The sequence below is a fragment of the Amblyomma americanum genome, chromosome 2, assembly GCF_052857255.1.
Source record: "Amblyomma americanum isolate KBUSLIRL-KWMA chromosome 2, ASM5285725v1, whole genome shotgun sequence".
Lineage (NCBI taxonomy): Eukaryota > Metazoa > Arthropoda > Arachnida > Ixodida > Ixodidae > Amblyomma > Amblyomma americanum.
The window spans coordinates 169,706,353-169,839,017 of NC_135498.1; the positions used below are offsets into that span (position 1 = coordinate 169,706,353).

Consider the following 132,665-nt stretch of genomic DNA (forward strand, 5'->3'; position numbering starts at 1 on the left):
ATAACACCAACAACAGCAAAAACAACAAGATAAATCCCAGAGATACATTAACACAACGACAACCACAAGATACATCCCAGAGATACGTAGAGCTGTTCAGTTGGCTCTACTCATGAAGTCCGCTCCAACGTTATCTCTGCCTTTAATATATGCAACCTGAAATGAGTATTCTTGCCAGGCCAAACTCTATCTCATAACTTTACTATTCTTCATTTTGGCCTAGTTTAAGTAATCAAGCGGCTGATGATCTGTCTGAATCCTGAAATGTCTCCCATACAGATAAATGTGGAATTTCTTTACCGCCCACACCACCGCCAAACATTCCTTTTCAACGGTGGAGTAGTTGCGTTCAGTAGCCGATAATCTCTTGCTTGCAAAAATACCGGATGTAGCACGCGATTCTCTTCTTGCAAGAGTACGGCTCCTAAAGCTCGGTCTGATGCATCAGTGCGAAGCACAAACTCTTTATCCATATTCGGAGAAAGCAGAACGGGCGGTCTTGCCATATGCCCTTTTAACATCACGAATGCATTTTCATGTTCAGCAGTCCAATTCAGCTTATTGCTTGCCCCCTTCTTAGTGAGTTCGACAAGCGGGTCGGCTATGTGGGTATAATTGGGAATAAAGTCCCTGTAGTATCCCGTTAAACCCAGGAACGACTGTACCTCCTTCTTGGTCGTCGGTGTCTGGGCCTACTGTATTTTGTCCAACATGTCGTCTTTCGTCGCGATGCGGCCCATCCCCAGCTTGTGTCCGAGAAAAGAAATGGCTTCAAAGCCCACCTCACATTTCGCCGGTTTTATGGTCAACCTGGCTTGCTAAATTCTATCAAATAGTTTTTCCAATGTAATTACATGCTCTTCCCACGAATATTTTTGCAAGGATGTCATCAATCTAGTGTTCTACATTTTGGCGCCCATCCCAAACCTTCCTCATCAGCTTCGTAAATATTGCAGATGCTGTCTTCAAACCAAATAGCATGAATTTAAATTGGAATAAACCCGCCGAGCACGAAAAGGCAGTCTTCTCTTTAGAATAATCTTTCATTGGTATTTGCCAATACCCTTTAGCTAAGTCAAATTTAGAAAAACCTTTTGTGAGCCCCCTTAGCGAACACCACGTCTGCTCTTGGTATGGGTTCTGCATCGGGTACTATGATGTCATTTAGCCGACGAAAATCTACACACAGTCGGTAAGTACCATCGGGTTTTTTTGTCAACCACGAGAGGCGCATTGTATGCTGAACACGACCTCTGATTCACACCAAGCTCCAGCATATCCCGCACCTCCTTTTCTATTGATTCGTGAACTGCTAAATGTAGTGGGTATGGCTTCACGCTGATTGGTCTATCTGTAGAGAGATCTAGTCTGCAACATATGACATCCGTTCTGCACGGCACATCTGAAAACACACCCTCTTTGCTTTGGAGTAGGGCCTTTATCTGTGAGCTTCGGGCTTCATTCAAATCGGGGTTTATTAGCACCTTATCCTAACCTACCGTTTTCTTCCCACAGCATGTGGGCATCTCGACATCATCTGTCTCCTCGGCTACTACCGAGCATACTACCTTGGGGGTGCACTGTATGGGAACTCTTTCTTCGTACTTTTTCAACATGTTTGCATGGAAAACCTTCTTGGTGTTATTTATCACTAACTCATAGTCCATGTCGTTTTCCTTCTGCGTCACGAGGTAAGGGCCCTTCCACTGCACCAGTAACTTATTATGATCCGTGGGTAGCATGATGAGAACCTTGTCCCCCGGATTCAAATTCCTGTGAGTGGCTCTCTTATCATAGTAGCCCTTATAGCGTTCGCGCGCCCTTTCCAGGCCTTGATGTGCAAGCCTGCATGTTTCTTCCAACTCATCCCGCAACTCAAGAACGTATGTGTATGTTGTCTTGAGATCTGATGCAATCTCTTTATTAGCCCACAGCTCCTTGAGTATTGTAAGTGGACCTCTAACAGTTCTCCCATACAACATCTCGAAGAACGAGAAACCAAGCCTCGTTTGTGGTACTTCGCGGTAAGCGAAGAAAAGAGCTGGGAATAACCCAATCAGGGGGTCTCTCCTCACACATTTTGTTGATCATATTTTTGAGGGTGCCGTTGAAACGCTCTACAAGCCCTTTACACATGGGATGGTAAGGCGTCGTCAGTAACTGCCTCACTGACAAAAAGCGGTTAACCTCCTTCATTAGTTCCGATATGAAGTTCGAGCCCGGGTCACTCAAAACTTCCCTCGGGAACCCATAACGCGAAAACATTTCCACGAGACCCTCCGCCACTTGGATACTGTCAATAGTTCTCAGTGGAATAGCGTCAGGATAACGAGTGGCCACGTCAACTAGAGTAAGCACATATCTATTGCCTTTGGCGGATACTGGAGAGATTGGCCCCACAATGTCAATAGCCACTCGCTGAAACGGTAGGTCGATGGCTGGCACCTTTCCCAGAGGTACGGGACCAACTCTTCCCTTCGGAACTGTGCGCTGAAACACATCACATGAGCGAACAAAGCGCTTAACGTCACTCTGAACACCCGGCCAAAAGAACTCCTCGGTGATCCTAGACACCGTTTTTTGAACAACCTGGTGTCCGGCCATAATGGCGTCATGTCCTAAGCGTGGCACGGTCTCTCGCATATCTCTCCGTAACACCAGCTGTTGGACACGCCTTCCTGAACTAAATGTGCATTCCCTATGTAAAAGACCATTTACCAATTGAAACTCCAATGACGTCCGACTCTTCTTTCTTTTCACCTTTTGCCCGACTCTTTCGAAGCAGGTCTTCAAGCTCGGGTCTTCTTTTTGCCTAATTGCAATTTCGCCCGGTGTTACGCTCAAGCACATCGCAACAGGAGTAGAGAGCGGATGCTGCGTTGCTCGGGCTGTCGCTTGAGCTCTTGTCTCCACTGCCGACGAGAAACTGACTGCGCCCGTCTGAGCTGTCGCAGGCCTTTCCCCCTTTCAATGTTTTTCAACGTCGGGCATCCTCCACTCGGGATCGGTGTCTTCGACACCTCTTGCACCCGTAATGTTCCCCAAGATGAGATTGTAGATGGGTTGGTCTACGCATTTTGCCACTACCTGCCCAGTATATTATGGCGTGGACTCTAGAATCCTAGCTTCAGGAAGGCACCTTACTGTGCTGTCTACCAGAGTGACGGCCGACGCTTCCCCTGTAAGATGCTCGTCCTTCACCAGGCTTCTACGAACCAAGACTGTGTTAGCTCCGCTGTCTCTGAGCACCAACATAGGACGGTCCCCTATTTGCCCAACCACCACTGGCATTGTTGCTTTCGGCTTGGGTGTTTTACTCACTGCCTCATTTTCCAGCGGCGTGTGCTGTCCTTTCAGCTGTGGAACTTCGGGTGGCGTGACAATTTCTACCCTTGAGTCGACAACGCATGCAGCTTGGTCCTGCGTTCTGTATCGGCACTCATCCAGAGTATGACCCGTCTTCTTACAACCTTGAAAAACAACCTGTGTTTTTTTGGGCAGCGTTACTACTCCGACAGTCAGCTGCACGGTGTCCCACCTTGCCGCAGAAAAACACCTTTCTGGCGCCTTAGATGCACTGCCATATGCTCTTGGTTTTGCCGCATCTGTCTCTAGGGTCTTTTGGGTTTCCTCTTTTGCCTTACTCAAATTCCTTCACCCTTGAGCCTCGAGAAATTGGTCAGCAGTGTCGGCGAACTCTTCCAACGAACACAACTCTCTTTCCTTCAGTAATAGCGCCAGATTTGAGCTGCAACACGCTAAAAATTGCTCTGTGACCAGCTTGTCACGCACACCTTCAAAACTCTATTCTGTGTTTGACATATCAAGCCACCTATCAAAATAGTTGGATAGCCTGCAGTAAAACTGCTTAGCGGTTTCCGAATCCTCAGGTTTCGCGGCGCGAAATCTCTCACGAAAACCCTCTGCCGTAAGCCTGAATCTTTGGAGGAGTGCCTTTTTGACTTTCTCGTAGTCCATGGAATCAGCAGTAGGCATCCTTCCAAACACATTCAGCGCCTCTCCGACTAAACACATGCTTAATGCCGTGGCCCATTCACTGCGCTCCCAGCCTTGCCCCAAAGCTATCCGCTCGAATCGTTGCAGATATGCGTCCTGATTATCTCTTTTGTAATCGAAAGGAGCCATCAGCTTTCTTGGACAAACTCTGGCCGGTCTAGGCGATTATGTACCCGCTAAGGAACGGTGATCATTGTCCGTGATCTCCTCATATCCTCCCGCGACATGCGCCTCTTTCCACAAAATAAACTCCTTCTCCCGTTCTATCGTTCTTTTCTCCTGTTCTTCTGCCTCGCGAGCTCTTCTCTCTGCCTCGCGAGCTCTTTTCTCTTCTCGCTCTCAGCCTCGCGAGCTCTTCTCTCTGCCTCGCGAGGTCTTTTCGCCTCGCGCTCTTCTGCTTCACGAGCTTCTGCGCGGGCTTGCGCCCTTTCCTCTCTCTGCCTCTTTCCCTCCCCCTCATAGAGATGCATCGCCTATTCCTTGCTTAACCTTAGCTTGAGCGCCAGTTCTAACGTTCTTGCCAAATCAATCCTTTCTGCCGTCGAGAGATCGGAAAAATCCGAGACAAAGCAAAAAGAAAAAGGAAATGAATCCTGGCACAGGCTCGCCGCTTATCTTTATCACGGATCTCTCCGGAGAACACTCGGACTTAAAGAATGGACTAGGCGACGGGTGTACCCACACAAACGCACATTTAATACACCCTACGTGATACACACACTAGAACACAAAACTAACAAAACTAACACAAAACATAAAGACTATAAATACACACGACCCGGGCACACTGCTACTAGCGTCTACTACTAATGTTCTACTATTAGCGGTCGGCGTTCGTGCTCACGGTTGGTTCGGTGTGGCTACGGCATTGCATGGATCCAGTGTCCGGCGTCGAGGCGGTGTTCGCCGTGCTTGGGCTGGCGTCGCTGGCTGCGTCGTACAAGCTCCAGGGCCAAGCGCCCGTGGAGGTGATGCCGGTGTTGTTGGCGTTGAGGGCACCACCCGGACGGGTGGCAACAGCGCTGGAGACACCCCTTGCCGTAGCAGGTGGTAGCGTCCTCTGTTGACTCCCCGGAACGGGCTCAGGCACGGCAGAAAGTCCACGATGCGATGTCGTAGAACGCGAGCTCACCGGAGCAGAAGCCGGCGTCGCTCTCTTCCAGCCAAAGTGTCCCTGACCCGCCTGAGCCTCCGCATCTCTGCTGTTCCCCCCCAGGCCTCGCTCTCACTCGCCCTCTTATAGCCTCGGTGTTAGTCCACGTAAGCCTTGTCGTCGTCTTGTTCTCTTCTCCACCAATCATCTCTCTCCACCTCGCCGAATGTTTCTCCACCAATCATCTCTCTCCACCTCACCGAATGCTTCTTCTTCCTCTTCTTTATTCTTCAGTTAATTCACGTCGTCTTCTTCACACCATTTTCCCTTGAAATTTAATTTAGGCTCCTTAATATATGTGATACAGTGACAAGACATCTGCACCTGGCGACGGGAACAGCACAGTGGCGAGTCGTCGCCAGAGTCTAAAGGGATAAGCGCTGGTGTCGCGCAGATCGCAGCCCGTTTCATTTGCAACAGATACAAACGAACAGATAGTCTAACAGCTATGATCAAATCTATTGGCCTAGAATCCCTGCAGACAAGGCGCACTGAAGCTAGGTTGAAATTTCTGTACCTAATATATAATAATCTCATTAAAATAAACGATCATGATTAGAGTACTCCTGTTTCGCGAGCAGGTACGCGGTTTAACCATGGCAAAATGCTACAAGAATTTCGTGCATATTCTAATACAGTTAAACACTCATTTTTGTAAAATCGATTACAGACTGGAATGAACTCCCGAAGTGTGTAGTGAATAGCCCGAATGTAGAAACGTTTGTTGACAATTTGAGAGCCTTTTGTATGTGAAATCCTTGTTTTTTTGCTTTTTTTCGCATCATCTGTTCGCTTTTGAATGGCGCTAGTCTATATATATATCTTGTTTATTTTTTACTTGTACCTTTGTTCACCCCTGCTTCGAGTCAAGCGACTCCGCAGTATAAATAAATAAATAAATAAATACCCCCCTCTCCCCGCCGCGTGCCGGGCCGTGGCGAAGTTCAAGTCTCAGGTGTGAAGAATGCTGGCTTGGCGGTTGTGCTACTCCAGTCATGTGGTAGAAATTTGTGAAGACTCCATCACTGGCGTAATTGCGCGGGTGCGATACATGAAGGTTCGCGCCCGACCTTGGTGGAGGAGGCAGTGCGGGCGGCGACGGTGATAACAGCAGCGAAGAGAAGATGAACTCTACCCAGATTTCGGGAACGCGCAGATGAGGACCATCTGTGCGATGGTGTCGCCTGGGTGACGAGAGTTCGTATCCGAGGTTTTTTGCGACCATCTCCGGTGGAAAGAGGGAACATTGTCGGAGGGCGGGCGTCGCCGCTCCGAGGCTGAGCCTTGGAGCCTATTATTGGGCGTTGTGTTTAAAGGATATTTAACCACGTAGCATGTAATAATGAAGAGGAATTTTGAATTGGATAATGTTGTAAACGAATAAATTGAAGCTGTAATTCGATGCTTCTCTGGGAAGCTTCTTCCACGTCCCGGCAAATAGATAGAATTTGTGTGGAGTTATAATTGGCACAGTCGACAGGATCTGTTTAGACTGAGCGAACGTTCTTCACTTGGTACGATCGGCAACGACGACGAGAGTCGCGAAAACAGCAACCACCCTGCCGAGGTGACACCAGCACACTTTCAGGTTCATCTGACACGGCCGGGGCACCAACAGCGACATTTCGGCAGCAAGGCGAACGGCGTTTGCGCGTAATGAAAAAGCCTTGGGTTGGGAGTAGCGATGTTGCCAAAAAATGACAGGAATAAAGAACAATGGTGCAGACAGGACGGAAGAAGAGACGCTGGTGCTAACAGGCGAAACGATGGGAGGCTGGAGTTACTGCTCGCCACAAACTTCGCCGGTGCAGCAAATTGCAAAAAAGGTCCTAGAAACGGGCTCGTTTGCAGTCGCAAAATCCAGTCGCGTACGTCGAGGCCAGCAGCTGCTCAGGGTCAGATACGCGGTCGGAGTAGGACCGAATGCTAAATTTCGCAAGTCTTTCGAAGTGGGTACTCGCGGCAATGCCAGCTGAGGAATCACTAGTGCCGGGTTGCTTCGAATATGTTGAGGCAACTATGGAATCATATGAGTACCAACCCAGTGGTGGGCAAGATTTGTGTTGCCACGAGTCAGTGATAGGGCACGGGGTCTCCTTACGCCTTTGTCTTGAGAAGAAAGACCAGAATACTCCTTCTTAAAAAGCAAAATTTTGGAGTGCCTGAGGCTATTCCCTGCGAAATACAAATGTGTGCTCCAATCTTCCAGTAAGGGACCGAAAGAGAGATGGGAACAACTCGCGGTCACCTTTGAAATTAGAGTGCTACATATCAAGCAGTAAAGCTATGTTGGAAAAAGTTAAACAGCTGGCGGGCACAGACCGGCTTAAAAAATCCTCTCTATTGACTTTGACTCGGCACAATATGTGTTGTCGCATCTGCACTGAGTAAGTCAGAGAGGTAGCAAAGACATCCTATACAGGATGTTTCACCTAGGAATTTACACAATTTTTAAAATAGGCTTTTTGAGTAAGAAAAGCGCTTTCTTTTGCCATACCATTATCAGCAGTGAAGTACATCAGAATACAGATAAGAAGTGCAACCTAGCCGGCGGTTTTAACTAATATTGAGCAGTTAACTTTTTAATTATTACTGTTCGAGACTTCAGTTGTTCAAAGGCGTGTAGTCCACCACAAGTAATACCCATATCAGTTTTTGGAATTTTGAAAACGCCGTTACCCTTGGCGCTGCGGGCCAACAAATTATGGCTACATCGCGCCAAAAAAATGCATGCGCTTTCGAGAATATTGCAGGCAAAGCAACCTGTACAATCCAATAACTCGTCGGAACCGGCAATATTTCTTGGGCCACAGCTCCGACAGTAACCGTGTTTCCTAAATTCTAAAAAAATGATATGGATATTACTCGCGGTGGGTTAACACGCCTCTCAATACTTAAGGAGCCGAATTGTAACGGTTAAAAGCGTAACTATTTAGTCTTCTTATAGCCAGCATCCGACCATATGGAATGCTATTTTTGAAATCCTCTTATCGATGACATGATGCCTATTACAGCAACCTAGTGCTTATTTTTGTTACACCGGTTAGATATTAAGAATGTACAATACCTAGTAGACTCTGAACAGCTATCATGCCAATAAATTTTTTTTCTTCGGTTGAAAGCAATTAACTTAAGCTGCATAAAGACATTCTAGAGGGGCGACCAGGCAGGAATTCAAAATAAACTGACGGGCGATTTCAGCCTCGTCCCTAAGCGTCCTTCATGGTTTTCAAATTCGTTTTTCCTTTTCGTACGAAAGAGGAATATTTCTGCGATTGTATTTGTGTCATTTACTCATATCTAACTGTCCTTTGCCAAGGCTTATTATTATCCCTTTTTAATATATAAAAGCAGTGCTTCGGACATTGTGAGGCTGAACAAGCTCTTCGTCGTCATTTAGTCGTCGTTGCCTCGGCTCTCGGTAGAAAGTAGGAGATGCAGTTGAGCGCTTGAGCGTTTTTTTCTCTTAGAAGTTTGGTTTCATTTTTCCAGAATTGAACCACTCACCACGGATGAAGGCTTGTGATTAGTGTTCTCTATAGCTGTGATCGTATGTCTATATGGACAAATAATTTTGCGTAACCGTTTTTTTGTGGGACCACTCCCAGAGTGCCGTCGAATGGCTTCTGGGCCTCCTCTTAACTACGATAAGGGCTCTGTGCACAAATTATCCGGTACTAATAGAGCACCAAGCAATGGCCACGCAATATATCCTTGGAAGTATCAGTGCTTGTTATGGATCGCTTGCGAGCGTTGCTGATTGGACTTGTTTGTAATTCAAATGGAAACAAAGACGACGCTGGGCACAACTTTTCGGACTAGAACTCGACTGAAGACGAACACCACCGCTTTCAAAGAGTTGGTGTTTTTGTCTTTGCTCTAATCCTTTTCGAAAAAGCTGCTCTGTGGCGCGCATTCTTTCTGCCATAAGATGATGCCTTACGAATTAGCCTCTTGATTTCACTAGAATATCATTAACCCGTGTTTGTTCCCTCACCCACTCTGCCCACTTCCGGTCTCTTAACGTTACACCTATCATTTTTCTTTCCCTAACTCGCTGCGTTGTCCTCAGCTTGAGCTGAACCTCTTCTCGTCAGCTTCCACGTCTCTTCCCCGTAGGTAAGTGCCGGTAAGATACAGCAGTTCTATACTTTTCTCTTGAGGAATATCGGTAAACTGTCATTCGTGATCTCAGAGAACCTGTCATATGTGATCCACCCCATTTTTATTCTTCTAGTTATTTCCCTCTCATCATCCGGACCAGCGGCCACTACCTGCCCAAAGTAGACATGTTTCTTTACCACTTGCATCATCTCGCTACCAATTGTGAACTGCTTTTTCCATGCTAGACTGTTGAACATTGGTTTAGTTTTCTGCATGTTAATTTTTAGACCCACCGTTGTGTTCTGCATGTCTAAATCGTTGATTATGCTTTGCAATTTTCAGCCCTCGGAATACCTCCTGTAAACAGGCGGTGAATATCATTGGCGAGATCGTGTCTCCCTGCCCGACGCCCTTCCTTATTGGAATTTTATTCCTGACTTTATAGAGGACTATGGTAGCTATGAAGTTTCTATAGACATCTTCCAGTATTATCACACAAGGCACTTCTACACCCTGATTCCTCAATGCCTGCATGAGTGCTGAGGGTTCCGCCGAGTCAAATGCTTTCTCGTTATAAATAAAGGCTATATATAAGGACTGATTATATTCAGCGCATTTCTCTACCACCAGATTAATAGTGTGATTATGATCTATTGTTGAATAACAATTACGAAACCATGCCTGGCCATTTTTTTTATTGAAGTCTGATCCTCATCACCTGCTTTTCTCCTTTGCATTGCTCCTAAGGCTTTCTTTATTTCTTCTTTCGTTACTGACGGGATGATGCATTACTGTTCGCTACTGTCTCTCTCATTAACGTTCTGATTACATTGGCTACTGTATAGATCTGTGTGGTACTCTTCGGCTACCTTAACTACCTTATCCATATTGCTAGTGACATTGCTCTTTTTGTCTCTTAACGCATACATCTAGTTTTTATCTATGCCTAGCTTGCTCTTCGACGTTTTTAGGCTTTTGTTCTTTAGAGCATGCTCGATTCTCTCCATATTACACTTCCTTTTGTTGACTACCTTGCGCTTATTTATTAACTCCGATGGCTTTCCTAGTACTATTTTGTCTGTAGGGCCAGGCGCCATTATACTTTGCCGCTTATTAGTCAGACCTTTCGTCTCCTGAGAAAGCTTGCCGGTATCCTGTCGAACCATCCTACAGCCGCATACTTCTACGGCGCACTCCATACTGACAGCAGTGATATCGCTTATTGTTTGAACAATAAGATCGTCCTCCTCAGGTAAATCTGAATATCTGTTCTGTCGTGAAATCCTGTATTGCTCTACTTTCCATCTTACCGCTGGCTGGTTAATGGGCTTACGCTTCACTGGTTTCTACCGTCTCCTCTTCAAATCTAGGCTATTTCGAGACCTTACCATTCTGTGGTCGCTACATCGCACATTTCCGGCGACCTCCACATCCTGCACAATGCCAGGGTGAGGGCATAGTACGAAGTCTATTACATTTTTAGTCTCCCCATTGAGGCTCTTCCAGGTCCACTTCCTGTTCTGTGGTTTTGCTGAAGAAGGTATTCATGATCCGTAAATTAATTCCATCAGCTTCCTCCACTAGTACCTCTTCCGTGCTATTCCTATAAAGCCTATCGTATACTCACCTACCTCCTGGTCGCCAGCCTGTTCCTTTCTTATCTTCGCATTGAAGTCGCCCATCAGTACAGTGTACTGTTAATTTACGTTGTTCGTTGCCGATTCCACGTCTTCACAGAAGCTCACAGCGATCTGCTCCCCATGGCAGGATGTAGGCGCGTAGTCCTGCAACACTTTCAGCTTGTACATCCTATTAAGTGTAATTACAATAGCTGCTACCCTCTCGTTAATAATGCAAAAATCATCTACGTTGCCAATTATATCCTTATTGATAAGGAATCCCACATCTAGTTGTCGTCTATCTACTAATCCGCTATAGCACAGTATGTGCCCGCCCTTTAGTACTGCGTATTCCTCACCTATCCTAAGTTTACTAAGCCCCATGACATCCCATTTAATGCCCGCTAGCGCCTCGAGCAGCACTTATAGGCTAGCCTCACTGGATAAGATTCTAGTCTTAAACGTTGCTAGGTTCAGATTGCAATGGCAGCCTGTCCGGAGCCAGAGATTCTTAGCACCCTCCGCTGCGTCACAGGTCTGACCGCAGCCTTGATCAATTGTTCCGCAGCCGCTGGGGACTGACGGTCAAAGGTTAATTGGTTTGGTCATAGAAGGTCGTGGCCATGTACTACACCACGGTGGCCACATCCTGCTCTGGTGGGGGAGTGCGCTGTCGCTTCTGTTCACTGAGATCAGGCCACACTCGCTGCCCAGATATGAAATTTCATCAACACGCGGAGTTTTTTGTTTTCAAACCCGGTGGAGAAATTCGCGGCCCCGGGATTCCAGCCCTGGTCCTCTTGCAAGCCAGGCGGATGATCTACCTCTTCGCCATCGCTGCAACTGTAAGGAATGGGCTTGGGCAGGGCATGTAATGTGAAGGCAAGATAACCGCTAGTCCTTAAGGGTAATGGAGTGGATTCAAAGGCAAGGCAAGCGATAGCAGGGGGCGTCAGAAAGTCAGGTGGGTGGATGAGATTAAGAAGCTTGCAGGCATACGATGGGCCCAGCTGGCAAAGGACAAGGTTAATTAGAGAGACATATGGGAGAGGCCTTTTCCCTGCAGTGGACGTAGTCAAGTTGATGATTATGAACAATCAGCCGTTTACCCGTTTCGTGTATTCCAACAAGCCCTTCTACAGCCAGAGGTCATGAAGTAGTCACCAGATCAAGGAAACAATATAAGGATCAGTATGTATCGAAGATACTCCCGAAAATATGATGGAACTTTTTCATGAGCACATCAAAAATGTCATGTCCGGCGATAAGTATTATGCAAAAGGATAAAAATAGTACCAGTAACCGTTGTCCAACCGTGCAAGTTTTTATCCTGACTGAGAATAACCCCACTTTTCATTTGAGAAACAATAAAAATCCACAGCCTATATCGTCGTTAAGAGAACGTGTCAGCCTGAAATGCGTAATAGACAGAAAAGGTGTGGAGTATTCCAGGAAGGCTCACAAGTGGTAGCCGCACTCGCGTCATGCGAGCAAAGGTGTTAGATCCAGATCTCAGAGGCGGTCACGGACGTAGATAACCACCTTCTATACCTCTGGGAAGCCCGTCGCAGCCTCGTGCGCCGTTGGCAACGCCAGAAACACAATAGGAAACTTAAAGCTCAAGTTGCCGAGCTTACACAGAAAGCGGCAGATTTCGCGGCCCAACTCGACGACTCTTATTGGGTCGAGAGATGAAACACTGCCGCGCGACAAATGTCCAGCCGCAACACAGGGCGTCTCTTTCGAGCTCTAATCGACCCAATTCAAACACGAATCGAAACACAAAAACTTTTGCAGCGAGCCATGCACGCTTCCCCTGCCAACACGACTCAACTGGCAAAAACTTCAGGACCAGTATCTGTGTACAGCGCAAGACCCTCGTGGATCTGCGTACTCTTATACAGGCAGAGAGAACACGGAGCTGGATCAACCTTTCCAGCTCCATGATCTGCGGGCGGCTCTCGCCAAAATGAAACGAGGCACTGCGCCAGGAAGGGGTAAGGTCACCGTCAAGCTTTTCACGAGCCTTCCCGGCTTGGCATACCACTCCCTCCTCGACTAAATCAATGCGATTTGGCGCATAGACACCCTCCCCCCCCCCCCCCCGGCTATCGACTGGAAAACGGCTCTGGTCACTTTTATTCATAAAGCAGGCAAACCAATTGACACAGATAACCTCCGAACATCTATCTCACCTCCTGAGTGGGCAGACTAATGGAGACGATGGTGCAAGATCGGTTATCCCCATATCTTGAACACAAACACGTCTTTTCGAGCACCAACATCGGATTCTGTCCACGCACATCCACACAGGATGTACTCCTATAACTGAATCGGGAAGTCCTTGACCCCCTCTAATGCCCCATAATGACCGGGTAGTACTCGCCTGGGATCTTAAAGGGACATTTTACAATGTAACACATGAGATAATACTCACTAACCTAAGCCATACCGACTCTGGCCTCAGCACATTCCGATACATATGCCAATTTCTAATGGATCTCAAACCTACATCCGGTTCCAAGATGGATAGCATGGTCCTTGCCTACTCGGCAAGCGGAGAACCCCTCAAGGAGCGGTAATTTCCCCGCTGCTCTTCAGTCTGGCCATAATGCATCTGCCGGCCCAGCTGTGTGGTGTCGCCGACGTGCAGCCCGCCCTGTACGCCGATGACATCACTCTGTAGGCCACGCAGGGCAGCACAGCGGACATTGAAATGAGCCTGCAAACAACAGCGACAATAGTAGACCGCTACGCCCGACGCTGTGCTCTACAATGTTTCCCTCACAAATCAGAATTTGTGCACCTTTGCCCCTCACAAAGGGTCACAATTAAAATCTATCTTTCTCTTGACAGTAGTCCTATACGCGAAAATGGTGAGATACGAGTACTCGGACTCTACATTGTGGAGTCCTGCCCTGAAGCCCCCGGTGTTTGCTTTCCCGCGAGGCACCGCGCAGCGGCAGTCTCACCTCGAGGATGAGCGCATTCCCATGTCAGTTACATTCACTGGCAAAGAGGGCGCCAGCATCGCTGCACAGCAGACTGCCAAAGCCCGCGCGCGGGAGAGGGGGCATGGGGCGCTTCGGCTGAGATCGTCGGCCCGAGCGGACGTGCCGCTCGCGGCTCCGCTCTTCCCTGGTGGGGCGAGGAAGCTGCGGGGAGACTGGCTCCCGTACTCGTCCCGCCCAGGGGCGCAGAGGATCCCTTGCCCTAGCGCAGGCGAACATTCGCTCGGAACCTTGCTGGTGAGTCGGACGACCTTGATTCATTAGCGTGCCTTGTTGCTAGCTGGCGTTATTGTTTCTGTAGCAATAAATGCCTGTTTGTGTCAGCCAATGTGTCGTTCCTTTGTTTCCTCAGAGCAAGGCCCGCCGTGGTTGGCGTGCGCTCGGTAGCGTACGCGATCACGGGGTGGGGTCCGGGCGGCTTTGAACCGTGTCAGCCGCGATTGAGTGGGGAGAACTTATATATATCTCCCCAAGTCAACCCCACATCTGGCAGCCCAACGTGGGGCCCGCTCTTGGAACAGTGGACGACTGTCGGTTCGGTTCGAGGAACGCTCTTTGTCCGGACTTGACAAGTAATAGGCCTAGAGTGAATTTTGATCGCTAGGACCTGCGGCATGCTTTCTTGAGTGCGAGGTGTATTGCACTGTGGCATGTTTTAAATTTTCGACATGCTCAGCACATTTTTAATTAAGATTTCCCTGGAGTTTCTTCATGAGAATCACTTGGTCCGCATCGAGGGAGCGCGAGGCCTAGCTCCCGCGGAGTCGCCGAGCCCGAAGCGAGTGAGTGCGGAAACCGCGTGGGTGGTCCGAGTTTCTGTATATACTTTCTCTACTGTCTCTTTTTCTACTCTGGGAGTCGCGGCTCCGGGAGCCGGGGGGCCTGGGGCCACGGGTGCCGCTACGAGCTCGCTGGTGTTGCAGTTCGGCACCGGGCGCTCCGACACCGTCCGATACGGTGGGCGCCGACCGCTCAGAAGCTGCTTTGTGCAGTGAGCGGGGTAGGACCACCCCACAAAGCGGACGTCTCGCGGCTGCGCGCACTTAACCCGTTTCGGGTCTTTGTTGTGTTCACGGTCGTTGTCGGAGTGGTAGTTAGGCCTGAGGCTTTTCGGAGCTGCTTGCACCACGTTAGAAGAGGGTCCACCCCCGGACCGTGTCGATGAGAGGGGGCGCACTTTGCTGCCCGCCCGTTTTTTTTTTGTAACCTCGCACGAACAGAGCAGTCTCGTTCAACTCAAGAAAGGGCTTTGTTCACTCGAACTTTGCGTTTGCACAGCCGCCGACACGTTTTGCTAGCGAGTTAAGCATTTTCCCACGAGGCCCTTGCGGATGCCGTTTCCCCTCCCGTGACCTACGTCAAAGGCACGCCGAGAGCGTTTCGGCAATTTTGCAGATCCGGTGGAGCCACCCAGGCTTGCTGACCGGTGCACATCGTCTCTCTGCCACCTGCTGCGACGGAGCGGCCTGTATCCTGTTCGCCGCATCCATCCGGGGCAGCTGTCACCTCCGGCTGCTGCTGCCCTAGCGACTACTGCAGAATCCTGGCCTGCAGTTTTCCCACCGGCCTTATATTCACGGGCCTGCGGACACAGTAGTCCGCGGGCCATCCGAGTCGTCCCAGCGGAGACCTTCACGCCGCCTTCGGAACACGGCGGAAGTCTGCGTGGACGCTGTCGGCGTGACCTCCGCTGCGAGACGTGCCTCAAGGACATGAAGACCAGGAGACTCCTCCATAGCATGTACTTTCAGGCGCGTGGGTCTATTTAAGGTTAGGGGGATGTGGGGAACTGCCCTGCAGCCCCCTTGTGTTTGCTTTCCCACGAGGCACCGCGCAGCGGCAGTCTCACCTCGAGGATGAGCGCATTCCCTTGTCAGTTACATTAACTGGCAAGAGAGGGCGCCAGCATCGCTGCGCGGGAGACTGCCAAAGCCCGCGCGCAGCAGAGGGGGCATGTGGCTCTTCGGCTGGGATCGTCAGCGCGAGCGGACGTGTCGCTCGCGACTCCGCTCTTCGCCGCGGGGCGAGGAAGCGACGGGGAGACAGGCTCCTGTACCCGTCCAGTCCGGCCTTCGGAGTATTCCTCGCCCTAGCGTGGGCGAACATTCGCTCCTAACCTTGCTGGTAAGTCGGACGACCTCGATTCATTAGCGTACCTTGTTGCTAGCTGGCGTTATTGTTGCTGTAGCAATAAATGCCTGTTTGTGTCAGCCAATGTGTCGTTCCTTTGTTCCCTCAGAGCAAGGCCCGCCGTGGTTGGCGTACGCGATCACGGGGTGGGGTCCGGGCGGCTTTGAACCGTGTCAGCCACGATTGAGTGGGGTTAACGTACTTATCTCCCCAAAATCAAACCCCACAACATCCACAAACGCAGGCGGCCAGAGACTACATTGGCCAAAATCCGTAAATTGGGAGACCAGGTGGGCCGCATCGTTTGCCGGGCTTCCAACAAACGCGTGGGGTTACGAAGTAAGGATGCCTTGCTGCTGGAAAACGCCTTCGTAGCCAGTCGAATCCTCTATTCTACTCCTTATCTCCACTTGTGGAAACACGAGGAGGATGCCCTTGAGGTCCTCCTTCGCAAAATTATTAAACGTGCCCTTGACCTCCCCATCACTACTTCAAACAGCCGGATTATGGCCCTCGGGTTGGTGAATACTTTCCGGTAGCTCCGGGAGGCGCACCTTACAAACCAGTACACGCGCTTGTGGCAAAGGGAGTCGGGTCGCCGCCTTCTTGCTAGACTCCATATCCAACACACCACTCCCATGGAAGGCAAGTTTTACACCCCACAACTGTGGAGACGCGCCCTCCATGTGCGACCTCTTCCAGCCAACATGTCACACGAAGACCATATATGTCGGCTCTTGGCACGAGCGGAAGCCCGACATTGTGACAACAGAAAGGGTGTATACTACGTGGACGCCTCCGGCCCTCACCACAGGGGTTGGTGCACGGTCGCGGTAGTTCACAACACAAACAGCCTCAACTTCCGAGCCCGCAGTGCAACAAAAGCAAAAGAGGCGGCGTGAGCTCACGTTCCGATTCAAAATACATTATCACCGACTCGCGAGGGGCCTGTCGGAACGTCGAACAAGGCTGCACTCCTTCCTAGCCTATCGAATGTACCAAAATTGCATGCGGGATACGGACCCCGCACACCGTTAGCTTATGTGGGCCCCTTCCCATCAGGGGTTGGCAGGAAACGAGGCAGCAGACGCAGCCGCCCACGTGCTCTCTCAGGGGGCTGTTTTCTCCTCCCTACTCGATCAGGAACCCGATTTTAATCTGATGTATATCTTCAAAGATGTAACAACCTACTATCAAGACAGTAATCGCCTTTACCCTCGCTTTTGTAAAGGCCTCACCAAGGCGGATGAGCGGCTCCTTCTCCGCCTTCTCACCAAAGCATTGCAGTGCCCGGAAACACTAAAACATTTTGACCCCTCCTTTAACGGTATCTGCCCGCACTGTGGAACGGTGTCTTCTGACACCTGTAACATGGTGTGGGCCTTCCCCTCCAACCCAGGTATTCCCCCCAACCAAACCAGGGAGGACTGGGAGGCGACCCTGCTCGGCTGCCACGACTTACAGGCCCAACAAGCCTTAGTCGGGCGCGCCTGGGCGACGGCCAACTGCCGCTGGGGTCCCAACCTAGGAACCTCCACCTAGTGCTTGTAAGGATCGGTGCTTTACGGGCTGATCCACACATACCTGCGGTCCCTTCCTAATAAATGTTTTCGCCACCACCACTCGCCTCTCGGAGCCTCCGCCATAAGCCACTTCGCTTTTAATATCAATCGACCGCACCTTCAGCTAGAAACAACAGATCGAAGTCGACTGCGCTTTTCCGTACTTTAAGATCAATTCTGCTGCTATCAACCTTGGAAAGCATTTGCGGTGCCGAACGAACGAATGAACGATAACGAATATTATGTGATCCAAAGCGCAGCCAGATACGCGAGCGAAGTGATGGTGTGGCAATCACCTCGTGGGTGCGCGCGCGCGTGTGCGTGTGTGTGTGTGTGTGCGTGCGTGTGCGTGCGTGCGTGTGTGTGCGTGTGCGTGCGTGTGTGTGTGTGTGTGTGTGTGTGTGTGTGTGTGTGTGTGTGTGTGTGTGTGTGTGTGTGTGTGTGTGTGTGTGTGTGTGTGTGTGTGTGTGTGTGTGTGTGTGTGTGTGTGTAGCAAGCGGAGCACCGCCACTTCGACAGTCTTATACATGTCGTTATTCTGTACGCAAACTCGCATCGGCCGACTTGCATGAGGCTCCAGTTTTACCGACATCCTTACCAAAATGGTGATGCGACCCTTTACAACGTTCCGGGCGGTGTAATAACATTTTTTTTATGATGGCGCCTGTCCTGTTGTGTTCGTGTGCCTCTTTTGTCCTTGTTATTTTCGCGCCGTCCTGACATCATCAAAAAGCTATGCACCAACTAGCCCAAACCAAAGTGCTTCTTAATAACATTTATCGTTGCATATAGCTTACATGTCCAAGTCGTGTTAGAACATAGCTTGTGACAGGGATTCGAAACGACGACGTAAGCACCTTCAATTGTATGCCCCTCCTATCAAAATTGTGATGCAACCGTTCGCCGTACAGCGTTCCGTGAGGTGTCACACGCGCGTGTGTAGGTATGTGGGTTCCAAACAACCAAACGTCTACGTCTTGGTTTCACGACATGCAAACTCGGCCAACCTCATCGCCCTTCAGCGAAAGCGTCCGAACGTATGCAAATAACTCGGACGGAAAGTTTTTTTTTAATGAATGCTCGCCCTCGAATCAATCGTCAGGTTCTCCCCCATGCTCGGTGCCAGGTTCTGCGTCATTTTTGGCTTTATGTTTTTACGTTCCTCTTAATTTGCCGAAAGTGTCACCTAAGTGCTTTTCACGCTCAATACCAAAATCTCATATTCTCTACGATTCCTGGTCTGAAATTCTGTTTACTTTTTCACATCTGTTCACTTTTTTTACCGAATTAGCAGCTAAAAAAGGACAGCCGTTAAATTCGTGCATGACATGCCAAGATACTGCCTTTTCCAAAAAAAAAAAAATCTGCCCGAGATGGTTCCTTTTAAGCCGTGTATTGGGGCTTGTATTTGTATGGGCTGTAATAAATGGCCGCCAGTGGGCCAGGTTGTACTGGAAGTATTGAGTTTAGTTGGCGGTACCGATGTAAAGAACCGGTTCCTACGATTGCGGCTGTTCTCGAGCACATAACCACTAGATAAAAACACAGCACCTGCTGAGTAGTTTTTGCAAGACCGTTTATCAATGTCACGATTTCAATCACGAGTTCTGTGTTGAACGGTCGACCTAACATTGCAATTTATTATGTGTTTTAGCTTGGGCTATGAGCTAGAATAGGCTATATCATGTCTGAAGGCTCATTTCATTGCAACATAAAGCTTTTAATGGAATCAGTGTTTAATGGGTCTATTAGGTTAGCTTCCAAAAACTGCTTTTTGTGCGCGAATAAATCAACTATTTTACTCATGCGAGCTAACACACCGTCACCGTAACTCCATCAAATGCTAGAGAGCGATGCAGCGGAGGTGTAAGCGGCATCGGAACGAATTGTTTCTAGTGCATACAGCGCGACACAGAAATTCATTGCTTATTATGAAAAAGAAACGCTATAACAATGTGCCATGGCTTGAACGTTTTCCATAAGTTCTGCTAAACATTAGCGTGAACAAACGTTTGAAGAAACTAAGATGTCATTCAATACGTAGCAGGGGTTAAAATGCAAGACGCTGCAGTAACGTGATGATGACTGGACACAAATCATAGTCAAAAAGAGAGCGTAATTTCTTCGAGTGCACACGCAATACGCCGATCACAGTATTTCTAACCGACCTCAAAGTGTTTGTCCCGCTTTTCCTCCAGAGAGGGAAGCTACATGAAAAACGGAGAAATTTGCTAGAGCGGTGGGTGCAGCGTTCACTCTAGGGGAGTGCACATTGCAACAGCGCAAAACGACGAGGGACAAAGAGAAGAATGCACAAGACACAACACGGAACTTCAAGTGAGGTTTAATACAAGGAAAACCACATATAGACAAGATTCGTAATCACACCTGATATACAGCAGATGCCATCACGTGACACTGGCATGCGGCCGCGCGTGGCAAAGTTAGCATCAAGACAGTTGAATTCGTTCTTGGATAAGGATACGGAAGTGGTGATTATGCAACGGTCATTTTGTTTTCTAATGCTGTCGGCTTCAAAAATTTCCCTGCTAAGCTGGGTCGGTAATTTTTTCAGGACAATTGTGTCTCGGAACCTGGGCGTGCTGTTACAGCAATGGCGACAATGTTTCGGCAGTTCACCATCCCCCGCCAATGATTCAAAGGCTGCGCGGCGCTCTTGAAGTCTAACATTCAGGCAACGTCCAGTCTGTCCTATGTAACTATTCCCACATGTGAGGGGTATTCGGTACGCCACCCCTTTTTTGGCAGGGAACGAACCTATCTACGTGCCTAGTGCGGCACTCGTTCTTTTTTTCCATTTCCCTGCACCATATTGCACATGCCTGAAAGCTTCTTGGGCGCCGTGAAGACCACCGGCACCTCACATTTCATGGCCAATTTTTTGGGGCGATGTGAAATCTGGTGGAAGTACGGCATAGCCACGGGTCTCCGGTGGTGCGGTTCTTCACTTAGGCAGTGCTTCGGTGGGCATTGTGCTTCCTTGGCAAGGGCTTCTATCACCGAAGTGACCAGCTCACAAGGGAAACCCGCACTAGTCAGTCGTTGTAACTGAAATTGCACACTGTTCTGCATTTCCTGCGGGCAAGACTTATCAAGAGCGGCGCGCAGGCAGTTTTTTGCTATTCCCCTTTTTATAAGCTTGTAATGAGCCCACTGGTGGTTTAAAATACCTTTTTTTGAGCGAGGCTGGTACCTCCAGCACACCTGGGTTCCACTAGTACTCGTAACAATGCAGATGTCCAAAAACTGCAAGCATCCCTGCGACGGCAACTCATAGGTGAAGCTCAACCCAAAGGCACACTCACTGAAGATTTGAAGAATTTGGTTCACTACTGCAATTGCCCCTTCTCGAGATACGCCTTTCAAGAAAATGGCATAATCGTCTATATATCTAAAAATCTTTGCCGAGTGGGCTGTGTCAAGGTTTGCACGATTCGCTTGTCACAATATGATAAAAATATGTCGCTTAACGAAGGAGAAATGCATGAACCGATGCAAACACACTGCTTCTGAATGAAATTGTTTCCCTCAAAATTAACTTTGGTCGAAGCAAGATAAAAACGGAGCATTTCTACAAAGTCAGCCACACTCATGTCACATGCGTTTCGAAAAGCCACTGAGCCATAGTCATCTATGGTATCCTTAAGAGCACCAAGCAGTTTGTCTTGTGGTATGGAATAAAAAAGGTCAACAACGTCAATTGAAAAAGGAAACGATTCACCTGTGCTTTCCTGGCCACTGAGAAATATGATGAGCTCTTCAGAATTCATAATCAAGAACGGCTCCTCAAAGCTGAGCATGCGTAGGTGTTTCTGAAGAAACTTCGAGACTGCCTCTTGCCACGTATCACGTTCAGATACAATGGCTCTAAAAGGAACATCTTGTTTGTGTGTTTTTGCACAAAAGAAATTGCTAAGTTCGCTGGACGCACCCTTTACAGTCGAACAAAGCCTCTCCAGATTACATCTTTCACATATAACAAAACATGGGTGGTGTACCGAATACCGCTCACATGTGGGAATTGTTACATAGGGCAAACTGGACGTTGCATGAATGTTAGAATTCAGGAGCACCGCGCAGCCGTTTAATCATTGGCGGGGGGCGGTAAACTGGCGAAACATTGTCGCCATTGCCGTAACTGCACGGCCAGGTTCCGAGACACAACTGTCCTGAAAAAATTACCGACCCAGCTTAGCAGGGAAATTTTTGAAGCCGACAGCATTATAAAACAAAATTACCGTTGCATAATCACCACATCCGTATCCTTATCCAAGAATGAATTCAACTATCTTTATGCTGACTTGTGCCATGCGCGCCCGCTTGCCGTGTCACGTGATGGTGTCTGCTGTCTATCAGGTGTGATTACGAATCTTGTATATATGTGGTTTTCCTTGTAGTAAACCTCAGTTGAAGTTGCACGTTGTGTCTTGTGCAGTCTTCTCTTCGTCCCTCGTCGTTTTGCGCGGTTGCAATATGCACTCCCCTGTTAACCACCAACTAGCCCGCCTTTGCCTTTTAAATGTTCACTCTAGGGCAGGACCTATACTTCCTTAGAACTGTTGCCAAGAACAATCATAGCACTCGGATATGCCAAGATTTGACGTTCGATGTAAAATGAAAGCATGTACATGATACTGACGGGCCCTAAAGCTACTCCATCAAACGATGTACAGGTGTGTGCGTGAAGATGCCTGCCAAGATATTAGGCAGCATGGAATAATAATTTATTCCTGGTCAATTCAGAAAAAAAATTGGGCGGAAAAGGATGTGGGGGATTTGGACTTCATGAGCGAAACCACAATACTTTTTCTGCTGGCGAAAGATCATATAAAACTGGTCAATCAAGGCCACCTTTTCTTCGGGGTTAAACTTCTCAGCTCATAAACATGCAAGATCAACGGTATACGCTAGCAATTTGGCGTCGGTATCCAAGACACTGAAATCATGGAAGTTACTGCAATCAAGAATAATCAAAGCGGCTCTAGGTAAAAACAAAAACTCGCAGTGACAGCGCTAAGCCCTCCTTTAGAGAGGAGCGGACTGGCACAGCGATTGAGGGATGTTCTTTTATAATTCAACTATTTGAACCGAGTAACATCCCTTAGTTACAATACACCCAACTTTGGCGAGCTTGAGAAAAGTGAAGTGCGCCGGATCTGACTCAGTGCCTTCATGCCACCTACCTCAACCATAGAAAAAAACAGCTAATGGGAGCTAGAAGGGCGTTCAATAAATGCACGGGTTATTTTTGAAGCGGTTTGTTGGGAGATAAATTTAAGACCAAGTCTCAACGAAGAGCCACTGATAACAGACGTAGCATATTAGAACCGATCTGAAAAAAATGAAACGTTTTGCTAACATTTAATTGGTCACCGAAGCTTCCGCAGAGGGGAGCTCATCTTTCACTGTGCTTAGGAATTTAGGCTGCGTGCAGAAAACTGGGCAAGGAATAAACTGGAATAAACGCCCAGGGAACGGCATGAGCCGCCCAAGTGCCCTGGGCGGAAGAGGAGGAGGCACGGAAAGCGCGCAGACGAAGATAAATATTGGGGGCCGCCGGCGCTGTTTCTTTGCCTCTCTCCGACTTGGTGTGCTTTCCTTCGGGCGGGACCGTCGTCCCGTCGCATATTTTGGTGGCAGCGGTGGGATGGCGGCCACCCGCACTCGGAAACAAGCTGCGGCAGCGGCCGAGGACGTCGAGCGACCTTCGACTGACGCGGCACACGGCGCGGCGGACGGCGCCGCTGATGTCGGACATTCCGACGACTTGCCCCTTACCCGGAGCTGGAGGACGCCTTTGAGCGCCTCCATAGGCGAGTGGACCGGAGGTTCGAGCCACTGGAGAAGGTGGGACGAGAGGATGGCGTCTGCGGTGATGAGGCAGCGCCGGATCAATCGGTTAGGTCAATGGGTGAGCGAGGGGCAAGGACCGAGGTGGCTGCAGGTGGCGACAAGCGTGGGCCTGAGCGGAAGAGGATGGTGCGTCGGCCGGGAGCTGGAGGCGAATTGGATGCATGGGACTGTTCCCCCGCCGCGCCCAGTTGTCCCGCAAACGCCCGAAGTGTCGATGCAGCCTGCTTGAAGGGCGGCGTGGGCTCGGTTGTCCCGCACCATGTGAAGCTTGCCGCCTTGCTCATCGGAGTGAACCTAGCCGCTGCGGGACGTTCTTCGGCGACTGCAGGCGCCTTCACCCAGCTCACAAACTTTGAAGTCAACGAACAGTTTGACCGCTTCCTTTCTCTGAGCCCACGTTGCATTTCTCCAGGTAAACTTGAATCAAATGCCAATATGCCATCTCCATCCGAAGAAGAATGCCGCCACCACAAGTTCGGAAATGTCTCCCTCCTGACTGTAGACATGGAAGCTACCTATAGTCTGCCACGGTAAATCTAGAAGAGTGCAAGCCAGAAGCGAACACGAAGCATCAAGAGCAGATAGAAGAGGCGCAGGCCAACAGCGCCGTCGAAGCCGAAAAGCTGGCTAAGCTTGAGGTGAACGGCCTAATGTAACCACTTTCTGAAGGCGAGCGGGAGCCCTCACCGTTCTCGTACTAGGAAGAACCGCCTACAAGCAGCTCCGAGATCTACCTGGACAGTTTGGTATCAAACGGCACTTCAACATCGTCGCAACGGGATGACGCGTGCCGCAAATCAAGCTATATTTCTGAGAAGAACCTGAATCCAGAATGCCCTGTGGCTCGTCTGGAAGAGCTGGGTGCCTTTTTCGAGGAATAAAGCTCCATCAAGGGAGCGCCGCAAGATGCACAGGAACAGCAGGGAGCTCCTCCTAACTGTGGGTCACCGTCGACTACTCCATCGGACGCCATCTCGAGGGGCACCAGCACGGAGTCTGCGGAGCTTTCCGGCTCTTTTCGCCCCGCCCCGCTGCACTGGACTCTGCGGCCATTGCTGTGGGACGGCATCACTTGAGGCGGCCGTACTTTCCGGCTGGCCTCCCTGGACTCGAACAACCTCGACCGTCGCACTGCATCGCACTAGACTTTCTTATCCCCCCCCCCCCCCCCCCCCCGGTGGAAAGTTGTTACGGGAATAAGTGCCGAGGGCACGGCGTAAGCGGACCAAGTGCCCCGGGCGGAAGCAGAGGAGGCGCGGGGAGCGCTCGCAGTGACGAAGATAAAGATTGGAGCCCGCCGGGCGGTGTTCCTTGAGCTCTGTCCGACCAGGCGTGGTTTTCTTTGGGCGCAACCGCCGTCCCGTTGCAATATATATATATATATATATATATATATATATATATATATATATATATATATATATATATATATATTCGCCAAGCGTTAAAAAATAAGATATTTGAGGCAGGCCAGGGCAATTACAACTACCAGCCGGCTTGCGCATCAGTCAATTTTTTGTTTTGAAATTAATTAATTAGCAATTAAGATAATTTTTCTAAATGCGTAACTATTGACTCTACACAGCAAATGTGAATAGCAAAGTTGAAGAGCACCTTCAGAAACCCCCTTCCATTCATTTGCGCCTCACATGTATCTTTCTTCCGAGCTCTAAATAGAGCCCGCGAAATCCAAAAAAGTCACTTGACTAGCGCATTCGCGCGCCACGATTGTGGTGCTCTCAATCCTGGTTTGAGTGAACGAAATCAGCTGCTGGCATGGCGCGACAACTTCACTGCTCCGGCAGGCCGATATCTCGACAGTGGTTGCGACGCCCGCGCGAGCCAGTCTGCAAGCGTGACGATGCAGCCACCTTCGACATAAAGGCCTGCCGAAGCAATGGGGTCGTCGCGGCATGCCAGCAGCTGATTTCGTTCACTCAAGCCAGGATTGAGAGCACCACAATCGTGGTAACGAGATAGGTAGCGTGGCCGTTTTTTTCGAGAAAAACGAAAGCCCGCGGAGTTCAAAAAATACCGCCCGACAGCGCGCTCAGTGCGCCAGAATGCGCCGCGATTACAGTGCTCTCATGTGTGATTTGTAAAAAAACATCGCCAGCGCCGCGCCTTCTTGTGGCTTACGAGAAAGGGCTTCTATCTTTGCTCGGCTCTCACGTTACCGGTGGCAGCTGACCACGCACTGTGCATTCGGCTAGCGTGACAGCGCAATTATCGCCGCAGAAACGGGAGCCGGCTTTCTTTCGACTGCCGCCCGAACCCACCGGCACTTTTCTTGGAACCAACCGCCACGTGAAGCTCTGTCGTGTGGAGCACGAAAGGGCGCGAAGCGAGCGATGTTTTTTACAAAGCACGAATGAGAGCGCCGTAATAGCGGCGCGTTCAGGCGCGCGGAGCGCGCTGTCACGGGATATTTTTTAAACTCCGCCGGCTTTCGTTTTTCTCTAATTAAAACCGCCACGCTAAGTCTATCTCGTTGGAAATGTTTGCGTTGGGCAATATTTGTGGAACTCCACTAATTTCCTATTGACGCCTGAACGCTTGAAGCTAAATTTTAAAAGTTGATTAATTTATATCGACTAATTATTTAAGTAGGACGATCAAAAATGATACTGGAACTTTAGATAAGCCTTATCAACATCCACGCGAGTTCATTTCTGAAGAACGCTTAGGTCTTTTTTCAAAATCTTGGTCCAAGTTAGCTGGGACACCCTGTATATATATGCACGAAGTGGTGACTTCAATCCGAGAAGCAGAACGGCAGCGAAAATGCCGTCAAGACAAAACTATTTATTTGGGGTGACTTGCGCCCACAGTGGACCGAATAGCTTGGCGGTGACGTAGCAACAAGCGTGCACGGCGGTCGTCGAACGGAATGCCGGCTGCTGTCCGCCCTGCTCAAATTAAAGCTGATAGCGAACTTCGAGATAAAGCGTACAAAGTTACTAGAACATTCTGGAACAACGTACTATCAGCTCTGCCTGGTTGCGAGCAAACGAGATAAATCTGGCCGCGTTTTGCATCGCGAACAAAGCGATAAAGCCGCGTGCCGGCAGTTTCAAGAATGAACAAACACTGCAGAGATTCGTGCCATTACTCCCCTTTCAAAGAAGCATTGACCCCGTGCTTTAAAACGTAAGAAACAAAACGGGTATCCGCCAAATAAACACCAAGTGTGGCAACACAGCGTCCTTAATTCTTAGCGCGCATTTAATGCTTTAGACGGACGACATCGACGAGTTCTGGTTGTACGCGGTGTCGCTGGGATGCAGTCTTTTCGTCAGAGACGACTACATAGTCCAAGTTCGCCTAGCCGACGAAGAACGTTGTACGGGCCGAAACAGCGGCGCAAAAGCTTTTCACTCAATCCGCGCTGGCGAATGGGCGTCCAAACCCAGACTCGGTCTCCTGGCTTGTATTCCGCGTTACGTCTTCGATAGGTTATAGCGTCTGGCACCGGTCTGCTGCTGATCTTTGATCCGTAATCGGGCAAACCTTCGGGCTTCTTCTGCGCGTTGAAGGAAGGAAGGAAGGAAGGAAGGCCTCAGACGTTGCTGGCACATACCCACTACGGGGGAGTGGCCAAGACACAGGCGGTTAATTACTGGATACAGGAAATTTTTGACGGGAAAAACAGTGGAAATAGTATGTAGTCTGATAGATTGGAAGAGGGAAGGAAAGGGGTCCAGTTAACTTGGAGATCGAAGACGGGACAATTGCTTAATGTGCATAATAGTACACAATGCCTGTAATGTTGCAATGTCTTACTGACAGAGATCAGGAAAAAGAAATTAGAATGGGAGTCGCTGCGTTTCTTGAAGAAAATTTTGCACAGCAGAGCACACACTCCTGTCGCTTCGTCCAAGCAAAGAAGCGCCAATGGAAAGAACAACCGCGGAAGACACAGGCAAGCCCAGTTGATGAAATGGAATTTGCAAAAGACGCTTCCTCAAATGAGAAAAGCGGCGGCAGAACAGCAGGAAGTGATCTATTGTCTCAGGTTCGGCACAAAAAGGGCACAGTGGGGAAGCTGCCAGGCCAGATCTGTGAAGGTAGAAATTTAGAAGGGGAACCCGGCAACGCAAGCGCGTGAAAGAGACCTCTAGTCTGCGTGAGCGCCAGTCTTTGCTACTCCAAGGATGCAGAAGATGCTGATATTCGGGAGACGATGTAAGAGCCGAGGCAGCAAATTCCTGAAATATTGTGTAGCTGCGAAACCTCACCGCAGCTGTATATGCACACGATGGTAGGACAGCAACAATTGGGCCGCTGAGAGAGGCTCTTGCTAAGGAATCTGCAACCTCATTTAAGTGAAAGCCCATGTGACCTGGTACCCAAAGCAACCTTACCGAATTTAGATGCAGCGGAATCAGGAACTTAAAGAGGCGTAATGGCCGAGAGTCAGTGGGCGAGGATAAGGAAGAGCAAATGGACAGAGAGTCTGTCATAACCACGACCTGGGAAACGGTAGATTCTAATTTTCGTAAGGCTAAGATTACTGCTAATAATTCAGCCAGAAAAATTGGAGTGAAGTCAGGAAGACGGAGAGAAAAAGACCAATCCAGTGAAGGTGAAAAAATTCCCACACCTGCCTTTTCGCGATCCTGCGAGGCATCGGTAGCAATAAGAACATGAGAGGGAAAGGACCTTAGGTGTTCCAGCAATAGACCCTGAAGAAGCGGGAAGGGCTGCAGCTTTGCATTCGATGGGAAAATGTCATCGAATTCAATCTGGACAGATGAGGAGTTGTTATATATTTGGCGGACATCAGTGAAATGGATATTTATGCGATCAAGGAGGGACTGCACGTAACATATCTGCGGGGTATGAAATCGAGACCAGGCAGCACTAAAAAAGGCGGAAGGTTGACTAAGAAATATTATACTGGAAGCGTGAAGAGGGGAGTCGCACAATTTTAAAAATGTTTGAACTGTTAAAAGGCGAAACCTAGCTGATAACGAAGGCATTCGCGCCTCAAGGTGCAGAACAGCATTGGCGACATATTTTGGAAGCCCCAGACAAAGGCGCAACGCCTCACGCTCCAAAAGCACAAGAGGGCGAAGTTTATAGGCAGGAGCTCCTGAGAATAAAACACACCCGAACTCCAAAATTGGGCGGACGTACATTTTATAAATCATCAGAAGCGTATGCCTTCTCATGCCTGACCTAGCACTACAAAGCCTGCGCAGGATGCCAATGGCCCGAACTCCTTTTGCAGAAACTTGCTCAATGTGTGGCCGCCAGGAGAGAGTAGAGTCGTATATTACACCGAGATACTTCACCGTCTGAACTTGAGGTATTATGTTATTCCTATAGACCAGGCAGATGTTTACAGGAACAGAAACTGGAAATACTAACAATGCGCATTTCTTCACATTAAGGGACAGATGAATTCTTCCTAGCCAGTTGTCAAGAACATTGAGGTAATTTTGCAGGGTTCGATAAAGAGTGTGAATGTCACCTGCTGATGCAAAAAATGCAATATCGTCGGCGTACACATAAGTTTTCACATTTTGAATGCATGGAATTGAGCTTAGAAAAATGTTAAAAAGAACAGGGGAGAGAACTGATCCTTGCGGAACACCTCTTGTCTGCGGAAATCTCCTTGAGGAAATACCATTTTGGCAGCAGTAAAATTCTCTATTTTCTAAAAAAACAGAAATCCAGGCTACAAAATAGCTTGGGAAGTTGAGTTCCTGTAATCTTAGTAATAGAGTCGAGTGCTCCACGCTGTCGTATGCTTTACTGATATCCAAGGTGACAAGCGCAGCAAACTGTTTTCTATTGCGAGCTAATTTAATACGACTCTCAAGATCAGTATGAGCACACCAAATTGAACAACCCGGCCTGAAACCAATCTGACATGGATTCAATACAGCATTTTCTGAAATGAATGACATGACACGGCCGAGAAGGACCCTTTCCACCAATTTCACTAGGTTCGATGTTAACGAAATAGGGCGTATATTGTCTAAAGTTAAGCCCTCCTCTTGCTTTTTAAGCAATGGAACTACTTCAGCAAGACGCCACTCATGAGGTATCCAAGGACCTTTAATAGAATGGTTAATTAGAGCCAACAGGTCTGCAGGAGATTCATTGAACAAAATTTTGATCATAGATGAAGTGACCTTATCGGGGCCAGGAGCCGCTGGGGATAAGCGCAGAACAATGTGCGACAGCTCAGGCATAGAGACCTCAGTGAAATCACTTGAGGTGCATGTGAATATAGTAGAAGGTAAAGCAGATGTAAAGCGAAGCTCTAGGCCACACGCAATATCTTCTAAGGCCTTTGCGATGTCAGCAGGGGACTGAACGAGGGATTCAATGTTGGCAGTCGGAGGAATCACCTTGTTGCGCCTCATGAAACTAAACAAGGCTCGTTTACTTCCCGATTGGGAAAGGAAATCATAATGATTTGTATTATACTCCTCCTTTGCACGGGCGACAGTGCGCTTAAATGTTGCTGCAACATACTTATAATCCAGCCAATTTTTTGGGCATTGATTGATGAGAAGTTTCTTCCAAGCTGCTTTCCGTCGTCTATATGCACGCGTGCACTCATAATTCCACCAATAGCCTGGGACAAACTAGAATCCATTATGGGTGGGCATTTGGCGGCCACACTAGAGTAGGCTGAGGCTCTCTCCTTGACTGCGGCAAAAGCCTCTCTCCGCGTGCATCTGCGCTTGTCTATAAGCTCGAGCACCTGAACTTCTTGTGCTCGTGCAGGACAGTCAGGCGTTGAAGGCAGGCGGCGACGTTCACGTTGTCTTCTTCGGTATCGTTGGGCAGCATGGCGTCTAGCCTGGTCGTGGCCTCCCTGTCATGCACGATCCTAGAAGGTGTCATCCGGTTGATCTCCTGCACTGAGGTGTTTGTAGGCGGAGACGACGTAAGGCAGGATGACGTCCCAGGTCTTGTGTTCGGCATCGTCATACATGGCGAGCATATCGGCGATGGTTTTGTTCAGGCGCTCGGTCAGTCCCTTGGTCTGCGAATTGTATCCAGCTGTCCTCCGGTGGCTGGTTTGGCTGTAACGCAGGATGGCTTGCTTCAGTTTCACCGTTAATGCTGTTCCCCTGTCCGTGATGAGCACATCGGGGGCGTCGTGTCGCAAAAGAATGCACTGCACAAAAAATTTGTCGACTTCTGCTGCTGTTCTGTTCGGTACGGCTTATCCCTCGGCGTAGCCGGTCAGGTAGTCGGTCGCTATGATGATCCACTAATTTGCAGACGTTGACTTCGAGAAAGGGCCAAGCAAGTCCATGCCGATCTGCTGAAAGGGCCTTGAGAGGGGCTCAATGATGTTCAGAAATCCTCCTGGGCAGTTGGGAGGGGCCTTTCGTCGCTGGCAATCTTGGCAGAAGTACTTAGTTGCTGTTGGGCTAGCTGGTTCGCCATAAATTTGAATGGCGCAAAGGAACCAACACAGTAAGACGCTCTTTCTGTCTCCGCGCCTTCCTGTGTTTGTTCCTTTGCGCTATTGAAATTTATAATCTCGGCAGGTTGGCGCATAATCTGCGACATCGGCAGACAGTCGGGGATCGTAATAATTCTCTTGAATGCGGCGGTGGGTGCGAGAAATCCCGAGATGTTAAGCTGTCTGCTCGTCGTGTGAAGCCTGCAGAACTTCTTCCCGGAGACAAGCCGGTACAACAAGGAGGTAGGCCGTTTTGTTCGCTGCAAAGTTCTTCTTCATAAGGACATCATCCTGTACACAAAAGGAAGACAGTCCTCGCTTAAATGAGGCGAGGGATGAATAAGCCTTGCCTTCCAAGTACTCGATGAGGCATTTTAGCTCGGGGTTCGACCGTTGCTGCTGTGCAAAAGGTTGGGGCTGATGGGTGCCAGGAAGGCGTCCTCATCGTCGTTCGGCGGCGATACGTCTACAGGGGCTCGTGAGAGGCAATCGGCGTCAGCGTACTTCCGTCCTTATTTGCAAGCGACGGTGACGTCAAACTCTTGGAGGCGCAGACTCTACCGAACGAGACGCCAGAGAGGTAATTCAAATTGTCAAGCCAGCACAGCGCGCGGTGATCGCTGACCACCTTGAACTGTCGTCCGTACAGGTAGGCGCGGAATTTCGAGACGTAGCCCAGATGATGGCAAGGCGCTCCTATCAGTTGCCGAATAGTTATCGTTGGCCTTGGACAGGAAACGGCTAGCGTATGCGATGACTTTATCCAGCCCGTCGCGTTCTTGTACGAGGACGGCGCCTAGGCCCACGCTGCTGGCGTCGGTATGAACTTCTGTATCGGCGCTTTCATCAAAATGCGCGAAGGTAGGTGGGGACTGTAAACGACGTTCATGTTCTTTGAAGCGTTCTGCTTGCGGCGGTTCCCATTTAAATGACATGTCTGCCTTCATTACTTACTTCACGGGCTCAGCGATGCGCGAAATGTTTTTCACAAATCGCTGACTATATGCGTACTGAAAGGAATCTGCGTACTGCTTTCTTTTAAGCTGGCGGTGGATACATTTCAATAGCGGCTGTTTTCTGCGGGTCTGGACGTACTTCCTGCTTACTAGCGATGTGTCCTAGAAACAGCGGCCGTCATAGTCGAAGCGGCACTTCTCTGCTTAAAGGTTAGGCCAAACGACATGATGGCATTTAGTACCGTTCTTAGTATTTTGAGGTGATGTTCAAAATTCGAGGCGAAGAAAACGACGTGATCTAAATATACCAGAGAAATTTTCCACTTCAGGTCTGCCAGCACTGTATCCATTACTCGCTGAAACGTCGCTTGTGCGTTACAGAGACCAAATGGCATCACCTTGAACTCAAAACGCCAATACGGAGTGATGAATGCGCTTTTCTCGTGATCCCTTTCACAGACCTCAATTTTCGAGTAGCCGGTCTTGAGGTATGTACATAAATGAGAAATACTTGGCGTCGCAAATCCGGTCCAATGTGAGGTCGGTGCGGGGGAACGGGTAGCCCCCTTCTTTGTTATGTTGTTCAAGCGGCGGTAATCAACGCAGAATTAAAGTGCGCCGTCTTTCTTTCTCATTGGAAACCCGGTGCTGCCCTGGGGCCGTTTGAAGTCTGGACGACTTCGTTGCGAAGCACTTCTTCGACTTGGACCCGGATGGCTTGTCTTTCTCGTGGCGACACACGCTACGGGCTTTGGAGAAGAGGTCGGGCCTGCTTGTCAGTTAAATGCGATACTTGGCAATCGGCGTTTGTCGAACCTTCAGCGATGTAGGAAAACACTCGCTTCAGCTTCAAAGCAGATTGCGCATCTGGGCTTGTCTATTCCGGAGCAGGGCTGGGTTGATGTCGAAACTGGGCGAGTTCTCTTGGTCAGGCGAACATTAGAGGGCAAAGGAGTCTCGTACGTCGGATATTTCGTCGAAGAAAGCAATCGTCGATCCTCTGCTAATATGCCGGTATTCCTCGCTGAAGATAGCAGTATCCGGCCTGGCCAATGCGGAAACGTGCGATGCCTCTTGCGATGCTGATTCCTCGGGCTAGAAGCAACTGCATGTTCCCCTCGATGATGGCTTCAGATATAATGGCTTTCGTGGCGCCTACGGTCACGATAACTATTGAACAGTGTGGGACGCTCACTTCTTTCTCCTGGACACTCAGGGTAACGTGACTGTCCTTAGTTCTCATCGAAGGTATGGCTTCGTCTGTCGAAACCGTGATCAGCTTGGATCGCAGGTCGATAATCGCCTGATGGTCATAAAGGAAATCCATGCCCAAGATCACTTCGCGTGAACATTGCCCTGCACAACGAAGGTAGTAAGATAAGTATGTCATTTGACAGTCACTCGCGCTGTGCATCGTCCTGATGTCATAATGAGGTGGCCCCCAGCGGTGCGAATATATGAGCTGTCCCAAGCGGTCGTGACTTTCCTCAGCTGCGCAGCGAATGTTCCAATCATCACCGAATAATCGGCACCTGTGTCGACTATAGCGGTAACTTTGCGGCCGTCGGAAGTTACTTCTAAGTCGGACGTCCTGCATCTTCCCTTGCACGTCGTCCTGGGCGTCGGGTCGCGGCTTCGTCGGGTATGGGAATCGTGGGTAGCACGTGTTGTCGAAGCTTTTCTTGGTAGCAGGGTAGTTATGAAGGCGGTTCGCATCGTGGTCGAGGTTGTCATTGTTTGTGGCGTCGGCGTGTCTGGGGCGGTGTCTTCATGCGGCATGGTGGTTGGAGGATCTTCGGTGTTTCACTACGTAGCAACCTCACCTCCATAGGTTGCTGTCTTTGGTGATCCCTACGTCGGCTGGGAGACCTTCCTCGTACTGCGGCTGCGTAGCTGCGGCGTGGCGACGCAAAGCACAAGGCTGACGGCAATGGTGAGCGCGAAAGGTGGTTCGGCGAGTACTCCTCTCGACGGAGATACTCGCCAATTTCTTGCGGACATTGGCCGAAGCGTGGTTCTTGAGCGTCAACGGCAAATCCACGGAGACCGATACGTCGGTACTGGCAGTGACGAACAATATGGCCGGCCTCACCGCAATGGAAGCACAACAGTCGGTTGACGGCAAATCTACGGAGACCGATACGTCGGTACGAGCAGTGACGAACAATATGGCTGGCCTCACCGCAATGGAAGCACAACAGTCGGTTGTCGGAAGTCTTCCAGACGTCGCATTTCCTGAGGCTTGAGCGTCGTTCGTAGGCTGGGCGGGCGGACGCACGGAGGCGGCGTTCTAGAACAAGTGGCTCTCCTCGTAGAGGACTTAGGGGATGTCGATGGGAATGCGGAGTGCGTACTGCAGCGGCGTAGGTCGTGACCTGGCCTTCTGTGGCCGTCGAGGCGCCAAGTGCCTGTCGCACTTCCCGCACCACATCCATAAGAGTCACTGCTTGGGGCTGTGGGGAGGACGGCAGTGATCGGCGTAGCTCCTCGCGGACGATTTCGAGGATAACTTCTCGCAAGTTTTCGCTGGTGGTCGTCGTCGTGTGCGGAAGAATTACATGGACAGTGAAAGGGCGGTTGTACTGCCCAGTCCGGACGTCGACGGTCTTCTCGGTGATGCAGGCTTCTTGCATTTATCCCTCGACGATTTTGGCAGCTGGCGGACGAGGCTGCCAAAGAGTTGTTCTTTCTTTTCCTCAGTCATATCGGAATCATCACGGCGAAAGAGGAGCTTTATTTCTTCCACGCGCCCGCATATCAGCTCGTTCGCCTAGGAATCCATTGAAAGTTGGCGCACCCACGGCTGTTGCAGTATGGTCGGTATCGACATATTTGGTGAGGTTGCGCTGCTCGTAGCAGCGTCTTTTCGCTGTCTGGTGCGGTCCGGCAGAGTCCCGAAATCAGGCTCCTCTCCCTGGAGACGTCGGCTGGCTCTGTGAGCTGCTGGCTCGTCCTCGGGTGCGAAGCGTAGAGGGCTGGCGCCAAGACTTGAAGGGGGCGTCCGGAACATGGAAGGATTCCCCGCACCACCACCAGATGTGACGAAGTGGTGACAGTAGTCCGGGGAGCAGAACGACAGCAAAAATAGCGTCTAAACAAAACTCTCATTTGGGCTGACTTGCTCCCAAAATGGACTGAATCACTCGGTTGCGGCGTAGCAAAACGCGTGCTCGGCGGTCGTCGAACGGAATGCCCGCCGCTCTCGGCCGTGCTAAATTTAAGCCTGACAGCGAACTTTCGAGATAAAGCGTGCAAATTTACTACAACATTCTGGAACAACGTGGAATCAGCTCTGCCTGGATTCGATCAATAAAAATAAATTTGGTCGCGTCTTGGTTCTCAAACAAAGCGATAAAGCGGCGTGCCGGCAGCTTTGAAGAATGAACAAACGAACGCTGCAAAGATTCGCGCTAATGTATTCTGGGATTTCAGGGATTCGTATCCATGGCGGCGCAAGCAGCAAAGTTTCGCTAGTCACTGCGCGACAGCGCTGGGTTATCGCTGCATCCCACCACGCTTCATGTTAAACTACAACACACTATTGCACTGTGCATTCCACATCGCACATCGTCTTTATCGGCTAATACTACTAGCAAAGTAATATTCTTGCAATGAGCTATTTGGCGTTAGTGGGAGAGCGATGTGCTATGCATGTGTTGACGTGGACAACGTTGTGGCAGAAATATGGCACTAGAGCAATACGCTTTGGGTTGACATCATTGCTGCAGAAATGCGACACTGGAGCACAGACTGCCGGAGTCGATTGCGTCAATTGATACTAACTATGAAAAAACGCCCCCACCATCTTAAAGGCGTTGAATTAACGAGCGTTAGCTGTTTGCTTTACTAGACGAAGAAAGCGAAGAACGCGCCGCTCGTGTAAAAAAACGGAATGTATGATACCCTTTGAAACGGGGTGTATTGCCACCATGCTAGGATGGATGTTTCTTGGTATGGCGTTGCGCACACGACGAGACGAACACAGGAAAGAGTAGGACGGCAGAAAGAGCGTATGGATGGATGGATGGATGGATGGATGGATGGATGGATGGATGGATGGATGGATGGATGGATGGATGGATGGATGGATGGATGGATGGATGGATGGATGGATGGATGGATGGATGGATGGATGGATGGATGGATGGATGGATGGATGGATGGATGGATGGATGGATGGATGGATGGATGGATGGATGGATGGATGGATGGATGGATGGATGGATGGATGGATGGATGGATGGATGGATGGATGGATGGATGGATGGATGGATGGATGGATGGATGGATGGATGGATGGATGGATGGATGGATGGATGGATGGATGGATGGATGGATGGATGGATGGATGGATGGATGGATGGATGGATGGATGGATGGATGGATGGATGGATGGATGGATGGATGGATGGATGGATGGATGGATGGATGGATGGATGGATGGATGGATGGATGGATGGATGGATGGATGGATGGATGGATGGATGGATGGATGGATGGATGGATGGATGGATGGATGGATGGATGGATGGATGGATGGATGGATGGATGGATGGATGGATGGATGGATGGATGGATGGATGGATGGATGGATGGATGGATGGATGGATGGATGGATGGATGGATGGATGGATGGATGGATGGATGGATGGATGGATGGATGGATGGATGGATGGATGGATGGATGGATGGATGGATGGATGGATGGATGGATGGATGGATGGATGGATGGATGGATGGATGGATGGATGGATGGATGGTTGGATGGATGGATGGATGGATGGATGGATGGATGGATGGATGGATGGATGGATGGATGGATGGATGGATGGATGGATGGACGGACGGACGACGGACGACGGACGGACGGACGGACGGACGGACGGACGGACGGACGGACGGACGGACGGGCGGATGGATGGATACGGCTGCACCCTTTAAATCGGGTGGTGGCTCAAGCCACCTAGCCATGACTTATGAAATTCAACTCTTCTCTTGATTTTAGCCACCAATCAGATAACCTTCGCTTGGTTGCTTCTACCCGCTTAAAATCTACTTTCCCTTCACTGTCCTTAAACCCCAATGCCTTGGATAAATCAGCCCCTCTGCTTTCCGCTGTAGGGTGAAGCCCTTTACAGAAAAGCATGAAGTGTTTCCTCCTCCTCTCCGCACTCAACGCTCAACGTGTCTATCTCGTGTAACCTGACTCTATATGTCTTAGTCCGCAAAACTTCCTTCTTGGCCTCAAAAAACAAAGAGCTTCCCCTACAATTACCATAGATATTTTCTTTGGCAATTTCCTGCTTAACATCTCTGTATGTTTCTAGTGCTGAATTTGTCAGCATCTCTGTTTTCCACAGAGCTCTCTCTGTTTCTTAAACCTTTTTCTTATCCGATAATTGCTGATTTGCCCCCCTACTGCTGTCCAGATATTTGCTTGTCAGTTTTCTAGTTCGATTTCTCGATTTCGTATCAACATTCCTTATATACAATTATCTGAAAACTTTCCTAGCTCACTGCTTTTCCCCAATTTTTCTCAATCGCTCCTAAAATGCTATCAGGTAACATCACAGGTGACGCAGGTAACGTCACAACCCCCTCTACAAATGAGAAAATTTCACCACGGAAACAGCGGAAATTTATGAAGTCACAGCGACCTAAATGCTTGCGCATTAAAACCGGTTTACGCACTTTTCTTTAGAACAAGCTTTAGCTGTGGAGCTATGCATGAAATAGCCAGTTCCTCATGATGCGAATAGCAGGCACACCAATCTGTTTATTCCCGCATTCAAAGAAATTGGCATTAAATCGGTCTTCGATCGACTCTGCTTTGGGCAGTCGTCGGGGAGCCATTCTAGAAGCGAGTTCCGAGCAGCCATCGCCTCTTGCTGAGCTAAAGAAATTTCGGGTTTTCCGTGAAACGTCGCCAAATATAGCAGAGCCAGCACAAGTGCAACCCATGCAGCATTTGATATAGTTAATGCGGCGCAGGCTAAGAAATACGCCGTCTTAGCACCAGCGGTCACCGTCACGTGCACGTGTCTCGCGCACAGAATATTCCGGCACACATTCGGAACGAGAGAGGCGTGCTGTGAATCGAACTAAGCCGATAACTACGCAAAGAAAATACAGACTCCAAGAGACGCAGGGACACGAATGACCGACCATTGACTCAGATTTATCTGTAACTGAAAAAAAAAATAATCTTGCGGATGCTTTTAACGTCTCGTAATCTTCTCATGAATCGTCTTTGCCTGTCTTTTGATAGACCAGCTTCATTTTTCACTTGGCTCTAGTGTTCCTATCTTTTATCTAGGCGCACAACGTTCTTTTATTCGTTTAGACGAAAAGCACGAAATTCCACATCATCATATAACTGGGGTTCTTCGCCCTGCAGTTTCCCGCTATATATTCCCTGTAATCTTCACTTTTCTTAATCAGAGCACTGACGCAGGAAACCTGAGCGGCTGCATAACAAGGTCCTGCTCGCACCGAAGACTCCGGGTCCTGTGTTCAAGGCAAACGGTGTTACTCGGAACAACGACTAATCGCCTCACGCAATCCAGCGGAACGTTCGTTTCTCAGCATTGATCAACCGCGGCTGAGCTCTGCATCACATGCGTGTCTGTTTTTCCTTGCGGGACACTCAGTCTTTTCTGCTGACTTCTCGTCATTCAGAATGACGACCGCTGACTTAGCTTACCTGCGTTTGATGCTGGCCAACCTGACAAAAGAGGAAATCTGCTCCCTGGAAACCTTTCGCCCGTCGTGGCCTCCACAACTGCAAGATGAGCCGCCGCATGCCGTCATCGACGGCATATGCAACAGTCTACAATCCCTCCAGTCCCTAGAGTTGCGCCTGCGGTGCATCGCGAGTATCCAGTGCCAGCTCATATCGCTAAATCTCGTCAAACCGTGGCAGCTTTATCGCCTGGCCACAGCTCCGACATGGAAGGCTGCTACCTGCTGGCTGAATCCACGTCGACCGCTATTCAGCTGCCCGACTACGACGTGACAAAAGCCTGGAATATGTGCGGTAGTGCGCTGCACGGTTGCCTGCTGATCAGCAGCCTGCAGTCTCCATGCCCATTGCGGATCCCGGCATACATAGTGCTGTGGCCCGGCCAGCCACTGCTTGCCATCAGCTCCCTGCAATATGGCATTCAGTGCGGCGTGGTGAGCGCGGTGAGCGCGGCGCTACACTGTGGTTACATGGAGCTTCAGGGCTTGATTTCTGACGACCTCGATTGGGCGTACCACGTCGCCGTGGATTTCATCGAGAGCACCTTACCACAACCGGCTCCAGGACACCTGACCACGAATGGCCACGGGGAAGTTACAGCAGTTTCTGTGAATGAACCAGGCGATTTTCCAGTCTAAGCAAATTTCTTTCTTCCCGATAGTATCTGTTGGCGTTTCAAGTCTATTCCGATGCACTTCAACAATAAAAAAGGTCAATAAAGAATTCAAATATTACGGAGGCCTCTCGGTAATTGCGGAATTGGGAAATGTTGTTCATCGTGATTTTTGTTTGAAGTTGATAAAAATTCCTGCCTTCGTAATGACACACCTACTCATCATCATACGGTCGTAAGGAAACGCATGCTTGGTTGAGCTTCTTTCACCAAAAAACCACACGGTTTTGTTGCTGTTGTTCGCGTGCTCGCGTCGCAATCAGCAGGTCCTCGGTTAGGTTCCCCGCACCTTCAACAGAAATTTCATTTTTCTTTGCTGATGACCCCACCGGGTGTCTGGACTCCGCTTATGGTCTACTGCTGACGTCATGCGAAGCTATGGTGACATCACTCTGATTTCCGGTCCTCTGCTCCTGGACAACACCTATGTCGTCGGCTTTCGTTGCCAGTGAGCCATATAATGCTTTCGCAACAAAAAATAAAAAGCTAGAGCGAACACTATGGCGCCACGCACAATTACTGAACTTGCAAGCGGATTTCAAGTAGAATCCAATGCTCGCAAACAGACTGAACAGCGAGATTAGACTAAAAGAACGACTTGCTGGGCATGATCGTAACTCTTCATCTTTGGTTACAGACAGGAAATAAGACAGAAACCAAGAGCGGAGTGTTAACGAATGAATCATGGAACACGAAACAAACGTTAAGCAATATAAAGAAGCCCAAATATGCCTAAGCATATAAGATCCTGCCCGTAACGCTGTTGTGAGCCACGTTTTTACGTTGTGCGAATTCCCTGAAAAAACAAAGATACAAAAGCTAGGGAATTAATCGAAGCTTTTCTTGTTGCAAAGAAAGGTAGCATGTGCCTCAGCGACACGTCCACATCTTTGTATAAGGCTGAGAACAATTTTTTCAACCTTTCACTATCATATCAACCTTGAAGATAATAGTTTTCCTTGCATGCAAGACGGTATATATTTGTGAGTGTTGCCTTCGAATAGAACAGTTCTGGGTACAAAGGCGCTCCGTCCCGTCTTTCTGCTTTGTGTTGTCCTATTTCGTGTATGTAACCAAACATGAGCGACACTAGAGCCTAGCTTTCCAGTATTCGTCGACGTCGGCATGCTGATCCCATAGCGCACCCCGTGATTTTGCGTATTCACCGTGTTCAAGCAGGTGTCCTCATCCAGCGCAGCCAAGCCCTTTTTCACCTCGTCTTTTTGAGTGACCGGCTTGTGACAGTGCGTGGCGAATGACAGCCCACGTGAGACAGGCAGCGCGCGTTCAGCGCCGGTTCCACAACATGTGTGACACACACAAGATGACATCACGCATGGATTGTAGCTGGGCGCTCTTGAGCATGGTGCACTTCTGAGCAGCTTTTTTAAAGGGGTATAAAACCACGTGAGTCTAGTCGAATAATGCCGCGAGTTCCACATAGACACAGACAACGCCCACGTGGAGCGGCATCGAGCAGAAACCCGTGCTCGCCACTCTGCTCGAAAGCGGATCCGATAGAAGGCAAAAATGTACTGCGGGCCGAAGAGAAGAGGAAGGTGTAGCTCGACAGGATCCCGAGGTACAGCCTCAAGAGACAGACCACAAGTGTGAGCAAACGCCGGGCCGAACGCACTATCGCCACACAAGCAGCACAGGTCGTCGAACCTATATTGCAACAGGATGGTCTTATCCTGGTCCTTTCTAGGGCCAGCTTTGCCAATACAGTTCCAATGTTGGGACAATTACTTGTGCTGCTTGGGCAGCTCATCATCAGCCACCACCAACACGTTACTTATTCACTGCGTCATCATTTCTACATTGCCGTCACTCTGATGACTCAGGTTTGTACTACGATGCGCGGCCGTCATTTTTTGTTTGCATGCTCGGCCAATAAATCAAAGAACGTCTGGAAACCGCCATAACCTGACGCCAAACATGAGGTCGAATTCATCTGAAATATTTCGAGACATTCCATTCGTCAGCCCCCGACCGGGTTACGAATCACCTGCGATGGGAACCGAACAATTTTAGTTGTAGGTGAATCAGACCACTTGGCCGTCGCAGCAGCCCAACGCACTGCGTTTTCTAACTGGCAGCACCTCGCCCTTTGCGTTGGATAAAGTCAGTTCTGCCATCTTTCCGTCGTTTGTTCTGCGGCGCAATTATTTGCGATGGCCACTAAAGGGCGGGAAAGCTTCACACATCGAAAGGGAAAATTACTAACGCAGCGCGACATGCTCGAAGTGCTCTCAGTGCGAAAAAAAACATTAACCTTTACGATTATCAATAATCAGAATGGGTGGCGCATTTCAGAGGTGCTATTGCTTGTCGACAGCTGCATAATGTTGGCTTTGCTCCCCGACTGCAAGCATCACGAACAAAGACGTAAAAGGCTCAAGTCAGCACCCAGGCGCGCCATTTGTAGACAGCCATCTGTCCATTCGGAACCGCTCTTCCTCGTGTGTCGTTCTCTATGAACAGATATCGTAGTAGAGTTAGCCAACACATATAACGAACTTTGTCCACGTAAGCCAGCAATGTGGGCTAGTTGGTTGTATATTTGGTATGAACAACGCGCTACGCACTAACAAAAATACAACTGGAGCAGGGGACACAGGACAAGGGCGCACTAACAACTGAGATTCATTCTGGTACGAGGGTACACAAATACATTTCATGCACATGCTGAACAATAAATTCATTGCCAACGGCTGTGTCGCAGGCTCCTTCCTTTCTTGATTAGATGTACCTCCTCACTTGATAACAACACCGAGGGTGTGCTTCGCACTCGTCTTCACCGGCCTCAGTTGTTAGTGCGCGCTTGTCATGTGTCCCCCGTTCCAGTCGTTTTGTTAGTGTGTAGCGCGTTATTCACACCAAATTTTGTCCAAGTATTTAGGGGACGCCGCCCTCGATGTGGAGTATATTTAAATCAAACAGTAATTACTCATTAGTAATCACCACTTTCGGTTTGTTGATCACATTCCCCATCCCCCTCGTTGAACCAACAACTAGCCGTCCTGGTTAGCTTGGTTTATTGAGCAACTTCCAGGGTTAGACAGTGGTCCCGGGTATGATCCCAGGAGCAGGGCGAAATTTGCGTCAACTACGACGCTTTTCAGCAATCTGTATATCTTTCCTTCCTTCTCTTCTTTGAAATCGAGCGAACCTGTATTGGTCGCAATAGCGCTGCTGTAGTTTTTCACTGAGTCTTTGGCGGCAATACCGTTATCCGCACCTGCACACCGTCACGCTGCTTGTATTCCCGATACCACCGTCATAGATAGTAGCGTAGGGAATCGGTGTGCTGCTGGTTTTCAATGCGCATCCGCTCGAGTTGACGGGCTTCTGCGTGCTATGGGCAGGCAGTGACGCCGAGGTTGTCTTCGTCGGTGACGTTGGGCAGCATCGCGAGTAATTTGGTTTTTGCTGCCAAGTACGAGCTTGAAGGCGTCGTCGTGTTTGTCCCCTTCAAGGCGGTCTTACACGCAAAGCCGTGTTGGGCAAGATAATTCTCGACAATTTTTACAGCGTTGACGTCCGTAGCTAGCTTGCGATTGACCCGTTTCAGCACCCCCGTAAGGCCATGAGTGTAGGATTTGTAGGCAGTGATGCTCTGGTTGCTTCTGCGAATGTAACGCAGTATTATTTGCCTAATGTCGGCGATTGATGCCGTTTCAGTGTTGGCAATGACCTGCAGGACTTCATCTCTCAGAAGGAAGTCGTCGATGGCAAAATTTTCAAACTAACTGGCGTACCTTTCGGCAGAACCTTTGCATCTTCGTAAAATGACTGGTGACCGTTTCTCACAACTGCCCGGTTGTTACCGAAGGCAGACGCTGGGTACTCTGAATTTGGTTTGACGTTGAGTACGTTGGGCACTCAGGAACCGGCCGAGCAAATTCATGTCAACTTGCTCGTACAAACCTATATTTCGACATTTTTGCCTAACGTACCTAAGGACTTGAGACTGTGTGCTTCTTTGGAGCTCTGTGAAGCCGTAGACTTTGGAGATTCCCATCTGACTGGGACATCCTCCTTTGTCAGCTGCGTAATGCGCTCAAAGATGATAGAAGAGTTGTAAACAATATGCATGTATAGGCGGAGTCACCAGAAATCTGAGAAGACTTTTGTTGTCAGCAGACTGGGAGACAACGAAAATTGCGCGAAATCGACAGTATTATACAACTAAGGGCAAACTCTGTCTGTTCAACAGGAGTAAAATGGGCAGAACCGAATGCGTAACTAGAAGGGAAAAGTTCCCCAGCACCCATCCCCAGAGCGCCATAACTAAAAAAATTATTTTGGGACGTAAAAAGAACGAAACATAATGTGTACCTCAACTTGTCACTAATTATAACGGGATGTCGTTACTACAGTAGGAGATGACGGAATAACACAGAGGCAGGCACACCTCAAACTAGGTCCTCCAGCCAACGACGTCGGCCAATCGTCGCGACGTCGCAGCTAATCCGATTAATCCGTAGTTACCTTGTTCCTGCCAGCATCTGCGATGCCAAAAAAAACAATATTTTTTTACATCAACAGGCTAATTGTGAGCTCATGACAATAAGTCGATACAATCGGCTGGAGGCTCTAGTTTAAGGGTTAAACGGAGCTGTGTTCTTGATTCGTATCTGACTACACTTACGTGGTCTAGAAGTTGCAGCCCTTTTGGTAGCAGAGCCGCACTTATCTGGTTTCAAGCCAAGCCCTCAGGACTTAATTATCCTCATAACTGCCTCATCAGGATCATAACCAGCATAACTGCGTCCACTGCACAAGGGCCTCTCCGCTGACCTTTTATGAACCATGACCTGCAGGGGGCGCCACCTGAAGCACCCTTGTCCCCGTAGGCACCATAGCACCGTCCGCCCCCTGCACCTGCCTGCTAAGCTTCCACTAAGCCCCTTTAAGCTGCCGTCCAAAAATGAAACTAAGATGTGAACGCTATATACGGTATTTACTCGCACCTACGTCGATGCGTTGTGTAGCTCGAACCATAACTTCGGGCACCGGAAACGAAATAACAAATTGAAATTTACAAGTGGCAGAAGTCGCAAGCCACAAACACACCCTTTTCGGAGACATCGAATTCGATAGTGCTGCTGTTACATTTTTCGACGCCTTTTCGATATTTTTTCGACATTTTTCCACGAGCGTACATGTTATCGGCAGCTCACACACCTCTCGAAACTACCTTTTTTTTAAACAAAAATGTAAGTGCCTGAAAAAAACCTAGAAAATGGATGAACGAAACGTTTCTTTCGATTTTACTTTTTTTTCATTTCCCAGATGAAGGAAAAAACCTTCATACTTTCGAAAATAATTGTTTTCCACAGTTCTATTTCACAATGAACTGCATAGTCTGGCCTAAATGAGCTATTTGGGGGTCTGCTTAGCATCTGTAGCCGTCTGCATGCTGGTAAAGGTTTCTGTAGCAACTGTCGACGTCAGTTCCATGTCGGTTCTTCCGAATTATTTCATGGTCTGCGTCATGTGAACGAAACTGTTAGCAGTATGGTAATGAACATGTGAAGATTTGCAACATGCTGGCGGGAGAGCACGTGCGAAAACTTGCTTACGTGGGGTCGAATCTAAACTTGAGAAAAGGTACACAAAAGCATTGCATTCAGACGAATCACACTGATGGAGTTTTTTCGTCAATTGTATTGCATGCAGCACGTCAGGGTCTTTTACTGAAAAGTATGTGCAATATTTGTTTTGGTGCAGAAATATAATTCCTTAGCTAGTTCTGAATTCCGAAATAAATGTGCTTAATAACACGGCGCGTTCTTGCCTTTTTTCAAACGTGTATTTTTCTCAAAATGCATAAGAAAAAAACTTTTTTCGCACATTCAACTTTTCATGGAATTTTACATCTCTAGTTTGAAGTGGGTAAGAGTCGCACTTTTAAAAGTGCATCGAGGGTAGCGTGTTGTGGTTCACTTATGCGGGCATATTGTCGATGGCGCTGCGCGAAATATATGCCTAAGATCATATTGCGCAAACACTGAGTCCAAACAGATAAACTCCTCTGGTAGACGCGTTGATTTAGCGGCACTCGTGCAACACATCATCCCGTCGGGCCGCCGCGGTGGCCGAGTGGTTATGGCGCTGGGCTGCCGGCCCGAAAGACACGGGTTCGATCCCGGCCGCGGCGGTCGAATTTCGATGGAGGCGAAATTCTAGAGGCCCGTGTACTGTGCGATGTCAGTGCACGTTACAGAACCCCAGGTGGTCCAAATTCCCGGAGCCCTTCACTATGGCGTCTTTCATAGCCTGAGTCGCTTTAGGACGTTAAACCCCCATAAACCAAACGAAACCAAACATCATCCCGTCGGTGTGAAACTTCACCTGCAGCTGTTTGAATAGGTTCGCCATCTAGGGTGATCGCCGCATTCTCGAGTTGAGCAAAGCACCTAGTGATGACGGGAGAGTCTGCTCAGATGTCCTCAAACGCATTGACTTTGTGGCCGTGAAGTCGATGATCCTCATTTCACCGGCTCTCGTCCTCGCAATGCAAGCTTGTCTCAAGGTGTGCATCAGAACACCTTGAGTGCTAGCAGTGGTGTGCACGTTTTCCTGTGGTTCCGCTGAGTGTTGTTCCCGGTTATACTGGGACTCGTCATTGTGGAGCTAATTTAAGCGCGCTGCATCGTCTTCGAGACAAGATAATTTCGGAATCCGTGCGCTCATGCGTCGTCAAGCTTGGCTTGGATGAGCTCACGTATTAGGAGCAATCGTGCCAAGACTACATACACCGCATAAACAGAAGATTACTCAGAGATGGCAAAGCGAGTGGAAAAAAAGAAAATATTACATCCGGTTAAACGACAGCTCAGGCCTACGATCTCGCAAATCTTGTATGGCTACAAGTTTCGTAGTTTCAAGTGTTTGCCGTTTTCGTGCACAGAGTTCAGATAATTTCTGCGCCTAAAACTAAATTTGCTGGCTCTTAACATTGCTAACCCTTAACTGCCCGTTCTCCGATTCATTAATAAAATTTGAGGCTTGTAAAAAGTCGTCGCAGCATTTTACGAAAGCACTGCTTTTGGGCGCAATTTCCACTATTCAACGTGCCTATCAGGGTTATCTATAGGAGAAGTGATCGCTTTGTCTTTTTCTCTGTTTGTGAAATAGTTCCCTCGGTATAGAGAAAAATAAATGATGCTCGATTTGTGTAGTTTGGCCAGATGCGAATTAGGTGCAGTGGCACTTCGGTTCCACTAATAATGGGTTATGGCTCAATTCGGAATTTGTCATTCTCTGTTTTACAGTGATAGATCCCTGGAACTTCTCGCACCACTCCTGGCGAAGTGATGTAGCGGTTAAGCGATGCGCTATTACTCTTGTAAGGCAGGTGCTGCCACCGGTAGCGCTTGTGCAGTGTGGCCTTCTCGAGCACCCTCTCGTGACCAATCAATAATTGAAATGCTATCTGCAGCTGTGGGCAGTTAGCTCTAAATGCAGTGGGCAAATTCCCAGGGGTGAGCTCCCGCAAGTGTATATATATATATATATATATATATATATATATATATATATATATATATATATATATATATATATATATATATATATATATATATATATATATATATATATATATATATATATATATATATATATATATATATATATATATATATATATATATATATATATATATATATATATATATATATATATATATATATATATATATATATATTGTAACGCGCCGGCTACCTTTGAACGAATGATGGACTCCCTTCTTCGCGGCTTTAAGTGGTCTACCTGCCTCTGCTACCTAGACGATGTTGTGGTTTTCTCGCCTACTTTTGCCACGCACCTCGAACGCCTCTCCAGTATTTTGACAGTGTTTCGTAACGCTGGACTCCAGCTGAACTCATCGAAATGCAAATTCGGTCACCGCCAACTCACTATTCTCGGACACCTGGTTGATGCTTCTGGTGTACGCTCAGATCCAGTCAAAATTCAAGCCGTGAAGGAGTTTTCTCTTCCTAGGTCGTCGAAAGATGTGCGCAGCTTTGTCGGTTTGTGCTCGTATTTTCGACGTTTTATCAAAGATTTCGCCGGCATCGCTCGCCCCCTCACCGACCTTCTTAAGAACGACACCCCCTTTATCTGGGGCCCTGCTCAAGAAAACTCATTTTCCTCCCTCGTTCATTTGCTAACCTCTCCGCCCATCTTAGCCCATTTTGACCCGTCGTCTCCCACAGAGATTCGCACCGACGCCTCTAATGTGTCGCATTGTACTCGTAAGGGTTGGTTAAGCCTTATGTGATAATGGAAGAAAAAAGTGTTCTTGTCAGCGAAGTGATACACAAAGAGGACCCCAAACGGTTGAAAAAAACCCTTAGCGCTATAGGGCCATGTCCTTAAGGCGGAGCTTGAGTGTCCCCTCCAGTTCTGCTAAACCATTTATGACTGGTGATGAGTATTTATTGAATCGATGAAGGTTGCCTTTGTATACCATGGCAGCGAAGAAATGCCTTGCATTATGAAGAACACGCCTAGAGGACATGAGCAGGACTTCTTTCTATTGCCTTGAGAGAATTTGTTTTCTTTATGCTGCATAGATGTTCAACAGCATGCCTAGAATGGTTAGCAGCAGACGACGCGCCACAAGAATGCTATCGAGGCAATTATCTTAAATGCTACTTACACATTTTAAGTGAAAAACTGGTGCCTTTCGCAGCGTCCCATGTAGCACAAATTTCGCTATAAAGTGAGGCCAATATAGGTCCAATGTGGGTAGCCGATGTTGGCTCCGGTGGGACCAATGTGAGGCTTACAACGCAGGCCCCAGTCTGCCCCCAATCGGCCCTCAGTGGGCTGCCCACATACGCCCTAATAGGTCCCATTTGGAACCGATGCAGATAGCCTTTTGCGAGGCTTCCTAGACGATTCGGCCCGCATTTCTTGATGTCAGTGGCCGATCCAGCTCCCCATATGTCTTATTTTGGTGAGATGTGGGTAGCCCCTGCGGGCAAACGTCCAAAGGGGCACCCTCCAATTGGGGTCCATTTGGAGTCCAAGTTCAGTTGAGACCAGCCCACATGGTCCCCATAGGGGACCGCTCTAGAACCTTTAGTGGCAGACCTGCCCCAAACGCCCCCATTGTGCCCTCAGGATATAATATCATGCACTAATTTGTCCCCATTGTGCGTTCAAGGCATAATAATACGTGGCGGCCAAGCGAAGAATGAGGCTCGATGAACGATGAACAAGAGATGATTTATTGGCCGCTGGCCTAGCGCCCGCGCTCCGTGCCGAGCCACTGCCAGCGTTGTCACATTGTCATGCACTGATTTTTTCATTGTTTTCCTCATCTCAGCAACCCACTGAAATTTTATTTGTAAACACGGCTGCAAATTGGCTAGGTGGGCTGCCCACAATGAGCCCATGTTGCACTTTATGCAGATAGCGCATCTTGTTAGTGGGCTTTGTGCGTACAGCCGATGTTTGTGTTCCCAACTAAAATGATGTTTGGAGAGTCTTATGTTTAAGTCTAGTGCATCCTGGTATGTGGGCATAGTCATTCCTGTGCTTGGTATGATTATTTTGCAGAATTTATTTGAGTGCGAGAGCCCAAAGCATGCGATTTCAAGTAATCGAGTAAAGATTCTGAAAATAATATTACAAATTATCTACAAGAATAAGTGTGCATAATAAAAATTTGTGAACTGAATTAAATGTAGGCATAATGCGATGGAACCACGTCGGTAGGCTAAGCCCCGCTGTAGCCGATGTAGGAACACATGCGGCAATGAATCGGCTGCCCCATTTGGGCTTGCCGCAATTTTTCTCGCATAGCGCCCGCATTTGTTTTCCATTTGCCCAGAAAGACACCGACGAGGGACCCATGTGGGCAGCTTGTGGGCGTGCCCACTTTCGAGCCTCGGCACAGCTGATGTGAGATCATAGCTGTTTTGTGTACGGAGCTCCAGTTAGGCCTAAAAGGCCACAGAACGGAGTGTTTGAGCTTGGCTTTAAAGTGCTTGCACTATGTAGAGTACAGGCCACCGAGCGCCCATGCTGCGCACGAGACCTCAGAAGCGGGCGGGAAATTTACAATACATTTTTAAAAGTTCCCGCTTTCGCACCTCGCGGCGACGCGCGGTGCCAGGCTTTCGCACGAAAACCTGGCAGACGACGTCACGTCTTGCAAATGACGTCAGTAGCCGGGGGTTATCATTAGTTCACAGCGCAAAATTCATTCAGACGTCACACGCTACCGCGGCCGCGGCAACTCCACGCGCGCCGCACCCGGCGGAGGTAGGGATGGGGCCGAGTGAGTGGGGCCGGCTGAGGAGCGCCGCCGTTTTGGCGTGCGAGAGGAGAGGAAAAGGCGCGAAGACGCGGAAGTTCAAATTTTGTCTGCATATAACTCAGCTTCCACAAAACTCATTAAAATATTTCGTGCTGGGGGATAATTATGAACTATCGTCTTTTAACATCCCACACATATCGCACCTTTATTGGGACCCCCTTTCTGGGTCCCTTTAAGAAGATTTTTCCAACCTGTATGTATGTCCAACCAGCATTCAGGCATACCCCTAAGGGACCGATGTGGGCTGCAGTCGGGCACACCCATTTCCCAGCATCGCCACGGCCTATGTGGGACCTAGAGCGGTTTCGTATGGACTGCCCCATTTAGGCTAGCACAGGTTTTTTCGAGCATATAGCCAACATATATGTTTCATCTGCCCTTAAGTACCCGACGAGAGACCTATGTGGGCTAGATGTATGAACGTGACATGAGGTAGCCCTAGCAACACCGATATGGGAACCTTGTAGAATCAACGAGGCAAGCCTAATTTGGGCCGGCTCACTTATTCCCCACAGGGGGCCGAGTTTGGTGCTCTATCGGGTGACCCAGCCTCACTTGCCTATGTGGGACCCACTAGGGCTTCTGTTGTATGCTACTTGAGGATGTTTTGTAAATGCCCAACCTGAATAGCTTTAAGGTATACTAAATTTGTAAGCACATTGATCGCCCTCTCATTTCTGACAGCAGTGGGCTAGCATATTTTTCAGTGATAACAGACAGTCTATACACACCCTTAGACAAAAGTCTACTAACAGTTTGGTAAACATAGGTTCATAGACTTCTATAAAAAGGTTAACTAAAAGTATGACTTAAATCTGTACGATTTCTATAGCCAGTGTATGGCCCTGTTTACTAAGCCTTCAGTATACCTTTAGCTATACAGTGGCAATAGACAAACGTCTTATATAATGTAAGGCAATAATCATATACCGAGTGTTTTTTACAGGATCTAAAGTAAAAAAGGGAAGCTTGAATTAGATTTATTTTATTATTTATTAACCTTGGGCACGCACTGACGCTACGGCGGGCACCAGGAATGAGGCAGCATGCTTTAATCAGTTAACTAATTACCGAAAACCTTTATTTTTTCCAACTGCAGGGTGCAGGTTGCATTTTCTCGAGTGGAGCTGGTCCTCGAAATTGACTAGCCGGGAAAAATAATCCGCAAAATATTATTTTGCGCGTAACACCATCACCCAAAGGGTGGACTGGGCAGGAGAATAATTATTAAAGATAAATTTCCCGGCCTTCACCGTAACTCAGCAGCTCCGAGTGGCTCTGTCGTAGATCGCTCCACTCCGGACTTGCGTCACACTGCTGACGTCACCTCAGGCCCATATGAGTTTTTTTGTATAACTAGAAGAACAGCTGGCAGTGCAACGTTCCGACATGGCTTTACCATTCACGCACGTACGGACATGGCTCTACCATTCACGCACGCGCTATTCTTGCTGCAGGCTTTGCTTCGCTGAAGTGCAAGCCAACCTTTCTTGAAGAATCAACCCAACGGCTTATCTGTACACCGGTCGCCGGACGAGGAATCATCGTTCATCTGCCCGCCATGGACAACTGCCAACTTTGACCGCAACGAAAGGGATCAGGAGGTGTGCTTCAACGCTGAATTTGGCCGCTGCCCAACGAACCTTGGACCGATAATCCTGTCGGCTACAGTCTACAAAAGGCACGGAACTTCACTCAGCAGGTGGGGCGTGGAACCGGTACGGATATGGCTGTACCATTAACGCACGCGCTCTTCTTGCTGCAGGTTAGTGGCAACGATTTCCATCATAGGCACTCAGTATATGCGCTGCCGGTTCCACCCCCTGTGCTTTTTTCAAGTCTCATTTCTCATTCGTTCCGCCATAGTTGCTTCTGCCGAAAACGGCACCACTTCGTGTTATATTACCGTTTTGCATTTTATTTCTTCTGTTGCTTCTGTGCGGAGACGTTGAGCTAAATCCGGGTCCTGGGGTTGACACAGTTCTGCAACAGCTTCTAAGTGGTCAGCAGGAGATAAGAAACAAACTATCTGACATTGAACAACACCAAGCTGAAAATAAGTCTGCAATGGCGAGCCTAAATGCCCGCATAACAAAACTAGAATCGGCAATAGCTAAGATAGATGAAATGAAAAACACCGTGTAACTGTTAGCGATGCAGAAATTTTTCCCAGAAATTATGTTTCCTACCGGAAGGACCGAAACTGTCGTGGAGGAGGTGTCTTCATACTAATAGACGAGGAAATTAACTCTAGGGTGCTTGAAATAGATGTTGGCCAAAGTGCGGCCATTTGGGCTCTCATTAGACTTGAAAATGGCAAAACTGTTTCTTTATGTTCATTTTACTGCCCGCCGAGCGATCCGGTAAATGTTTTGCATGACCTGAATTATGCAATTGAGGCTGTAAAAACGGACTACATGGTAATGGGAGGTGACTAATCTTCCAGAAATTAGCTGGGGAGAGCAAGGGCCTAATTCGAGAGTACAGAGTGCGTCAACCAACGCAATCATTGAAATTTGCTGCTCTTATGCTCTGACTCAGTTGGTCCATGAGCCCACGCGTGGGGCTAGTATTTTAGATCTGATATTAACGAATGCTCCCACTGCTGCGAGACTTCCAGTAGTACTCCCAGGTATTGGTGATCATTATGTCGTTTTCTGCGAGATGAATTTGCACTACGCAAAAATTGCTTATTGTGCTCGGCGACGCATTTACAGCTATCAAAAAGCCCGTACAAATGTTATAGCACTTTCCTTAGATGCATATTACGATGTCTTCGAAACTTTAGCGGAAACAGAAAATGTGCAGACGTTGTGGAACATATTCAAAAATAAACTCGAGTTGCGCGATCAATATGTGCCATCATGGATAATGACGCCTCGACGCAGTAGATCTAAGCCTTGGTGCAATCGAGAGGTGCGCAGGATCGCCAGGAAAAGGGCGACTACTTATGCTGCATATAATAAATCACCTTCATTCTGCTTAAGCCAGAAACTGAAGCAAATAACTAAGGGCATGAAACATGTGTTGAAAATAGAAAAAAGATAAGTTCTTTGAGTCTTTTCCTTCAAGGATGCAGAGGCGCCCAAAACAACTATGGCAACTTATAAAATTGAATGGCAAAGATGCAGTGTCAGTTCCACCACTCGAAGATGACGGCAAGTTGATCCATATCGATCTTGCAAAATCAAAACTTTTCAACGAGTACTTTAGCTCTGTGTTTGCTGACCGCCTCAGCAGCCATCACTATAATGCGCAGAACCCCTATCTAAGCGCAGAACACATAGAAGAGATCGTTTTTGATTAGCGCGGAATTCAACCATTGCTAGAAAAATTGAATCCTTCGAAAGCCACGGGGCCAGACGGCTTACCATCTGCATTACTTTCTTCGTGCGCGGGCCCAGTATCATAATAATTGTTTCTTATTTTCACAAAATCGCTTCAAGAAAGTGCTTTACCAGATGATTGGAAATTTGCTCTCGTCGTGCCAGTGCACAAGTCGGGGCCCCGCAGTATCGTTTCAAATTACTGTCCGATCTCGCTAACGAGTATGAGCTGCAAGATGCTTGAACATATCTTCTTTACAAACATAATGAATCATTTGAACGCTTTTTCGTTACTATCCCACCAGCAACACGGTTTCCGCACTGGATTCTCTTGTGTCACGCAACTGACCGAATTTACATATGGCCTGGCTGGTACCTTGGATGACGGATTCACTATTGACTGTTTATATTTAGATTTCCGGAAAGCCTTTTACTTAGTCCCCCATTCTTTACTGGTTGAAAAACTATCCTGGTACAACATAAATTGTTCAGTTATTGCCTGGATCAAAGAATATTTGCATTTGAGACGTCAAATACTGGTGTTAAATGGAGCGCAGTCTGATCAGGCAGACGTATCGTCTGGTGTACCTCAGGGGTCGGTTCTGGGGCCACTCCTCTTTTTAATCTACATGAATGATATATGTTGCGGTATTTCTACAACAATGCGTCTGTTTGCAGACGACTGCGTTCTATACAGGGTCATTCATACTTGCGACGATTGCATTGCCCTGCAGAATGATTTATCCTTGATTACCAACTGGTTCAATACTTGGCGCATGGATATTAACGTGAAAAAATCTGTGTACATGTGTTTTATTAGAAAAAAAATTCTCATGACTTTTCATACTGTATTAACGGGGCAACATTGTCAAAAGTTTTCAAACATAAATATCTTGGTGTATACTTTGCTGCAAATTTATCCTGGCGTCCTCATATAGATTACATTACAAGCAAGGCTTTCAGAGTACTGAGTTTTCTTCGCAGAAATGCGCAGAATTTACCGCCCAATGCCAAAGAGCTCCTGTATAAAACTAACATTAAACCAGTGCTTGAATATGCTTGCTGTGTCTGGGACCCTTGGCTGCAGGTAGATATTCACAAGGTTGAAAGGATCCAGAATTTGGCTGTGCGATTTGTTAATGCCAATTTTTCCAGGAATTTTAGCGTCTCCGCTGCAAAGAATAACCATGGATGGGAATCACTCCAGCAGCGAAGGAAACTTCTTAGACTAAAATTTCTCCACAATATCTTTCATAGTAAAACTGGCATTAACCGGGTGCATTATCTGCGTCATCCCGACAATGTCTCACCGCGTCTTGATCATGCCTTAAAAATTAAAGAGATCAGGTGTAAAACGAGCTTCTTCAAGATGTCCTTCTTCACCCAAACAATTAGCGAATGGAATGAACTCCCACATGATATTGCTACCATTACCTCCCCTGATGTATTTTTTTCCTCTTTGCGAAATATGCATTGTAATTAAGCCGTTGTTTTTTTCTTGTCTTTTTTTGTTTTTGTTAAAGTGTTGTTTTTTTAAAGTATTTGCTTTTTATCTGCATTTCCTGCTTTTTCGATTGTGTTTGAGTTGTCTTGCCCCCCCCCCACTGTAATGCCTCACGGCGCTATGGGTATAGTGATAAAAAAAAACGGAGAGGCGCAGAAATTCCCGGAAGACGAGGTTTCTTACTTGGCTTGGCTGTTGTTGAGCCGTTAAAGTACGACTCCTCTCGAGGCAAACCTCGAAGAAATGCTTCGAAAGTTTCCATACCAGCCTAGAAAGGAACATTCAGTAACGTTAAATGTATTGAAGAACTTAAAAACGCAGTATTGAAATAATCTAATCTGCGCGCATAGAAGATAATCGCCGCGCAACTACCTCTTTGGATGTATAATCCACGCTTTCGGCCTAGCGCCAGCCAAGCCAAACACGAAACCTTGTCTTCTCGACATTGCTGCGGTGGATCAAGTGTTCTTTAACAAACTCGCATAGACAGTGGAGCCAGCTTTCCTTATAGGTAATATTCAGAAACTCAATGTTTAATGCATCAAAGGTGCGTGTACTACATATTTCAGCGAGTAAAAGTCTTTCTGTAAGCAAACGCAGCTGCTCACGTCTCGCACTCAGTAGTTGCAAATGACATTTAATTTGGCAGCTCAAACAGAGGTCAATGGCCAACGCAGCCATCTCGAGGCCGGATTGCAGGCGCAGTGACAGAGCCCATTGGGTTCTGACGCGGCGGCAAACGGTGAGGCCTCAAGCGAAGAGAAACTGGAAGCTATGCTGCCCGCCCGCCCCTATGGATATCGGGTGGCGTCAACAGTGCGACACAAAGCCCAGAGCGGAGTGACATACGTCAAAGGCGCTCATTGCCGTTCTGTTACGGTGAGAAGCCGCAAACCAGGGGACTTATTTTCGCGTCGTAACGACCAAACAAATTTTATGAAACCTTTCTTTCTTGGCTAGACGGTTTGGTGGACGCACTGTAATGTGCGCGCAGTCTGCCTTTTTATTTGTCTTTTCAGACACAGTCACTGAATATTGGCCAGAGAGAGAGCTGACGCCACTGTCTGTGCGAGTTTCTTATTGAACAGTTCATCCACTGCGGGAACGCCGGGAAGACGAGGTTTCGCGTCTGGATTGGCTAGTGTTAGGCAGAAAGCGTGGATTGTATCTCAAAACAGGCACTTGCGTCGTGATCCTCTCCTATGTGCACGAATTAGATTATTTCAATGCTGCGTTTTTCTGTTCTTCAATAAATTTAACGCAGTGAAAGTTCAGTGTTGTGGTGGTATGGAAAATTTCACAGCTTTTCTTCCAGGTTTGCCTCGAGAAGTGTCGTATTTCTGCGACTGAATCCACGTATTATGCACAACAATAGCCATCTCAAGTAACAAAATAGTCTTCCCGGCATTCCTGCGCCTGTCCATGGTGGATGATGTGCAAGCTCGCCAGCCTTCCCTCTAGTTAAACTAAATGAGAAACTCTATAAACTTTCAGAAAAAGATAAAAAAGTGGTAGGCTTTTAACGTAGTTTCACCGAGTAGACATGCGAAGGCATGCGTTCAGAATCGTTGGCGCGTGGTTTTGCTTTGTTGGGTCGCTGGCAGGTCTGGTGACGATATTAGCTCCATAATAGCATTAGTTGATGAAGTCTGCGATCTGTAATTCACAGCGCAAGAGTGTATTGCAGTTTAACACCAGGCGGTGTCGGCTGCGGCTATAGCCTAACGCTCTCGTGCACTGCCCAGCGAAGCTGATCTGTTCTCGCCGCCGCAGGTTCGAGTCGCAGTCACGTGAGGCAGTATCTACTTTATTTGTTTATGGTTTCGCCGAGGTCACCCAACAGGTCGAACTTCACATAAAGTCGTTGAGCCGATCGTACCTCGTGAAGTAGCACTTTCGCTTCGAAGAAATAAAAGAGAGGTGAAGCCCGGAACAGCGATGCGTTGCCGAGTTTAAATCGAATTGGAGTGAAATGAAAAGACGCTGAGCACTAAAAATGAAAGAAGACATAACTTGAAAGGAAAAACAGTGGTGCAAAAAATACGAAGAATGCAAAGCAAGATAACGATTCCAAAGTCCATGGCGTCAAGACATAGAACTCTGGGCAGGGAGGCGTCCGGAGGGGTAGCAGCTGAAATTGGAGGAAAACAAAACAGTAACACAAGAAGCAGTGAACAGAGGTAGTAGAGCAAAGCAGAAAGAGTGCGATAAAAAACTGTCGGCAGCTAGAAACAGTCGAGAACAGTTAAAAGGAATCCAAAAGAGAGAGCGACGCTTAGGTGAAGAACGGAAAGCAAAAAGGAATGCGGCTGACAACCCATCATCAAAACACACATGGAAACGCTACAGGAAAGGAAGCAGATGCTACAAGTACGTGAGCTGGGAGAGGGGAAAAATACAGAGTGGCAAAATAGTCAGAAGGCGAAAACGCAAATAAACCCAAGCAATCACCCAAAAATAAACATCCAAATGAAAGAAGAGAGAGAAGCAGACTGCTCTCAGTAAGGACCAAATGTTCCTACACAGGAGAAATGGGTCAATCGTAGGTCCAATGTCAAACACACTAGGGCGCAATGAGAATAGCACTAAGAACTCAGCACAGAAAGGCTAAAGTGAGGTGAAAAAAAAAAGATGATGAGAAATATACGAAAAGGAAAGTGGATAAAGTGCAGGAGCAGTGGAGTCACAGAGGCAAAAAAAAAGAACAGAGGGAAAAAGCTAGCAGTTAGAGAAGACGTCCATCAACATGGAATCAGAGAAGACTGGAACACCCGGACAAAATGAGGGGAGGACACGCCTACCTAAAGTGCACAAACAAAGACAAGCATGAGATAAAGAAAAAAATCCAACGCTTCAAGAGAAAAAATGCAAGGGTAACAAAAAAGGAAAATTGGCCTGTATGTATGTAGTCTCTTGGAAGTGTGCTGAATATGAAGACAGAAGAGCGAGGAAAAAAAAGAAGGATTAAGAATGGAACACAATATAAACTAAAAGAATTAAAAGCGAAGAAAACACGGCAGTACAAGTCCAGGTCCAGTCCAAGTCCAGGTACAAGCCCAGGAGGAAACCAGAGGGCGGAGTTGCCCTCACTCCTGCCGTAACTCGGACGTGGCCTCAAATTCGCCGCTTATATCCCCGCCTAGGATGTCCAGTCTGCAACTCACAAGACACTGAGGCTGACATTCACCACTTGTGGGATTTCCCGACACTGAAGGCAACTAGAATTCGCTACCTGGCAGCAGCGGGTCTCCACCCAGACAACCCGTCCTCAAATATTGATTGGACGCAGGGGCCATATCACCGCTCCCTCCTCGCCTTCATTAGATCGGCACATTTTTCCTGCTTTATTGAATACCCACCCACTCTTTTCTTTTATTCCTTTTCTCTTTTCTTCCCAACTTCTCTTATGCCCAGGGGCAATAAACAACGCTATCAAAAAAAGAACCAGAGGGGGAAAATGGGGAATGCACTAAAACTTAATATAAAAACTATTGAATTTAATCAACCGTTTAAGTGAATTAACTAACTAATAGAAACAGTGTGCCTCTTTCCTGGTCCCCGCCGTATCCCTCATTGTAGCCACAGGGCTGAACTAAATGTAAAGTTACCTTTTTTTAATTTTGAACCCCTAAAAAACTGCTGGTATTGTGCGTATATCCTGCATAAACCTGCGTCTAATATACTTTGAGGAGCTGCGCCTAGAGACTCTCTATAGGCTGTCATTGAAAAGACTCCGAAAAGTGCTTGACCGTAAATAATAAAAATATAGGTCATAACTAGTCTATAGGATTTGTCTACACTCTGTACACACTTCACTGACAAAAGTCTACGGACAGTAATAGACTACCTCAACGAATCTTTGTGAGAGAGCAATCCAGATATCACATTATTCATGGAACTGACCACGATCCTCGCCTAGCTGCGCTTGAAGCTCTTATCCAGGAAACCATTCAGGATATATCTGATGAATGAACTGAAATGAATTTAATTGAATCTACAATGGCCACAGTCCAGTCTTGCATTCCGGTTATGTAGCTCACCTTTGTCTGTGGTCATTTATTTCACGTTTGCAAGCTGCCTTTAGCTTTCTCTAATAATCAAGGAGGAACACTTTAGCCTGCAAGCACTTTTAAACAAACTTAGCCACTCTTCCTTGATACTCACTTTCGTCTGTGCGGGTCGTTTCTCGCCCAAACACATGCCGTGCTACACGAAGCATGAGCAAAACTTGTTGTTGGGCTAGTTGGTAAGCCATTATCTCAGAAGAACCAGCGCAGAAAGAACAACGGACAAGAAACAACGAGGCCGACATGGACAGAATCGGTGAACTTTCAACTTTATTTCGGAAAAATTACTACAACGTATTTACACAGTAACCTGTCAGAGGCAATGACGCACAAGCAGAGCAAAACAATCTATTCATCGGACAGTGACTCGGGATCAAAGTGAAGTGGCGGTGTCAACAAGCAAGCAATAACCAACACAGCTCTTCACTACAAAATATCAAGGAAATAAGTAAAAAAGTAATAAAAAGAAAATTAAAGATGAATGGCCCACAAGAAACACGCCATAAACAAGCAGTGATAAAAACATGGTCTTAAAGCTAAAAACTATATAAGATAAAAAAGGTATAAATGTACAACGAATTAAAAGGCCAATAAGTAACACGGCAAAAAGATAAAACCAAGCTGCACATAAAGATCAACTATAGGATGGGGTCAAAGGTGACGAAAAATGCTAAAAAATCCAGTAGACGTGGTGGGAGAGTTGCACAACTAATGCCTCGAACTTTGTGTCAGAAAGGCAAGTTCTTTTTCTGATAGACAAACAGAAGGCTTGCTAATGCAGTTGACATTTAATGATGCTAAGTTGACTGCTTGAATGATCTCACGGGGCATCTTGTTTCTGTTCCTCGCTATTACTATAGTTTTTTTTTTTTTTCAAATTGGGGCAAACAGCCTGTTTCCACAGCTGCACATTCCCGACAATGGATACCAATGCGGCGGCACTTTTGAACACCTACGTTGTAGTCATGCTCTTTTAGTCTTTCATTTAGACAACGTCCAGTCTGACCGATATATTGCTTACCACAAGACAATGGAACAGAATAAACAACTGAATCTGTGCACTGCACAACTCTGTTGGTGCTGAATACTGCAGTTACTTTTCTTTTTACGTGGTTCATTGACCCGTTTGCAAAGCTGGGAAAGCTTTCAAGAAGAACAGCGCGAAAAGACAAGGACCACAGGATGATACACAAAGACTTGTCAGCGCTTGTCTTTTTGTATCATCCTGTGGTCCTTATCTTTTCGCGCTGTTCTTCTTGAACATGGCATACCAACTCGCCCAAGCATCAGTCCTAGTGGGAAAGCTTCTCAGGAGCACTAAAGACGACATGAACACCAACTCGTTTTCCAATTTTTTTCATACTTTGCGAAATGCGATGCAAGTAGGACATAACGACTACCTTCTTATTGGTGGTCTGCGCAAGTAGGCCCTCATTGCCTGTATGGGCTTCAGAATGCTCTAGAGTAAACGTGTCGAACAGCCTTCTCTCTACAATACATATATCTGTTAAGCACTTTTACCTGATACAGGCGAACAATACTAACGCGACAGATAAATGAAGCGTCGTATATATTTGCAACTTACCTGCAAGTGCTAGAAATAATAGCCCACACTTTGCAACAAACATTGCCGTATATAATTTGCGTGAATATTTTACGCCAGTTTTCTCTGAAAATGCTGCCGCGCATATATGTACCGTTTGTTTGTTTCAGCTCAAAACAAGCCGGCGCTCGGCTTTATCATTTTGTTTGTGACGCGAAATGCGACCGGACTTATCTCGACTGATTGCAGTCACGCGTAACTGCTTCCACATTATTCCCGATTGGTGTAGTTGCGTTGGCGCCTATTCTCGATGGTTCCTCGCCAGCTTAAAATGCAGCGTTCTCGACATCGGCATGCATTATTTTCGACATCCGCTGAGAAAGCTTGTTGCTACCGCCGCCACTGAGCTGTTCAGTTCTCTGTGGGTGCAGGTCTACCCAATAGAGCTGGAATTTTACCCCACTCCGCTGGTCTATTGCCCATGGCGTTGTCCCCCCACCCCCACCCCCCCTCCGTGACGATGTACGCAAATTGTTTTCATCATATCCGCTACATCTATGCCTTATTTAGAATCAATAATACTTGTCCTTAACGCTACAGTTGAGCTACTGGGTTCACAAATTGTTGCTGGTACATTTTTTCAATTAATTTTAAAGAATTTTTCACACTTCAAATTTAAACAAGCAAAGATTGGGGTATGTCCAATGCTATAGCTGGGAAGTTCGAACAGGATAGGAGCTTTTGAATCATCTACATATATAAAGTGTTCCAAAAAAGCGCTGATCATATCCTTGTCATTAAATAAAATAAAAATAGAGAGCCCAAAATACACTCTTCGGGAACAGCTGCACGTTACTGCTAAAAATTTACGAATTCCCTTCGATAATCACGGCTTTTATTCAGTTATCTAGGTATGAAGTTACTAGATCTGGAGCAATGCTCCTTTTACCAAATTGTTCACCTGCTTTCAGCAGCTTTAAATTATTTAATTGGTCAAATGCGCTTTGAAAGTCTATGTTTAGGCTAGCAACATAGAGTATCTTTGGAAACGTTTGAAAAGAAACTCCTTTCGGGCAAGAACATAAAGTTCACAAATGTCTTTAATATGCACGATGGGCTGGAATAATGCGAAAAAACCTTTTTGCTAAATTTCTTATTCTAGAAAACTTGTAAGGAATTAATGCGTCATCCTAACTTATGTACCTACCTGGGAAGCAAATATTTTCTATTTATCTGGATTTTGTGGCATATGCGGGTTCCACAGGCTGCAAAAGGAAATCAAACCACGTTTCGATGGAGTCCAAACGCAAAGGCACCCGTGTGCTATGCAATGTCAGTGCACGTTAAAGATCCCCAGGTGGTGGAAAATATTCCGGAGGCCTCGACTACGGCACCTCTTTCTTCCTATCTTCTCTCAGTTCCTCATTTATCCCTTCCCTTGCGGCGCGGTTCAAGTGCCCGCCGAGATTTCAGACAGATACTGCGCCATTCCCTTTCCCCAACAAGCCGTTTTCAATTTTCAAGATAATATGAAAAAGAGTTACCTGCTAAAATATTTCTTCCTTTCTTTCAGGTCCAGAATTATGACAATGTTTTCAAGATCTATCATTCTCACTGCAGTGGTGATTGGTGCGTATTAAAAATGTTAAGTAAAAACAAATGACTGCCTGGATAATTTTTGCAACCGCGCCTCTGCAGACTGGGAGACTTATAAAGCACCTGAACTCTCACGGTGCTGTGAGATGCGAAAGCATCTTTCTGAAGTGATAGCTGCGAGGGCAATAACATGAAGCATCTCGTTACAATGCAAGCGCTATATCTGAATGCCAGGCCACTCTTCCTGAAAGCTTACAGGTCGGTACGAGTTCTTATATCAGACGAACCCTTCAGCTCACAAATGACAAGGGCGCGAACCGGAGCAAACTTTTATCAAGTCCGGGACACGTATTATTGTTTTCTGAAACGCATGTGCTGAGTGCGGATAGTTCGTAATACAAGCCCACGGAGGGGATCGGTGTTGCGAAAAAAAAAAGAGTCAAAATTTCTATCTCTCATGGGCCAGACTTTCTTAGGAGACATACAAGAAATTTGTAGTACATACGTGTACTTGACGAAAGCAGCATGCGTCGAGCAATAGACGCACAGAGAACAGGCTGGTGTGGCTGGTGTTCTTTCTCTTAACACGAGCATTAAAGTAAATAGTATTTGTCATTCTACAGCCTCAGCAATGGCAATCCAGTACAGCTGTAATGGTCTACGAGGGTATTCGTCTTCGAGTTCAGTTTATGCGAACATGGCGGGGCACGGGACAGACTCATTTAATTTTCGGTTACCTCTTTTTTCATGTGTGGTGTCCAAAGGATGTATTAGATTAATATAATTTTAATGGGCTGCATCAAAAACAGGCGGGGTCACTTAAGCTCCGCCTTATGCGTAGGGTGCGATAGACTTAATGAGATAATGACCATATATGCAGAATTGGTCGTTCTCAACTTTACTTTCACAGATCGCGGGGACTACTGATACCACTCTTGGCGCAGTGCAGCTGTTAAGCGATGCATCATTACCCTGCGATAGCAGATGCTGTCATCGGCGGGGTGAGGGGCATGTGAAAGCCTGGTTGCACATCCCAATCAACCTCCGGCGACAAATCATTAATTTAACTGCCACCTGCCAGGGGAGCAGTTCGCAACCCGGTGAGCAGGTTGTGATGAAGTCACAAGGTTACGTGACCTGCGTGACCCACCTGCCCTTTAGGTTGCTCCTCTGCTGACTTTTGGTGGATTTTTCACTTACGGACAACGACGCCGGCGCCAATGCCGACGACGACACCGATGCGGGTCTTTCTGCGACATGGGACCCTTAACAGGGCCGCGTTAAAATTGTCTTATTAGAAGCAGGTAATTGCTATGAAGGCTTTGCACTGGTTGAATAAAAGGATACATCTGTGTGGCCAATCAGGACACGTCACTTGCACTACTAGCAGCAAGAACACTGTAGGTCAGAACTGGCCGATTGCACAGAACAATTCCTTCTAAGCCCATCATGAGCGCGCCCACTTCGCCTTAAGCGGTCCTGACAAATGACTGCCTTTTTCTTACAGCTACGTGCTTCGAATTGCAGTTTCATTTGTGTTCACTTTTTGCTCTACAGAAAAGAGCAAATATTTTCTTGTTTTTTTTTCTCCGCGGTGCTTCCTATTCTGGCGCAAAAAGAAAGCTGCGAGTAGCGGCGCTTCATGACAGCTTTAGCGGCATGACAAAGGCCGCAGCAGTGATCGCGCACACTATGGACACCGAACAATGCGCCGAGGAGACGAACTGAGGGGATAAGATGAGGGGGAATCAGAACGTGACCGTAGTGGGGGGCTCGGACGTAATTTCGACCACCCGAGAAATATTGAACTTGCTCTGAAATCTTAGAGCAAAATAGTGATTTTGGGTTTCAACCTCGTCTTGAACGCGATTCCTGTGGCTGGGCCTATATTTCGCCACGTGGTGCTTAACACTCGAACACAGCAACCACTGGGCAACCGCTGATGTGTTGCGTGGAGTGGCGTCTTTATTCGATATCAAAAGCGTGGTCGGGATTTTCAAAACACCTTAATGTACTTCTCTCAAAGGTAGCCACTAAATATGGGCAGCAATCGGCTCAATTTTCGACAATTTCGTTTTGGAGTTTCCTGGATAATAACATCAAGCTGGTAAGCTCGTTTAAAATCTCCAAATTACGACAAGAAGTTACTCCCGCTGCATAATGTTTTCATTCACCTTTTTGGCACGCGTTCAGCCTGAACACTATACACTCAAGTGCTTTTTCTTGTTTTTTAAATGTGCACATTTCTCTGTATTGTTGCATTTCAGTCTATTTCGCGTGGTCCGAGTTGAATTGGCGATCAGCTTTCTCTATTGTTGCTGTAAGAAAGCATGCCACTCTTTTTTTTTATCCTGCACACTGCGCTTTTTATTATAAGCATTCTCATTGGTGTATCAACTGATCGCTTTTACAGCGTTAGCTATTCACTGCTCGTTCACTGAGTTAGCTACTCACTGCACATCATGCCGCCGGGCACACACCGGCAAAAACGCCAGCATACGAGGCGAGATGCTCTATAAGCACTACGCCACCGTTGTGATGCCGTAGAAGCTGGAACACCCACTCCATTATATGAACTCTAATATGCGCCCATATCTCCGACATCAGGAGGCACCAAACAATGGACGATTCGCGTTACGAAGTCGCGATTATGACCGTCCCGTGATTTCACGACCAAGGCTGCAAAGGCCGGGCCATCGCTGAAGCCTTGACTTTGAATAATAGATAAAGTAAATACTGCCGCGACTGGTAGTAGAACCCGCAGCGGCACGAACAGGTAAGCTTCGCTGGGCACAGCACGAGATCACTATGCTATCGCTGCAGCCGGCCATGCCATGTATTAAACTGCAACACACTTCGTGCTGTGCATTGCACACCATCGTCTTCATCAAGTTCCATCTGCGGCGCGAACAGATTAGATCAACTTAACTTCGATCAGAACTTAACCTCAGTATAATATCATCGCCAGACATGCCGACTACCCAGAAAAGCAAAACCCTTAGCTGGCCAGCTTAGCGCATGATTTTCGTACGTTTACTCTGAATAACTACGTGAAATCTCTACCATGTTTTTTTTTTAATTTCATTTCACAAAAATTGGAGTCCAAATGCGGTTTGGCTACCTTGAGACCACCTCCGGTTTATTTCCATCATGCTATTACAACATCGGAAGTGAACTTTTAATATATACCGGATGAACAATGACGTGCCCGGTGGTTGTTATTAATGCAGAGAAAGACACGCGGTACTTTTGAACTTTATTTAATGCTTCAGACGGTGCGACCAGCGTGGACCGAGGCGGAAGCGGAACTGACCGCCCGAAGGACAGAGGGGACGGTGGGGCGTCCACAGGAGGGACTGGCTTCCAGAACAAGAGGAGGGCGCAGGGGCCCGTCATCGGGGGGGGGGGGGGGGGGGGGGGGGTGGGGGGGGGCATCTCGCGACGGCGCGCGAAGAGGGGCAAGTGGCCGTTAGAAAGGAACCCTGCACTGGTGACACAGAACAGAAACCAAATGGGACACGGCAGACAACACTCAGACAACTCGTTTCCAGTTTGCAGATATTCATCGCGCAGAAGTGTGTTCATGCTGAAGGCATTTTCTTCTGAGAGTGCATTGCACTCTATGAAGGACAGTGCATAACTGCCAGTCTACGTGTTCTTTCACAGCGACCATGTTGTTCTCAGCGCCGGAAGTGTGCGACGGCGCCGCGGCTGCAGGACTGATCGCTTATGATATGCGAGGGGACCGTTCTGACGTACACGAAACTGCTGTAAGGTCGGAAATGGAGCCAGCGTCCAGCGCCTGGGGACAGAATTGAAGAAAGACTATACATGCAGTCATTCGGGTTTTGCTTCATGTATTGCCCTCCAAGGTTCTTTTTGTACAACAAAGGACCTTGTAGAAAAAATGAAAATGAAGAGTAGAATGCCTTACTCTGAGTTTTCGTATCGTGATTTCTAATAAAATTTGCAAGCTTCAGAAAAGGTTTCCTGGTTTCGTGGTGCTTCTAACAATGACTTCGGAATTGCCGTGTCTTTCTTGATGTTCCACGCCGCCTATGCAGCACAGTTCTTGTTTTGACGAAGAATTTTCAACAGCAAAAATCAATATGAATTCGGAACGCCTTTTTAAGTGGTTTTACCCCGGTTATGGTTTCATTGTCAGGTTTAACGGCACATTTGAGTGTTCAAACAATCGCTAAACTTGGTATGTGAATATTACATTAGGATTTCTTTTTCAAGATAAGCAACGTTGCAAAACATGTATGCAGATGACAATAGAAACGATCAAACGGAGATGAAATTTTCTGCGTGTTAACATAGACGGCAGAACTTGTGCGCTTTACGCGCGTTTCCTGGATAGTGGACATACTCAGCGTTATATTTTGTGCGTATTACTTCACCATGATTTATTTACAACTTGGCAATAATTCTGAACATTGTTGAGATTGCATTAGGGTTATGATGTTCGTTTGCGTTGTATCTTATAAAGTCGAGACGACCATCTTCGAGACCCGGGCATGTCAAACGGCCACATACAAGAATAGACTTGCATTAGTGAAGAGAACAAAGATGTCGAGCCTGAGCTATTCGTTGCGGATGCAGAGTCTCGGATTTTCGACCAAGACGGGGGCCCCGGCACACTCGTCACACATAGCCGTACAGTTCTTGAAGCTGTTCAGGAACAAAACTAGTTCTGCAAAGGCAGTCCATAGTCTTCGCTTTCACAATACAAATGCATGCTGGTCGAAGTGCCAGGAGAATTGAGCGAATATTTCTGATCAGTTTCTCTCGCACTTTCAGCCTCAGTTTGAAGCCGACATGATGCGCACTTCGACCGCCTATTAGCTCGTCTCAGCAGAGCCACCATTCGAGTAAGTCGTAGTGAATTGCACTGGAAACTAATATTTTACAGCCTAAAAAAGAGGCAACCTGCAATGGTCAGGCGGTGCAACCAACACCTGCGACGAGTAACTTTGAGGCAGCCGGCTTGCTTTAAAATTTCCCGACGGGTAGTTGAGTAAAACCGCAGCGTTGGGTCACCGTGATCGCCTTCTTTTTAATGCGAAAGGATAACTTGGCTGTGTCGCCGAGGTCGTCTCATTAAGGCGTGTCCGCAGCAGTTGGGTCGTTCCCAGAAGACGTAAAATCAAACGAATGGTTGAAATCGATAGATGGTGATGTGAAGATGAGGCGCAAAAAAATTATGTCGATAGAATGATTAGTTAGAGCCAAAAATGTCGATACACCGTCGAAATAGCGCGGATGTCGATATTGTGAATGGACGGGAAAATGGAAAAATAGACAAAATAGTAGAAATAAAGTTTAAAATGGGTTTAAATGTGTTTGATGAGTGATAATTAATGGAACAAAAAGTTTGATTGAAATAGATTTATTAGTCAGTAAAAACCAACAGTCGTCGGATAGGTGGATGGATAGAAAACCTTTATTTAGCAAGAGAATTCGAGGCCCGCAGGCCTTCTGGATATCCGCGCGACCCCCCCAGTCACGGTCTAAGCGTTCGTGTGCGGTTGCTCCATGACGCATGCGGCCCTGCTTAGGGAGATCTTCTGCCTGGCTAGGTCCGCTGATCGTAGTGAGGTCCCCCAGTCGTTAGGCTATTCGGTTATTCCAGCTCCTATAGGTAGCGCGGCGGCAGTTCGACATGGCGGACGAGGGGGTGATGGCGCGGATGCCATAGCGTTCGTCTCTATAGAAGCAAAGCAGCTGCTTGACGTTGTGGCACCTTTGGTGTGATTTTTAGTCTAGATAAGCAGCCGTAAATGATTCTTGGTTATTGATAAGATCATATGCTTGAGTTTGGCTGCATTACAGTGCAACCCCGTCGGCGTTGAAACTTGCGAACTCAGCATGTTGAAGTGCGACGAACACTTTAAAGTGTAATTTTTTGTTCTTCTTGTTCTTCTTCTTCTTCTTCTTCACCCCAGGTATATGGCACATACCCACGCGGGGGGATTGGCCAAGGTGTAGTTGAATAAACAAAGACGTTTCCATGGAAGATGACAAAATTGTAGCGCCAATCGTGAATTTTGAAAAATCATTGAATAAAAACAACAGAACAATATTGACAATTAAATAACAGACAGCCTTTTGGTGAAAAAAGAAGAGCTCGTAGAACTTTAAAAGAATTAGCACATCAACCTACCAGTTGCAATTATGTAATCGTGGAGAAACCCACAAATAGAACCCAATGCAAATCCCTTGGCGTTCGCACCAAACGATAATAATACTGGTAAAGATATAGGGAGCCCTAACCTGGAGAGAGGGACATCCAGGTAAATCTTTCTCTGAAGTGCGAACTTTGGGCAGTAGAGGAGAAAATGGTCTAAAGATTCAACTTTCCCACATGCGTCCCATAGGTTCGTCGGTGTCAACCCACACCTGCATAGATATTAATTCAATCTTGGAATCCTGCACCGAAACCGCGTCGTTGTTACCGCACACAGCCTGCATTTACACGAACGGACGTTCCAATTATATGCTAAGTGCTGATAGTCAGTGGTATTTAGTAAGGTATCTCGTAACCTGGCTGATATATGTATGAACCGCTGAAACCTGGAAATCGCCCGCAGGCTGAAATTCGGGACGGGATGTGTCACTGACCCGTCAAGAGCCGACCTTGCTAAATAATCAGCCACCTCATTTGAATGAATACCTGCATGGCCAGGGACCCAGACAAAACGGACCACCTTCAAAGTGCATGGGACAAAAAATCGCAGGATACGGCGCAAAAAATCTTTTTGTGAAATGTCAAGGGAGATTAACACTGACAAACAATCAGCGAGAATAATAACACGAGACACATGGCATGGAATTTTGTGAAGGGCCATTCCAAGAGCCAAAAATTCCGCAAAGAATATAGGAATATATTCTGGGATGCGGACAGAATAGCTCCATGCCAAATCCTGCAAAAAGATGCCAACTGCAGCTTTTTGGCAGTTGACGGAGGCATCGGTAGCAAGCACCGTATGATGGGGGTATTCCTCTATGTGATCCGAGAGAATACCGTTTAAAATGTTTGCTGGCATGTGTTTCGCATGAGATGGGAAGATGTGGTCGAAATAGAATTCCACTGCTGCCGGCGTGTCATCAACCCACTGCAAAGAACTGAGGCAACACCAATCGGTGCTAAAAGGTTCTGCGTTAACATAATTTGTGGCATTTGATACCGTGGCCAATGATGAGAAAAGAATAAGGCCGGCTGAGACACAAAAATAGGAGTACTGACATCAGTCACTGGGTCCATCGACCTGAGGAAAGTTCGCACCGTGAGTATTTGAAAACGGGAAGTTAGATCAGGGATACGGGCTTCCAGATAAAGCAGGGCGTTTGAAACTGATTTTGGGAGACCAAGGCAGAGGCGGAGAGCGCGCCTTTCAAGTAAGATTAAGGGTTGAATCTTGTAGCTTGTGCTACCAGAGAACAGAATGCAACCAAATTCAAGTATAGGTCTTACGTAGGCTTTGTATAGTAACAATAACGTGTCGCGGCGCATTCCAAACTTTTTATTGGCGATTCTTGTCAGCCGGCCTAGAGCGCGTTCTCCTTTAAACGCATTGTTCTTTATATTGCTACGGTTGTGCTTGTGCTTGGAACGCTCGTGCTTGGTGCGCTCGCGCTTGGAACGCGAAGAGGACGAAGTGCGTTTCTGCGGCTGGGCTTCGCGTGCGCGGTTGTTCGGCTGCGTGGCTGTAAGCTGTTTCCCTGTAAATATATTTTTCCCTTTTGGTGTGCACATCTTCACGTTACATTATTGGTGTGAGGTGCTGGGTACAGCCACAGCAAGCACGGAACTCCGCAGCGGTCGTCAGCTCGCCGGCTCTTCAACCATGACCAGCGAAGGGGCCGCTCCGTCGGCGTCCGCCAACCCGGCGTTCATCATTGCCCATCCGAGAGATCCTGGGACCTTCAACGGAACGGACGGCGTCGACGTGGAGGACTGGCTCGCAATGTACTAGCGCGTGAGCACACACAACAGGTGGGACCCGACCCTAAAGTTGGCCAACGTCATCTTCTACCTGACGGGCACTGCCAGGGTATGGTTCGAGACCCACGAGGATGAACTCACCAGCTGGGATCTCTGCAAGCGCAAGCTTTGTGACCTGTTTGGTAAGCCATTCGGGCGTCAGCTCGCTGCGAAGAAGGAGCTCGCATGCCGTGCACAAACGTCCACAGAGTCCTATGTATCATACATTCAGGACATATTAGCTCTCTGCATGAAAGTCGACGCCACTATGTCAGAGTGCGACAAAGTAGGTCACGTGCTCAAAGGCATCGCAGATGACGCCTTTAACCTTCTTGTATACAAGGACTGCGGAACGGTTGACGCAATCATCAAGGAATGCCGCCGGTTCGAACAAGCGAAGAGCCGCCAAATTTCTCCGCAGTTCACGCGGTTGCCGAATACGACTGCGACGTCGTCCTGTGTAGACTCGACTCCACCGAGCCGTCTGCCGACATCTGAGAGCCTGACACGACTTGTGCGCCAAGAAGTAGAGGCAATGTCCCCCGTTGCGTTTCATCCACCCGCAACAGACAGTACTCCAGCAGTATCCCTTATACAGGCTGTCGTTCGCAAAGAATTTGCCAATCTTGGGATTCAACCTGTTTGCTCAGTTAGTGCCCCATATGCTCGCCGCATGTCCCCGGAGCTCGGTTCTGAACGTGCATACTACCCTCGACGCAGCCGCAATCCAGATGAATGGAGAACACCTGATGACAGGCCCATCTGCTTTAACTGCTCCCGAGTTGGCCACATATCTCGACACTGCCGAAGCCGTCCGTCCTCGACCTACAGCCGCTACCCGCCGGGTTCTGCATATTCCCGCCGCTCTCCCTCGCCCTCGGAAACGACCTCTTCTGGCCACCACGCTCAGACCCCGCTTACCAACCGTTCGTCGTCACCTCAGCGCCGTCGATCTCCATCGCTCCGACCTCGCCGCCCTTCGTCGCCGGCCCCATATGCCCGCTCCCGGTCGGAAAACTGATGGCTGCAGCGTCTGGGGGTGATGCTGCTCTGACGACCCGACCAGAAAACCCTCCTTTAACTCTTCATGCTCATCGGAACATCCTTAACGTCGACGTGGACGGGGTCCCTGTTACCGCTCTGATCGACACTGGAGCGCACGTCTCAGTCATGAATGCTCGTCTTCGCCGTCGCCTAAGGAAAGTGCTCACTCCTGCCCCCTCAACTGTGGTCCGTGTTGCAGATGGCGGTATGTCTATTGTCGTCGGAATGTGTACTGCTCGTGTTTCAATAGCCGGCCGCCATACTTCTGTGCTCTTCACTGTCCTCGAACACTGCCCTCATGACATCATTCTCGGCCTTGACTTTCTCACCGACCATTCCGCCCTTATAGATTGCGCCACAAGCATCGTTCAACTCGCTCTACCTGTTCCTTCAGAGCCACCGGATCCAATTGTTCACCGACTGTGCACCGCCGACTTTGTCCGCCTGGACCCCGATGCCGCCACTTATGTCCGTTTCTCCTCTGTCCCGCCAGTTCCCGATGGTGACTACATCATTACTCCGGTTCCTGATGTGCCCTTTACACGCAGTGTTGCCCTTGCGCATACAGTTGTCACCATGTCGGCAAATCAAGCGTCCCTTCCGGTTCTCAACTTTGCCTCTTACGTTCAGCCGCTCCCACAAGGTATGTCGCTCGCCACGCTGTGCCCTGCTGCCGAATGCGTCGTATCGGCGGTGAGAAGCGTCCCACCCTCGTCGAACTGCCGCGTCTCTGACGTCCCACCACCTGATGAATATGCAAAAATGATTGCTGCTGACCTCTTACCAGGGCAAGCTCACGACCTTCGGTATCTTCTGTCGTCTTTTCGCGACATCTTTGACTTCAATGACCGCCCTTTGGCTCGAACATCTGTGGTCACGCATCGCATCAACACCGGTGACGCAGCTCCTATTCACAGACGACCCTACAGAGTGTCCAGTACAGAACGCACCATCATACAGCAAGAGGTGGACAAGATGCTCAGTAAAGACATCATAGAGCCCTCGTCGAGCCCTTGGGCCTCACCAGTTGTGCTGGTTAAAAAGGACGGCAGCTGGCGCTTTTGCGTTGATTACCGGCACCTAAACAACATAACAAAAAAAGACGTCTATCCACTCCCAAGAATAGACGATGCTTTGGACTGCCTTCACGGAGCCAAATTTTTCTCTTCAATTGACCTTCGGTCCGGGTATTGGCAAATCTCTGTTGATGACAATGACCGCAAAAAGACGGCATTCGTCACACCGGACGGCTTATATCAGTTTAAAGTTATGCCGTTCGGTCTCTGTAATGCGCCAGCTACCTTCGAAAGAATGATGGACTCCTTGCTTCGCGGCTTTAAATGGTCCACATGTCTATGTTACCTCGACGATGTTGTGGTTTTTTCGCCCACGTTTACCACGCACCTCGAAAGACTGGCGAGCATTCTTTCTGTCTTCCGTAGAGCCGGGCTACAGCTCAGTTCGTCGAAATGTCAATTCGGTCGCCGCCAACTCACCATTCTCGGACATCTAGTCGACGCTTCTGGTGTCCGCCCGGATCCTGTTAAAGTTCAAGCCGTCAAGGACTTCCCTATTCCCCAGTCGTCTACGGATGTGCGCAGCTTCGTCGGCCTCTGCTCGTACTTCCGCCGTTTCATCAAAAATTTTGCCGGCACCGCTCGCCCCCTGACCGACCTTCTAAAGAAAGACACCCCTTTTACCTGGGACCCTGCCCAAGAGGAGGCCTTTTCTTCGCTAGTCGACTTACTCACCTCCCCACCTATTCTGGCCCATTTTGATCCGTCGGCTCCGACTGAAGTTCGCACAGACGCCTGCGGTTATGGGATTGGCGCCGTGCTAGCCCAACGTCACCAAGGGCAAGAACGCGTTATTGCATATGCCAGCCGCCTCCTTTCTACAGCTGAGCGAAATTACTCAATTACAGAGCGCGAGTGTCTAGCTCTTGTTTGGGCTGTAGCTAAGTTCCGACCGTACCTGTTTGGCCGTCCATTCTCCGTAGTGACCGATCACCACGCCCTTTGTTGGCTGTCTTCACTGAAAGACCCCACAGGCCGGCTCGGACGTTGGACGTTGCGCCTCCAAGAGTATTCTTACACTGTTCATTACAAGTCAGGGCGTCTCCATCAAGACGCCGACTGCCTGTCTCGGCACCCTGTAGAGCAGCCTGATCCTGGAGACAACGACCTCGGCCCGTGCCTCTTCGCTATCTCCGATCTGGTTAACATCGCGGACGAGCAGCGACAAGACTCTTCCTTGCGTATTCTCATTGATCGCCTCAACTGTGCCAGCCGAGATCCTTCATTGCAACTGTTCGTCATTCAGGATGGCGTCCTATACCGCCGCAACCTTCGTCCTGACGGACCTCCGCTCCTGCTAGTCGTTCCCCACCGTCTCCGTTCATCTGTCCTAGCGGAACTACACGACCTACCGACCGCAGGCCACCTCGGCGTCTCCCGCACATACGATCGGGTCCGACGCCGCTTCTTTTGGCCTGGTCTGTACCGCTCTGTTCGGCGTTACGTTGCCTCCTGCGACCTCTGTCAACGCAGGAAGAGACCATCAACGTTGCCTGCTGGCCTTCTACAGCCTATTGACGTACCTCTCGAACCATTCTACCGTGTTGGACTCGACCTTCTCGGACCTTTTCCGACGTCCTGCTCCGGCAACCGTTGGATTGCTGTCGCGACCGACTATGCGACCCGGTACGCTATCACGCGTGCGTTACCAACAAGTTGCGCAACCGATGTCGCCGACTTCCTATTGCAGAACGTAATCCTTCACCACGGCGCTCCACACCAATTGCTGACGGACCGCGGCCGCTACTTTTTGTCCCGAGTAGTTGACGATATCCTCCGGTCCTGTGGCACGCAGCATAAGCTCACTACAGCTTACCATCCCCAGACGAACGGGCTTACCGAGCGCCTCAACAGGACTCTGACCGATATGCTATCCATGTATGTCTCGCCCGACCACCGCGATTGGGACGTTGCCTTGCCTTATGTAACATTTGCTTATAATTCGTCGCGACATGATACCACCGGCTATTCTCCTTTCTACCTTCTGTTTGGTCGGCATCCTGCGCTGCCATTGGATACATTACTACCGAGTTCTACTGCCTCGACCACAGAGTATGCACGTGACGCCATCTCCCGAGCAACTATGGCCCGTGAAATCGCCCGAGACCGGCTCACCGCATCTCAGACCTACCAGAAGTCAGTTTACGACCGCCCGCATCGCCCAGTACACTATCCGCCGGGCTCACTCGTCCTCCTTTGGTCTCCTTCCCGCCGTGTAGGTCTCTCTGAGAAACTTCTACGTCAGTACAGTGGCCCTTATCGAGTTCTCCGTCAGGTGACCGACGTGACCTACGAGATTACACCTCTTCATGCTCCGACGTCGTCCACTAGCCCTTTGACTGACGTCGTTCATGTAGTCCGTCTCAAACCGTACCACACGCCTGCTACATCATCCACTTAGCACCGGGACGGTGTTTTTGCCGCCGGGAGTTATGCTACGGTTGTGCTTGTGCTTGAAACGCTCGTGCTTGGTGCGCTCGCGCTTGGAACGCGAAGAGGACGAAGTGCGTTTCTGCGGCTGGGCTTCGCGTGCCCGGTTGTTCGGCTGCGTGGCTGTAAGCTGTTTCCCTGTAAATATATTTTTCCCTTTTGGTGTGCACATCTTCACGTTACAATATGAAGGCTCCAATCTAATGCTGGGTGATAAGTAACACCCAGATATTTTACGGATTCCACTTGTGGAATCTGGAGAGAGCGATAGACTAATAAAATTTTTGCGCGTTCACTTTCTTCTTCTTTCGGCACTCACCCGAAAGTGCGAATAAACTACTATAATGACCCAGACAGTTAGGCACTATGTATCGCGCCTACACGAGTGTGGCCTTTACTCGCGTAAATACAGTATGTGTACTTATTGCGTGGTGATCTTCTAAGGACACAACTGAAAAAAAAAATCTGCAGTTGGTAACACGGGCCATGGTCCGCAGCGTAATATTACAACACTTACCAATTGCAAACAGTGATCAAAATCAAATTTTTAACGTTGGACTGCGTCACACAAGCCAGAAACGTCAAAATCCTTGAGCCTACAATTTCGGCGCGTGATTGTCTGCTTGTTTACGTAAACAAACGTTTCACCAGTGGTCTATATTTTCTCACGTAGGAATTATGTTCGGTGTTCCTGAATCTGGGCGGAGCTTCCCTGCCGATTTAATTGTATCCGATTGTAGTCCGTCTGCAGCGTACGCTGGTCACATATATGGTAATAAAAGAGGCAATGTAGCTGTTGCTTGAAGCGGCAGCCGCATCGCGGTCCATTCGAGCTTTATAATACAGTCGAAATTAGCGCTTAAAATGTGCTTTTGATAGCGGAAGAAAACGCTGTCATCGAGTGAGCAGACGACAGTTGCCCAGAAGCGTTTGCGATTATTCATCCACTTTACGCATTATATCCGAGGAATGAAGGTACAATTGCGAAATGCTTGCCATTCATATCACTCTTTAGCAATCACGTCGTGGCCAGAAAGCCGTGTTTAATCTAGACCAGAATGGACTGAAGCGTGATGAAAAATCTGTTTGCTGCAAACGTCCGCCTTAAAATATAACCAATATGCTGCACGTCAGCTAAGTGTTTAATCTCTGCACTGCTTTCATGCAGCTGTAATAGGCTACGCTGGTAGCATGAACAAAACTCTGTATAGGAATGCATTGACGACACGGTGTCGTGGCATCAACAGCGTACGTCGCTGATTAACATACGGGTCATTGGGCTGAAACACGTTACCAACCTGCAGGATGAGCTTAATGACTGCTTTTTGAACTCTTTACGTGTTGGCAGAAACAACATGTTTGCTGTTGGACAGAGACGCGGAGGCTTCGGCGGGTCAGGGACGCTTCGGCTGGAAGAGAGCGACGCCGGCGACGCTCGTTCTACGGCTTCGCATCGTGGACTTCCTGCCGTTCCTGAGCCCGTTCCGGGGAGTCAACGAAGGACGCTACCACCTGCTACGGCCAGGGGTGTCTCCAGCGCTGTTGCCACCCATCCGGGTGCTGCCCCAACGCCAACAATACCGGCATCACCTCCACGGGCGCTTGGACCGGGAGCTTGTACGGCGCAGCCAGCGACGCCAGCCGCAGCCCGTCGAACGTTATCTCGACGCCGGTTACTGGACCCATACAACGCCGCAGCCACACCGAACCAACTTTGAGCACGAACGCCGACCACTAACAGTAGAACGCTAGTAGTAGACACTAGTGGCAGTGTTCCCATGTCGTGTGTATTTATAGTCTTTGTGTTTTGTGTTAGTTTAGTTAGTTTTGTGTGCTAGTGGATGTGCCACCTAAAGTGTATTAAATGTGCGTCTGTGTGGGTACACCTGCCGCCTAGTCCATTCTTTCGGCCCGAGTGTTCTACGGGGAGATGCGTGACACAGGTGCTGCCACCGGTAGGGCTTTTGTGACCCAGGTTGCTCGTCCCAAGGAACCTCTCACGACCAACGAATAATTTAAATGCAACCTGCCACAGTCGGCAGCTCACGCGCAATACAGTGGGCAGGTTTGGATGACGCCACAAGGTCACGTGATCTAGGCGGCTCACCTAGGTTAATTCTCGTGGGATTTTTTGGTGGACTTTTCGCTCATAGCCAATACGCCGACGCCGATGCCAGCTTTCCTGCGACGCAGGTTCTGTAACGCTCTCGGTTTATAATGGTGCTTGCTCGCCCGTACCTTCTGGCATGTGCATAGAACTGCATCCTGCAAATGTGGCTTTCCGTTTGTGTTAAGGGTAGCTTCACTTAAAATTGCGACTTTTATATTCTGTACTAAACAATATTGCCACAACGCTCCCACATACCGATTGTCTCAGGGGCCATTTCTCTAATTCTACTTTCAGTGCTTTAATGTCGAAAAATATTCTTGTGAAATAAAAAAAAGATATGAATTAGTGCTTCTAGGGCAGCAAGAAAAGTCAGTGAAGATGACCGCCGGGTTTGAAAAGCACAACTCTCGTTTGAGTGAATGGTGCACACAACGTGGGCTATAGGAAAACCAGCTGCCGGGTTTGTTTTATATGTGCACACAATTCTCGAAAGGTCGGTTGTCGGCTCTTGCGACATTGCAAGAGGCTACTTAAGCGATCGGAACAAATTGAATTAAACAACTCGACATCCAATATTTCACGAACAAGCTTTGAAGTCCACTTTGGTAAAATCACCCATGTTATAAGTCCGTGCAATTGGCAAAAAAGAGCGTGTTGAATATTCAAGTAACACGGCACTGATCTATACTTCCACAGAACATAACATGCAGTCTTCAAGGCGGTAGAAATAGCACGAAGACCAAAGATCGCTGCCAGCTTCTCCATAAATATCAGATAACATTGTAACCACGCAGGTAGAAGTGTATATAACTGTCCAGTATATAGACCATTATTTGGCATTGAGTGCTGAAATTATGGAACATCAGCAAACCTACATTTTGGCTGCTGCGAGCAGGAAATAGAATGCTTACAGATAAAGAAATGGCGTTAGCTCACAATTGTAAAAGAGCTCATGAAAGTCAAAAGTTACGTCCTGGTCACTAAAGACGTACTTCACGCGGAAGTGTAAATTGCGTAAGACCAGAATATTGCAGTCTGGTCCCATCATGACCCATGTGCCCCACAAGGATGGGTTGTGGTTCACTAAGACGCCCGACACCGCGCTCTACACATATCGGCACCGGGAGCGGCTCCATCGGCTCCCAGCGCCGCCGCACGGGATGAGGTCGGTGAAGCGCTGGGCCCAGCGGAAGACGACCATGCAGTCTTCTCCGGTCGGGTACAGCGCCCCTCGGTCAGCCCGGTGGCAGCTGTACGAGCAGTGGAACACGGAGAAAAGCACCGCTGGAGGAAGGTCGACGTGCGGAAGCGCCTCTCGACCGGAGGAACTCCTGGAGAAAGCGAGGTACGCCAGGCGGGAGGCCACCGTGTGCTCCAGGATGCTCCCCGTCAGGTTGCGCTCGTCTAGTCGCGCCGCTGCGCTTTCGCCGCCCAGCTGGAAGAGAAATATTCACTGCAACTTTACCTTTATAGTAATGCAAATTTCACTGACATCTTCATTGCTACGGAATGCTAATACAAGTCGAAGTGTTTTAACTCTAGTTAGCTGTGTGTTGTGCACTAAGGCCTTAGGGTAGGCATGTGTCATGCTTGCTACCATGCCTCACTTATGGCCACGCGCGGTCACTCATTTGTTCATAATCATTCTCTAGAGAAAGAGACAAAGTGAGTGTGAAAGTGGCAGTTGACATTGTTGGAGTAGCCAGGTGCTGTAAGAAGTAAGAGGGTGTTTGTGTGGGGATTAAGGGTGTACAATTAGATGCTAAGAATTTATGGCACATGAGCAAATGTTCCGGCCCAGCTTAACCTTTGCGTCTTGGAGGGGTGGCTGGGCAATTTGTTCGAGATAGCGGCGAGGGGGTGCGGCATGCGCGGGCCACCGTGACATGGTTCCGAAGAACGCCACCCATCCAGCTGTAGTTCTAAAATGTGTTAGGTGCATTTATTTTGTAGCGATAGCTGCACTACGCCACCTCTACGACCTTTCAACGTAGCACCACTTGAGCTCCGTGGCGGCGCCGTTGGTCATGTGGTTGGTCACGTACGTTGGTCACGTGGTGCGGAACTGCTGCTGCTGCCGGCGGCGGCGCGGTGCGTAACAGGTGCAAGAGCTGTGCGCATGCGCCGCGTCAAGTGGGACGGAGATTAAGAATGAGCGCTCACCGAAACGAAGCGGCGAAAGGCTGACTTTGCAATTCGACTGAGCGAGTTCCACTCGGCCAGATGCAGCTATCGCGTCACTCCAAGTTTAATCAGAACTAAACCACAGCCATTTTTTTCACTACCCATTGTGCGCTAATCCATTCTGCAACCGATACCTACCAGCATCAGGTGAAGCTAAAAAGGAAATATCGGGTAGATGCGCTCAGGTGAAGGAGCTTGCAGGTATTCGAGGTGGCCAGTTTTTTTATGAACAGGAGAATGAAGATTTCACGCAGCTTCTGCGGAGAGATAGCTCTGCAGCCACTTGTGATCCCCGGCCGACAATAATGACCGCATAACCTGACCCTCTGAAAAGCACCACCACTTAGGGCACATTTCACAGAAAACTCGATTCCAGCTTACCAAGAACAGCATTCTCAATCGCGAGCAGGTCAGCGCAGAAGTTCAGTTACATCAGCAAAAACGTCTAAACTATAGGAAGATGCTTGCATGGCTGTGGCTGCAATGCACATCCGGTGCATCGCTTCATACTTGGTAACTGGCAGCCTCTTGGCAAGCCCACAGATACGGTTGCGGTGTGCTGAAGATGAGTATGGTTCAAGTGATACGTCACAAGCGGCGCCCAAAGCGGTGTCAAAGAGGTCGAGCTGAAACGTTCGGCAGAAGCAGTCACCGCAGAGCGTCGGGCAGCTCTACGCACAGTAGTAAATGGGAACATTCGACGACAGCGTGAAGCTGGTCTGCGGAAGTGGAATGTGGCAAGAGAACTACCCTTTTTATGCATTACAACGGCAAATGTACCCGCACAACGAAGATAGTCTTCATCCGTAAGATCGAAGCTGCAAGTTTTGCCCCAAAAGTTGTCTATTTTAATAATAAATCGAATTAAAATTTGCTACCTAAATTTTTTTTATTTTTCTTGATTTCTTCTTTCAGCCGACACTTTTCTATGCAGATGGCGCACACTGCAGCCGAAGTAGTAGCCGACGTAATGGCGGATTACAGCAACGAGGAGAAAGATCAACCTGCTTCATTGCGAATACGTCGTCCGTTTCTTTATCTTGTCCCGTGAACTTCTCCGCAGCGCACAAAATTCTATACGGAAACAATTCCTGAACTGCGAAAAGTTTTCCGCCTATCGCTATCATGCGTCGAATGGGAAGCTTTAGACAGGAAGCCTGCCTTGGCATCAGCAAGCTCAGGTTGTCGATGCATATTTCACGCACTGAAAGTCCTGCCACGTACAGTCAAAACACAACAACAAAACAAACGCCCTGTCTCGACGCCCATTCCAGAGCTGGTGGCACATACTCACGACCCAATACTAGCGGACACCAATATCAGGCGCACTGCCTTTGCCAGTAATTTTGGCCGGTGTAAATCAAATAATCAAAAGAGATATGTTAGTAAAAAGGTGTAGTAGGTAGGCATTCCCTCAGCCGTAAAACGACGAGACTAGCCACACTAAGCGTGTGCGAGCATATTAGCTAGAAGGCGGAAGGAGATACCTTTCTCGTATATCGTGACCGGCAATGAGCCATGGGTTCGTAAATGGGAGCCAATGACAGTCCACGGAGTGCGGACCTATGAGCTCCCCTCGTCGTGTAGGGTAGACGAGCCATCTGCTAGCATACTGAAGGTCACCATCATCTTGTCAGTTTGCATGGGGCTCGGCAAGCTGAATTCCCCCAAAGTCTCCCGACTGGCCAAATGGGAAAACATAGAGTACGCAAACAGACGCAGCCTTTAAAAACGGCACCTCTCCGCTCAAATCGGACGACGGACACGCCGGAGGAGGTATCACCCGCACTGCAGCCCGTACCTCGAGCCATCGAAATCCTGGCTCCCCCCCCCCCCCAAGATGATGCCACATCTGAACGACACGTGCTTCGCGCAGGTTTTCTGCTTTCTTGTTCACGGTCAGCAGCCGCCCTCGTGCCAACTATACGGCATGCCTAACATAGCCACCTCTTCAATCGGCGAACAGGGCAGCAAGGATGCGGAAGTCATTTTGAGTATTATTTTTGCTTAAGCTGTTTTGTTATGGGGACAAAGGCGTACTTCAACCGCTGACGCCTTCCGCCACCTGCTAGGTGTCGTGAACTCACACTGTAGTTGTCGGCGTGCAGGCAGTATACGTAGTCAGGTTTCGCGATGTCGGTGTTCTGCCAGAACGCCATCCAGCGGGACAGGTGTGCCTCCGGCAGCTCTTGCACGAGGTGGCGTGCCAAGCCATGCGCAATGATCTGCGTGCGTAGCCGTGGTTAGCATACCATCGTGCTTAAAGTCGGCTTAAAACAATTTCAGCTGTGAAGGTGGAAAACAAACTTAGCAACGCTTTGCAACTGCGGCGTGTTACATTGGCAAATATGAATCAGTTCCGGGCCGCGTGTTTCCATTTGCTAGCCGCTACAGACAAGCTCGATTTTGCCCAATCCCGACCTATCTATCTATCTATCTATCTATCTATCTATCTATCTATCTATCTATCTATCTATCTATCTATCTATCTATCTATCTATCTATCTATCTATCTATCTATCTATCTATCTATCTATCTATCTATCTATCTATCTATCTATCTATCTATCTATCTATCTATCTATCTATCTATCTATCTGTCTGTCTGTCTGTCTGTCTGTCTGTCTATCTATCTATCTATCTATCTATCTATCTATCTATCGATCTATCTATATCTATTTATCTATCCATCTATCTATCTGTCTATCTATCGATCTACCTATCTATCTATCTATCTTGAGTAAATGTACTGCGCAAAATAATACAAACATGGACGAGAAGGGCACAAGGACGGGCGCAGTCCATGTTTGTATTATTTTGCGCAGTACCTTTACTCAACGATGTACGACCGACTCGCCCAACAACATGCACTCCTGAAAAAAATCTATCTGTCTGTCTGTCTGTCTGTCTGTCTGTCTATCTATCTATCTATCTATCTATCTATCTATCTATCTATCTATCTATCTATCTATCTATCTATCTATCTATCTATCTATCTATCTGTCTGTCTGTCTGTCTGTCTGTCTGTCTGTCTGTCTGTCTGTCTGTCTGTCTGTCTGTCTGTCTGTCTGTCTGTCTGTCTATCTATCTATCTATCTATCTATCTATCTCTATCTATCTATCTATCTATCTCTATCTGTCTGTCTGTCTGTCTGTCTCTGTCTGTCTGTCTGTCTGTCTGTCTGTCTGTCTGTCTGTCTGTCTGTCTGTCTGTCTGTCTGTCTGTCTGTCTGGCTGGCTGTCTGTATGTCTAATTATCTATCTAATCTGTCTCTCTATCTAGTCTATCTATCTATCTAACAGGCGTGGGCAACATTGCGCTTGTGCGTAGCGGCTAGCAAACGGAAACACTTCCGAGCCAGGCTGTCGAGCTATTTTTCGCTGCGAGGCTCTATGAGGCGGCGCATAAATAGTCCGCTCCATTGGTGAATTGAGAGCAGTTTGGAGCTAAATTTACGTTGCGCAGCTGTTGCGAGCGCTCCTCCTGAACCTGTGGAGACTGCGTGACGTGTGCCTTCAGAACCGCACTTCTGATGCCTCGCCGTCTCCATTTCGCAGCAGACAGTCTCACAGCAGCGCGACGGTTGTCTTTGTTTCTCCCTTCCTTGGCTTACCGGCTACCATACGCGCATTTATTTCGCCCATTCGTGTCATAGCTTCGTAGTCTGAACTTAAAATGCAATCATGTATTAGAACCGCAAGCGATGTGCGGAGATCATCGGCTTGCATCCTACCGGCGTCTTGTGGTTGTGCTTCTGTTCTACTTTGGGTTAAATTAACTTCTATTCGCAATTATTATGCAAGTTTTTTTCACTCTTCTCAACACCGTCCACAATGAGTGTTGTCTTCTTTCGTTGAAAAACATCATGCAAGAATAACGTGCAAAAAATAGCGTTATCAGAAGAAAACTTTGACGGTTCACCCTGTATTCTCTCGGCAAGAATGCTCGTAATCACGTGAGAAATAAGGTTAGCAACACTGTATCTTAGCACTTAGCACTAAGCCAAGAAAACAAGTACTAAGACGAAAATTGGCACCACGCAAGGAAGAAGCAGCGAGCACCTGACATTTGTGCTTGCTGTTTAGCACAAATGCAAGGCACAATCCCGAAGCCCTCTTTGCTGCGCATTCAGATAATTTGGCAGATATTTCGTAGCCAAGCTGGACGAACACCACTGCTTTGCCATGTTTACAATGCAGTCACCAACAGCTTCATACGGCAACGCTGTGTATTTTCCAAAGTGTGATGTTCATCAATAATAGATTTTTCGACGTGACATAAACAGGGCGCTGATATCGGCAGGGATGCGCAACTATTCTGTTTTAATATTGCGAGGCTAACTGCCTTTTGGTTTGGCTTGAGTGGAATTGTATAGCTTTGATTTGGTTTGGCTTTTGTTTGGTTTCCCGCCTCCCCTACCTTGGCTTAGCTCCTCTCTAAGAGAATTTTCTCCCCATCGCAGGCCCGCAGCATTGACTCAGGGCGTTTCCTTGTGCTCTAGTCACCAGTAGCCTGCGAACTAACCCACCACGGAGTTCTTTCCGTTGCAGATACTCGCACAGGCTGCCTCCCTTCTCTGCTCTTTGCCAGTAACGATGAATAACGCGTTGTGCGACGCGCCGTTGTTGATCGACCCAAGACGCGATGGCAATCGCAGCGGTAGTGGTTTGAGCACCCGCCTCGCACGCGGGAGGTGCGGGGCTCGATCCCCAGTGCCGCCGGGTATCGACTGGTGATGCAATGGGTACAAGCTTTTCTTGGCTTGGTGCTCGGCTTATTTAGGGGGAAATGCTTGGGCTATGGGTCTTTGACCCCCCTTGAAAAGAAAAAAGAATACCTTTCGCCATGGCGCCCTTTCGCCCCAGATGCCATTGCGCCATAAAAAATATCACAGTTGCAAGACGCGATGGCTTTGATGCTGTTTCCTGCTGTTCCTCCTGCTCAAGTGTGAGCTCTCCACCGATGACACAAATTCGCATGCAAAAACACCGGGGAACACGCGTGCGGTTTCTGCCGCGCGAGCAGGACACCCCGCAAGATGTGAAGCTGGTTGCGCGCGCTCCTCTTTCTTGTGCAGAAACAATCTGCAAATGAAACTACTTGTCGAACTAACCGATCTGTCATCGTTAGTCAATCTATGTATTGCTACGCTACTAACTACTCTAGTGGCGCCATACAGCGGCTAAACTGCATTTCCTGGCAGTTGGCAAGCCTTGAGCCATCTCGGGGCTAGATGCTTCGTCTTCTTCATCTCTCGCGCTGCCTGCTGCCTTGCGCGTTCCAACGTCTTGCGCGTCTAATTAAAGCAAGTAAACCAGCCCTGCTTACGCCAAGCGTTTCTCAGTGACATATTTGGTGGAGGTGTGGGGTAACGGCCCATGTACGCTGACCTCGAGGACACATTTGACGTCAGCTCTCAACGCGTAGCTACAACACCAGTCCACAAGGCGAGCCGCCGCCTGCGAGGCCTACAACCCGAGTTCGGCCAACTGACAGCGCCGGTAAGGGCCATGACATCCACCGCGGCTAGCCAGACAAGTCAGCACTCCGGGAGTGCCCCGCCATTTGTCCTTCACGCACCTCGATCGCCGCCACCGTTCCACGGGGACAGATTCGAGGACGTCGAAGACTGGTTGGCCAGCTTTGACCGAGTGGCGGGTTTCAATGAGTGGGACGGCGAGCGCTGCAGGACTTTGCGCTGCAGGACTCGGCCAAAACGGGGTTTGAGAACCACGAAGCTTCCTTTACCACCTGGCAGGCTTTTCGTCGAGAGCTGCTAGCGACATTTACCAGCAGCGAAAGAAAAGAGAAAGCGGAAATCGCCCTGCGCTCGAGATCACAGCAGCCGAACGAGGGCATCGCGATGTTCATCGAGGACATGACCCGACTGTTCAATCGGGCCGACCCTGCTATGCCCGAAGCCCAGAAAGTATGCCACTTAATGCGTGGCGTAAAAGAGCAGCTATTTGTCGGACTGGTCCGTGGTCCGACTTCACCAAGGAGGCAATGAGTATCGAGCGCTCTTTACAGGAACGGGGCGCCCACTACGGACGTCAGGCTACTGTAGCAGCCGCTTCCCAGTCCCAGTACACGCCTACGTCGCTGCCCGCCAAGGATCTTCGGGAGCTTGTAAGAAGCCTGGTGCGCGAGGAACTGGCGAAACTTCGCTTTGAAGCTCCACAGGTCAGCGTCGCTGCCGTTACGGACGTGGTCCGCGAAGAAATCCGACGAGTTGTGCAGCCACCCCCCGCTCCACACCCGGCGCCCTCCGTTATGACGTACAGCGAGGCGCTACGAAGTCCCGGGCCAGCGATGCGAGCCTTTTCCCCCTCGCTCCTGTGCAATACCTGCAGGAGCCAATCGCAACAGCACCCTCCGTGCCGCAGGAGTTCAGGCCCCACGTGAGCAAAGCGCACGTTTGGCGTACGCCAAACAATCGGCCGCTCTGTTACCACTGCGGAGAGCCTGGCCACATCCTCCGCCACTGCCCTTACCGCAGGATGGGTTTAAGGGGGTTTTCACCTGACGCACCTCGACCACGCTACGGTGAAAGACCACGGGATATCGAACAGTACTTGGCTGAAAACGTGCAATCTTCGACCTCGCAGCGACGCCAGTCCCGATCGCCATCCTCAAGGCGGTTCTCTTCGCCCGGCCGCCCGTCATCCTCTGGCCAGTTCAGAGGCACGTCCCCACGTCGGGAAAACTGAAGACGGCGTCCTCCGGGGGTAGGGCTGCCGCTACTGGACCGAGTCAAGAGCCTCCACCCGACGATTCGCCGCGACGCTCCGACCGACGACGACCTGACCCGACGACCTCGACGACGCGCTGCGACCGACTGGCCTCCGCCGAAATTCCGGTATCCGCCGACAACCACGACATTACCGCACTCGTGGATACCGGCGCCGATTTTTCGGTAATGAGCAGACGGGTAGTCATGATCTTGAGGAAGGTTCTGACCCCTTGGTCTGGGCCGCAGATCCGGACAGCTGGTGGCCACGTGGTAACTCCGATCGGTGTATGCACTTCGCGAATCCAGATCCGCGGTGTTACTTTCCCTGGCTGCTTTGCTGTGTTACCCGAGTGCTCCAAAGACCTCATACTCGGTTTGAATTTCCTTCAAGAGTACGGTGCCGCTATCAACCTCCAGGAGCTAATCGTGTCGTTTTCCACCCAAGGTCCTGTCGACGACGATACCGAGCCCCGCAGGGCTAAGTTATGCGTCTGTGACGACCACATTTTGATCCCATCAAGATCCAGCATGTTTGTTACTGTAGAGTGCAATAACAGCACCAAAATTCGTGGCATTGCTGAAACCAACATGTCGCTGCTCCTTGGTCGGCAAGTCTGTGTTGCTCGAGGAATTGTTGGACTGGACAAGGGCCGAACCGAACTCTTGGTGACCAATTTTGGTTGTGAACCTCAGCGTTTGCCTGGCAGAACAGCTATTGCGTATTTCGAGGAACTCAGCGAATTCGCGGGACAGCACGCTTTGTCCGGAGCCCCGGCATCAGTGGAGGAACCGACCACTCCCATAAACACTGACGTGAACCCAAACCTCCAAACTAACCAGAAACGCTGCTTGGAAAGCGTTATCCAGTCTTTCTGCGACTGCTTTGCCTCGACCTCCAAGGTTAGGCAGACACCGCTCACAAAGCACCGAATTATAGTTGACGCCAACCAACGGTCGTTATGTCAGCCGCCCCACCGCATCTCTTCGAAGGAGCGCGATGCCATTCGCCGCCAAGTTCAAGAAATGCTCCAGGACGACGTGATACAGCCGTATACGAGCCCGTGGGCATCGCCTGTTGTTCTAGTGGCAAAGAAAGATGGAAACCTACGGTTCCGCGTTGATTACAGACGTTTAAACAAAGTCACTAAAAAGGATGTTTATCCTCTCCCGCGTATTGATGACTCCCTGGACCGGCTGCGCCACGCCAAGTACTTCTCATCGCTAGATTTACGAAGCGGCTATTGGCAAATCGAGGTGGACGAACGCGACCGGGAAAAGACCGCCTTTATTACACCGGATGGTCTGTACGAATTCCGGGTGCTCCCTTTCGGCCTGTGCTCGGCTCCTGCAACCTTCCAGAGGATGATGGACACCGTTCTTGCCGATCTCAAATGGCAGTCCTGTCTCGTGTACTTGGATGACGTTGTCATCTTTTCTGACACGTTCGAAGAGCACCTGAGACGCCTGCGCTCTGTGTTCGAAGCAATTCGGTCGGCCGGTCTTTCTCTGAAGCCCGAAAAGTGTCACTTCGCTTTCGAAGAGTTGAAGTTTCTTGGCCACATCGTGAGCGCTAAAGGGGTTAGCCCAGACCACGATAAGACTGCTGCCGTGGCTGCTTTTCCTGTGCCCATCGATAAGCGCACTGTGTGCCGCTTTCTGGGTCTCTGCGCCTATTATCGGCGTTTTGTTCAGAACTTCTCCCAGATCGCTGAGCCCCTCACGCGACTCACGAAAGATTCCGAACCATTCTTCTGGGGCCTGGAGCAACAGCAAGCCTTTGAAGACCTCCGCACTCGTCTCCAAAGTACGCTCATCCTTGGACACTTCGACGAGTCAGCCGACACTAAACTACACACAGACGCCAGCAACATCGGCCTCGGTGCGGTCCTTGTGCAGAGGCAGGATGGTCTCGAACGCGTAATCGCATACGCGAGCCGCACATTGTCACGATTTGAGGCGAACTATTCCACCACCGAAAAAGAATGCCTGGCCATTGTGTGGGCAGTAACAAAATTTCGCCCGTACCTATATGGCCGCCCTTTCAGGGTCGTCAGCGACCACCACTCGCTGTGTTGGCTGGCGAACCCCAAAGATCCCTCGGGACGGCTTGCACGCTGGAGCCTTCGACTTCAGGAATTCGATGTCACCATCGTCTATAAGTCTGGTAAGAAGCACAGTGATGCCGACTGTTTGTCTCGTGCTCCTATCGAGAACAGCCGAGCTGACCCCGACGACGATTCTGTTTTTCTTGGTGCCATCTCCACGTCCATCCTCATTCAACACCAAAGGAACGACAGCGAACTACGGCCCCTCATTGGGTATCTAGAAGGAAGCGCTCAGTCTCCCCCGCGAATCTTTTCGCGTGGGCTGTCGTCGTTCTGTTTACGTGACGGCGTCCTGTATAAGAAAAACTACAGTCCAACAGAAGCTGTCTATCTACTCGTCGTGCCTACGGCCCTTCGCGACGAAGTCCTGCAGGCGAGCCATGATGACCCATCTTCTGGTTACCTGGGTTTTTGCCGAACTTTGGCACGAATACGGCAAAAATACTACTGGCCAAGGGTTGCTGCAGTTGTGAAACGTTACGTAAGAACTTGCCGCGAGTGCCAGCGTCGCAAGACGCCGCCGACTAAGCCAGCCGGCCTACTCCAGCCTATTGATCCGCCTCAGGTTCCCTTCCACCAAGTTGGCATGGACATACTCGGCCCATTTCCGGAGTCCTCGCTGGGCAACCGCTACATTGTGGTCGCCACCGACTACCTCAGCCGATACTGTGAGACTAAAGCTCTTCCCCGTGGTACTGCTGACGAAATTGCGAACTTTTTCATTCAAAACATTGTGCTTCGCCACGGTGCACCCACCATCGTTTTAACTGACAGGGGAACGGCGTTCACCTCGGCCCTTACGCAGGAGGTTATGCGCCTAAGCGGCACCAGTCACCGCAAAACAACCGCTTACCACCCTCAAACGAACGGCCTCACCGAACGGCTCAACAAGACGATCGCCGACATGATTTATATGTATGTCGACGCGGACCACCGGAACTGGGACGCCATACTCCCTTACGTCACCTTTGCTTATAATACTGCAGTGCAGGAAACGACACGCTTCACACCATTTCGTTTAGTACATGGTCGCGAAGCCACAACCATGCTGGATGCAGTGCTGCTTCCAGCTAGCGCTACCCCCTCTGTTATGGGTGCTGCCCAATTTGTTCGTTACGCTGAGGCCACCCGCCAACTCTCTCGACAGCGCATCCGGCACCAGCAAGTTCACGACGTTCAGCGATACAACCTCCGCCACCGAAATGTGCGTTACCTGCCCGGCGAACAAGTCTGGGTGTGGAGCCCAATCCGCATGAGGGGACGCTCTGAGAAGCTTCTACGCGGATACTTTAGCCCCTTCGAGGTGCTCCGCCAGCCCAGTCAAGTTACCTACGAAGTTGTCCCCCAAGGAACGAACAGTTCACTCTTCTAGACGGCCGACCTCCGAAGTTGTCCACGTCGCTCGGATGAAGCCGTAAAACGCCCGCTAGCCCCTCGCGCGTGTCTACACCACACGCCAGACACGTGCGACTACTCTTGTGGTCCTGCCTGCAATTGCTACCACACCGAGTCGGTGTCTTCAAGAGAGGGGGAGCAATGCTACGCTACTAACTACTCTAGTGGCGCCATACAGCGGTTAAACTGCATTTCCTGGCAGTTGGCAAGCCTTGAGCCACCTCGGGGCTAGATGCTTCGTCTTCTTCATCTCTCGTGCTGCCTGCTGCCTTGCGCGTTCCAACGTCTTGCGCGTCTAATTAAAGCAAGTAAACCAGCCCTGCTTACGCCAAGCGTTTCTCAGTGACAATATAAAATGAAAGAAACTCCTCAAAAGAGGCAGAAATGGCGACGTTAGCACTAGCAAAGAGTTGCAGGCAAGCAATTCCAAGAACCTCCTCGTATCACCTTGGTTTCCCTGCTATCATGGCATAACTCGAACGCCCACTTCTCTACTTCTTCATCTTTTCACTGCTTCTTCGCACATTCACACGATGTTTATGATTAAAAAACGTTTAGGATGGCCCGCAAGCAGCCACCCATAGACCCTTCGACGGTAGTTAGAAAGGGGCTTTAATGCGTGCACCCTAACCCAAGGTGGCGCCCAGAACGCGCCAGCACGCGTCCCCCAGCGCACACTCCCTGCGGTAGGAATCTCCTTCGCTAGCTTAGCAGTGGAAACGATGAGAAATTTCAACACTCCCGGCCGCGAAATACCGGGCGTTTGACATCAAGGGAACACGCTTCTGTGTAGCTCGGGTCTCCGCAGTGCACAAAAAAAGGAAACCCAGCGAGATGTCTTCGTCTGTACGGGGCCTGTACTGGTCGAAGACAGTGGAGTGAATCTGTGAGCCCGAGGGGATAACTTCCAGCCCTCTTTGGGTGGGTCACAGCCACATAACAACCGCAAGCATGTGTACTCTTGGTCTATTCACTCAAATTTAAACAAGCTGGGCGACGGTATAAGTGCAGCAATAATATTGCGTCCAACGCCCAGCGTCCGCCTGGGTTGAAGTCCCTGGCGTGAATGACGCGTCTGTTATCCGTTTATTTCATTTATTGGCTGTTGTGCGTCACAGCGGCTCGTCTCGGCCATTGCGTGAAAGCTGCAGTGCTGGCTCTCTCAGTGATCTGCATTAGTGTTCGCTCGCTGTCACAACCGAGGCTGCGCCTTAAAGGGCGACCTCACCTGTCCGAGTGCGGCGTAGTTGTAGGCTGCCAGCCCGTGCTCGTAAAAGTGCGGAGGCAAGAAGAACCGGTGCATATTCCGGTCGGTGCCCACCACGCGCGCTAGGAGCGCCAGGTGCGCCTGCACCACGGGCGGCAGCACGTGCCACGCGCGCAGCGTCGTCAGCCAGTCGCGCAGAAAGCCCGGCCCGAGGTCGCCCAGCAGCCAGAATGGCGCAAACCCGTCCGCCGACCAGGCCGACTGCGGGAAGCCCGTGCTGCGCCCGATGTTCAGGTGGCGCATCTCGGACGGGTCGCGCAGCAGCACAGAGGCGGCCGTGTTCTGCACGGAGGCCATCAGGTTGCCCACGCGCAGGATGACGCCGTACGGGACGCTGGTCCTGCCTGCGGCATGGCGGTGGTCGTCCAGTAAAAACCAGCGGTTTTGGAGCCATTTATTGCGCACCGCGAAGTAAGGGTCGTTAGAGTATGGCGCCTTTCGCGAGCAAGTGTTGGCTGTTTTCCCGCTCAAAATACGTTTTCTTAATCGATTTTCTTAGATCGTAGGTCATTGTTAATTACTCAGCTTGTCGGACTGTTTACATACAGATCTACTATAACGTGTTAATAGTAGAACCACCACCCTGTGTGGGGCTGGTAATGGGTTACAACAACCGAACACGCATACGTCGTTCGCCACCGGCGTCTACGTCTTCGCAGTGCGTCGTGTCTGAACTATCTCGGCGACCTTCTGGTCATTGGGCTCGTTACCTTGTGAGTGGCGGGAGTGTCAGCTCTCATGAGCTGGCGTGCAGCAAAACTATCTTATTAAAAAAACTTTGCCATTGAAGAGGGGAAAATAGTGGGAGCTTCTTTTAATAGCTACGAGCATCCCGAGGCAAGGTGTCTGATGGAAGGCACCAAAACCGCGTCATCCGATCTCTGCGACCAAATCACCAAGACTGCTCAAAAAGTCTCCAATGGGACAAGTTGCAGCGGCCCTCTGATTGGCTCATGGCTTTAAAAAACCAATTTTTTTATTTGAGGGTGCAAATACCATTACGATCTGGCAGCAGAAAAACCAATTAGAAACAACTTAATTTTTTAAGTAAAGCAACCAGAAAGGTATCGTGTGCGTAAGGCTGCATCATCCAGGCGGCCGCAGCGTTTCCCTGGGCCCAATTGAACGGATTCTATCGTTGAGCATCTTCACCAAACAAATACCGTTGTAGTGCATACGGACAATCAACGCACCTGACCGTGACTTCGCCACAGCACGTTCCTGATTCGGCATTTCGACGCCTGTCTACCTCCATCTCCACGTATCTCTTGTTTGGCTCCTCGGTGCCAGGGTTTAAAAGGGAACGATAGAGTTCATGCCTTTGCTGGCGATACATATCCAAGCAACCCTTTCTTTTTTATAGTTCCAACGACGAGCGGGCCTTAAACCTAAAGCACAGAAGACGTTGAATTGGAGAACTACGTCAGTCCACACGACCACCACCTTCCCGCCGTTTCCTGCATCACAACCGCTGCTGTCGTGCATACATCCTTGAAGCGCAAACTGTATCCATACCCTATGACCTCCACAGCTCTCAGATACTCAGTGTCATCCCCGTTGTCAGGAATGTGACCACCGCCCAGAAAGTACACACAAGCACTTTGGTTCTGTCCTGCACCACATCCGCAGGATAAGAAATTTGTGTAGTTGGTTAAGGCTACGCGCGCTTATCCGTAGCGCAGAGAAGCGCGGCTCGAGAAAACGAGGTGAGACTGCTGTCAGGGTGCGTTAGCAGCGCTGTGCGCTCCCCGTCTTTTTCCTGTGCCGCGTCCCTTACAGCAACGGCTCAGGACGGCCACCTCACTATCTCGCCTGCAACCTCCTCCCATACCCTCTCAGTAGACGGGGCTACAGGCATAGTTGCAAACAGCTTCCTCACCTGCGGTGATATAGACTTGCGCAGCTGAAGCACGACAGTGGTAATGACCTTCACTCGTCCTGTCATGAGTTACGCGCAGTAATGTATCATATGTTTCGAGAATAAATAATGCTTTAAATGTAAAAATATCGTTTAAACAAATATTGAAATTTGGCATTCAGCGAAGTTCATATTTTCCAATAACAGCCACGTCAGTTTAAATTTAAGAAGTCCTCAATGCTTCGCACATTTCGGTGAAGTAAAGAGACATCTCATGTTCGTGAGGTCCAATAGCGATAAGCTTTTTTCGAATACTAGGCTTCGATTTCCCGCAAGTTAGTTTGGAGGGTATAAAAATTACCCAAATAAAGTAAAGATCAGTGCAAGCCCTTTTTGCTAATGCTTAGACTGAGCCAGTAACCTTCTATTTCGAGATTTCAAGCAGCACTTTCGGAGGCAGTTTGCCTCGTAATGAAAGGCTGCAGTAGAGAGAAGAACAATGTTGCCAGGACCGGAGCAAAGATTTCTCTCACAGCGTGAAAATCGTTAAACGTGAGAAGTATTAAATGGGTGTTCCTTTTTTTGGCTTGAAAGATGCCTATGGCCTAGTAATCAAGAACGGTAGTTCGAAATACTTCTACGCTGCAGGAATAATAATCTTCAAGTGATTTTGTACCGGCACTTTTGGGGCCAACCTGACAAACTGGGCTACCACATTCTGGTGACGTCGACGTCGCCGGTAAGCACTGGTTGGTCCTGTGAACAACTGCTTGGTTCGAGGACATGACAATAAATGGTGCATGTCGACCTTGACTTCACTCAACCTCCTTCCGTACCCTGTCTGTAGACGGGGCTACAGACAAGGTTGCAAAGAGATAGGGGGTAAACGGCGAGCGGCTGTACGAACATTGAAAATCGTAATAAAATATGTTTCATTCAACGCCTGTAATAAAAACTTCCTACAACGCACCTCTTTACGCCAATGAAACAAATCGGATCGTTTGTTTGCGTTCGGAGTTTTCGTATGTAGCGATTTACGTAAAGGTATTAAACAAAGTATGTAAAATATATCAACGTCCGTGGGACTTATTTTGAAATATAAAATACCGGTATCGTTGATACCGATATTGTTGCTTCAGTCCGGTGTAGAAGTTCTTGAGCAGCCGTTGGTTGCGCCTTATATGCTCCATAGCGAGGCGAATTGCAAAGATATTCTTCACGGAGGCTCACCATCAAACAGATGCAGAGCTGCACCACGAACACCCTTGGTGTTGGCTAGTATGCCTTCACACTTGCTGACAGTCGTGTCCTGCACATAAAGTTGCGCTGAATGAGCGGGGGATGAAACACGATTTAATAAGTATTAAGCCTAAAGCACACTTCGTTCAACAAAAACACATGACTACCTTCATACACGGTGACACCACACGTCTCCGCATTTGGTTGGCTTCAGTTCTATGTATGTTTGTTTCAGCTTTTACCGGGCGCAGTTCAAAGACATTCAGCATAAGATGCCTGTAATCGACTTTCTGGAGATCGAAGTCATACGAATTGCGCAATAATTTAGCGAATCTGGGCCTGATGTCGGCCGCGTAGTGCGCACGCGTACCTGGACGTAACATGATCTCGCGACGTTAAATGACAAACGACATGTCAAACACTCTTGCAACAAGATCGGGCCCACCACGCTACCTTGAATATGTCCTACTCTCCCCGTGCAGTTCTCTTGATTCTTCTGTGCCACCCCCCCCCCTCCCCCCAATGTTCAAATGGGAACAGCGTCGAGCCCATAAGGCAGACAATAGCGGAGGCGTACTAGCGTCCACACATAGGCAAGGGCGGCGCGGCATGGCGGGCCCATTGGGCGTGCGTGAGAAGCGTCGACGCTAGTACGTCTGCGCTATGCTAGAAGCCGCTATTATAGAGGTTTAGCGTAGCGGGTACGTATTAGCGGAGATGTTTACCGGACTGGCGCAGTGGCTGCTGCGAATGCATACTGGCAGGCGTACATTCCCACATGGCCATTGAGCATGCGTAGCAGGCCGTTGGGGTATATGATAATAGACTGTTTTAGCGCATCCGGTCAGCCGTACGGCAAATTCGCTAACGCGTTGCCTTTGCTACCGATGCCAGCCTTGCCTAGCCACGTTTGCCGTCCCATACAAAAATGTCCTATGGCTGGCTATAGACATTTGGCCCAAATAGCTATAAACCTTTTCTGTTTCTATCTATAGCTGTAAATACAGGCTGATATATTTTTCTATGGAGAGCTTAAGACAGTTGTATGGTTCCAAAGCTATAGCTTTAGTGGCATACATTTTTCAATACCTGGCAATAAGCACCTCTGTGTGTGCTTATAGACGTTCATAAAAGGCCATAGACGGACATAGCTTTTTCCACAGACGCCCATAGGACGTTTTTGTATGGGGTACGGTGGCAGTTGCCGTAATTTCCGTATTTACCGCACGGTGGAGCTAAAGCTCTCCAATGTTAGCACAATTCCGCAACGCTAAAACTCTCAAATATGCAAGCACCGGCAGGTATCCGGCCGGCTTCGCGTCCACCGTGGCGTCCTGGTAGGCGGCCAGCATGAGGCCCTTGGGCGCCAGCAGGAAGCGCAGCAGGTGCCAGCCCAGCAGGCGGCGCATGGCGCGGCGCCTCGGCGGCCGAGACACGAGGTCGGCCAGCGACAGAGCGCGCGGGTAGGCCAGGAAGCCCTCGTGCAGCACCAGCTCCGAGCGGGAGTGCTCGCTCAGCAGGCGCCGCCACCGGTCTGCGCGCACCCAGAGGAAACACGCCTTGGGGGCAACCGTAGCTCGTCTTCAATGCTTTAGCTTTGTAGTCTTCAGAGCTCCATTAGGTCGTTGAATGGCATTCCAGTACTTGAACCAGAACAGATACAGATCCTTCGGCATTCGAAATTCATTTTTCCTTGCTAACTTCCGCTGTAGCCTGTTATCACGCGCGACTGCTAAGAAAATTAATGGCGATTTCCACTGGTCGTGCTGGAGCAGCTTTTCTTGCTCCGCGACGACGAATTCGAGTTCCACTGGTAGACCTGGACCGACCGCGCGAATTCCGCTGGTCGTGTGGAACAACTCCGTTCCATATGGAGCGCACTAGGTTGATCCGCTGACCAGCGGCGGATCTCACCGGAACTTGCAGTCGGCGGTGTCGTCACTTCCGAAATACACTTGTTATTTTTGGTTATTTTAGCGTGTGCAGGAATGTCAGCGGGGAACACGGAGAAAATTGCCAGACCTCAACTTCCGGAACCAGTACTTCCGCTGCGCGCTCTACATATGTTCCGCTGGTCGACATCGGTCGCTGTGCTCCGAGGCGGTTTGGGGCGCTCTTTTGCGATTCGAGCGCCTTGCTTCGGATCCACCAGTGGAATTCGCCATAAGCATCAGCCGCGCTATCGAGTTAGTCAACGGCGGCTGAGGCCACAAATGTACACAACACCGAACTGTTCCACGGAAAACAAACTTGATACTGAATTACTAGTAGCAACATACGCCGCACTGGGACAAAGACTGTAATGGGCAGAAACCACGAACTGTAAACGTACAGATCACTCAGGAGGGACACGAAAACACATGCAGGCGCGCATGAGACACTCACGCGGAGTAACCGTGCTCAGCGTGTACTGCGCCGCATCCTCGATCGAAATGGCGATGGGTGACTCAACGTACGGCTTCTGGCTGACAGGGTCCGTCCGCTGCTGCAGGACGTCTGAAACTGAACAGAGTGGCAGGCTTCTGAGTTGTGACTACTGCATGCACACAGAGGAAGCAGTGGCGCAATTTGGCCCAGGCAACTTTTCCCCGGCCTTTGATGCACTGAGTAAGACAGTAGAAGAGGGGGGCTACAGACCAGACAAAAAAGGCGGGAATTCGTCCAGTCTAAAATAGTATGTGGCAGTGGGACCTAAAGATTACTCACAAAATTACGCGCAACGCGGCCGTACATTAAAAGACTGATAATAGGCTGTCCTGCTAAAATCTTTTAAGCTCTCGAATTTAGGGCACCTCATAATTTTAGTGGTTACCAAGGGCGGCGCTATCTTGTAACGTATAACGTTCGGAGGACACTCAATGACCTCTTCACCGGAACAAAATTTAAATAGGCAACGACAGTGTATTTTTCTCTCTTCACTGTCAGTTAGCTGCTTAAACGTTCACTGGTATTCAAGAAAGATGCAATAATTTATCCACGTATTCAAACAAACCTCACGGATTTTGAGTTTCAGGTGGACGCTCAGAAATAAAAAAAAATCATGTATGCGATAAGACAAAAAGAACGAAATGTCGTTAGCAATGTGGATAATACAGTAAAAGAGGCCGAAGAGTTCTACACAAATACAGTGGCCAATGTTATCAGAACGTTAGTGAGAGACGCAGTAGTGCACAGCAATGACATCCCGCCAGTAAAGAAACCCTTATTGGCAATGCAAAGGGGGAAAGGAGATGGTCATGATCAGGAACAGCTCATATGCTGACGGACGATTGCGTTAGAAAAACTACATACCCTATATACGCAATACCTTATGACCTCGAGCGTACCGGCAGCTTGGAAGAACGCTAACATCATCCTTAACCGCACGTCAACGGCTGCAAAAATGATACTCATCAGCTCACTCTCCGTGGCCAATGAGGTATTAACAAAGGGAATCACTAATAAAGTTAGGAAAACCTTAGCCTTCGATTTACCAAATGATCAGGAATGCCTTCGTAAAGAATATGCGACAATAGACCGTATTCACGATATTAATCATGGGATTGAGAATGCGCAGCCTATAACCAGGGTGCTCTTATACAGGGTGTCCCAGCTAACTTTAGCCAGGGTTTAAAAATACGCCGAGGCACTCTAAGACTACGCGACCAAATACATACTTCTGGGTATTGCATGGAGCATGTCACACTATTTTTATATTGTGCTTAATTGTGTAATTAGCCTGTATTAATTAACCAATTTCGCAAGTAACGGAGATAGCTGAAAAAGGTCAATGAGAAAGTTGCAGAACGGTATGCAAAACTTCCGTTTGAACAGTTTTTACCTCTCCATCTATTGCGTATCAGCTTATTTTTCGCTGGCTGCAAATGCCCGGGGAATACAAAAAACTCCACGTGGCATGCCCGGTTGCGCGCCGCGATTGCTCTCAAACGTTCCGAATCAGAACTAACTGATCACTTAGGCCGGTGTGTAGCCCCTTCAAAGGCGACGGGGCAGCGACGCAGCAGCTGGCTGTGCGAGTTACGTCAGCTGTATGCTTCCCTCGCGGCGCTTGGTGATAGCGACAAGCAGACCTTATCGCTTGCGCTCCCGTAATCGCACAGCCAGGGCAAGCGTCGCAGTCCTGTCACCTTTTAAGAAGCAGCAAGCCCGGCTAAATGAGCTGTTTGTTTGTCGGGCAGAGTGAGAGCACTGCAATCGTGACGCGCAAGCGGGCATGTCACGTGATATTTTTTTGCATTTCGCGGGCATCCGCGTACTGCGAAAAAAAGCTGATCTGTAATAGATGGGTCCTTTCACGCCAAACGTCCCAGGCGTTGCACTCGACCATCTCCAATTTGTTCAAAACAATACATGGAAACTTATCGTAATGCGCGTAATGAAAGCCTGAAACAATTTTGCCGAAAAAAACTTATTCCTGAGGTGAGGGCAGTTTGAATATTTAGAAAAGGCGAGAAACCACGAACTGCTCAATAATTATTAACATATTCAAATTTTTACAAACACTTCAAACATTTTTTCATTGACATATGCAACGATTCTGTTTTTCGATATAAGTCGGACGATGCAGGTTTACACGGCATAAATATTTTTTTAATCGAAAAAAGTATGAAAATGTGTCATTTTTCTCGTTTTTTTAAACATCAACTACCTCTCGGAAATTTGGAAATCGCCGTTTTGTTCCTCTAGATGTCTAGTACCTATTATAAATGTCACAGGTGATGAAACTGTGTACACAGAAGTAAAAAAAAGTACTAACGCTGCAAAAAGTGCGTTTTTAGCCTAGAACATTCGTTAATTTCACCCTGAGGTGGTCCAAGTAAAAATACAAACAATAGCGGGCTACTTATAACGGTTTATTGCCTTTCATTTCTGAAATTTTTATGGAAGTAATTTTTGCTTAAAGCGAGAAAAGAATTTCTCAATTTGAGCTATCGGGCCGCGAGTTGCGTCGTCTCATTACGGCTCTTCACCGCAGAGTACGATACTGCCGACAGTGTAACCACGCGAAATCTCTAGTTCTTGTGAACCTTGAGTAGTCGAGCACGGTATTCGTGGGAAAAGATTTTCTTGACGTTGCTAGGGCGGCACATGCCCAAGTGAGCTACCTGTTCCGTGTGGTTCTGTCGCAGTCAGTCATCCTTGTCGGCGCCATAACAAACGTCATCACCAGCATAAGAGCTTGTGAGACGCCGATCTGGAAATTACCAGAACGATCCGGTGTTGAACCAATCCGCGACTCAGCAGCACCACGTGGTAACTGACCCTTGTGGCCGACAGAAGCTCATGCCCGGTTGCTCTTTTTTAATTTTTTTGGGGGGGAAGGAAATGTGCAGTATCTGTCTCATATATCGTTGGACACCTAAACCGCGCCGTGAGGGAAGGGATAAAGGAGGTAGTGAAAGAAGAAAGGAAGAAAGAGGTGCCGCAGTGGAAGGCTCCAGAATAATTTCGACCACCTAGGGATCTTTGACGTGCACTGACATCGCACAGCACACGGGCGCCTTAGCGTTTTTATGGCGAACCCGACCGCGGCGGCTGCGTTTTTATGGAGGAAAAACGCTAAGGCGCCCGAGTGCCGTGCGTTGTTTCCGATGTGATGTGTTTGTTGTGTTTGATTTAATCAGTGAAATTTCTGCATTATTACTCCAGCGACAACTGTAGACGAGTCACTATCCTGGCGAAGTACCTTCATGTGAGAGACACACCTATGCGCGAGCGGGCCGCGTTCACCGCCAGAGCGTCTCGCGTTACTCGCCGCAGCGGTGTGCACTTCGCACCTTCACGTGCATGCGCTCCGAGGCGCGCCCTCTCCGCGATCTTTTCGGATATAAATAAAGCACTTGTGATGCGCCCGCCATGTCAGCTGGTCATCCCTCCTCGTTGTCCGTGCGAGACGGCACGCTTAAAACCCTTGTTTTTCTTCTCTTGGAGGCCCCGCACCAAAGCGGGTCTGTTCGAAATTCGGAAGCGAAAACGATCTGGTTTATTGCATACCATCCGCCGAATGTAGCGCGATGTTTTCTTCAGCTCCAGCCCTAAAAATGTACGACAGCAAACGACAGCAAACGAAGTTCTCTGACCATAAGTGTCGTGCCAAGCCAGGTTTCGTGTTCTGCGGTGAAGAGGCGTTAAGAGACGACGCAACTTGCGGCCCAAGAGCTCAACTTCAAAAATTCTTTTCTTGCTCTAAAAAAATAATTACCTCGATAAAAATTTCAGAAATTAAAGGCAATAAACCGTTCTAAGTAGCCCGTTATTGTTTGTATTTTTACTTATACCACCTTGGGGTGAAATTAGCGAGTGTTTTTGGCTCAAAACCCACTTTTTCCAACTTTAGTATTTTTATTACTTTGGTACACGCAGTTTCACACTTGTAACATTTATTATAGGTAGTTTACACCAAGTGGAACAAAACGGCTTTTTCCGAATTTCGCTGAGTAAGTTGATATTTAAAATTAAAAAAACGAAAATATAGGTATATAGGCTTTTTTTCTATATTTAAAAAATATTTATGGCGCGTAAAGCTGCATCCTCCGAATTAAATTGAAAAACGAAATCTCTGCAAATTTCGATGAAGTGTTTTCTAAAAATTTGAACTTGTTATTAATCGTTGAGCCGTGCCTGGTTTCTCGCCTTTTCTAAATATTCAAACTGCCCTAACCTCACGAATAAATTTTTTCGGCAAAAATATTTCAGGCTTTCATTACGCACATTACGATAAGTTTGCGTGAACTTTTTTGAACAAATTTGATATGGTCGAGCGAAACGTCTGGGACTTTAGCGTGGAATGACCCCGATGGAAAGTTAGACACTGTTCAAAGGGACGTTTAGTGAAGCGTTGTACAAATTTCTCATTGGACTCCTTCGCCTACCTTCGTTGCTTGCGAAGTTGGTTAATTAATCTCGACTAATTATGCAGTTAGGGCCAATGCAAAAATGGTTTGAGTTGCTCCATACAATAGAAAGCAACATGCAATGGGCAGCGTAGTCTCTAGTGCCGCGGCATATTTTTAAAACCCGGCTAAAGTTAGGTGGGACACCCTGTATATAGTCTTCGCTGACTACGATGAATTTGTTCACTAAGTGGGAACCTCAGCAGTTATGCAGTCATTACGGAACCGGGGAGTAGATAAACCTTACTTAAGAATACTGGAAGATAACAGCTGCACAGCCTCCATAGTCCTCCATAAAGTAAGCCTTCAAATTCCATTAAGAAATGGCGTCCGGCAGGGAGATACGATCTCGTCAATGCTATTCACCGCCTGTTTGCAGGAGGCATTCAGAGGCCTGGACAGTTCAGGATAAGAGTTAATTGAGAATACCTTAGTAACCTGTGATTCACTGATGAGATCACCTTTCTAAATCACTAAGGGAATAAATTGCAAAGATAGGTCAATGACTTAGACAGGCAAAGCCAAACGGTGGGTCTAAAAATACTATGCAGAAAACCAAAGTAATGTTAAATAGTCTCAGATGGAAATAGTAGTTTACAATTGGTAGTGTGACACTGGAATTGGCAAGAGAATACGTTTACTTTGGGTAGGTAATTAGCCCATGTCCTGATCACGAGTGGGAAATAACTAGAGGAATAACAATGAGGTGAAGTGCATTTGGCAGGTTCTCTCAGATCATGAATGGAAGTTGTCTCTTAAGAGAAAAATGTATATAACAGCTGTATCTTACCGATATTCACCGATTGAGTAGAGAAGTGGACGCCAACGAAAACGGTTAAACTAAACATAAAGAAACCGCAGCCAGGTATGGAATCGAAAATGATAAGTGCAACGTTAGGGGGCAGGAAGAGGGCAGAGTGGGTGAGGGAACAAACGCGAGTCAATGACAACGCAGTCGAAATGAAGAAAAAAAATGTGCTTAGGCAGGGAATCTAATGCGAAGGCAAGAGAACCGATAGTACTTAGGGGCAGCGGACTAGATTCCAAAAGAAAGTAAGGCAGGCGGATGAGATTTAGAAATTTTGGGGGATACGGTGGCCGCCGCTGGCACAGGACAGGGTTAATTGGAGAGATATGCGAGAAGCTTTTGCCCTGCAGTAGGCGTAGTGGGGCTGATGATGATGATGATGATGATGATGATGATGATGATGATGATGATGATGATGATGATGATGATGATGATGATGATGATGATGATAGGCGGTCAGAAAATATGTGTGTAAGTGCTATGAATCAAACAGTACTTTTTCCGGGACCGTAAAATAATAATGAAACGAATTGCAGCCGGAGCCAAGCTAAAATGTATAAAACGACCAGCAGCCTGTAATACAATGCAAAAAAAAAACGAGGATACATTCAGACACAGTACACTGATCAAAATAAAAATGGTTGAATTTTTCATGGTTTGTTATGCGGGGTTTGAAGAACCGAAGCTGCCTACGTGCCATGACAGGCGCCGTAGTGGTGGTCTCCGGCTTAGTTTAGACCACCTGGGGTTCTTTAACGAGCTCTCACACCACACAGCTGAGCCAGTGTGTTTGCATTTCACCTCTATCAAAATGCAGCCGAGATACTGTGGCTTTGGCCTCAATAGCCTAATGCCTTAGCCAATATGCCACTGCGGGGGTAAAAAAAAACTCCAGTATCACAGTAGTTTGTTCCAGTTGGTTCCTATCCAAAGTGCAGAAAAATTCGCCGCACAAATGAAACGCAGACACAAACAAAACAGGACTGTGTGTGCTTTCAAATAATTTTATTTGAAAAGATTCGACGTTTAAATATATTAAGTTTCCGTGACGTAGCATCTAATCGCAGTTCTCCATAAAAACCCCTCCATTTTCGAGCAATGATAGTGAAGGCGTGCTGACGCAATTGTTACCAGCTTTCTGGATAAAGAAAGCTTGAACATTTTCGCGCTCAAGCTTGTTTTTAGCGTAACCCAGAAACTCTGTCTGATTGCATATGGGATGGCATTTGCATTTCCGGCAATGGACAGCAAGATGGACGCTGATATGATCCTTTCCTAGATTGAAGCGTTCTAGTGCTCATTTATGAAAACATTCGCCTATATGGCCAATGTACACTTTTTTACAAGCAAGAGTAATAGCGTAAACGACCTTTGTGACGAATTTTGCGAACGTCGTGACGTGCTTAATACTGCACAGCACGTTCTTTTTTGTTATCATTGGAAAATCTTTGACAGCTTCCATGGTGCAGTAAAAACAACATTAACGTTGCATCTGCTATCTATTTTATTAAGGTTATAGGACACCTTGTACAGATACGGAATGACCTGAGTGTTTTTCTGTTTTTCTTATCCCCATCTTTTTTTACACTTCTTTCTTTCCTACACCACTCTCTCGCAAGCATCTGAATTTCTATCATATGCAAATCCAGACATTCGTAGTTGCCCGGCTTGCTTTTTGACACTATCAGTCAATTTATGCGGGCAAGTTTTTTCCAAGGCAGTGTTGATGCAGTTCATAGCATTTCTACGTTTTATGGTTTTATAATGAGTGCTGTTTTAAGGGAGAAGGGTCTGCTGTGACTAATGGTTATACATCCAACAGATATGAATGAAAGAAACTATCAGCTCTAAAAACTGCATGCTGTTTGAAGAAAGCTTCAGACTGCTGCTGACATTCTCACGGCTTTTGAAGCCGTGAGAATGTCAGCAGCTGCGTCGTCAAGGAATGAAATATGCGCACTGTCTAAAACCACTAAGATATCTTCGGCATGTCTCAAATTGTTCAAACATTAAGGAGCTTCAGTGAGTTGTTAATGTGCTTGTCAACACAAGATAGAAAGATGTCACACAGTATGGCAGCTACTTAAGAACCTACGCAAATGCCAGCCTTTCGGGTGTAAAATTGATCTTTAAAAATGATGCGCATTGCTTGAAGATAAAACTCTAAAACCGTTTAAAAGTTATCACTCTTGACACTTGAAAAATTACGAAAGGGCACTTCTCCCGTCTGTTCAGTCACCAGTCTTACGGCTTTTAGCTGTTCATCATGTGGTACGCAATAATACAGTTCAACATCAGCGGACAAAGGGTAGTAGCAGAACCAGCCATGCTGAGCTCGTGATTGAGTTCTTGTACAATCTCGTACGATACTAGGACCAGTAAAGGATCTTCCGTCTTCTTAACTCTCGTTGTAGGTACTGTGGAACTGCTTATTGCCAACAGTTCTTTTCTGAAACAATGACTCGAAAGGGAAATCCGGCTTGTGTGTTTTGCAAGAGAAGAAAGCTTTTCGGCTACAATTTTCAGATTTCTTGCAAAGACAGGAACGAATCGAGACGCGTTTCCTTAAGGAGCTGTATAGCTGATGTCTTCTGTGGTTTCTTCTTGATTTTTCTTTCTTTGAAGTTTTTCTGTACAGCTTGATCATCTATTTCTTCATATCTGTGGGCAAGACTACAAGTCCTCTCTTTTTATCGGTTTTCAGTACTATGACGTCAAGCTCCTTTAAATATCAACCGACCCTCTGATTTTGACAAATGCGATTTGAACAGGGACTCATGTTTTTTATCCAATGATCGGTATCTTCCCTGGTGGCTCAGTACTTGCCACTTCCTTTTGTTCTTCCAGCAGTGCGGCGTTCCATGGCCAGCAGCTGGTTTTTTTTTTTTTTAAAGAGGCTCAAAACAAAGCTTTGGCACTTTTTCTGGGATCACGCGTACGTTGCAGGACAGTTGAGCGTCGCCAAGTACGGTGACCTTGCTAGGAATAATGTGGGTTCTTTTTCGTGGCGGAAGAAATTGTCAGGCTGTCTGCCATAAGAAGTCCTTGCTTTGTGCAGCCAAGTTCTTGAGGTCGGCGAACTTTCTTCGACTAGTGCATGTGCGTTTTAGTCTGCACGGTTCCTGGACGAGTGCATGTAGCCAGTGTTCGTAGAGTGTAACATGGCGTCAGTAATGATACTTGAAGGTGTACGGTTGTCTCGCATTACCGATGGACGGCGACACGACTCCCAGGAGGGCTTGAACTTCTAGGGAAACCACGCCTGCCTTGATGCAGAAAAGCAGAATGCGGCACTGGCAAGTGGTGACTGCGATTAGGTTCACACATTTGAAAGCTAGATTGCTTTTCTTGGACCGAAGAAAAGAATCCCACTGTAGAAGGCATTGTAGAAGGACAAGCTTGAGTGCAAAATCACCGAAGATTTCTTTCTGTGGTAAGCAGGTAACCAGTGCGTCTGCACGCCTTCACTATCGTTGCTTGATAATGAAGTGGCTTTTCTGGAGAACTGCGATTAGATAGTACCTCACAGAAAATCAGTGCCTTTAAACGTCCAATCTTTTCAAATAAAATCGGTTGGAAGTGCAGCACCGTTCTGTCTAGTATGCATTTCATTTTTGCTGAGAATTTTTCTAAACCTTATATAAAAAGAGAACGACAAGGGCATAAATGCCATAGCGTAGATAGCCAAAAGTTAAAAAATGGTATACTAGAATCAAGCACGAATAACGAGCAGATAAAGAACACGTTATTGGTGGCACTGCTCGCTAGTTATTGGTCACAAACCACATTTTATCCTTGAGTTTATACCACAAACTACTAATCTATTGCGCAGGTTGAGCCACCGTACTGGCCAACTGTAGTAGGTGACGCAGTTCATTAGATACCTCTATGCGTAGCGTTGTAGTTAACGAGGCTACGAAAAACAATAAGCACCACAAATGACAGTTTTGCAGAAGCTCCCGCTCGACGAGAAACGCCGCTCACTGTGCATGGTCACACGCAGGGGACTCGCAAAGAAGGATGAATTATTTGCTTGTTCAATACTGCTGGACATGACTTCTCGACAAAGAAAAGGGCGTCCACGTCTCTCTGAGCCGTTTAGCAGCACCTGAGCCGTCAATGCTGTGGCATCAATGAGCTGACTTAGTGCAGCAGAAGACCGTGTTTTCCAGGGACCGGCAGGAAGCGGAACACAGGGTGGTACATTGGGGGCAAAATGCGTAATTACAAAGTTCCTAGAATGCGTCGTAAACGACGTGTCCTAATTATGTCCTTATACACATCGCGGGTCGGGGGATGAGTGAGTTTCAGTGTAGTTTACTTCTTAAGTACCGCTTGTATTTCCTTTTTAATAATTCCGCCACCTTCACCCGCACCACCCCTGCCATAATATCTGCTTTGGAGGCACTTCTAAGTAGGAGGTCTTCTTTTTTAATAAGAGCTTCAAATGGGCCTAGTCCGTTTGTAATCGTCGACATTGTTATTGCGCTACTCATGGTTTACACAAACAAGAACGACACATACAGACAGGGCGCAAACTATCAACTGATTTTATTGCGTCGGAAATTCGTTTTATATGAACTGTTAAGATGAAAAAAGAAGGGACACAAGCTACGTTGTGTCCCTTCTATTTTCAGCGACATGAACCTACCTGTTTTTGTGTCGCGTCTTTTTTCATCTTAACAGTTCATATAAAACGAACTTCCGACGCAATAAAATCAGTTGATAGTTTGCGCCCTGTCTGTATGTGTCGTTTTTGTTTGTGTAAACCATGAGTAGCGCAATAACAGTGTCGAAGATTCCTTCTTAAGCTCAGCTGGAATAAAAGTGCTATTATCCGTGCGCGTGCGACAGGAGAAACCGAGGGTGTGTGGTTCCGCCGCTGCCCGCGTACCTTCCTTGTCGGCGAGGATGAGCTCGTCTCCGAGCTCCCTCGCGAGAGCGCCGGACAGGCCGCCCAGAGACAGGTAGCGCTCGTAGAACTTGCGCCAGGCCTCCCGGTTCACTTGGGACCAGTCGGAGAAGAAGTCCCGCGCGTGCGCGCTCACTCCGATCTGGGCGCCGGACGAAAGTGAAAGCGAGGCTGGTCAGCAAGGCCTACAAGTAGAAACTATACGGCAAGGTCAACCTCTGACAGCGGGCTGAAACACCCTCATTTCCTTTCATCATTCCGCTTGGTCTTCGTGAAATAAATGCAAAACAGCTGCGGAAAGTGAACGGCTATAAAAGCAGTTCTTTGCTAAGCGCCTGTCTATTTAAGGTATATCGGCAGAGCACCCAGCTGTTACATCATAGGTGTAATGAACTGCAATGCTTTATAGTCAGAGCCGACACATAGTGATTGACAAATCGCTTCGCTGCTTCCGTAAAGTGGTCTAGTATTGTAGAACATTACGGAATTTCCACGGGGTAACGTGTTCAATAATATTACATTAAACGGAAATGACAGACCTGCGGTCCAAGCCTTACTAGCACAAGACGGTGACACATGAGCATTCCAAAGTCTTCCTGTGGGAGAAGACGGTGTTGGGCAGTTTGACATTTTCTTTTTCTCGCGGACATCCATCATACATGAAACCGCGCCAAATGTATTATAAAGCTGCACACATAATAGGCCAGCCTAAAGACGTACTTTCCAGCCGACGTTCTGCCAAGAGCTGGGGTCGCAGCCGTGCGAACTTCGCCTCTCCAATCCTGGCCTTTACACGCGTCGGGCGGAGTAGGCCTCGTTAACCCATGGACTCGACTATTCAACGGCGCGAAGCAACTTTAAGAAGGGCAGGTTTCGGTTGGTGGTGGTCCTATCTACACTGTGTCGTTCTTCAGATTTCTTTGTCAGAGAAGTATATTCCAATTTTTCTGTGTTCGGTCCTCTGCGCAACTATGTGGCTTCATGGATGTGGCTCTACCGGCCATATTTCATACCCTACAATAGACGGTACAAAGTAGATGCTCTTCTATGTGGCTTGCGAAAATTCCCGTGAAGCAATTCGAGCATTTTGCGTGGACGAATGCTGCATCAACAAAAGAAATCTCGTCAAAGGAGCAGAGGAGTGTTCGTAGAGAGAGCAAGCGCTGGCAACTACTGTTTTCCACAAAGGTGGCACTCGGTCAACTGTGATATATGGCCTTCAGCAGCGCTTCCCGCAAGTCGTTCACACGAATTCTTGTGACAGGGCGGCTAGCTCACATCTTCTTGTAAGATTCGTTCCAGTTGTTTCCGTCTGGGAAAGAAAGCAACGGCTGAGTGACGTAAAATTACAAACGCGCAATACGTGGCTCGGTTCTCTGACTGGATATTTTGAGGTTGAATCACAAGACGGGTCAAATAGTTGGTGCCCATCAGCGCGTGTTTCAGTGCGATAGTGCAGCCGCTGGGCGGTTCTTCGCTCCTGCATGCACGGCTTAGGACACACTGTTCCAGGTGCACATACGCGTGGAATGTAGCCGAACCTCCTCAGATACCAAGTCAGGGCCTCGGGCTCCTCACAGATATTGTCACAGCCGTAGAATTGGATGAAGAAGAGGACAGAGCGTCTTCTCGGCCTGGGCGCTGCTCGTTCTTGCCGTTTTCGCTGCGCTTCGTTTAGTATCACTCTATATGCTTCCTTTCTGCAGATACATTACGTTGATTTTTTTCATGAACAGCATGACAGTAAGCTGTCACGTCGCGGGCGCCTCCTTGCATACTCTACCTTCAAGAGCCCCATAAAGGAGCCATCGTGGCCAGGAATGAAGCTCAACGCAATGAAGGGACCAAGAAGGAAGTCTGTACACTGCCTGTATCTTTGTTTTCGACGGCCATGTGTGGCCTCCTCGCAATATTCACTAGCCGCTGCTGCGCCACCAAAGGATACCTGAATGCGAACGCGTTACGTAATACTGGAGCGTCGGCGACCACAACGGCGCTTATTCCAGGGAAGGACTAATATCAGCCTGCCGCGATGAATATTTCCAATTATCATTGAGGTACAATATCCGCGGATTAGTTGCAAAGACGTCCGCCTTTGCGTACATACCTCTAGGCGGAAAGGCTCCGAGGCATCGACGACGTACTCGAAGACCCTCTGGAAGCTGAGCAAAGGCTCGACGCCGAACTCGAGCGACAGCTGCATGGCCCGATACAGGGGATCCTCGTCCTCTTCGTCGCCCTCGCCTGAGGCCAGCAGGTTCAGCTTGAACACGGACAGGAAGGTCATCGCGTCGCTCAACTCTGCGTCTGCTACATCGCCGTACACGGCGCACAGGTCCCTCAGGGCGGTGAACGTGCTCTGCCCTTCCACAGCTCCTTCCCGAACGGCGTGCAGTCTCTTCTCTCTCGCAGCCTGGACATCCTCCACGAGAGTTCCTCTCTGGAATCAAGAGAACGCACTGCACTCCTGTCAGGTTTACGGTAGCGTAGCCTTGAGTTATTTAGGAAAAATATTTCAAGCTTAGACTACTGTTGAGAATTAGAAAAGTATGACAGCTTCGAATAATAATAATAATAATTGATTTTTGGGGAAAGGAAATGGCGCAGTATCTGTCTCATATATCGTTGGACACCTGAACAACGCCGTAAGGGAAGGGATAAAGGAGGGAGTGAAAGAAGAAAGGGAGAAAGAGGTGGCGTAGTGGAGGGCTCCGGAATAATTTCGACCACCTGGGGATCTTTAACGTACACTGACATCGCACAGCACACGGGCGCCTTGCCGTTTTCCTCCATAAAAACGCAGCCGCCGCGGTCGGGTTCGAAACCGGGAACTCCGGATCAGTAGTCGAGCGCCCTAACCACTGAGCCACCGCGGCGGGTGCCTTCTAATTCTTCTAATTCTTTACTTTCCTGCATAATTCCTCATCACAATGTAGGGCGCTAAGCAGTGCGTGTTTCGGAAAGGCGTATTTCTGCGGCCTTACTTGATCGCTTTATATCCTGTAACCCTGCGTGAGCAAACATGTGCGCAAGCGAATGTAAACTCGGTGTCCTACTTGAATTAGCTAGCAATTATCCTGCAATTATAGCTTGAATTAGAAATCCCCGTGGATTATTAACAGCGCTAGATTTTTCATAAGCGTGGCCTACATTCACTTTGGAGTGAGGCCGCGTTCACAGGCGTTGTAGTTTGGCAGCCAAAGTATGCTTGCTTTCTATATCAGGTGTGGGAACGCGTTCCTTGAACAGCGCGGCATCAACTATTTCTCGATTTCAAGATACTCTCATTCCGGTCCTACCACTGACGTGCGGTTCACGATTTCGCCTTCACAAATGGAAAAGGTGTAGGAGCGAGTTATTTTGGACTGAACAGCCGCAGCGTTTGGCGAGCACGTGAGCGCCTACAATGAAGAAGCGCTTATACAAGAGAACATATACCAATGCAAAGTCGCTGTATGTAAGGTTACCCGCAAACCTTTTTTATCTGCCTAGGAATTAATATATTTCTTCTTTGGTAAAAGCCGGTCTTGAGTTCCTGAATAATAATGGCCGGATTATCAACCCAATAAACCATACTGTCTACAGGCTCTCACTAAGGTTTTCGGAACATGCAGCACACGAAAAGGCCGCAACTCCTAGCTGATTACATATGCTGTCTGGTGTTAAGGTGTGCACTGCGCAGTCCTGAGGGAGCAGTGCTGAACACACTCAAGAGATCGTAGCTGAAGGCTTGGACTGCGAAGATATTTCACTTTATCTATTTTAATATTCCCGTTAGCTTTGCAGGTACCTGCACATGAGCAATGGGGCCAACGAATAGCAGCGATGCGTGACCTACCCTGGGCAGTTCCACTGGTTGCGGGAGGTCGTCGAGCCCGTCCGACGAATCGCAAACGTACGTGTTGTAGTTTCTGCACGGGTCCACTTGGCGACCGAGCATCTTCAGCAGGCTGCTCCTTATGGTGGCGCAGTCGCTGGACACGCAGTTCTGGGGGGAATTAGCGCTCGAAGCCGACACCCCTGAAGTTGGCTCGTAGTGCGTAGCCGTCATCTCCGGGGTCGTCGAACTGTTCGTTGCCATTCTCGTGGCAGTAGCAGCAGCTGTATTAGTCGACAGTGTCGTTAGCGCCTCTGCGGGTGTCGCCGTCGGTGTTTCTTTTCGTTGGATGGTGCTGGTCCTCATTTCAGTGGGCTGTCTTCGTTCGGTGGCGCGTGCTGTTGCAGCTGTGGTTATGTGTTGGGTCGGTAACACGACGGAAGCTGTACTCGTTCTTGTCTCTGCATTCACTGTTGTTTCTGTCGGCGTCCAAGCGATGGTTTGTATCGTGGCAGCCGCTGTCGACAGCGTCACACTTCTTGCATGTTCTGATGACACCGTACTTGACGCAGTTCTCATGGCAGTGCTAGCCTTGTCCGTAGAGAGTGTCGTTTTCGCTGACGCTTTAGCGGTTGTCTTCAGCGTTGTTGAGCGTAACTTCACAGTCGTCTTTCCAATAGTCGAGTCATTGGACGCTGCTGTGTAGTCTCTCCTAGAGCTGGTAGGTGGCGCACTTGGCGGGGCGGTCTTTCTGGCGCTCCTCCTTGGTGCCGTCGATGTATGCGTGGTGGCTTTAAGCGCCGTCGCTTCCTGTGCTGTCCTCAAATGTGGCGCTGTGACTCCGAAAGTAGTTTCCGTTTCATTCATCTGGGAATGTTTAAAAATTTACCATTACCGTGCAGGCGAATGTGGTCTCGGCTCCATACGGACGTTATTTGTGCGTACAGTAAGACACAACAATTTCATACTTCCTCAAAACAGGAAGTGCTCAGAGTTCAGTCAGTATTGGTCACTTTATTCGAAACTTGTGTACAGTCGCTGTCGATATATGTGATGCCCGGGTAAAACGAGAGTAGAATAGAAAATTTTCAGGGCTGTAGAAAGGAATTCCCATCTTCGAATATGATGGTTTGGGAACCCTGGGGAATACATTCCCGTGGGCCCCTTATTCCATTATGTTTCGGCAACGCGATAGCATTAGAAGTTGTTGACGCCTTTACCAGATCTGTTGTCTCTGTCACTCGGGTGACTTCACACTCAATCGAGCCTATGAGCGAATTTTTGACCGAAGAGGCACTTCGCAAAAATACACGAATCTCACTCCGTAACTGGGAACCAAAATCGTGACACCATCTAAATAAGCTAACTGTCGAATGTGCATGAGTAGAGCACTAGCCGGCGCTATGCGCCACTCTCCTCACTTCTTTAGCACTAAATCCAACATCTCCATAACCGCAGAAACGAAAACAGAAGTACGAGCACGGTCGGGATGTAGAAGCTTGCCATCATCGAGGTTTAGCTTTTGAACACCGTCAGACGAAAACAACAAGAAAGTTCGCGAGCCTGTAATACAGCTTTGAGAAGCTCGGTAAGGCTTACCTTCCTCCCCGCACCGTCGCGTGGTAAGGTTGCGCTTGTGAGAGAATCGAACTGATCGGTGGCAGGTTGCAGGAGGGCCTGAAAGACGGGTGGAAAGTTTATTACTCGGCAGTTTTGTCTAATAATAATAATACTAATATGAGTATTTGCAGCACAAAATTTCAAAACTTCAAATGCCGGAACGGTATCTTCGGTGATCGCGCCAGAATTTTGGCTGTGAATTTCAATGCCCGCTTCCTAAGTAGATGCCAACGGGCTATCTTCCCCTGCAGAGCTACGATCTGGTATGGTATGGTATGGTATGGTATGGTATGGTATGGTATGGTATGGTATGGTATGGTACGGTATGGTATGGTATGGTAAGGTATGGTATGGTATGGTATGGTGTGGTATGGTATGGTATGGTATGGTATGGTATGGTATGGTATGGTATGGTATGGTGTGGTGTGGTATGGTATGGTACGGTATGGTATGGCAGCGAGGTGCTGGAAGTGGTAAAGGAATACGTTTACTTAAGGCAGGTAGTGACAGCTGATCCGGATCTTAAGAGGGAAATGACTAGAAGGTTAATAGTGGGGTTGAGCGCATATGGCAGGTTTTCTCAGATCATGAATGGCAGTTTACCAGTATCCCTGAAGAGAAAAGTGCACAACAGCAGTATCTTACCGGTACTCACTTACGGGTCAGAAACGAGGAGGCTAACGAAAAGGGTTCAGCTTAAGGACAACGCAGCAATCCATGGAATGAAAAATGTTAGGTGTAACGTTAAGAGACCGGAAGCGGGCAGAGTGGGTGAGGGAACAAACGCGGACTAATGACATCCTATTTTTTGAAGCTTGGAAAAAATCCACCTTGGCGCAAATTAATTCACAAAGACAAAAGAGGCAAGGAGACAACGGACAGGCGCTTCAAAAAATGCTAAACTAACTAGCCCAGCAACATGCCTAACTACTGACATCCTAGTCGAAATCAAAGGAAGAAATGGGCTTGGGCAAGGCATGTGATGCGAAGGCAAGATAACCGCTGGCCCTTAAGGGTAACAGAGTGGATTCCAAGAGAAGGCAAGTGTAGCAGAGGGCGGCAGAAGATTAGATGGGCGGATGAGATTAAGGATTTTGCAGGCACAGGGTGAGCGCAGCTGGCAAAGGAGAGGGTTATTTGGAGAGACATGGGAGAGGCCTTGGCCCTGCAATGGGCGTAGTCAGGCTATTATGATGATGATGATGGTATGGTATGGTATGATATGGCATGTCGAGCTTAACGTATCAAACCTGCACATTCATAATGAGAGACGCCACAGTGAAGATATGCTGTTTATTTAACGAGCACTGACATCGCACCACACTGGCGTGTTAGTATTTCACCTCCACTGAATGGCGGCATCGCGATCGCGGAACTATATTATCGATGACAGCTGAAAATTTCTACTTCGCTTAATAGACACCTGCGTTGCAGCGCCACATTCATCAGGTTGTATGGTTGTCAGAATAGTATGAAAAGTTTTGTAGCAGTAAAATAAGTACAAGTTTGACCTGCGGAGGCTGAAAGCATCCGTACGCGCTTGTACCAGTCTGCGAGTGCCTTTACCGCTTCCTGGGTGCCCTCACGAGGTTCAGGAAGTGATTAATTTTTCTTCCTCGGCAGAAAAAAAAAAATCTCAGCTTTCTCTCTTCTCAGGACCACAGGATCGAGAGCGATAGCTGGAGTAGCACTTTTGTCAGCCAATGCGTAAAAGTGGATATTTTCTGACTTTACGACTGATGCCACCACTTACACCAGAGGAGTACCTCAGTAGAGGTGCAGTTGAATCGAAAGTATAAATTTTAAGTGCTTTGAAAGAAACACTATGCACGTTTTCTGCACTAAGTCTCAATAAGATATACGTGACCAGTTGTAAAAGTGGTAGTAATGAGTGGCTGCAAAAGGAAAAACAGAAAGTGGACCACTGTGTAGACTGGCACCGGCTGCGAAACGATCATTGCCATGCCAAATAGGAGAGGAAAATCGTAAAGAAGGAATGAAGGGAAGACAGGAGATTCGGCACGTGGCACAGCCCAGGCGAGGTGTATTTCTACTCTGTTCCTGTTTTTCTGCAACGTCGTCATCAAGATTTCTTAAGAGCTATCTCAAGTACAACACCTAAGTCATGCGACCTGCGTCGACGATATGACATTCCGTTGTACAAAAAGCCGTCCGGGGCCGCACGAGGAGACTCAGCGCAGAAAACTGGATCTATGCATGAAGACGTCTGAGCACTGCCCCCCCACCACAGACACCGAAAAACACACCTTTTACCGTATTTCTCAACTGCGAATGCAAAGAAGCCAACGAATCCAGATTATTTGACCCTTCACCACCTTATCAGGCTGCCATACTTGTCAGCTCTAATTCTGCCATTGAGCTACATTTAACCAGGCTACGGCCATAGCATACAGTGGACTACCAACCCTTGGTATAAACCTGAAACGCAACGCTTCCTTACTCTCGCAATTCGTCATAAATGAGGCTGGAAACAAACACATACGCACATACAGAGCTGACCGCATCACAAATGATCAAAAAGAAATTACGCGATCCAAACGTGTGTTGACCGCACTCGGTGTCCCGAACTTTACTCATTGATCTTTTTCGATCGCACGCGTAGTATTTCATTTAACTGTGAAGGTTGAAATGGCATTTCATAAGCCAAGCGCTGCGTGCAGCCACAACATTAAATGCCCATCGTCCACACACTCGCGAAGCGACATCTACGCGTAGGATCGAAAATCTCGAACTCATTCATCACCATGTGAAATGTTCTATTACCGCACCAAGTCACTTAAGCACCTTCTTCTGGCATCAAGCATAAATACTGAAAATCTTGGGACGACTTCCCACATTTTCTCTTGCCTCTCACCCCTGACGAGTCCAGACTGCTCTAGCGCAGGCACTGCATGCCAAGTTGGGGACACGCTTGGACACGACGCCAATATGGCATCGTCGTTACATCGTCATCGACGGTACGAAATGACATATTTTCTAAAAACGCCAAGAACGTAGCCTTAAGTGTAAAACGAGTTTCTGAAATAAAATATTGCTCTTTCTTCAATTGGAAGACATGCATACAAGCCGTTAAACGGAATTCCTGCGCACGCCGCATTTAGCGTCCGCAGCAACAATAGCGCCAGTTTTGTGTCCAAGTATACATGCCTTCAATGACTGGTACCTTTCGACCTCAATACTCATTTGCAAAGCTCTCGTGAGCTGTGGACCTTTAGCACCTAACACCTTTTCGGCGCTGAGCCAAGAAAAAATGTTCCCACAGAATAATATCAGCTTTGCGGATGCGCATAACGGTATTTGAGTTGCAGGTAATGTCCTACGCAACCACTACTAGACTGACGGCGCATACAAAACGCCGCCAGGCCAGCCGCACTCACAGAGCCGTAGGCGATCGCCATGTACACGACTGCAGCCGCGGTCAGGAGCATCGTGGTCGCTAGGAAGACGGAACTGCTGGCTGCAGCTGCAGGGTGGCCCATGGCTGCGATGTTCTGCCCTGAGCTGGAGTCCACCCCGACTGGCAGCTGCACCCGTTGAGGCCCCAGGTTGAGCTTGACGTCAGAGCCCTTTCTGTAGGAGCAGGGACATACAAGCTATTACGTGGCACGTGGTAGCTCTTCCTCTGACGGCGAGGATGCTTCAAAAGCATAGAGTGACTAGCTGGCTGGTGTGCCCTTAAAGGCGCTTTAAATTCAACGATCGCTTCAACTGGCCCTTTAAACATCGGCTCGCACAAGTTCCGGCATCATTACAGCCGAGCCCTTCGCTCCCTTCTTCAAGCCAAAGCGGGCTAGAAAAGAGAGAAGGCGATTCTCGAAATAAAACCTGAAGAAAAAAATGAAAGTCCTAGCCAGTTCATCAACGCTTCCATAAGAACGCCAGTAAAGCCCTCAAGTTAAGCCCAGTTGAAGGTAAATTCCTTCGTGCAAACGTTGGTCAGCGAACGGAGGCTTCTCTCATGCCTCTCTTTGTTCCAGTTTGTGCGCGTGCTAGATGACGCATACACGCCATCCAATCAACTCATACAACGCCACTAACGGAAAGCGTTCAGTGCAAGGGACGTTCACCTAGACACTGTGCAGCAAGAAGGTTACTAAGCGCTCCTAACTGTGTTTAAATTGGTTTTGAGGGTGGTCTTTTCACACTCCCTTTTGGCCAGCCATGACAGTGTAAGAAAGACACCTATAATGCGAACGAAGCCTAATGCTGTATGTTCATAAGTATGAAAACGATATCTGTATCTGAGCGTCCTGCGGCATGGATCAGTTCACTACCGTGATAGCGATACGTGCTAAATCATGAGTTATACGAATCAAAACTTCACTGAATGGATCAAAGTCGTTAGATCAGTAGCTTGCGAACAGCACCATTTGCTCTTAATCGCACCGCTGGTGCAAACCCCGGCACCGAGGATGTTGCCTTCAAGGCAATATCTCCAAAGAGTTTAAATATACCTCGTCGATCTGGTTCTCACTGAATATATTAAGGTCGTCTGTCTTGCGTATCTTGTTCAGAGTGTGTCAAGAGCAGATCAACAGCGCAATCTTCCCTTTCACTTTCTACAGACGCTCGTCTCTGCCATGTGTTTGTCTCAAGGGCATCGCGAGCTTTGGGGGTCTGTGAAGCACAGAGTTTCTTACTATTGACTAGAGGGAAGCTGGCGTCGCTGCACCTCAGCCACCATGGGCGCTCAAAGCATCATGGGTCGGTGAGCTACTTGGTGCGGGACAGTCGGATTTTTTTGGGAACACAAAGTGGTGTTGCTAAGACGTCCCATTCCGTCCACGGCGCGCCCCGAGCGCAAAAGACTTCGGCGCGAACGTAGCGCGCAATAGCCATAGTAGCGAAAATGGAACGGCACACGACGCCAATAAAAGGTTTTTGTTTTGCTAAATGCCATTTAAAAAACATCTTAAAGTGTTCAAGCAAGAACATTTTTTTAGAACATACTTCTTTTTAATAGTTCACCTGTTAAGCACAAAATATTGATTTTTTCGGTACGCAATACTTGGCGAATAGGAGAGCAAGCCATCGCTTATTTTGGGCAAACTTTTTATTTACATGGTTTTTTGTTCATTTGTCGCAATTTATAGACGGGATATTGAATGTTAGGGCATTCTTGATTATCGAAGAACGTTTATTTTTGTATTATTTTTTGGCCAAAAGCTGTGCTTCTGCAGTCGGTAGCTCACCGCCCCACGAAGCTTAGAGCGCCCATGGTGGTTCAGGTGGTCTCGAGGAAGCTCCATGCAAATTCCCATAGACGGGGCGCCAGCTTTCGCTCTAGGCAATAGTAAGAAACTATATATGCGGTGAAGGCTTCGTTCCTTAGGTCTGAGCCAAACAGCACCTAGCCCAGGCGAAAAGGACGCGCAAGCAACGTTCTCGCCACCGAACTTCCGGTGCAAACGCTCTCTGAACGCCGGGGTACCCAGTGTTTTTCTTCGTGAAAGGCTAGAGCCACGAACGAAAGGTTGAAAGCTTTAGAGCCTCTTTTCTATTTTCTCTGACACCTCCACTCATCATTCCCGCCCTCTTCTGCCGCTAAGGCCGATTTCATGAATTCTATCTCCATTGTCACTGTCGGTACGGTGGCTCTGTGGCCATGGACCCCGTTTGCTGAGCCGAAGTCGCTGGCTCGAATCCCGGCCGCGATGGTTGCACAAAACAATCCAAGTGATTGCAAAAAGAAATGCTATAAATTTATCTGTGTAGTAACAGGAGTTTAAGCGACTGTCCGGGTGATACGAAATGCTTCTGCCGGTCTGTTTTTTCGGCAACTTTGGACAGGGTGTGGTATGTCTATTCCCCTTCCTCCGACATTCACCTTCCCTCATTCACCTCCCTCTCGTTAGTTTTAGATAACCCCGGAAATAAGATAAAGCGGGCGTCCGCTTTAAGCGGTAGAAAACGATGTGGTTTCGCCGAGTGGGCCATATACAGCTGGCGCTGCTACAATCAAGTCCACGATTCTTAGGCATTGGATTACATCCGTGGAATTTTATATGTCAGAATAACATAAGGTACTGTTATTGAGATATTGAAGGCAGTGGTCCATTTTTCCGGTGAGTAACAAAATTTTTCTTTTAACGTTTGTCCATCGCTCGCATCGACTAGTTAAGATTGCCATAGAAAACCAAAGGGCACCGCAGCGGTGGCCAAGTGGTTGAGCGTCCGCCTCGCATGCGGGAGGTGCGGGGTTCGATCCCCAGTGCCGCTGGGTACCCACCGGTGATGAAATGGGTACAAGCCTTCCCCTGATCTGGTGCTCGGCTTATCAGGGGTGAAATGCTTGGAAAATATGTCTTTGACCCCACCTTGAGTATTCTCAAATACCTTGTGCCGTGGCGCTCTTTGACCATAGATGCCCTTGCGCCATAAAAATCTATGATCATCAGAAAACCAAACGGGGACGTTTCTGACACCAGCGGAAGTTTTAATAGCAAAAAAAATGCAAACTTGACGAGGAGAGATCTGCAGATTGTTTATTGCTATTGTGGAAGCTTAAGATGTAAAAGAATTGAGCTCCTAATCAAGTTCCTGGGGAAAAATGCGCTCGTCCAAAATGTTTGTATATGTTGTGCTGTGCGATCCCCGGCAGTCGAAATTAACTCGACTACGGCGCTCTCTCTTTAAGCGGTATTCCGACGGGGAAGCCCTGTGGGTGGGATGCGAATGTCTTCGCCTGCCGGCAGAACCGCTTCCTCTGCCCGTCCGGCATTCGCAAGGGTGAACAAAAGATTCACTCATAGCAGCTATAGATATTACCGTTGCCAAACGACTAAAGCTGGGTGCACGCCGATGGGAATGCCTTTGCGCTACCTGGCCCATACCGGGGTAGCTGGATTCAATTAGCATCTTAAGCTTTTTCCTAAGCGCCACCACCTAAAGGCTAAAGTGAACCTGATCGCCTGCGAAGTTGGCAAACACGCGAGGGAGGGGTCGCGGGGGCAGAGAGACCCCCCCCCCCCCCCCCACGAAAGCGAGGAAGTTTTTTGCAGTGTTTGAGTAGTTTTTGATTACAAGATAGTGTGTCTATAACGAATCAACTCGTACAAATGAATATATAAATAAGAACACCAGAGCGAATCCTTCAACTTAGCTTTCAAGAAGTGCCGACCTTCCCACGCAATCTGCCCCCCATTATTATGCCACCAAGAGTTCATCACTCGGCTAGTCGTCACGCAGGAACACTTTTCGGGCAAATAAGGGCTTCGCTTCTATTCGGCCGCATTTTCTGCACGTCCGTTCTCACCGGGTCATGGGCCGCTTTTCGGGGACGCCTTCTCCTGCCGTCGCCATGCTCGCTTCGCCTCCAGTTGAGACGCCCAGATGAGCAGCGCTTCTTCTTCTTCTTCTTCTTCTTCACCCCAGGTATATGGCACATACCCACGCGGGGGGATTGGCCAAGGTGTAGTAGAATAAACAAAGAAGTTTCCATGGAAGATGACGACAAAATTGTAGCACCAATCGTGAATTTTGAAAAATCAATGAATGAAAACAACAGAACATTATTGACAGTTAAATAACAGGCAGCATTTTGGTGAAAAAAGAAGAGCTCGTTGAACTTCAAAAGAATTAGCACATCAACCTACCAGTTGCAATTATGTAATCACAAAGAAACCCACAAATAGAACCCAATGCAAATCCCTTGGCGTTCGCACCAAACGATAATAATACTGGCAAAGATAAAGGAAGCTCTAACCTGCAGAGAGGGACCTCCAGTTAAATCTTTCTCTGAAGTGCGAACTTTGGGCAGTAGAGGAGAAAATGGTCTAAAGATTCAACTTTCCCACATGCGTCACATAGGTTCGTCGGTGTCAACCCACACCTGCATAGATATAAATTCAAACTTGGAATCCTGCACCGAAACCGCGTCATTGTTACCGCACACAGCCTGCATTTACACGAACGGACGTTCCAATTATATGCTAAGTGCTGATAATCAGTGGTATTTAGTAAGGGATCAAGTAACCTGGCTGATATGTGTTGGAACCGCTGAAACCTGGAAATCACCATCAGGCTGATATTCGGGACGGGATGTGTCACTGACCCATCAAGAGCCGACCTTACTAAGTAATCAGCCACCTCATTTGAATCAATACCTGCAAGGCCAGGGACCCAGACAAAACGGACCTCCTTCAAAGTGCATGGGACAAAAAATCGCAGAAAACGGTTCAAAAAATCTTTTTGTGAAGTTTCAAGGGAGACTAAAACTGACAAACAATCAGCGAGGATAATAACGTGAGGCACATGGCATGGAATTCTGTTCAGGGCCATTCCAAGAGCCAAAAATTCCGCAAAGAACATAGGAATATAATCTGGGATTCGGACAGAATAGCTCCATCCCAAATCCTGCGAAAAGATGCCAACTGCAGCATTTTGGCAGTTGAAGGAGGCTTAGGTAGAAAGCACCGTATGATGGGGGTATTCCTCTATGTGATCAGAGAGAAGACCGTTCAAAACGTTTGCGGGCATGTGTTTCGCATGAGATGGGAAGATGTGGTCAAAATGGAATTCCACTGCTGCCGGCGTGTCATCAACCCACTACAATGAACTGAGATCAACACCAATCGGTGTTAAAAGGTTCTGTGCTAACATAATTTGTGGCATTTGATACCGTGGCCAATGATGAGAAAAGAATAAGGCCGGCTAGGACACAAAAATAGGAGTGCTGATATTAGTCACCGGGTCCATCGACCTGAGGAAGGTTCGCACCGTGAGTATTTGAAAGCGGGAATTTAGATCAGGGATACGGGCTTCCAGATAAAGCAGGGCGTTTGAAACTGATTTTGGGAGACCGAGGTAAAGACGTAGAGCGCGCCTTTCCAGTAAGATTAAGGGTTGAATCCTGTAGTTTGCGCTACCAGAGAACAGAATGCAACCAAATTCAGGTATAGGTCTTACGTATGGCTTTGTATAGTAACAATAATTTGTCACGGCGCATCCCAAACTTTTTATTCGGGATTCTTTTCAGCCGGCCTAGAGTGCGTTCTCCTTTAAACACATTGCTCTTTATATGAAGGCTCCAATCTAAAGCTGGGCGATAAGTAACACCCAGATATTTTACGGATTCCACTTGTGGAATCTGGTTAGAGTGATGGACCAATGGAATGTGCAAAGGCGGGTCTGGAGGAAATACCAAAACTCCGCATTTGTCTACATTCAGGGATAAATTAATACCCTGCAACCATATTCCAAGAGCATCCAAATATCATTGCAGAACGTGGTAAAGGGAGTGGATATCCCTGGCCGAGGCCAAAAAAGCTACGTCATCTACATACACAAAAACTGTTATATCAGGACGAATGAGGATGCCGCTGACCAAAATATTAAAAAGCAGAGGGGATAGCACCGATCCTTGCGGCACATCTCTTGATTGATAATATGTATTTGAACATAGTGTTCCCTCGGCGCAGTAAAAGAATCTGTCCTTCAGAAATTCAGATATCCACGCATAAATGTAGGTTGGAGGATGTAACTGAGCAAGTCTGTTAAGTAAAATAGTATGCTCTACACTGTCATAGGCCTTTGCTACATCAAGAGTGACCAAAGCTGAAACTTCTCTTCTGCGTAGCGAGAGCCGGATTCTGCTCTCTAGATCCACATGCGCGGACCATATAGAGCATCCACGACGAAAGCCAATCTCGGCTGAGCTGAGACCGTTGGTGTCATGAACATGTTTTGTGAGGCGACTGTGCACTATTCTTTATATAAATTTGACTAAATTTGAAGTCAGTGCAATTGGCCGAATATTATCTAAGACGTATCCTTTTCCTACATCTAGGTCGCCGCGGTGGCTGAGTGGTTATGGCGCTCGGCTGCTGGCCCGAAAGACGCGGGTTCGATCCCGGCCGCGGCGGTCGAATTTCGATGGAGGCGAAATTCTAGAGGCCCGTGTACTGTGCGATGTCAGTGCACGTTAAAGAACCCCAGGTGGTCGAAATTTCCGGAGCCCTTCACTACGGCGTCCCTCATAGCCTGAGTCGCTTTGGGACGTTAAACCCTCATAAACCAAACCTTTTCCTACATCTTTCATTAATAAAATAATTTTCGCCGTCTTCCAAATGCTTGGAATCCATGCATTTTTCAGAGAAGCATTGACCATATCTAAGAGGGCGCTTGTAAATTCCTGGGCTAAAATTTTAATCATACTAACAGTGACACCATCTGGTCCAGGAGCTGCAGGATGCAACATTGCCAGGACTGAGAGGAGCTCTGATGCGTCAACCTCGGTATAATCCGAACAGGGTGAAATTGTGCACAAAGGGACGTTTCTCTGCGTCTGGAAGCGTAACGCCAATCCCTGAGCAATACACTCCAGGCTCTCCTGAGCCTTTTGTGGTGATAACACTGTTGAACTAGTGAGAGGTGGGACGACAGAACTCTTGTTACGTTCCATTAATCTATACAGGGCTTTCCGATGACGAGGATTTGAAAGATATGTGTTTAAATTTTGGTTGTACTCCTCCTTGGCTTTTGCAAGTGTTCTTTTGAAAGATGCAGAGAAGAATTTGTAATTTAACCAATTAGCCGGACTCTGGTTGCAGGAAAGCCTCTTACAGGCCGCTTTTCTGCGACGATAGGCCTTCTCACATTCTTCTGTCCACCGAGGAGACGGCTGTTTATTAGACGATGCTGCGGGCACAGCCCTTAAATACTCCTTCCACCCCCTTTTTCTTCTTCTTTGCCTCAGTAAATATGGCACAAACCCACGCGGGAGGATTGGCCAAGTTGCAGTGGCATAAACAAGGAAATTTCCATAGGAGATTACGACAAAATTTTAGCACCAAGTGCGAATTTTGAGGAATGTAACAATTAAAACGACAAAAGAACATTTAAAGTAAAATAACAGACAGCATTTTGGAAAAAAAGAAGAGCTCGAAAAATTTTAAAAGAATTAGAATACCAACCTATCAGTTGCAATTATGTAATCATGGAGGATCAACAAAGTGAACCCAATGCAAATTCTTTGGCGCTCACACCGAACAATAATAATGGAACCCTCCCTTCTTCTTTTACACTCACTTCTTCCTCATTCAACGCTGGTGCGTGCCGCAGCTTCCTTTGAAACTCTGCCTCAGTTATAACACAGGAACATTGGTAGAGACGCAATAATTCAAATCAATGACTAAGCCGAAGCAATTGCCGAAAGGCCACTTTAATCCCGCTAGTACATTCACACCACCGCCAGAAACAAATGCGAACTCACGCATCAAGGAGTCGCATCGAAAGTCCAGAAGACTAACACAATCATTACTGTGTTCGTAACAGCCGCAAAGGACGTACTGTTGGGTCTCAGGTAGCAGCATCCCACCGCTTCCACCAGTTGTTGGGATTCAGGTAGCGTGACTGGGCCGTAGAAGAGACGAGGACGATCGGAGGAAGAAAACTTGGAAAACTTTATACAAGGACTATTTACAGTATGTACAAGTACGGGCAACTGAGAGGGCTTCTCAGTAAAGAGAGATTCTTAGGAGTCGGGAGTCTCTGATACCTCTCAAGAAGGGGGCTCTGCTGGAATCAAACCAGCAGCTCCTTAAATACTCTTGGTATTCCCCAGATCCCTAGCCGGGGAATACAGTTCGAAGAATGATGTCCAATCACACGATGACACTTATGGTACCACCCACGGCAGGGCGGCCCTGATGCTTCTTCGCAGCTTGGTCGAGGGAAAGGGAACAGGACCCGGTCACGTTGTCGTCTCCGCGGCTTCCAGGTGGCCGCGCACGTGCGTCCGGACGGCAGCTGCATGACACAGGAATGCTGGCTGTCTCCCCGCAGGTGTCGAAAGGTCCTGCACTGGTGACCGGAACGAATACGCTTATGGTCGTCGCTGGCATTCCCGTTGAACACTATCGTTGCTATGGCGACGCTATCGTCGCTGCTTCCGGCATTCCTGTTCGAACACGTGGGGACGCTATTGTTGTCGTTCCCTCTGGCAGTCCTGCAGTCACGTCTCTTCGCCGAATTTCACAGCAGGAAGGAAGCGCGATCACAACAGCACCCCCGCCGCCAGATGTTGCGCCCGGAAGATGAACTGCTCGCACGTAGCTCGGCTGACTGGGCGTGGCAGGAACCAGATTCTCTTTGGGAGTCTTCTGATGACCTTCAGTGACGAAGCTCGGCATCGCTTCCCCTCGTATGATGGCCGTTTTGGGAAATTTTCTGCAATGCTAGCCAAAAGGGATCACAGGCGCCAAACCACACCTGACAGAAGCACGTGCCCTCAGCACCCACTCATACCGCCAGAGCAAAACTCAGGGCCAAAACTGCACTTAGCAAAAAAACTTCAACTAAAACTTGAAGAGATCAAATGTTTTGCCTGAATGAATACATGGTGTCTCCCGACGAGTAGTACTGACAGGGCACCTGTACAAGTCGTGTGCTCCCATTCGAGGCGCACTTGGATAGGAAAAAAAATTCGCTAAATGAAATCAGGTTGGTGCTTAGAGGGCACGTGGTACGGGAATAGGTGACTTGATTTGGCCGACGTGGCGTCCAATTTTGCCCGCCCCAATACCTAGATTCAAGGTACGTTACACCACTCGCTCTTACTTATCCTTGGCCGAAATAAGGAAACGTACTCCTAGGTATGTTACCCGATTATGAACAACATTACTGCGAAGAAAGTGGGAGATATGCGCTCTCCATTAGGAAGAGAACATAAAATAAACCTCCAAACTACAAATTTGGGGGGCATCCCCTTTTGTAAAATCTTTACTAGCTAAAAGGCTCGGCTTAGCCCGTCGGCATTTGTGTGGAGAGTGCCTTTCTTGTAGCGAACCTCGAAGCTGTGGTGCTTAAGTGCAAGGCTCCACCTCAGTAGACGACCATTTTTGGGCGACATATTGTGCAGCCAAGTCAAGTGGAAATGGTCCGTTTCTACTGTGAAACGGGACCCGGAGACTTAGCATGCCAGTTTGTCTATCGCCCAAACGAGGCATGCGCATTCTTTTTCAGAAGTGCTATACGCCTCTTCCCGCGTGCTGAGCTTGCGGCTCAGGTAAAGGACAGGCCGTGTGTGCCTGCCATCGCTTTCCTGGCAAAGAATAGCGTCTAACCCGCGGTCGCTGGCATCACATTGTATGATAAAGGGTTTCGAGAAATCTGGCGCAGCCAGTATTGGGCGCTCGCTTAGGGCCGTTTTCAGACTCTGAAATGCCTTCTCTTTCTTTTGGTCCCAAGAAAGATTGGCAGGCTCACTTTTTCTCAGCGCGTCGGTCAGCGGGCTGGCTAAATCAGAGTAGTCCTTTACGTAATGCTGATAATAGCCTGCTAGGCCAAGAAAAGCCCTGAGTTCCGATTTTGTGGTTGGCGACGGTACTCCACCATGGCGGCCACTTTAAGTTCTGCAGGTCTGCGTTGGCCTTTGGTCCAACCACGTGCCCAAGATAGTTCACTTCGGCGCACCCCAGGTCGCATTTTCCCGCCCTTACCGTTAAACCAGCCTCAAGCAGTCGGCTCAACACAATACGCAGGTGTTCAATGTGCTCCTCCCAGTTTTGTGAGAAAACGGCCACGTCGTCAAGGTAGGCGAGAGCGAAATCTGCAAGTCCCCGCAGCACCTGGTCCATTAACTTTGAAAAACAGTACGGAGCATTTTTCAAGCCGAAGCTCAAGATTACAGGGCGAAACGTGCCCGCGGGGGACACGAATGCTGCGTACCTGCTGGCGCGCTCAGTGAGTGGCACCTTGCAGTAACCACGAACTAAATCCAGTGTGGATATATATTCTGATTTATTGCCTGTTTCAACCCTCTTCTCGATGATCGGAATGGGGTAGGTCTGGTCCACTGAATTCAGTCTCCGGTAGTCCACGCAAGGTCTCTGATCCTTGCCTGGAACCTCTACAATAATGATTGGTGACGTATAGTCACTTTCACAGGGCACTATGACGCCAAGTTCGCACATACGGCGGATCTCCGTCTCAATGATTTCTTTTTGTCTTGGAGAGACATGGTACGGTTTGCTCCTGATTGGCTGTTCGCTGGACAGCTGAATGTCATGTTCGACGAGGGTTGTTTTCTCCTGGCTTGTTTGAAAACATCGCCTCAAAGTCGCGGACGACGTTTTTCATGTTTCCTCGTTGATTTTCCGACAAACGTGGCTCTTTTTCGATTGAATTTAGCAGCTCATTCGCTGCCTGCTCGTCCTCATGTATGACATAAGGTATGTCTGTTATCTCTTCCTCTGGCATGTTCAGCGCCATGTTAACCATGGCCTGACGCTGCACATAAGGCTTCATCAAATTACTGTGGATTATCCGATTGTGTTTGTTCTTAAATTCGACCTCATAGTTGGTGTGCGAAAGCTTGGACACTACCTTAGCTGGCCCTTCCCATTGCACCTCAAGCTTGTTCCTTTTTGACCGACGCAGCAACATCACCTGGTCACCAGGTTGAAAGGTGCGCTTGCGTGCAGATTTGTCGTAGTACACTTTAGAGAGTGAGTGCGCTGCTCTGACATTTGCTTCCACGAGATCTCTGGTTTTCACGAGTCTCCAGTAGTTTCAGGACGTATTCCACTACACAGGGATCCTCTCCGTAACCCTCCCATGACTCCCTTAGCATGCGCAATGGGGTCCTCAAGTCACGCCCGTAGATTAGTTCAGCGGGGCTAAATCCTGTGCTTTCGTGGGGGACGGATCTCATTGCAAAGAGTGCTGCTCGAATGCAGCCTTCCCAATCTCTCTTATGCTCAAAACACAGAGACCTAAGTATCCGCTTTAGCACAGAGTGCATACGCTCGACTGGATTTGACTAAGGGTGGTGAATGGAACTGCGGATTATTTTAATCCCACGCCGTTCAAAGAACGTTGTTGTCAAGCAGCTTGTGAACACGCTCCCGTTATCGCTTTGTATTTCTGCAGGGCACCCCACGCGAGAGAAAATTGACAAAAGGGCGTCTACAACACATGCGGAACTTAGCTCCTTCAAGGGAATGGCCTCGGGAAATTTGGTTGCCACGCACAGTGAGGTCAGAATGTAGCAACAGCCAGAGGTAGACACTGGCAGTGGGCCGAGAGTATCTATTAGAAGACGCCGAAAGGGCTCTGTAATTAAGGGAACTAGTGTCATGGGTGCTTTCTATTTATCCGTCGACTTGCCGACCCGCTGGCAGGGGTCGCAAGATCTAACAAGCTGATCCACATCTTTCCAGCAGCGAGGCCAGTAATATTCGGGGGCTAATTTAGCTTTTGTTTTCTTTATGCCCAGGTGGCCCGCCCATGCATTTCCGTGTGCGAGCTCTAGAAGCTGCCGCCGGTACTTCTCAGGCACTAGGAGTTGCTCATATGCGCGTCCCTTTGAGTCTCAGTATTTCCGGTACTGAAGGCCTGATTGCTCATGAAAGCTGATGTTCTTTCTGGCGACTCCCTCGCTCACCTTATTGCTTAGAGCTCTTAACGATGGGTCTTTTTTCTGCTCTGCAATAAGTGCTTTCCTATCAACCTTATTCAACTCCTCCCAACAAGTCGAAACAGGTGTTAATATCGAACCCTTCGCGTTGGTTCCTGTTGGCCGATTCTCTACGTAATCGGCAGTTCCTTGGATTTCATGAGCTACCGCTTGTTCGGAAATACCGTCATGGTCATGCTCATGCGGTTTAGACGGATCAGTTTTTCTGCAAGGATCCCCCGGCTGATCGGGAGAGTGGTTCGGTGCCTGCTCATTTATCGGAGCGCAGTCGAGTTTCTTTGCGAGCTTTCGCGCTCGAGAACGTGTTAGCGCCATGCAATCCAAGCCCGAGGTGAAAGAGAGACCTTTCTCTTTCAGCAGCTGCTCAGATTTGTTTGAAAACAGGTAGGGCAAGTGTGTCGGCAAGTTTGCGCTAACTGCCGTTTTTGTGTCTAGCCTGCCAAAAGTCCCCTCTAGGGTCACCTTCGCTATAGGCAAGCATGCATGCACTCTGTTCTTCGGCGACCTGCTTAATCAAGGCGCATTCGCCGGTGCAGTCCCTGGAGGAAGCGCAGGACGGGTGAGTAACATCCATGGTAGCCGCTGAATCCCGCAGTGCCCTGAATTTCTTGCCATTTATAACCACGTCCCGCATGTATGGCTCCAGCAATTTAAGGTTTTCCTCCGACTCTCGCATGCACGCGAACGCCATTTTTTGCTGTTTGCAGTTCACTGAGATGTGACCCTCCTTGTTGCAATCCGCCTTTTTCACGACGCGACTGCGCATGCGCCCATCCCCTGGCGAGGGTGTCGCGAGACATATTGGAAGGGTTGCGCGCCACTCGAGACCGGCCGCGGAAGTGTAAACAAACCGGCTGCCTACGCAGGGTGCGTTGCTGCAGCCGTCGGGCGTTCAGTGCGACGCATTTGGCGATGCCTACGACATGTGTTGCATACGGCTGCATTGCCAAATATGTAAAGGGAAGCAAACTCGGGTTTTCTCGCTCTCCGAACGCTTCCCGGGACTGCCTTCGACGCGAAGCGTGGATAAAAGCCGTTCGCCGGCTCGACGATCGTGGCCGCCATTGGGCACCGTCAAGACTGTACGGGAATCACTTCTTGACAGGTGCGGACGAGGTACTGCGTTTAAATGAGTGTGCAGTCCATCACGAAATGTTTTATTGATGGGCAGGAAGGCCTCGAATGTCACCGCGGCACCAAGACTTCGTTCCGACGCTTTTTGCTTTCTCAACCAAGAATGCCAAATGGGCAAGTGCTGTGAGCCGCTTTCAACGCGCGGTGGAGCGGACAACGGAAAAGAAGCTACGAGAGGATTCACGCATGGTGCTACAATTTTGTCGTAATCTCCTAAGGAAATTTCCTTGTTTATGCCACTACATCTTGGCAAATACCCCCATGTGGGTACGTGCCATGTGTTAAGAGGCAGAAGAAGCAGAAGGGCGTTATGTGTGTGTTCGCATCATATCCATGATGAAAAAAGCTCTGCGTGGTTTCGTCGGAATGGCTCAATGTGCGCTTCTCGCGTACGCCTTTATGGACGCGCATGCTTGTTTAACCTATGCAGCGGTGTGCTGTGGGAAAATAAAGCAAAATGCTAGCAGAGCTGCCATGTTGCGAGTACGCTTGTGCTTTTATCGCTCGTGTAGCTATCCGGAAGCGCTTGAGCAGAACGATTGCTTGTGAAAACTTGGTTTGGTTTAGTGGGGTTTAACGTCTCAAAGCGACTCAGGCTATGAGGGATGCCGTAATGAAAGGCTCCGGAAATCTCGACCACCTGGGGTTCTTTAACGTGCACTGACATCGCACAGTACACGGGCCTCTAGAATTTCACCTCCATCGAAATTCTGCCGCCGCGGCCGGGATCGAACCCGCGTCTTTCGGGCCAGCAGCCAGCGCCATAACCACTCAGCCACGGCGGTGGGATTGTGAAAACTGTTGTCCCCAGTCGTTTTCTGTGCTACGGCGTGCACGATGTAGTATCCACCTTTCATGGACAGCAGGCATATACAGCGGAAAACGCCATTCTCACTGATCGGGGATATTTCATTGAACATTATGTTCCGAATGTAGCCTTCATCTTCGGTGGGCTCAGCAGCCTGCCTCTGACTTCGCACACAGCCACCAGCCAATCCTATAAATCCTCCAGGCACCAGGTGCTGCCCAGGACACGCCATCGTTGACAGATTCCTACAAAACGTGCTCCGCAGCGGCACTCACTCTGGCCGTGTTCGGCGCACAGTACCCTTCCAATGAGCTTCCAGCGCTGTACGCGAGGTGGCAGCACAGGAACATGAAAAAGGCGGATTATAGCAGACAATGGGCTTTCGCGCTTCAAACGCGCGAGCTCCAGGTGCCTGCTGTTTCGGCGAATCGGCAGATTTGGGTGACTCCATCTCGTTTTCGCTACCTCCTCCTTTTGATCCCGCTTCCTCTGTTCGGTGATCTCGGCGTGCTGGTGGCATCGTTCGGTCGGGGATTCTCTTTAAATAGGTTTCTCCCTTTCCTAACCTGTTATCGTGCCCTGATTTGCTTTGGAGGTTTCGGCGAACGTAATACTCGTCTGCGAACTGTGCTGCTTTGTCTAGGTCTGTATCTGTTAGCCTACCTTGCAGCCATATCTTCAGATCTTCTGGAATCGCGCTATAGTACTGCTCTAGTGCGATGCACTCCAGTACGTTGTCATGACTTCCGTTCACCTCAGCGGTCTTAAGCCACTCGTTTAGGTTGACTTTAAGCCGGTACGCGAAGTCAGTATGCGACTCTCCGCCTTTCTTTGCCTGCCTGAATCGCTGCCTAAAGGATTCAGCAGAAAGCCGGTACTTTCTAAGCAGTGCGCTCTTTACCTTCTCGTAGTAATCACACTCTTCCCGTGAGAGGCGAGCCACCACTTCGGCCGCTTCGCATGGAAGGCGAGGAAGTAACTTCTCAGACCAAGCGCTCTTGTCGATGTGCACCTTCCCGCATGCGCGTTCGAAATTTACCACAAATAGTGCAATATCGCCTCCCACGCGGTATGGTGAGACGAGATCCTGCAATCTCTGCCTCCCTTGCTCCTCTACCGAAGCTACAAGGCTAAGACGCGCCATATTCCCTCCGTTCGACGCGATTTCGAGCTCCTTCATTTTTCGAGCTTGTTCTCTCCCTTCTTCCTCTGCCTCACGGACCTCCCGTCTCTCTAGAGCCAACCGAAGCTCTTCTTTTTCTTTCTGCTCGCACAATTCCCGTCTCTCTTGAGCCAACCGAAGCTCTTTATTTCTTTCTGCTCGCACAATTCCCGTCTTTCTTGAGCCAACCGAAGCTCTTCTTTTTCTTTCTTGCGTCCAAAAATCGTTTCCAAAGCCTCGTCGACCTCCTCAGTAGTCACCTCCTCCTGCCGCATAACCTCGAGAATTTCTTTACTTCTTTTCGCAGAACGTAGCGAAATCCCCAGCTCCTGGCAAATTTCGAGCAAGTCCTGCACGTTTAACTTCTCCATCGTGAGTTCCACCATGCGTTAGCAAGCCCACTAAAACAAAAGCCCTAGCTTGAAGTGGACAAAGCAGTTTCCCTAAATCAATTTCCCAGACAACAGGAATCCGTACATAGCATCTGCCTTTGCTAGTACGGTCTGGCGAAATGAACGGAAAACATTGGGCACTCACCCTGCCAGGGTATAGCTGACGCCTGTCAGTCCCGTAGCTTCCGAGGTCCGTTGCAGCCGGTAACTTCACGTGGACATCCCACAGCTGCCATCCAGTTGGGTCTCAGGTAGCAGCATCCCACCGCTGCCACCAGTTTTTGGGATTCAGGTAGCGTGACTGAGCCAGAGAAGAGACGAGGACGATCGGAGGAAGAGAACTAGGAAAACTTTATACAAGGACTATTTACAGTATGTACAAGTACGGGCAACTGAGAGGGCTTCTCAGTAAAGAGAGATTCTTAGGAGTCGGGAGTCACTGATACCTCTCAAGAAGGGGGCTCTCCTGGCATCAAACCAGCAGCTCCTTAAATACTCTTCGTATTCCCCAGATCCCTAGCTGGGGAATAGAGTTCGAAGAATGATGTCCAATCAAACGATGGCACTGATGGTACCACCCACGGCAGGGCGGTCCTGATGCTTCTTCGCAGCTCGGTCGAGGGAAAGGGAACAGGACCCGGTCAGGTTGTCGTCTCCGCGGCTTCCAGGTGGCCGCGCACGTGCGTCCGGAGGGCAGCTGCATGACACAGGAATGCTGGCTGTCTCCCCGCAGGTGTCGATAGATCCTGCACTGGTGACCGGAACGAATACGCTTATGGTCATCGCTGGCATTCCTGTTGAACACTATCGTTGCTATGGGGACGCTATCATCACTGCTTCCGGCAATCCTGTTCGAGCACGTGGGGACGCTATTGTTGTCGTTCCCTCTGGCAGTCCTGCAGTCACGTCTCTTCGCCGAATTCTACAGCAGGAAGGAAGCGCGATCACAACAGTACAAAGGAAGCGCGATACTGGAGGACGAAATAATCATAAAATTATTGACGGAATGTAAGCGTGTTTGAAAACTTAAGGGGGCACGTCGGCATCCCATCTGCCAGCCATTGCCACAAGGAGAAGTGATACCGGCGTACTAACCGACCTATATCACATCGCACCATGCGCCGTCGTTCGTCTATTTCTTGGGCCATTTCAACTTCCGAAGCGCCTATGTTTCGAGCTCTACCATGTACGCATTCCTTCAAGATTTCAGCTGCTATTAGAGACCCGTGTTTTATTCTTATTTTTCGTGTAATCGCCCCTTTCGCCTACCACAAAAACTACGATTTAGAGCCTGGCTTAGTCTTACTTCCTTGCTGCCAAAAACTGGACGGAAAGCTTATTCTCAGCCCTATAGGTATGACGCGACAGCGTTAATGGGTTGATGCATGTGTATGCGGAATTTATGATTATCGGTTTTACATCAATAGATCCCTGAGAGTTCTCATGCCACTCCTGGCGGAATGGTACAGTGGTAGGTGCTGCCACCAGTGGGGCTTGTGAGACCCAAGTTGCTCTCCCCGAACAACCTCTCGCGACCAATCATTAATTTAACTGCCTTCCGACATGGTGGTCAGTTTGCTCACTATTCGGTGCGCAGGTAGTGAGGACGCCGCAAGGTCACGTGACATAGATGACCCACCTAGATTCCCAGAGCGGCCGGTTGCTCCACCCGCTCCGGGTGCGAGGCTCCAAACGGTCGCAAACGCAGACGCCACGCACTCGTTTCCGACATAAAGGTCCTAATGATCTCGCGCTAAAAAATAATGCCGTAATACAGATACTTTCGGTCTCCAATGACACCGCGAGTGACTCCAGTAAGAGAAGTACTTTGGTATGGGCTAGTTTGTTCATAGCTGTAGTTGATGTCAGGGTGTGGGTAAATAGACCTCAGTTGCAAGTTGGCGCCAGTCCTGTTGTGTTCTTGTGCCTTTCTTGTCCTTGTTCCTTTCGCGCCGTCCTGACATCAACTACATCCAGTAAGAAAGCCGGCGTTCCTGCTTTATTATAAAGACTCCGCCTCCACAAGTGCGGTCGCTATGCCTTACATGGGCCACATGACCAAACTGGCACACTCACGCTACATCAAACGTCAACATCTAAATGTAATGGGTCAAGCCCACCTGACCAGCCTTATCTCGTGTAACTAAATAGATAAGAGAGTTCTTCGTTTCAAACTATTACGCCCGTACACCAGAGGGATCCCCTGGTGCTGCTGTTACTTTTCGCCCTCGCACGGAGCGGTGAACTGCTGGCAGTGATTTCATTTATTTATTTATTACCTCAAAGACCCCGAATATGGCGAATTACATGAGGGATGGGCCTGACAGACTACAAGATAATGGCCTCAATCTTTTTCTTGAATTTGGTGGGGTTGGTAAGGTGTATAGCTTCCGGCGGCAGATCGTTCCAGTCCCGAGATGATTTGACAAAAAGATCGGAAATGAGATGCAGTTTTTGCAGGGGGAGGGTACACTGTCTTGCTTTGGTGAATGCGGCTGGACAGACGATGTGCTGCTGATATGATCGATGCTCCTAAAGATGAATGATAAAACTTATGGAACAAGCATAATCGAGATATTTTTCTTCTTGTTTCAAGA

The 132,665-nt window shown here is 48.5% G+C and overlaps 1 protein-coding gene and 1 long non-coding RNA gene across 2 annotated transcripts; both read right to left on the minus strand.

Moving 5' to 3' along the window:
• Positions 1–77,192: 77,192 nt before the first annotated feature.
• LOC144119261 (uncharacterized) lies at positions 77,193–90,029 on the minus strand. Its single transcript, XM_077651930.1, has 3 exons — positions 89,948–90,029; positions 80,573–80,710; positions 77,193–77,736 (listed from the first exon to the last, which is right to left on the minus strand). The coding sequence occupies exons 1-3, from the start codon at positions 90,020–90,022 to the stop codon at positions 77,407–77,409; spliced, it is 543 nt and encodes a 180-aa protein (XP_077508056.1). The 5' UTR covers positions 90,023–90,029; the 3' UTR covers positions 77,193–77,406.
• A 22,945-nt stretch (positions 90,030–112,974) lies between these two features.
• Positions 112,975–118,481, minus strand: LOC144120227 (uncharacterized). The gene is made up of 3 exons (XR_013312433.1): positions 118,410–118,481; positions 114,532–114,724; positions 112,975–113,028 (listed from the first exon to the last, which is right to left on the minus strand). It is a non-coding gene; the product is annotated as an uncharacterized LOC144120227 (long non-coding RNA).
• Positions 118,482–132,665: the final 14,184 nt, after the last annotated feature.

Excerpts from the sequence above, each read along its gene's own strand:
- LOC144119261 (XM_077651930.1), bottom strand. The coding sequence starts at position 90,022 with ATGCACCGGTTCTTCTTGCCTCCGCACTTTTACGAGCACGGGCTGGCA. Across the intron at positions 80,711-89,947 it reads ACTACGCCGCACTCGGACAG|ATCATTGCGCATGGCTTGGC; the intron begins GTGAGGTCGCCC and ends CTACGCACGCAG. Across the intron at positions 77,737-80,572 it reads TGCACGCCGACAACTACAGT|CTGGGCGGCGAAAGCGCAGC; the intron begins GTGAGTTCACGA and ends TTTCTCTTCCAG.